The 144179-nt window shown below is 32.5% G+C and overlaps 2 protein-coding genes and 1 long non-coding RNA gene across 3 annotated transcripts; all 3 read left to right on the forward strand.

Annotated features, from left to right (window-relative positions):
- The first annotated feature begins 14905 nt into the window (after positions 1 to 14905).
- On the forward strand, positions 14906 to 28734 carry LOC137402441 (acid-sensing ion channel 1-like). The gene is made up of 8 exons (XM_068088940.1): positions 14906 to 14994; positions 18282 to 18446; positions 18880 to 19052; positions 20146 to 20282; positions 21936 to 22107; positions 25977 to 26114; positions 27311 to 27421; positions 28565 to 28734. The coding sequence occupies exons 1-8, from the start codon at positions 14906 to 14908 to the stop codon at positions 28732 to 28734; spliced, it is 1155 nt and encodes a 384-aa protein (XP_067945041.1).
- A 12719-nt stretch (positions 28735 to 41453) lies between these two features.
- Positions 41454 to 43035, forward strand: LOC137401403 (uncharacterized). The gene is made up of 3 exons (XR_010979329.1): positions 41454 to 41550; positions 42376 to 42496; positions 42913 to 43035. It is a non-coding gene; the product is annotated as an uncharacterized lncRNA (long non-coding RNA).
- Positions 43036 to 43537: 502 nt separating this feature from the next.
- On the forward strand, positions 43538 to 76742 carry LOC137402442 (transient receptor potential cation channel subfamily M member-like 2). Its single transcript, XM_068088941.1, has 19 exons — positions 43538 to 43577; positions 47901 to 48070; positions 49197 to 49410; positions 50672 to 50858; positions 51643 to 51748; positions 53212 to 53412; positions 54992 to 55138; positions 56165 to 56285; positions 58384 to 58521; positions 60725 to 60824; positions 64521 to 64746; positions 66082 to 66333; positions 67457 to 67660; positions 68257 to 68502; positions 70242 to 70416; positions 72021 to 72102; positions 74044 to 74213; positions 75627 to 75739; positions 76047 to 76742. The coding sequence occupies exons 1-19, from the start codon at positions 43538 to 43540 to the stop codon at positions 76053 to 76055; spliced, it is 2901 nt and encodes a 966-aa protein (XP_067945042.1). The 3' UTR covers positions 76056 to 76742.
- The last annotated feature ends 67437 nt before the right edge of the window (positions 76743 to 144179 follow it).

The following is a 144179-nucleotide window of genomic DNA, read 5'->3' on the forward strand; positions in this document are numbered from 1 at the left end:
GCGAAATTCTACTATTAGGTTGAAGAGAAACGACAAACACACAAATTATAAATACGATTAGAGTATGAGGAGTCTGGTTAACTTTGTAGATTGTATGATGGAGAGGTAACTGGTTGTGCGTTTTGTCACAGCACATATTACCATGAGGGAACATTACATTTTTTACTTTCAATGTAGTCCCTTTTTATACTTTTTTCAACTGCTGACAAGGTTCTCGAAATTTAGCATTCAGATTTTACAAGTAAAAAAACATACTAACTCCAGTAGACAGAAACACATAGAATAAGATAAACTTTTTTACTACCAATTTCATTTTTTCATCAGGACATATTGTGGCGGACGTTGCATTTATTTTATTTACTCCTATATGCCTTATACTGTCTTGTCCTTTTAATTATCGTGATTCATCTCCCCTGTCTGTTGTATATGCTTTTTTCTTATTACTCTGTACGTTTTTAATCGGCGACGCCAATAATTATTTAATCATACTTATACTTCTTTTTATATTATTATTATATTCAGTTTTGACCGTGTGCTATGTTTTTACTTGTTTTTGTACATATCCACCTTCCTTTTATATGGTAGTAAATTGGGTGACTTGGCAAGATGGGCCAGGCTCCCAGTGGAGTTGTGAATGCCTCTGTTGTACATTGATTGTGGCGCTTACAGTCAAATACAAACTTGTTCACTTTGAACTCATACACTCTTTCTCTGCCTGAAACAGGGGTGGATTGCAGTAGCCAGTTAAGGGAAGGCGCCTGACCTTAACAATATTCAGATATTTGGTGAAACCTAATATTTGACAAGGTGGCTCACAAATATCATAAATTTTGAACCACTTGATTCATAGAAATATATTGATACCAAATTGATTGGCATGAAGCTTTTTTTCACATCAGCTGATGCAATGAAAATACCACAAACTTTATGCAAAATGAGCTAAGATATTTTTTCGGCCAGTTTTGCTACTATCGTTATTGCTACTACTGTATCAACTACTGTACCAGATGAGTCATCAATATTATTACAGCTTACAGCTTTATTAATTTTATTATTAATTTTAAAATGGAATAATAACTCTCAGCAGAATTATCATTAAATAAAAAATACCCAAAGTTTCCATATCTACAATTGGTCGAACATCTGTAGCTGTGATGCATCGGACGCAATAGGTCCTTACTCAGAAGAAATTGCTATTGAAAATTAACTTTTTGAAAAACCAATTCGCGTTCAGAATGAGCTGTAAACATAGTTTCTATTGGCTCAACACATGCAGATGATTGTTTTATTTCCCGTTAGCACAAGTACGATTGGCTAATTAACCAACTACTCAATAGCCCCAAACCTTTTGTTGGAAGACTACTGAAGCCTGAAGCTGGTAGCTAAAGAGTTGCACACACAGTGGGGGATTGCATAGCTTTAATTAATCTAAATAAAACGAGGTGACACGTGACACTGAAAAACAAAGGATGGGGTGAGCCTTGAGATGCTTATAGCATCTTATACATTGTGTTTCCATGACGTCACATGATGGGGTTTTAGAGATGTGCATGCGTTGAGTTACCATTTAATTAGGTGATTCAATAGAAATTCTGATGATACGGATCAATGCCAGCGCTTTGTTAAAAAGATGCAGCTGCATCACCAATTATTGAACCTATAGGTCAATAATAGCAGCACAATCTTGTCACGTTTAGCAGCATTTGGAAGATTGGGTATTCCAATCAAAGCTGCTCAAATTGAAGCAAATTGCCAAATAGATAAATGGTTTTCTTATGCGTAGAATTAACTATGACCATTTGCTCATGAAAACTGGCACAAAAGCAAGTATAATTAGACAGCTTTTTAACACCACCAATGGGCTTATGTGGCTCAAATCACTGACTTACTTATCATAAGCTCCACCCTAACTATTGAACGATGGCTGCTACCTACATGTATGACAAGCCGTAACAGCTGCTTCAAATTTGGATATAATCATGAGATAGTTTTTTGCATTTCAGGCTGCTTTAGTCCACAGCTAAAGTAGACATTAAGCATCCATAGAAATAGGTGAGTGACAAAATTGTTTCTTAGGTTAAATGACTAAGATTAGTGAAACAAAGGATAGGAAGTGCCTCCCGCTAATGGAGACACTGAGTCTGAAAAGAGGCATAACATTTTATTACAGCCTATGCTACAACAACAGGCAATGAACACACCAAATTCTATTTCCCCAATAGACTGTATTACTTAATATTTGTTGCCAGCATATAAAGCAGTTTTACTGACAATTCATATTGGTGAGTACATCATTGCCTATGTAAATTAAGTTTTCACTCCAAATATGTGTGGGCAGATTTTCATTTATCTTTTTACATAGATGAAATTTGTTAGTCTGTATAATTTCACAAACAATTACATTAAAATTGACAGCCTGGCAGTATATCCTATAGATACTTTGTTACACTAATTGCTATGAATGAAAAAACAGGAAGATCATATAACTAATATCATGGGGGGTATTAGGTGGTAGGGCCAGCTAATTTCTATGTCTTATATTATAAGTGTAAGTTTTTAACTTTAAAGAATTTAGCAAATTTAGAATTTTGGTAGAAATGAATTTATAAACATAATAAAACTATAGAAAACAGTTAGTTAATATACGTTCATACTTTCTATAGAGTTATTTACAAAACAAAATTTTTGAACTTAAGTTCTAATTAATTTTTCATGTTTACTGCTTTTGGATCAAAATTTAGATAACCAGCATTTTAGAAATGATCTTGTTCTTTGATTGTATTTTGTCGCTGTTTCAGCTTATGAAACAATTTCTACCAAGGCATTGATTTATGGCGATATAGAAAGTGTGTAGAAGTTGATTACAGGAACAGATCAGCTTTCATAATCTACAATCAATAACATTAAGTAGAACTTTGTGATTCAAAGTAAATTTGAGACTATTCAAATAAGGGTTAATCATGCAACAGTCATATTTTACCGGGTAATGCGATACTGATAGGAAAGTAGACAGGAAGTAACCAACAACAAAACAAAACATATTCCCTTCAGCGCTATCAGATTTAAAAGTAGTCTATAAGCAAGCTAGCCAGTAATACTCTGACTAGAAAACTACAAAGGTGCATTCAAGTTGTTTTACAGGTGAAAATTATACATGAATAACCGAGGGAGTTGAGTTAAAATGACTATTTTAGATTTTTTGATAATTTCAACTTTTTCAGATTGAATGATTTGCACTATATAAAAATCTTATTCTTTTAAGGAACTTGATTAATTCATCAAAGACGACGGCGTAAAATTTTGTTTAAAGTTTCCATAGTATTTAAAGTGCTCATGCTTATCGTGGTGATAATTGTTTGTTGGTTTGCTTTATTTCAGCAATAATATATGAATATATTCAAAAGAAATGAAAACTAGACAACGAGCATCCAGAGAGGGTGATGATGAGGCTATGTGCAAGACAGCAAAAGCTAATATTAGTGCGGACCTAGGTAGCAGATTACAGGCAAACATTATTTATAGTATAGTTATAGTAAGCATTATAGTTAAAGAAATTATGTCGATATCCATGCCCTTAAGTCCCTTTTAAAACCTAACGTGTTTTGTATACTGCAAATAGAAATAGGCAGAGTGCTCCACAAAACAGCTTTTTGATAAATTGTTCTTTTGTGAACAGCAGCGGAAGATGATTTAGGAAGAGGTAAATTGAATTTAGAATTTCGAGTGAAGTAGTGCTATGAGAGATGAGAACATGACGAGTAAAAATAAATATGAGTTCAGGAATATGACAGATTCTTTTATAAAAGCCATCACTGCACAAAGTTTGGTTTATTTTTCATTTCTAGTACCATTTTTTATGACAGTAAGTAAATACATAATACTAGCATGAGACTATTTATTTCATTTTATATTGGCATTACACTTGAAAAGTGTAGTCGAACACACTTACATAGGAAATGTTCTGCGACAAGTTGGTGCCATTGCGATAAACCAAATAACTAAAGGATCTCGTGTATAATACGCTAATGGTGAGTATTTCCTATCTGCAACAAACAAAATTTGCATATAGCTATAAAGTTGAAAACTGATCAATACGCATTAAGATTAAAAGGTGTACGCTCTCACTCAGGACACTGAACGCCCTGCTTCATTATGCCGATTGCATCAGAAAAAACAGGTAGTTTCTCATAAGTTATAAATACGAAGGTATATAAACTACACTGTTGTGGCTGTTTTGTTGACAGCTTCTACTGAAGGTACGTGAAACATATCAGCCTTAAGTTATTACATGCAGATGAAAGAAGAAATCAAAAGCAAAAAGCTAGCATTCTGGACAGTCCCCTGTTTATTGTTTATTATATTCTTTTAAATATGCCAAATCTTTCAGTGACACTACCCTACTTTTGCTTCTTCATCTTGTTTATGTTTATGTTACATGTTTTACACAATGTTTAGGTCACTTAAAGTTGAAAATTTAACTTGTTAGACTTTAAAGGTTTACTTGCAACAGAATTTACCTTACAGTTATTTGGTATCAAAAGATTCACCATGTTTTACTCTGTTGTGTTGTAGGTGCAAAATATGTGGAAATGTGATTACAAGCTCTTAACAGCTCAAAAACGAAAAGCAGCCGTGGATTGGAATTTCTCTATTTCGATGACGTAACCACAACCATAAAATTTGGTTATCGTCTTGTCATGTGATGTTCTCACGTGAATTGAAAGGCCAATAAATAGCTCAATATAAAACTTATCATAGTACTAGTTTATGACAAACACTTCGGGTTTTACCGAAGACCCCGTATCAAATATAGATGCTCGCTAATTTACAGTTTTGTTTCGACATTGTTCAATCGTCAAGTCGTAATCTGATAATGTGACCCAATACTTCGCAAATAATTTCACAACACTTTTCGATTATCACAGGTGATCAACAGGCTTGTCATGATTATCGGAAAATGATATGTACTCCTTCGAGCTAAGGTTAAAAGGTTTAACAATTTTTAACGGTAAGTTATAAGATATCACTGCTAAAAGTGACAGCACTACAATGATGATAAAACAGATGCATAAGAACAATAGACATGGTTTAATTGAATGCGTGAAGTATATTTGTGAAAATATTTCGAAGAATAAGATTGCAAGAAAGTCTAAAGAGAAACCATCTCTCACAACTACATCACATTGGAGCCGTTTTGGAAAGGGAATCCAAACTACGGGGGTCTTGTGTGGCTGCGATTTTTTGTTCGTTTTTGAGCTTTTAAGAGCTTGTAATCACCTTTCCGCATGTTTTGCACCTACAACACAATAGAGGAAGACATGGTGAGTCTTTTCATATCAATTAACGGTAATGTGAATTTTGTTGCAAGTCAACCTTTAAGGTAGAATAGATCCACTGTATGCTATGTATATTGTTTCCTCTGTTTGTTTTTGTATATATTTATGTTTAAAGTAATGTGGGGTAAACCTATTTTTGTTTAGTATGAATTACAATGTTCCATTTTAACAAGTTTTGGTGTTGACTAAACTGGTTAGCTTTGATTAGACTTGGGACTATGTGTATAAAATTTCATTACACATTCTTAAGCGATTTTACGCTTAAGAAAAATAGATATTTTTGTTGGTTTAACATATGAATAAAATGATAAGAATACGAGCATACGAGATTTATACGAGCTCCCTAATGACACCAAAGTAGTTTTTGTGATTATTCCAAACTTTGTGATAAAATAACTTTTCAAGTTATAGCAATCAAAAAATTGCAAAAAATGTGGTGTAAGTTTAACTTTTCTAGCATTGTTTAGGTTTAAAAGTTTTTTCATTTTATTGAACCCCTTTCAACTTTGGCTACGCTGATGCAATACCAAAAGGTAAGCACTGAGCAGGTTAAATTTCTCATCTACTACCAATCATTACTAATAAAACAGATTTCAATGTTTTTAAAATTTTTATCGCAATTTTTGTTTCATTTTGCTAACAATGCATTATATAAACAATTACTATTAATTTACAAAACCAAAAACTTTTATCTTTAATTAAACTAAAAGTTAACAGTTAAATTATTTGAGAATTTCTTTCAAATCCAAAAACAAAAGTATTTAACAAATAAAAAATAAATTTACGTAGTTATTCAAATAATTTTTAGTCTTACTTCCATCATAACTTCTTCGGAACATAATTTGATCAACTCACCACATGCAATAACTACTTTGGGAGTTGTGTACACTCCTTGTCTGCGAGAAGTATGAGCTGAGCAACAAAAGACAAGAAAATAATAATTGATGAGTTGACAACCAAATGTAGAGTCTTGAATGCTGTAGTAAACATGATTATTTTATCAAAGACTGTCAAGCTTTAAACAAACAATTTTAAAGATATATTTCATTAAATTTTATTCAATGGCTAGATTTATTATCTAATTTACCTAAAAAGATAGATATTATTTGTTACCACTATTTGAAAACAAATATGCATGTTTCTTCTAATAGGGCTGTTAAAAACCAACACCTAATAAGCGACTCGTAGGGATGCTTTCAGCAGATAAAGGAGCAGATGAAGGAGAACGGTGGCATCAGTTTACACAGGAAGTTTCCATGCATGGAATCAATCGTGCCAACACAAAAAGATATTCTGCATTTCGAAGGTACAACTAGAAATTTTAGCATAGCTAATTTGAATGCCTACCCCGCTGAAATAGGAACAATGTGAACTTCAGTCAGCGTCTCACATGTTCCAAAATACTTGTTATTATGTTGCCATTCATACTTGGATTTCATTTTCTTATATATAACTGAACATTATATTTGAATTAGCTATTTTTTCGTACGCGTTTGTAATAAAATATGTTAATAATGGAAACTTTTGATAAAAGTTTTGTTCACTAAACTAACCAAGTAATCACACTAGGCAGCCAGACATTATGATTTGATAATACTAATCTATATATATATATATATATATATATATATATATATATATATATATATATATATATATATATATATATATATATATATATATATATATATATATATATATATATATATATATATTTATAATTCACAAGGTTTGTGTTGGTTTTCTTGTTTGTATTTTGTTTCTTGTCAATTCTGTGTCTAGATAGAGTAACTAAAATTTAGCAATAAAAAATCACCATGTATTGGAACTGAACTTGAGATGATTTGAACTGCAAGTCTGCAAACACAGCGAACTAACCGTTCTTATCATTATCAATTATCTTATTTACCCTATTCACGACTGTGGGTTGCAAAATAAATATGTTTATGTACTTCCTATTATTAATTAGGACTAATTTTTTTAAAATTTTTGTTAAAAGCTACTTTCAAATTCATCACCTATTTTGTTAAATATTAAATTGTCAAATGAGCGGTGTGAATTTCAAAGTTTCGAGTATATTAATTAAATTTCCAGTTCTTCTTAATGCAATCACTAAATCTGTAAAAGCTAAATACTTTTCACACAGGCTTTTGTAATATCTGGAGTAGAAATTGCCTTTACATTCTCTCTATGTTTGGTTAGACAATGTACATGTATCAGACAAAGACTGTCCGATATCTCATTTTTATGTTTGCACCATTTTCAAGATATACCATTATTGTTAAACTCAAATATTTGACGGATAGCTTCGACTGCAACAGTAACCTTTGTTATACACACACTTTTATGTACGCATTGTCATTATTAATTCAGCAAATTCAAATTTCTTATTTTGGTTCTTCCGCTCGTAATAATTGTTTCAGTATCAAATCATCTTTTATTGTAATCATAAAAGAAAAACAGACTACCAAGCTATCCCTTGTTAATTATTTCAAGTTCAAACAGAGTTACAGTTGTTTTTTTTCTTCAGTTTAATTGAGTTGCACAAAACACTTTTCTCATGATATAAATTTTAAAAGTTATAATGGCAAAGGCTGCATATGTTATGTAAAAATGAATTTTCTGTGTCAAAACCATTTTATTACCCAAGCAAAGTCAGTCATTTAACTGATTCGTTTATAATGCAAACCGTATTTATTACACAATAATTTATCAGACAATACTAGGCTGAAAGAATAACCTATTAATAACTCGGCAGCATGTAATCATAAATGTTACAGCAGCTGGTTTTAACCCTCATGGAATGATAGATATGAAAAATACTAGAAAGTAGATGTAAGCTTGGAAACTGAAGCTGATGTTTAACTTAGCCTCAATCAATCTAACATTTTAAATGTTATCTAATTCATTTTGGTGAAACAAAATTATTCACAAATGACGAAGTTGTTTTAAATTAACTGGGATATATGGCAAATTGATTTTACTTCAAAACTCTTCCGCAAACTTGTTCAAAACCACAGTTTTCTTTTTCACTTTTAAAACCGGCAAAATCTTTTAGAGGAAGACTAACAACTCATTGATTTAATTAATGACCAGTTGTAAAAAATAATGCAAAACAAAATATAAGTCAAACAAATTTGCTTTAACCAATGCAGATTTTGAAATTACATTTGATATGAAGCTAAGTAAATTGAAATTCTAATTAAACACAACCTTTGCTATTTTTCAAATATTTTGGATTACATATTATACATGTATATGAGATACAACATAATGTATGCTACATTATTTTTATTGTTATACATTTTAGAAGAACATGGGTGTTTCTGGTGTTATTGAGCCTTTCTTACTTTCTGCTTGCTTCTTCTACCTTTCTACGAGACTATACCAGAAAGAAGCTGATTACTAACATCAGGGTAGAAAAAGCTTCGGAAATACCTGTAAGTGCAAGTGAAGGCAACTCTCATCTATGCATTCTGTGAACTCCAAATGGTTTCACGTCAAGCGAACAGCAACTAATTAGTATTATAAATATCAGTTTTACATGACAATTTATGTATTTGGTGCATGGTTACTTTGCTATTTTGCAAAGGTTGTTTAGATTCTGAAACCTCAGTACTTTGTGCAAAAATATTTTATTATACATTAAGCAAAACCCATAAAATCAGAAGAATACTAAAATGTATAAATATTTTTAACACTTTGGCCCATTAGAACTTTATGATGAGTGTCATTGACATGACATGACATCCTTCTTCATGTCTTTTTAATGCCCTCAATCATCAACATTGGTTAAAACTTTTAAAAATTTATTAAATACTCAAGTTACCCATCTTCCCTGTACCAATATATATTCATATTGATACATTATTGGTGCTATTGTTTGCATTTTCACTTACTGTTGATTGGGTTAATTAAAAATCAATATAAAAAATACTGTATAATATTACCAAACATAACTTTTGAAAGGATGTCAAGTTTCATAAGAAGAGATTAGTTAACATATAAAATATATGCTAATAAATCTAAAAACAATGTGCCTAGTCTTAAGACCATTCCCTCAAAATATCCTCAACATATTCTTAAAATACCTTTATCATACTTTAGGCGTATCCTTGACATACCCTTGACATACTTTTGAGATAATCTTGACCTAATCTTGATATGTCCTTGAAATTCCTTGAAATGTCCTTGAAATACCATTGATAAACTTTTTGTAATGTAATCAACATGAGTTTTAAAGACCTGTCAGATATGCCTTTTCAATCGTAAAAATTTTTTGAAACATTTTAGAAACACGACTCCTGCTGCAATAAATTATGCACAAATGCATGTATGATTCTTTTGTATCATTGGTAATAACTCAAGGCGATTTGAAACCATTAAATTTGTTTCTTCCATAAATTATAACCTTTTTTCTAAAACTCCAGTCAAGCCATTAAAATCCCAAAGCAATTCCGATGTCATTCTTAAAAAGTTTCATGACATTTATTGGTAAAAAATATATATTTTCCTATATGTACAAAACTATGTTTCATTAATGCAGAAACAGCTTTTGATTTGAGTAATAATACTCAACTGGTGCCTAACGTGGGTGTCTTCAAACATGCTGCTACCATGATTGATACAGATGCTTGAACATGTGAATAAATAAATAATTAAATAAATGAACAAACACGAAGTAAATAACCAAGTTAAATAAATACTTTTGTTGTATATGCAAATGATCTATTAAAATAACTTTTTTCAAAATAATTAAAAAACAGTACTTCAAATTTTAGTGAAAAATTATAACCTTTTTGGTTAATCTTATTATTTTTTAGTTAAACATGATTTAAAACAGAAAAAATTTAAAACTCTATTGTCTGGTACATAAATACAGATTATAACCATTTAACATATTTTTTACCTTTGTTGCTGTAAAAGTTAATGGTATGATTTTATTTCTTTAACACAAAATGTTACATTTTTTTGGAATTTCTTTTTATATTATACATTTTGTGCAGAAATAATCTCTTACATGCAAATATAAACAAGTATTCTGAAGAACATTTAATAACCCAAATTAACACAGATAGGCCTATTCAAAATTGTTATCATTAAAATACTAGTTTCTTTCAGTTTTTTAGAAGTAGGTGATTGGCGGGATAAGTTTTGCAGACTATACCTTTCAATGCCTTTGAAATCAATTTATTCTTCCACTTCTTTAAGAATTATTACCGATAGTAAACTTCAAATAGATTGTACGCAAATTATTGGCATATATTTGGAGAAAATTGGCTTTTTCTTAAAATCTTTTATTCCTAATACTGCAATTAACTATTTCTGATGATCGCCTCAATGATTTTCACATCTCATCAGAATCACCATTGTCAAAAATAATTGTAGCCATTTACCCAAAATGCCTAAATTAAACTTGGTGAGCAGACAATGACGTTCTTTATAAACTCTAATCTTGTCATCTCTGTCTCTTTTGATAATACTATCTGAAGCGCAACATCATAATGCATGTTCTTCAGAACTTTTAGCTAAAAAGTCTTAACATTACAGTGTTAATTTAGAAACTAGCTGAAAACCACTTGGTTTTTTGCTAGCTTGCCTAGAAGGTTTATTGTTCATATACACCAAACTAAAACCCTATTTGTAGTTTAGTGTACATGAACCATAACACTCTGATTCACCTTTGAGCATTGAGTGCACTCTTGATAGATTGTGAGGAAAAAGCCTGTTGTCTTTTTCTGCTCTCTTGCATAATTTTTGACCTAGCTGCCCAACGTACTAATTGCTGTTTAGAATGATCTAGAAAATTTTTAATGTCCTCATATTTAAACTACCCACACTCTGAAATACCTGGTCCCTGGCAGCGCTGACATGAGAATTGATATCTGCTAGAAAATGTATGAATTTATTTTGAAGCATCAGTTTCCAATGATGAATTATTATTGTTAAATTAATTTGTTAAATTGCTATGATGCAAATTGTTTGCATATTTTCCATGATGCGAATGACTTGCAAATTTGCCATGATGCGAACGACTTGCAAATGGACTTAAACTTCCGAATCATGCGTCACATGGAAATATAGGTATTGTAGTTGTTATTCACCAGGTTTCCGTGAATCGCATAATGCAGATTTAGAGTTGCTGGCATGTTGAGTTACGATGCGATAAGAACTTCAATAAATATGCACATCATGCAGATTAGCGCCATTTGCTATGTTAAAATGTTAAAAAATGAGAAGCCTGGTTTGCTAATTGTTGAACCATAGATCGATAATTAATACCGCAGTTTGAGAATTCCTAGCAGCATTCGTAACTGCTGGAGATGGAATCAAAATGGCGGAAATGTGAGAATGTTCAAAATTGACTAGCTTCACAACATTTTTGTGCGCATTATTTCCAAGGGCTACTTTTATTTTAACAAGCAAGAAACATTTTATAAAGATTTGCGAGCAAAAAAATTTGCCTGACTCACAGATTTTTGCAGTTTCAATCCTGCGTCGATTTGCGGATTGATTCTAATTTGCACATCATGCGCCTCATAGAAATATAGTGATTATCAGTCAAGTTTATTTAATTTCTTTTGAACCAATAGCCTAACGCTGCCATGAGTTGCTTTATCTACATACGATATTCAGGATGACAGAGTTATAGGCTTGCTCACACTATATCGCAATTTGTCCGTCTTACTCACATAAGGTTTTACTAATCATCTGTAATAACATTGTTAAGTATGTGGTTGCGTCAAATTTAAGTTGATCTTAAGAGAAATCATTTTTTTTCTCTATCAGTTGATATGTTGTTTGTTGTGTTACGCGATCGCATTGCCAAGATATTTGAAGATTAAAACTGAAAAAATCTGATTGCCGTAAAAACGCTCAGGCCACAAAAACGTGCCCAGACTTGCCCAAAATGATGTCACACGTTAGGCAACTTGTCTCTATCTCTCGTATTCACATCGGCTATTTGCGATAAAAGTCTAGTCTTACGCGGCTCTATAGGCATATATCTTATTTTGTATTTGCTCATGTTGGCTAGAATAAAATTTTAAATCCTGCTACAGATGCATTATTATGAATGTTTCAAAGGCCTCAAATAATGAAAATTGAAAATTTGTTCTACTCACTTTCTCCAAATGTTGTGTAAACATTTGGGTACCGACTACCAATTCTACCGGTCTACGGTAATTCTGTCAAGCCAACTAGCTAGAACGAGGTCTTTGTATCAGCACAGTTCTGCAGCTACCCATGTTAACGATATACAGCCGCTCATATGTCCCGCCCACATTATGTCTGTCGCCTATCCTTGGGGCGCGGCTGTATATCATTGCCTACACCGTCTACGTACTAGTTTCTTACTAGTAGTATCCTTACCGCATACTACCGAAGTGAAATAAGTGAGCCACGTCTTTGAAAAGAATATAGATAGGGATAGAGTTTTAAGGATGAGAAGCCTGCTGCAAACTGGATTTGAACTCACATTCTCTAGTTCTGCGGACATCCATATACCATATCCAATTCACTACAATATTCTGCAAATCATGTTTTGCATTATCTTCAACAATATTATTTTATTATATAATTTTTACAAGCAAAGATATTTTCATCTCAGCATAAAGCTTTTATTAAAAATATTCATCAAGTCGTGGCCACACACATAGTTTTAGCTGATACAATAAGACAAATTCATCTACTGCAACAAACTCAAACAAAACATCATGGTTTATGCAGCACACATTCAAGTCTCTCTTTCCCCTTTATGGCAGTTTCCACACTGACAAAGCTTCTTCAGCTGGTGGGACGACATAAACATTCTGTAATCAGTAAAACAAATGCAATAAATATATGTCATTCATAGATATGTCATTCTAAAGCGTATCTATTGACAGCTTTCAAATTGGGAGTTAAATAGATTGCGAGTGTAATTTTAAAACGAATAAACATTTAATAAATGCACAAGTACGCCAAGCCAACGATTCAAAGCTTTGGTTCTGGAAATTAAAGATTTGCAATGATCAATCGATTTTACCCACTTCCTACGAGTGAAAATAATTTGTAATCATGACTCTAATTTACCAAAGAAAATTCGAAAAAGATATTATAGCTACATGTAGGTAAAACGGCAGATAAGCTATGAAACGATGATTGGAGACAGCAAAGAATTATCATTTCATTAATTAGTATATGTATTTATGACTATAAAAATATTAAATTTACTTAAGTATAAAAGACTCTAAGTTAATTTACCTCCATTCTGTCTTCCTCTGCAGCAAAACGCTGCTGACGCCTGTCAGCTTTGACCATAGGCTGTCCACTCCAATCTTTTACTAAAATTTGCTCAGATAACTCTGAGTCTCAGTCGCTCAAACTTGAAGCCATTTTAACACTATGTATAACTTAGTAATTGTTGAAACGCGTTGAATCAGTAACGATGAGCATTCTCTATCGAATTAGAATGAATTCTCTAACGATGAGAATCTTCGAGATCACAGACAACGCGTTTTACAAGTGATAACATTTATTACAGCCTATATAAAAATTTTGCGCTCATGATTGGCTAACGAAGCAACCTCATATTTATCGCTCGTGGTTTCGTTTCAGATATCTTGCTTGTGACGTCACGAAATAGGCACCCGCTGGAACGTGAGCTTTTTAAAAGAGGGCCTCAGTCAAACGCATATATCTCTGGACAGGTTTGGCCTACAAAGACAGAAATGACATCAAATTGTAGCTGATGTTTTAGCCTTTTATGGGTCTTAATTTCATTAAATTGAATTTTTTGACGCAATCACATCTTCAACATTATCACAAACTCATCCAAATTCACATCAGAAAATAGTTCATGACATACCGTCTCATTATACCATGCACTCACTTAAACAATGAAACACCCATCATACAGTGCCTATCACGAAGCATAAATCGAGCTATCCAGAATGGCCAAAGCAGTGTACATTGATTAGGCTGTCGTAGATGCTTGGCAAACTATCAAAAAAGTTTGATAGCTCCAAACCTTTACTATGTATCTACGTTGCTTCAACAATGCTATCGATTACTGAGCACATAGTCGATGAAATATCATTGAGAAGACAATACAGGTATATGACATTCTAATGTGAGCAGCTGTATGTTTGCTTGGCTCATATTCTAACTTGAGAGAGGATATTTTTAACAAACCTTGCACAATAATGCTATGAAGCGCTTACAATCGAAGTGAATTAAATTAGAAACATTACGACAATCTGTCACCAGAGTCAGCATCATATAAAATTCCCTATTAAAATATTTTTTAACTCTGCCAAATTTTTACCCATATTTTGTATTCAAAACACTGTAGACCAAAAGTAATTTTAGCTTGACTTGCAGCTATGTTACAAACCTTTAACATATCTGACTATTAGCCATTGTACTTTAAAAATTTTTTGAGCAATACATAACCAAACCATTGTCTCTGCAACATTTTTCTCTTATTCTCAAATTCTTTTTGAAGAAGTTAAAACTTTCTTTACTTTCAGTTTCCAACGGTAACCATATGCAATAACAACAATTGGATGAGTTCCGTTCTCAATTATATGAGTCTTGATCTTGGCTCGTCTGGGATCTTTGAGATTATCCAGGATCTTTACAATGGCGATAGACCGATTCCCCCTCCAGCTGGCAAGTAAGTCTGCAAGGTTCATCAATGTAATTGTGTCACTATTTATTTCTGTTAATTCGAAAATCCATCTCTGTGGTTTTTACTAAAAAATCACAATGTTATAAGTGTTTCAATTCTTTGATACAGGCAATGGACAAATGGACCAATCATTTTAGTCTTTGGTTGACCATTAAATATGCCAAGAGAAGCTCATGTTAACTTTTCCACTATTTTTAATTTTCTGTCATATTTACTTGACCGTCCTGCTTATTTCTTACAAGGTTGACTTTCTGAGGTTTATTTTCTCTCATTTTTACTTACTTTTTTCATGCTCATTTTATCCCATGTTTACTTCCCCTCATGTAAACTTTCTCTCATGTTTACTTCCCTCATGCATACTTTCTCTAATGTTTACTTTCCCTCATGAATATTTTCTTTCGTGTTTTTACACTTGCAACCATCATGACATGATGTTTTCCAACAAACTATTTTGTTCCTAACCTACACATTTTTGAATTGAAAGGCATAAGATTTAATTTGCAATAATTAATTCAATTTGCTAACAATAGCTACATCAAACAATTTTCACACAACTTTTCTAAATAAAAAATTTCTAGTGAAGACAGTTCGGACTCTCTGGTAATAAGTAAAATCATCCTGAAGACAAATTTTAACTTTGACATGGTTCATAGCTTTTGATTTTAAAAAGGCCACATTATGTTCATGTGTAGTGCAAAGATCTGGTAAATAGATCTAAACTTCATCGTAAGTCTGCTTATGAGCGTTATTGATGGTTCATTTACTGGAATTGTCCTTTGTGCCCTTTTTCTTTATTCAGTGCATTTTTCTTTACTCGCGCCCAGTCTGTTGTTTGAGTGTTATTGATTTAAAGTTTTTCTCATTGGTTTAATTTATTTTTATGTGGTCTACTTCCCTATTACAATAATTCTATGCAATTATAGATTCTTTGCTCATTTTATTCTTCAATCTTTTCACTTACTTCATGCATCAACTATGGTGAATTCGTCTTTTACCTACTTGTGTTGTTCCTTTATGTGTCATTTTCTGAACTGCCTTCTTTGTCATTTTTTGGCTGTTTTCCTTGAGTGCCTTCTTTGTTTGTTGATATTTTAGGTAGACATCTAGGAATATATATTCTCGATGATATGCTTAAATTTTCAGTAATAAATTTGCTAAAGAAACCTTGAAGCATTTGCAAACAGAAAAAAATTGAAAAACCTTTTGGCAAATCAGGTTAATTACATTTACATTTGGAAGAAACTATACAAACACTTTGCATCAGCGATGCCATCATTTCTCATCTAATCACTAAAGAGAGCGACACTCGACAAATTTAAATTAGTATGTTTGCGCGCATGCACGTGCATTCGTGCACGCGCAAAAATTCACTTGCACGCATGCACGTGCAGAACCACTAATACTCCTGCAGTCCAGTGTGTTATGAAAGATCATCAAGGATGCCAAAAAGCACAATGAACAGCTATCTGCCCATTTAATCTATAACATTAGAAAGAGGATAGTTCAAACAGGTGTTTGATTTGAAAGTTGAAGCTGAATTTTGCAAGAGTAAAACTCGCTTATAACAATATTTTACGTTAACCTGTAATATTGCCAAATAAAGCCACACACAATGAAAACAAAAACTGTTGTATTAGTATATAAAACAATTGATCTTTGTTAGAGTTTCTTTACTTGTCATTACTAGGTTAAAGAAATAACAACAACTGGTTACAGACATGGTCTTCAGAACTAAACAGAAAAAAAACAAAAGACCTAGTTTCTTTTTGATAGAACCCCAATTGCTGTGACTTAAATTATTTGCCTGTTAGCATTTAATGTAAAAAACATTTACTGATGAATATTGATTCATTCTGGTCCTAAGACCATTATACTGATGCAGTATATTCTCATCAATAAGTCTATTAGGCTGTTTCAGTTTCAACCTTTGTAACAATTAAATAGGAAGCAAACCTTTAGAAAAATGCTGAAAGGCAATCAAATTATTAGTTTTCTTGTTTAAAGATATCAGTAGTTATTGAGGTGTATTATATTATTTTAGACAAATTAAGTTTGCTGAAAAATACAATTGAGCCTATTTTTGTAGTAAGCACTATCTAGCATATGACAAATAAACTTGACTTGTAGCATATTTCTCATCTCTTTATCTTTGAAAACAACCTAAATATTCCATAATTCTCCAGATTGCATTTGAATGCTAACATTACACCAAAGTCTACAAAACCTTGGAAAACTCTACGAAAGCTAAACTAAGTTTTAAAACATTATTCACTTTTAAAATAGCATAGCATGGACTAGTAACAGGACATGAAAAACTGAGTACAAAGTAGTGAAATACTCAAACCGGCATTGTAAGAGCATTGTTTGATTTTTAAACTGAAGTATAGAAAAATTTCTAACAAAACTAAAAAATATTTTAAAATTATAGTTTTCATTGGAATCATGTGATTTGTTGTTGTCAAATACTGCCGCTTAAACAGGATATAGAAATAAACATATGCTCAACTATGAAATGGACATAGACACAATCGCCAGCTCCGTGTATCATTTTAAATACGACTAATAATAACAATTTTAGACCTGGCTTCGTTTTTACAATTTTAAGGTCAATAATAAATTTTTAGTTAGAAAAAGTAACTAACTAAACTTATTTTCAAAAATTATGTTCGGATGACTTGTTTTATTATTGGTGAGCAATTCAAGGTAAAAGTTATTTTAACAAGTGCAAATTCATACTTGTACTGAATAGTCCGGATCAGCTGGACTGTGAAAAAGAACTTGCTATTCAGCTTTTAGAAAGGCTACTTGAGAGACAAAATGCTGGTAACTCTAAACTACACCTTATAAGAGAAAAGTAGGAGAACCAAGGCTAAAGCGATCTGAATTAAAGAGCTATTATTTTATGCAAACTGGATAGAATGCTGTCAGAACTTGTAAGGTTTCCGGTGCAACTGCAACTAAATTTTACACAGGCTGTTTAAAATGTGTCTACAAGGAATGTGTGTATGGTTTTTTTAAAATTGAAATTAAATAATTAGTTATTCGTCTTCATTTAACACATTGGTAAAAGCTTTGCTATATTGTAAAGGAAAGTGTCAGCTCTCTTTACTCTCCATAAGACAGTCAAATAAAAACATTGTGCGTTAAATTACAAAAAAATATATATTAAATAAATATATTTCACTAGACATGCATATCAATCAAGAAACATGCATGCAAAGAATGTGTGCGCTGCGACCCTCGCCTTTTGAACGATATCTACTCCCTTTTAGATTGTTAGTCGTAGCCTGCCCCCACCCATTTTCTTTATTTTTTCCACGAGCGTCTTGTCGGTCTCTCGGTTTTCTTTCTCAGTCCCCTCGGTTTGCTTTTGGTAGCCCGAGCTTCAATCGAGGGTCGGGCCGGTCACGGCCCCTTACAGGCTCGGTCTTGCAACCGTAATGACCAAAAACTATATTATTACGGCCTTCGTCACTACACTCTGCGGTTACAATAAGCTTTATTACTTCTTCAATAAATCAAAAATAAAGTATTATCGAATTGATAACAATAATTTTTATTGAGTGGCACATTATTGATTATATTTCCATGACACGCTCATTACATTAAAACAATATTTTATAATAGAGCCATGTTGTATTTCTGTTTATCTGTCAGTCTGAGGTCAGGAAATATGATGAGATCGCATCATACAGCACTGTACTCATGATTTCAAGCATAGTAGACAAACACTTTGTTAAATTTGCCAATTGACTACTTACTTGTGTTTCAGAGTCATTGCACATATAGTTATTACAGCTGCAAATTTCTGAAAACACACTAGACTGCATGGTACCAGTTTGCTAATGACTTCATACTGGCATGTTTCAGATACAACATCTCTGACCCTCTGTATACTTCTGCCCTACAAATAAACTCTAGCCAACTTGAGACTTTCTTCCAAAAAGCAGCACACCCTCTTAATGAAACATTCATTATGTGCAACATCTTTAGTAAAAACTACTCATGTCAAGATGTCTTTGAAGTTGTCGCTACTGATGCAGGTATCGTATTGAGTACTTTTGTTGCATATGCAAGTGATTCACTAACAGATCTTTGTTGAAGATAACTTAAAAAGGTGGACCTCATATATTTAGTGAACAACCCTCATAGTCAAGCTTAATTTTCGTACTTTTCTAGTTGAACCTGGATATAAAAGGAAGGTTTAAGACACTTTTGTTTGGTATATAACATGTACACTGTAAACTTTAGACAAGTAACATAGGTACAAAGCAGTAAAAGTTAAAAATAGTATTTTATTTAATAAATACCTAATAATAACTTTTTTGGATTCCTTCATTGAGACGGTAAAAGAAGGGTAACGGCAAACAATTTGATGCATTTTAACTTACAAAGAAAGAGACTTCATTACTTGAAGTGTTCAAATAGTAAATTTGTCATCAATCAGTTTATGTCAGTCTGTAGTAGCTTAACTCATTTAAAAAATGCTCTCTGACTAAATAATATCCCTTCTATAAAATACAATTGGTTTTTTACCTTGAAACACGCTAAAACAATAAGTGTTATAAGTTACAAAAATGCACTTTCAACACAAGATTGATAGCATTTTGTATATTTTGATGTAATCGCTGCTGTATCACCTGTTGCTATTCTTTAACTTGCTTGAGTTGATGGGAAATAACCTTTTATGCGCATCGCACATGTAATGCTGCTGTATAGAGACAATGCCTCAGGTATAAAACACCTGTAACTAACAAAATGGCAGATTAATCTTACTACTTTAATGTATAGGGTTATCGTATCAATCAAAGCTTTGCATAATAACTATAAAGCTGTTTCACAAACTCTATTTTTGTAAAAAAATATCTGCATGAAGCTTTTATTTAAAAAGGCATCTCTTTCTCATATGTTTTTTTTTAATAACTGCTTGTGCATCTGTCTCTTGGAGAAAGTTCTATTAACTTTCAGTATCTATCTCTTATGATTCAATCCAATGTTTAATGATGTTTGTGGGATCGATGGATGTTTTGGCATGCAGAACAGTAAAAGTCCAATTCACCTAGCTTATTCTAGTCAAAGATCAACTTATATCTATCAAGACAGCGAGTAAATGAGTGAAAGGAATATTTTTTGAAGGTTTCTGCTTCCAGTTTAATTCAAATGGCAGTTTAAATTCCACTGCTCCAGGAAAAAGTGGAGGAATTTCGGTGATTTTAGATGCCAATGTAAATGAGTACTCGACTGGACCAACCTCTCATTCTGAAGGTTTCACTGTAAGTATACATTAAGTAATAACTCAATTATTGTATATCTGAATTCATTTAAATTGTTTAATACTTGCTATGTCACTATTTTATGGCATTGTACATGTAGGTTATATAAGTCTTGACATAGTTGGGAATGAAGCAAGTGGGATCCTAATTAATTGGATGAACAATGCATGAAAATTAGTATGGCTGTGATTAACTTATAACTGAAACAGAACAGTCTGTTTCTAGGATTGGAGGAACATCATTGTAAACTGATGGTTAAAAATACAACATAAAACCATGGTTAATGCACTTGTCTTTTTAACTCACTTGGTTTCTCGAAATTTTTAGGCATAAAATTGGTGGATGTCATTTTTTTAAATTATTGCATGATATAAATAAAGAAGGCAAATTTGAAAACTGTTTTACATTGTTTCTGCTTTACCATAAATGTGAAATTAAACCATTAATAACTCTTTTTATGAAACTTAGATAGCATTTCACGACTCATACCAAGTTCCACAAGTTACCGAACAAGGCATCGGATTATCTCCAGGAACCCAAGCTAATATAGTGCTTCACAAATCTGAGGTAAGACGAATCATACACATGAGAATGTTTCAAGATTTAAACATTAAACACTGAACTTAATAAATTAAGTTTTTTGGTGTAGCACCAGCCTTTTCTTTTCCTAGAATAAACAATTTAGTTATATGTCAACTTTTTTGCAACCTTTTGGAGTAAAAAACTTTTAACCTATTATGCTGAAGCTGTCTTAAAAATAATTTTTGTGGTATTAAAAGCATAATAGCAGTTTTATAGAGCACATAAGATTATGAGTAAGAGCGGGAATGAAAGAAAAATAAAAATAACAGAGAAAAAACAAACAATAGGAAGCAAAAAAGTGAGATGAGAGAGAAAAAAGTAAAAGAGAGAAATAGGGAAAGAGAGTGGTAGAAAAAAAAGAACAAGAGAAAAAAAAGCAAGAGGGAGAGGTAGAGCACCACTAGTTCAGTCTAAAAGTACAAGCAAGCGAGTAGTATTATGCATAAAAAATGCATTCCAAATTGTTTAAACTTTGAAATCTACTGTGTATTAACAGTTACAACCAGTTACTTGCCATCACTGTTAAAGCGGTTAGCACTTTTCTTCTGATTGCATGGTCATATTTAAAAAAAGGCCTGTCAGTGGAGTCAGTGTGTTTCAATACTTTTACAAAATTATTATGTTCTGCAAATGAAAAGTTGATATTAAATGTTTGCTTTTTCTAGCAACAAAATAACTTTAACTTTTCAATTTTTTCTAAAAAAAGACTGTCACTGCCACAACGAATGGCTTGATTTAAACATAAAAACTTTATAAGTTACAAAAGAATTTCATACTGATATCATTTTTAGCTTACCTTGTGAACTTACTGATAGCAAACATGTTTTATCAAATAATCAAAAAATGATGCAATAAATGTGTTGTGTTGTATGTTTGATATATTTTAACCAATTTAATTAAGTTTTTTTAACTAGTGTCCGAGAAATACATTCATAATCAAGGTTGTTTGTATGTGAACTCTGAAGCTTTAGACAATTAAAATTATTACGGATTTTTTTGTATTTCCACTGAAGTCGATATTGTTCAATACTCTACACACCATAAATTTCTTTGAATTTACCCTTGTTATAGACACAAAGATATCCACCACCGGCAGACAATGGAAGAGCTAAGTGTTTAGACACCAAAGCTATCCCAAACTCCCTCAAGTTCTATCGACAGTATTCTTACTCAGGCTGCATGGTTGAATGCCGGGCCAAGTATGTCATTGATCGATGTGGCTGCAGGGACTTTCTTCAGCCTGGTGAGAATTTTAAACATATCATCTACTGCACCCTATCAACCCTAAATTTTTACGTGGATGCAAAAAATATCGAGTATGTTTATATATTTTTGCTAATGTTTATAGAACATACATTACATGTACATGTAGCTGTGATGGCTAAAATAGCTGGGAAGCCTATAATTGAAATAACCATAGACTCATGTTCATATTGAAATAAACTGGCTGTTAGAGCAGCTAGATGACCAAAACTATATATTTTCTAATTTCATCATACTGTCAGCAGTATGATGAAACCAATTATAATAATTACCTGGTTTTTATTATGAACTTTTTTACTGGGCAACATCTTGAACTACAACATCTAGCAATATTTTTAGTATGGTCAATCTATGACACAGTGTCTGCTAGATATTTTGTCAAAATAATTTTGAGCCACTCTTTGTAAAATTTGGTGGTATTAAAAATGAGGTTTTCCAAACCGGGCTTAGTGTGGAGTAGATTCTTTCAAAGAGAATTAGTCATTTATAATTACATATTTTATTTGTTTTATATATTTATAAAAATATATATTAGTTCACTACATTGGGATGAGAAACTATAATGTTATAGAATGAAAATAAGATATTCAATCAAAATTAAAATTTGGAATTAAGTGTCCCAATTACTTTGGCCATCACCATAGCTGTGAAAATTAGTTGTAATTTTACTAAAAATTTATTTCATACATTTAAACTTTATTAGTTTACTATTAATTAGCAAAACTAGTGTTTATACATTTCGGAGACACCCAAAAGAATAATGAACATTCAATGAAGTTTCATTTTAGCATTCTAACATTTTAATGCTTTGGTAAAAATCTTAACATGTACTCAGCCACTTTAGTGTTCATCATGATTTCTACCAGTATTGTAAGAGTTCCAGCAACGGTTTTCTTTTGTCAAACACTCACTCAAATGAGCAATAGTAAAGGAGAACTTTCAGACTATTCAATTTAGTTACTTTAACTTGCAAACATCCTTTTTTTCAGCAATCCAATTGTTTTTCTCTAAATTAAAGTAAGGAGTATCGCAGATTTTAGTGATCGAATTTGTTGATAATAAATAATTTATGGAATATCAAAACTATGACCCTTTTGTCGATATAAAAAGTTTTCAAGGTACGCGACAAAAAACTTTCACAAGTGTTTTGGAACACTAGGGAATGGAATTAACTAACTAAAGCTAAATACCCATAGTACATTCACAAATATTATTTAGACAAATGGTCAAATTAGCCTATTGTCTACATTTTTATGGCAGCAAAAATCCATATTTTTATTTTCTTACTTATATGAAGCGGATTAGCCCGTTTATTAAGTTGTATAGTTTGAAATTGTTTGGAAAATTGCAATAATGAAAACCGATTGTTAAAAATGTTTGAGTGGGTATGGGATGAGCACTTAATAATTTCCTGAAATATACCTTATGGGTACATGAATTGTTGATGTGATGATAGCAGAAAAAGCTCCTGATGTTGATGCCATAAAAACCCTACCAAGCATTTATTTAAAAAATAATTTTTCAACGATTCCCACTTTACTTAAAAAGTCAAATAGAGCCAAATGTATGGCGAAAGGTTTCAAACACTAACTGGACACACAGCACTTTTCCGTAGTATGTAAAGGGCTAACAAACTTCAATGAAGTGATGAGCCTCTGGGTTTATAATCATTTTCTCAACAGTTATTTCTGTAACAGGAGTAATAGTGATTAAACTACGATTAATTAAATGCGCAATGTTTCTAAAAACATAAATTTTTGAGGGCATTGCTAGCTGTGTAAATTCATGGAAGAAGGTTACACAGTCTTTATACATACATATATATATATATATATATATATATATATATATATATATATATATATATATATATATATATATGTATAAAGATATATATATATATATATATATACATATATATATATATATATATATATATATATGTATATATATATATAATTGTTTCCTCACCCCGGATACCCCGGATACCCCGGACACCCCGTATGGGTGGTAAATTCTGCTCTAACTCGGGTCTCCTTCTAAAGACCTGGGAGTTTGAGCACTCGCCTCAAGATCTTAGCTGTTCCCAATAGCGCATTTTTTTGTAACTCACCTGAGTTGATTGTTGTTGGTATTTGGGCAAGCCACATTTTATGCGCCGGTGTTATTGCGCCCAGTGCCCCAATGACTACTGGGAATACAGTTGTTCTTACAATCCAGCATTTTTCAATCTCTTCTCCAAGAGGGAGATATTTTGTCTACCTTTTCTTTTTATTTGCTGGCTTATATACATAGATATATAAATATAAAGTATAAATTGCTCAAAGTTTGTGTGTGTTTCTGTGTTTGTCCAGCTATAGCTATTAAAATCTTTTATTGAAAGCTCGCTGTGCCTGTATTTGAACTCCCCATGATTACAACTGCGATCTTCCAAGTTTTGTGCTTAACCATAAAGCTATACAAGATTTATAAATGTATATCACTTACCAAGCTGTTTATACCGTACGCACACGCATATGGTACAAAAGTGCATGTCGAATGTGCACTTTTGATTTTTAACTAATATTAGCTTTTGCATTTTTATTTTTGAGTTTGTTGAAAAACAATTTTTTGGTTACCATTACTTATTGGTTATATTTGTAACTTTCGAACGTGCTTTTTCTGTTTCGAATGCGGGGTACACTTCTAATTTTGGTTTTTCGTAAAGTTTGATTGTTTATTTGGTAAAGGGAACTATTTTTTGTACAAATAACTGTATCATATTGAATAGGAATAGCCTTTAAATTCTCTCTCGGCTCAGCCAGACAAAGTACCATACAAAGACAATACAGTATCTCATTTTTACATTTGCACCACTATTGAAAGGAACCAGCATCGTCGTAATCAAAGTTTTGATGGATATCGTCTGCTTGAACAGTATTCTCTTTTATACACACGCACTTCTATGCACAAATTGTTATTATCATTTCAACATATTCAGGATTTGTATTTTGTTTTCTCAGCACCTATAAACTATCATTACCAAATCATCTCATAATGTATTTGTAGCAGAACAGACCTAATTTAGCTATTACTTGCTCATTATTTCACATTTATATTTAAACACTTTTATAGTGGTTTTATGTTGTTTCCTAATTTATTTGACTTTCAACAAAAATTTTCTTCATGATATGAAACTCAAAAATTAAAGTTGTTTGAAAAAGTTTAAAATCTTTACAGTTTCTTTATTTTTTCTCTTAGCTATTTTAAACTGCGCATAACACTTCTCTCACGATATGAAGTTTGAAAGTTAGACTGATAACTATTATTATATATTAAGTCTAAATAAATTTTCTGTGCAAAGTTTTTCATTACCCAGGCCATGGCAGGCATTTAACTAGTAAAATATAATAGAGAGTTTGCTGTTTATACTCAATATTTTAAAGTCTTAATCATTTTTAAAGCAGTGATACTGAAATGAGTAATGAAGTTCACCATTGGGTATACTCTAAAGTATATTACCAAGTTTTGATGTTGTTTAAGCAATATATATTTTTATTTAAAAAATAGTGCAGTTGATAGCTAACAGTGTGATAGTGCTAGCCAACCACCACTCCTTGCTTCACATCATATTTTTAATGTTTGACAAACCAAACTTTTTTCTGTATTACCTTTCAACTACCCATTCTATTTCAGCCTACAACAACTCCAAGATATGTTTGCTCTATGACATGCTCTACTGCTCCAACCCTGTCTTGTGTAAGCAATATTTTTATACTAATAAATGCTTTGAGTTGTTCTGAATATACACTAGAAAGATACACGTATACCGGTATAAATATTTAAGCTACTATGGTGTGTTTCCAACAGACAACTTTGCTAGTGATGAAAACGGTATCCGGGCCTGCGACTGCCCGGACACATGTCTTGACAACGAATTCATTCCTAAAGTATCCACATACAAATTTCCAAGTTCCAACTTTATCAAGGAAGGATATATGGATGAAGGTATGACTAAGATATTCTTATCTAAATGAGTTGCATAAAGTATGGCAATCGAGGAGCAAAAGTTTTGGTTGTGGTTGTAACCTTTGTTGGTGGACAAACAATAAATATTGAAAATAAATTCAGTTCTTTAAGTTGTGTCTGTTTTCAGTGTGATTCCAGTGTAGTAGTACTAAGTTACAATATTTGGTACAGTTATGTTGCTGTTGATCTGAGTTTTTCTATCAATTTTAATGCAGCTTTCCAAATGTATTTAAACTTGATGAACTACAGTAGTAAACTTATGAGGATCCCAAATTTAAACAAAACAAAATAAAAAGCAAATAGCTAGCTGAATCAAGTCTAAACCAGAACTTGTTCTTACAAGTGCAAAAGCTTTACCAACATCTAATAAGAAAGCGTGAAGGAATTAAAAGCTTAGTCTGCCCAAGCAGACCAGATTATATCTGTCAATTTTTTTTATAAGTTTTTCCCCATTTTCTGTCATTACATATAGATATAATTAAATAGCTAAACCTAAAAACAAAAATGAAGGTAGACCTACCAAGTGTTTTAAGTTTTTATTTTTTTGCCACCATGTATGAAAGTAAATTTAAAATTTACAAACGCTCAGAAATCTAAAAGTTAATGAGAAGAAAAACTTGCATTTTAAAGATTTGACAAAAACATTGAACCGAGTTTATTTTATAAATATTTTTATGGTTAATTTTAATTAAATACGGTTAGCATGTTATTATTATCTATTTCCTTATTGTTTTTCATAAAGTTGATAGTTTTGAATAGGAAAATATTTTTTCCTTTAGATCGAATAATGTCAAAACTTGTCAGATAGTGTAAGAAAACTAAATTTCTGCTTTTTTCTTTAAAGCAGTTTGTTTGAAATTAATTTGCGAGTTTAATTTTTACAATATATTGCAAAAGTCAGCTCTTTTAGAAAAAAATTATTGTGTTGACTGACCTTGAATTTTAAAAAATTTATAACTAATAATTGGCCTAAAAAACCAGAATTTTACACCCCGCTAACTAATGGCTTAAGCCCGAATACCTACTCTTTATTATTCTAGTTGCCAAAGGTTTACATATTCTAGAATATACATGTACTTCAAAAATAATGATCTTATTTCATATGAGTACTCAGTGATCGCGACCAAATACATTTGTTCCTTATATTTACTGTTTTATTCTATGATAAATTGCAGAGCTCACTGATCATTTAGCAACGAACGTTGTAGTGGTGGACATATTCTATGGAAAGCTGTCCTACCAGCGGCTAGAAGAAGAGCTAGCATACTCTATGTTTGACATGATTGGTTAGTAAAGGCTTGGTTCACTCTACTAGTATTGACGATGTTGCTGATGGTATTGATGATAAGGCTACTTACTAGCAAAATCTGGTTTTGTATTGATGAAATTTGATTTTCAAGGCTAGTTTTGGTGAACAAAATAACTAAAAAAACTTTATTTAAGTAATTATGAATTTTTTTTTTATTCGTGAATAAATTTTTTCCTTTTTTGCAGCCAGTATTTCTTAGGCGGTTTTTAATGTAGATCTGTTAATTACCAATGACTGCAAGCAGTGCTCCCTGGTATAATTATATTATACCAGACAGATTATTAACATGGTTTATATAATAAATGTATAAACTATTGTTAGCCAGAAACATAATTTTTAACTAAAACATATGACTAACAAGAAATGAAATCTTATAGATAACAAAAATAAATGCTTCAGCTGAAGTTCACAAACCCTTCAGCTCGTCTCTGCTCAAAAGGTTTCGGGAATTTTTTTAGAGGTTCTTGTGAAACTTCCATATTTTCACATGCATGTAAAGATGAAATCAAATCATACGTGGTATATAATTACAATGATTTTAATGTCTTAGCAAATGAGTTAAATTGAGCGTAACAATTAGAACTTAACATAGCAATGACAATGTTATTGAAATGGACCTTTACTGTGACTTCTGTTTGTTTGGTCATCACAAATAATTTTTTTCTCGGAGCAAGCTCAATCACTTTAGTAACAGTTCATAAAATTTTTTGCAAAAAGCCAAGCATTTAATTTGTTTTTAGTTTTTTATTTGATCAAAATATTTGTGCCTAAATCTTTTAGCCCTTTTAGCAAGACTTATTAATATATGAAAAGTTGTTATTATTCAACTTGTCCAATAGTGTTTATATAAAAACCGAAATGTTTTTGCTTCTTTTGCAACTATAAACAGGTTTTTTATATAGAAAGTATTCTCAATTTGATACAATAATCTTTAACATAAGTTCGCTTTATATATAATTTAAATAAACCTATTTATAACAAAACTTTAAGCGGTTCTCAGCTATAAATATTTATAAAGTGTTTTAATTAAAATATTTAATTTTTTAAAATTTATAATGGTTTGGTCAACTCTGAACAAACATCGCTTACTTTGTTTCAAATTTCAATCCTTTGTTTGCAGCTAATCTTGGAGGAACTCTGGGTTTGTGTATCGGGGCCAGCGCTTTAACCGTTTGTGAGTTCTGTGAGTTTGGGATTAAACTGGTATCCTTGTACCTTTGCAAGAAACCAAAGAAGAACAACGGAATTATAATCAAAGTAGCACCTGTTGAAGACTTGTCTAACAACTGATGTACCCGCCGGTTATAAACTACCATTGTTCAGTTATATGTTTGCAGTAGAGACGTATGAAACCGATAGCCAATTGTTTTGCTATATTTTCTGCTGAATATATATGTTTGACTAGTAACTTTGGGTGTTAGATATTAGCAAATTAATATATTTATTATTAATATACTTTTCCGATGATCGTCTGCCGCATTATTGCTGTTTTAGTTACTGGAAACTGTTCTTGCGTTTTAAACTTATAATAATGAATATAACAACATAGTGCTCATAGTAAATATTGACTCAAAGTGGTAGTCAACTTATTTTGTGTTAGTATTTATTATGTAATTCATTAAAGTTTTGTAACTTTTGAATATTCTTTGCATTTAGTGAATGTGTGTATTTCTCAAAAACATATTACAATCAAAAGTAGTGGATATACAAATAACTCTGCTCTGATTTCCTTTGCTCATCCGGGCTACTTATATGGGCTACTTATATGGGCATGGCTCCCACGAGAGCCATGCCCAGGCTACTTTAAGCTCCACCCCCTTCAAGCTCGACTGGTTGTGTGTAAGTGACCCGACTTTAGTGTATAAGTTATAATGCATCCGGCTTTAGTCGAGCAGACATAGCCTTGTTAGCCAAGCTGACTCTGTTCTTTATAGTTGAGATAGTCTCAGTTATGCTGACTTTATCCCTGTTAGCCGAGCTGACTATTAGCCGTGCCAATTCGCTCAATCAACTGGCAAACTTTCAAATGCTCAGCTGATTGTGTATGTAACTAGTTATTGACCTTGGGGTAGAACACTCGGTGCTAGTGATCCGCTGGCCTTCAATACACTTTGACAAATTAAACCTGGTTCTCATATCGATTGCGAGACTCAAGCAGTGACTTGTGCAGCAAAACGTTTGCCACGTTATGCTCGGCGGCATATGTTCACATATAAGCTGCATCGCTAAAGATACATGTACTCGCATAATTAAATAAAATGTTCGCTCGCCATGCCATTTCTATAATGGTGACCCTCACCTGTACAATGCATTTTGGGAAAGTTTTGCCTGCGGCCTTTTGCAAAATTTGAACAGCGCTAAACCATTGTGATGCCACCCGCAGCTACTGGCAGTCCTCGGTGGTACCCATCAGGTAGGTTCCCATTTCACCGCTAATAGCCTGCGGTGCTGTCGCCAGTGCTTTGCGACGTATATGGGAACCAGGCTTTACTCTACAGTAAACAAGTATTAAATTGGCTAGCGCATTTTAGAACCCATGTCATTGGGCAGCGCAAATTCGACGTAGCATTTGAATTTAAAGTTGTGAACGTAGCTTTGGAAACTACCAACCAAAATGCTGAAGCGATTTGTGCATTAATGAATAGCAACCCAACAGTGAAACCCCGTGTTAGAGATCCTGTATGACAGTGACCATGATAATAATCTCATTACCTAAGTAGGCCTACAAGTACTGAATATTTCCTAGTGTCCTGTTGAATAAACTATTATTACCACTTGTACATTTCCACTGTTAATTCAAATTGTATTAATAATTATAATTATAAAACATGTTAATCGAATTTAGTAATATTCTGTATATTTTTTTATGTAGTCATATTTGTATTGTTTCATTATATGTAACTTAAGTTTATTGCATGACAGTACTTTGACTCTAAATGTAGTGAAAATCTTACAAGAATATTTGTTTGGCCAGCATGTACAAGCCACATCTCACTATTAAACAGAATTTGAGATTAACAAGTGCGACACACACCCAAGTAATTACCGGTAAAGGGCCGGTAAGGAGTTATCCGCTCTTACCGACATAGAGAGATTTTCAGCGTCCGAAAAACCAATCATTTTCGGTGACAGCTAGTTATCCACTGCCGGTTTAACATGATCGGTATTTATCCATGCAAGCCAATCGGTAAATGGTTATCCGGATAGATTTTTGTATTGGACAATCTACAGAATTACGATCTACGTGTGTGCGCGTGAGAATCTCTCGCACACTCAGCTGCTTAAGAAGGAGCTCGTTTGACATCTTGTGCCCAATTGCTATGTGACGGATTGAGAAAGAAATGAAAACAATTTTACGTCAATGGATGTTAAGGTTAATAGCAAAACGCATCTTTGACGAACACGCTAATAAAAAAGAGTCTCTCAGCGCGCATTTGCAATCACAACTTTTTTCTCAGACATTCTGAAAACACAACACATGCGAATTATATTATAACTCTTTTTTCAACAAACATTACCACGCTTACCTATATATATTTAGTATTATATTACGTTTTACACTGATAAAATGTAAAACATAATAAAATTATATGTTTTATATTTTATCAAATATGAAACGTATATTGTGTTTTATATTTGATAACACCCCTGTTTGATATTTGATACATTTGATATATTTATACACTTTATATTTGATTTATCCTCCTACCTGCGTTATATAAAAATGGGCAGTAGGTAAGCTGAAGTTAAACAGACACTGAAAACCATATACTGAACTACAATACTGACAATACCAAACTTTCTTAGTTGGCAAAGGATACCGAAGATGGTAAATATCAAGGATACCGACACCGGGAAAACCGATAAAAAAGTGCAAGGATATCCTATCCAGAATTAAATTACATACCTACCCAACACTACAGCAAATACCTTCAAACTGACTCATTACAAATCATTTGGATAATAAGTAAAACTTGTCTGCCCTTCGTGAAAATCTCTTGCAAAGTAGAAGACAATTCCTGGTTTTTTTTGTTCACCCACTATCACTTCACTCTCAAAAATGCAATTATAACATTGCTAACAGTGCTAATAATGTACAATAATGCAATGGGCAGATTTCAAATAGCTCTATAAAATGCTGTTTGGGCTATGCATATAGTGAACGATCGTTTTAAAACCAGCACAAAGTGATCTCATGCATTTTGTCACATTTGCGAAATGACAAACATTCCGCAAGACGAATTATTCTGCTTTTAAGGTCGTTGCATATACGCTTGTAACATATTAACTGTTTATTTTAGGTATTCAAAGTATAATTATTGATGCTTTTGTATATCCATGAAGTTTGAGTAGTTTTCTTTTTGCTACTTTAATGAAATGCGGTCAAGATGATGACTCAATTACCAAACAAGTAGCTTTAAAATAATTTTAAGTAAATGATAAATTAGCAGAAACTATAATAAGTAATACTAGCAAAGGTCGCATGTAGCCCTTCAAAAGTGCACCATTAGTGATGCTGCCAAAAATACCTTTTGTAGATAGTAGTGGTATGCATTTGGGAAACTACATGTATAACCATACACATAAAATACAGTCTCATGTGCCCTGAAAGATCATTTCGTGTAGTAAATAAGTACGCAACTACTTTTGGATGTAGAAAGAGGGTTGAATGGCTCAAACGGTACCGCGCTTAGCTGAGAGTCCAAATATCTGGGTTGAACTGCCATGCCGAGCTCTTCCTTTTACATTGCTCGTAGCTTGGATTCCTGCAGCCACACGGTTTAGCAGGCTTTTGTTACAGTATACAGAAAATTCGACAAAAGAACTGTTGCTATGATTGTATTTTTGAAAAACTGGTGTTTTAGTGAGCTCATGAATATTGTGAATATTGTGAATATTGTGAATATTGAACCAGTTAGACTATGTGTGTTGATAGCACATTATTAACCGGACAGATTCAAAATTGTGTACCAATTTCTTATCAGGAGCATTTCTTAATGAGATTAAAGCAGTACAATATGAGATTTCATGCTAGGCTACCCCTTTAGAAACTTACTTTACATGAGTGAGTCACAGCTTCCTATTCTTCCATTCATAGGCAAATTCTTAGCCACAAGAGGTTTCACATTCCGGATCAAATGACAATAAATTCATATTCAGTAAAACCTCAAGAGCTTTACAAAATGGCAAGATCAAAAAGCAATAAATCATTCTTTGCTAAGTGGATAGCTCTCTATTTGCTCCATAACAACCGTATGTTACAATAACACACTATAGTCGGTAACACTGATTATGGTGACATTCTCTTTCACCCGATTAAATCCACCCACCACCTTTACTGATTGATCAATGCTATTGATTTCAGTAGGCTCATACAACATAAATAAGCTATTTGGGGATCGTTTAAGCTTTAGGTATTTTTCATTCTACAAAGTGTAAAGTATATGTAATCAGCCTAATAAATTTCAAAATCTTTCCAATTCTACACTTTTGGCTTTTCAAAATAAAAAAGACTAAAGTTACATGTAATTTTTTATTTAATATACTGTAACTGTGATATTATTGGTTTGGATCAACCACTCTTTGTTTGTTTCATTGCTTACACTTACTTTAGCGTCTATGATTACCATAATTTTATGTTAAAAGAGGGCTCAGCTTCAACCTTCAACGCCAACTTAAATCAATTTTTCCAAATTTTGGTCAACAGCCAGATTATTGCTGCAGAAAAATAGTGGTAAAATATTGTATATTTCTTATTTATTTATTCATTTAAAATAATTTAGGTGTAAAGCAAACTAAAAGAAAAATACAACTTTACCGATCAGAGTAGGTCCTGTCGGTTTATCCACATGAAAAGGTGAGGATGAATAATCAATTTTGTCATGACTGAAACTCTTGGCATTCAGCTTGGCTGGCCAACATTCTAACACAGGATGATTGATTTGTGCACAAATTGAGCATCTTGTGGTCCTTTTAAGGGATCATGTAGCCACTTTATCTCTATGCTTTATTGGCACAACTAAGTTTCAAAGCACGTTAAACTGCCAGAGTAAAACATAAAAGTTTATGTTATATATGACATATCCTCTAGAGACCACCATACATTGTTTTCTCCCCAAACCTCGGCAAAAGAGAAAACAAAACTTTTAAGGCCAACTAAAAAGCTTTTGTTATGCAAATCAAAATGGAGATCTTGCTCCGCCTTGAACCTCAACGTTAAATTTCGATTTCTTATGCAATAAAATGCCAATTTTTTACATAAATTGTTTATGTTCTGTAAATTTTGTAAAAAAGGATCTATGAGTTATTAAAGTGGCTACAGGACTGTCACTTCTCGCTCTTCTTTTGGAGGGACAGTCCGATTTTTTTATAATACCCTGTTAGCAAGATTACACTGATAATATCTTTAATATATTCATGATAAAAGTTTATCATAAGCAAACATAAGTTATACTGATTTTTCTTCCATTTGGCAAATTTTTAGCATTCTTTCCGAAATGCAACTTTGAAACCTAATTAAATGACTAGCTGTGCTACCCAGCGTTGCCAGTGTAATAGAGGAGCATTTAGACAGAAAATTGATTATTATATAACATATAACAACATTTGCCATTCTAACTTTCAAACTACATATCATGAGAAAAGATTTTTGTCTTACAAACAATGAGAAGTAGTGAGAGTTTGGCTATTAGCCAGTTTAATAACGTGAGCGAAAAGCTTCTCGTGACGTTATGCTGTGACCCGTGTAATACGCAAAGCAGTTAGGTTTTGCTCTGATATAATGACTTATATTGGCAGGCTAGCAATTCGACTTCCGCAATGTTGTGAGCTAGGCATAAGACTGATGAACGGCTTAGTCCGAGATCGAATCTTCTTCGGTACAGAATATTGATTTCGACATTTTAAGATCTATAGCCGGATTTCCGACGAAGGAACACATGGATGGACTTTGAGAAATATATATATATAGATGAATCATTGTAATATAACATAAAGCAGTTTTTAAATTGATCAACTTCTCTTCTACGGTTGTAAGATATGCTTTTAAAATTTTACCCATACTTTCTTAAGGAATTTCGCGATGCTTATTTATTTTTTACTAAATTTCTCAAGTTCAATAAATCTAAAAATGAGCTATTAGTCTCGTTCTAACCCTTAAAAAACCTAAAAAGCAGACAACCACATTATCAGCTAAAACAGTGATCATTGTGCATATGTGTATTTCCCCTGGCTATCATTAGTATAAAACTGTTGTAGCTTCAATTGTGTTATTTTTGAGATTTTAAAAAGTGTGTTATTTTTAGTCAGTTTTGATAATAAAGTAAAAACTGAACCGATGTAGTTATTGATTGTAAATGTTTATACAATTTAAAAAAAAGTTTTATTTTCTAGCACGCTTAACAAAAGTGCAAAACAATCAAATTGGCTTTAAGTTATCTATTTAGTCAAATATAGAGCGTTTTAAAACTAGCTCAATTAATTATAATCGAGTGGTTAGCATCAAATTGCTCTCAAATAGTGGGACAACCACAAAAGCTGCAATCTTTAGGTTCTTTGTTTTACAATCAATTAACCGATCTTAAGTTTTTTCCCATTTTCATTTTTATGATCATAATTTAGTCAAACAATGAAACGTACAAAACCAAGCAAACCAACAAACAAACAACAAATGAGCAAATACACAAACAAACAGATAAACAACAACACCGTTGAATAAGCGAATAAACAAACGAAAATGTCAATGATGTTATCAATGTAACAAGAAACAGACTCGTATTAAACAAGTGTTTCTCGTGTACTTGTATTTACCAAGTAAGATGAAGTGTTAAACTGTCTCCAGCTAAGATGAATGGGGTAATATCGGCTATATCGTTTGCTGAGGGGAATGAGTACAGTGTGGAACTCTATTTAATTATTCCCTCAGCTATTTTCAACCCAACAAATCACTGCACGCTAAAATAGTGCAGTTGATTCTAATTATATGGGGTTTTGTCAATACCACCACAATGTTTAATTTAAATATTCAGATATGTATTTGGCAAGATACTTGTACCTGTACGTAAAAGCATAGTTTGAGAAAAATAATTTTGAATGCAAACAACTAGAATTCTAAAAATTCTTTTCGTTTCATTTCTTTTATTACACTGCAGAGTTTTTACTGATTGCTTAGATGAGCACAATGCAGTTTTATTGTTAATCAAGCTTCTAACTTAATATTTCTCTGGCATAAATAAGTTTAAAAGATTTTTAAGCCAAAAAGTTGCTCCAACTTAGAGAAGGAATACAATTTTTTTGAAGTTGTGGATTATCATCCCATTATTAGTTAAAAACATTAAAATGTTTAACTAATATTGGGATTATTACTAACAGCGAGAAATTTCATGAAGTCATAAAGGCTGCTGTCGGCAGTTCATATGACAATCATGGTTTTCTCAATTTGCTTTGATTACAAGTTTTATTAGCTGTTATTCCTGCTTCAAATTTTTTGTTAGGATTGTCTGCTTTAGCAATGTAACACAGGAGCAATTACCCTTAGAAACTTTTTACAACACCCCCGAACAGTTTTTGCAAGTCTCGAACCATTGACCTACTGATCACAAGCTGTGCATAAACACTGTACCATTGCTTGGAAAGTTTCTTAAATTGTTCTTTTCTGTAAAGACAGCAAGCAAATTTTACGAATTTTTTGTTTCATAACTTTTTTTTTTTCAAACAGAAAAAGCAGTTTGAATGTTAGTTGATAAGATCAATGGATCTTGTATCGAAGTACAATCAGACAAAAATAGAGTTGGTGACTAGAAAAAATAGACTGAGGAATATAATAACTGCTCTGCAAAGCTAATGGCAGTTGCCCATCATTTGTTTGAACTAAGAGAGAATGGGCCATGACTGAACATTGAAAAGCCAGGACTCTCGTCATTGAGACCACGGCAGCTATGATAACCAAATCTAAAAATGTAGATGATCGAGTAATATTAGTGAAATTTTGTAGAGAATTTTCTACTGATCAAGTTTTGTTGTTGGCGCATAATGAGCCAGCAGACTGTTTTTGAGTTATGATCTGATTTGCGAAGAACAAAACACCACAGTAAATTTTTTAGAGGTGAATACACTGACAATAAAGGTGTCCCCTAAATGGTGATAGCAGTAATAGTAACAAATAAAATTCACACCCAAGCATTCACTCCAATGCATGCACTCCAATCACAAGTGCTGCCTATTTGTCAACTTTCTCATTTTCTGAACACAGCTGCATTGGACCATCCTTTGGAACCCAAACCTTGTTTGGGCAATTTAAAACTCAGAAACATGAAGTTGGACGCAGCAGGTGTTCAACAGTATTAGCAGGTTTTGCGCAATAAACCGATGTGATATATTTTATATTTAAAAACACCTTCATATTAAACCACTTCGTCATTTAAAGCAACTTAATTTGATTTTAGTATAGCGTTTGTAAAAATTGTAAAGCATTATAGCAAAGGAGCAAGCGCTGCTTTTAGCGCTGGTTAATAATATAGGCTTCATCAACACAATAACGCAGTTCAGCTCTTATTCGGACACCTGTTAGTTCACTTCAATTGTGACAGGGTCACAAGACACTCCTATGTATTATAGAAACATGTCAGCTATAGAAACATGCGGAGTTCCTTTCTCAAGCACATGATTAACAAGAAATGAGAAATTAATTTCCTGCATACATTGATTAGTACAGTGGGCCAGAGGAGCTGCATAAAACCTGACAACAAGGTACATGTACAGGACAGAATACCCTACTCTAGACAGTTGTAACCAGTTGTAAAATATATTTAGATTCTTTTCTGAGAACTGAAGGGCTCAGAGGCAAACATCAGAGCATCTCTATTAATAAATTCTTTTTTGTCATTTTTACCCACTAATCCGTGTTTTCATATTGTATATTCCCTATTGCATTTCTCTATTTTTTGATGATGTTTGTGCAAACCTTACACACATTTAATCCTTGCCTGTTGATACATTGTCAAGTTATTGGCTTGTTTATTTGTTTGTTTATTTCATCAATAAAAAATAGAAAAAATTCAAGTAAAAACACATCACGTGGTTGTCAACATAAGAGTGCATAATCAATTTCTAATAATAAACAATAAATATAACAACACAAAGGAGGTGATGACCAGGCCTATATGCCTATATGCCAATATATTTGGTTGTAAAACTATGTCTGACTTTGGAGAACTAGCCTGTTGTACACCCAGCTGAGAATTATTTGGTTAAGGGTAAAAAAGTTCCAGGAATCGCCGGCTTAGTTTGAAATATATTCAGCATTTAGGTTGAAGACAAAACTTTTTTCAGATATTCAGACTAGGAATACTTGCATGAGAAATAAAATGACTCATGTTATTTGTATTGTTGTATAAAAAATATTATTTATAGTATCTTAAGTAGCAACTTGATATAAATGTAGATAAAATAGGTAATTCATCTCCAATAAATCTGAATTGACTTCCTACAACATATGCAAAGGCTATACCATTTTTGGTTTCGCAGCTGTAAAATTATCAGGATAACCAAACACGGTTTTAAGCCCGCATATGAATGCACAAACTGCTATTCAAATATTGGGAACAAGAAGATATGTACTTTGGTACACACATAGCTTTGGTGCTTCCTAGCACATTTTAGCAGTTACATTGTGTTGCATTTGTGTGAGATCACATGGTCATGGTTCGCATTAAATTAAATCAAGGATTTCATGTAGGATGTCAAACCTATGACTTGCAGATGGGATGCTTTAGGGCTCCCTCAATATTATTTATAGCCTGACAAGTATCAAAATGAGAGATCAGTGTCTATTGGCTCATGTAAGAGCTGATTAGAATAGAGTGTGACAACCACTTGTTGCGTAAAATTGGACTTGCATAAAAAGGATTATGAGTTGGATTTGCAGTGTTGTAGTTATTTATGCTAGAAATGTTGACATTTCAATATAAAAATATTTCTAAACTATTCAGTATAAGGACTAATCTATATTATATCGCGGTAAAAAGCAAGAAAAATTTAAAACAGCCAAAACTAGATTTATTTTGTTTTTAATTCCTTTCAAATAAGATTTAAATGGAGGCGTGGCAAAGATGATGTTTGGCTACTACTTTGACTTTAGTCTGTTTTCACTTTTTAATGCTTTCTGAACTACTTCCAGTTTTTATTAAAAGTTAGAAGTTATTTTTTTTTCTGCTTTTAGCACTTTCAAAAAACTGATAGCAATAATAATTATAGTAACAATAGTACGGGAATGAGTTGTCAAAAAAATCTGAAAATGAACTGAGAAGGTCCTCGTTTTTGCCAGTTACATTTAAATACCTTTTAAACAGTTTGAGAAAAGTGAATAAAAATTTCACTTCTTTTCCTGATAGTCAAATTTACTATATTTTAAGCTTTTGTAATAACGATATAGTAGTAGTAGTCACAATCTTTAGTTTTATGGTGAATAACTTAAAATCAAAACTAGCATACAAATATGTAGAAAAATAAAGAGCTATTTCAGACAAACACTTTAGTAATAGCTATAAAATAACATAACCACTTTGAAGAATTTTGACTTATTTAAAAACCTATAGACATATCTAAAACCTATAGACATATATAAGACCAATAAACATATCTAATACTTCTGAATTCCACTAAAAACTGCGACAAAACTGCTAGATTTCCAGCAAGCTTCAAACAAGGTAAGTTTTTTACATAATAAATTGCACATGTAAAGCTCAAAATTTGGCTAATATTTGCTTAGTTTTAAACTCAGAGGTTTAGAGACCTCCACTAGTGCACTGAAACAGAATAGTGTTGCTAGCGGCACATTGAGTATTTCTTAATCTGAACTTGGATCGCTGCTTTTCAAATCATTGTCTTATAAGCAAAGGTGCTCTGTGGTGTCTAAATTCATTTAGCCACCCGCAATATAGCTCTAATTTTGAATAACTTTTTAACAAAGGTCGAGTTCTCTTTGGCTTGGCAATTCTTAAAACATTCAATCATAGGCCTAAAAGTTAAAATATGTATTAGATTACTAACAGAAGCCTGGCGCCTGTGACCACTCATTGCTAAAACAGTTGATGACGAGGTAGGAAAACATAGAGGCTCTAAGATTTTTGTTTGTATAGAGCCTCTACTATTAAGTAAAAGCTTACCCTTTGTGAGCTCAGAGATGACCTTAGCTGAAGAAGTTAAAAAATATACGGGAGATACAAGCTGAATATTAGCACTAGTTTTTGTGTGACAACCTCTGAAACAATACCTTTCAGTTTTAGCCCGATCTGACAAACTACGGATTATTTTTAGCTGCAGCACTTTCATTTTTAGACTATAATATCTCTTTTACTGGCATTTCAAGTTCAAGAGCCTCAATGAAAACCTAAGAACTAAAACAAGAGTTTCACTTATCTAATTATTCCCTTAATAAGTCAGCAACCTGTTAATTTGTGTCATATTTCATACTCCATATTTAAGCACTTCAATAGCAACTTTATAAATTACATTTACATGCCCCAGTGTTTAAAGGGATGCACCATCATTGCCAATGAGTTTTTTCACCTGGTTATTGATTATTCTAAGATATGATCATTGATACCCCTTATTCAATGGCTCTTATGCAGTGCATATGCCATGACCCTGTTTGCTTTATTCAGATGCACAAAGCATCCTTTAAAGGCTATTGATTTTTTGCAGGTTTAATAACTTGCACATAGAACCACAGTGTTCTCGAGTATTCCTTATGGATGTATTCATGCCTACAAGTCTGTCTAATACAGTTTTCAGTTAGTTTCTGATAAATAACAAAGGGTTATTGTGTGATGAACAATACATATATTTAGGAGCGTGTACAGTTTGTTTTCAGTTATAGCGCTTGTTCCGAAGTGAGTAGACCATAAAGCTGAAGCACTGAGACATCCTAAAGGCAAGTACAAGTACAACCAAATAAGCATAGAATAAATCAAGGTAAATATTTTCAGAAGCAGTTTTCATGAAGTAAAGGCTTTCATTGTATTGTACTTGATTAAACTATTCAACTTGGCTAATTGTTAGGGTAAACTTCACATATTATTTTATATCATTGCATGTAAGATGTTTTCTCATCATTTTGTGCAAGCTGTCTGCACTCTAAACATAAAACTAGCTTGTTTATGTGAGGTTTGACAGATTTATTAGCTAGGCTATTGTAAAAAAATACTATGTTTCGAGTTTTAAATATCCTAATTTCCAAACCTTATGGTGCACCATATCAATGAAAGATTTCTGTATGCAGCCTATATATAAAGTCTACCATATTTACAGAAGCAACAGCAAAAGCAAAATAATGTATTCGTCAACATTTTGTACCAAACAATCTAACATTCTGTTCAAAATTCCGAATTCCTCTTCATCATTTTCTGAGTCAAGTTTGCCAGCCAGTTAAGGTTCAACATTGACGCTGGTTTCCTCAAAAGCTCTGACACTAACCCCTAGCCTTACCTTAGCAAATAGGTTTACAATATATTCGCTTATGATGGCGTAACTTAGCCACTGCTATCTCCCGGTTGAAAATAGAATTCTAAGCGCGTCACTTTATCAATGCCACGTTTCTTAAATTAGTAAATGGTAATTAGCAGCGCACCACTACTGTATACTTACCATGGTTTCTGTTTGGTTTCTCAGAAAATGACTCAAGAATCGTCACAATAGTGCACTTACAAAAAACACCCAAAATATCTTAGAACTCAGTCTACACACAGGGCGCACCGTTTTAAAAAGCCCTCAGTAGCTTTTGAGAAGACTTTAGACTTTTAAGCACACTTTTCAAGCACAAATATGGTAATCGTCCTACATGATTGTACAATTCTTGAACCAAATTAACCATTCACACCGTCACTGACTGATGCAATACTTATAGTTAAAATGTTGCAGGTACTTGTTAATAATACAATTGATCTTTTAATTTCAGTCTTTTCACTATGGCTGTCAATCCAGCTTATGACCAGGATGGTTTACGCACAAAAGAGAAGTCAAATATTTCTATTGATGACTACATCATAGACTTGTTCGAAGGCTCTGAAACAGAACAAGCAAGCAATGGAGACCTGAGCAGGCATACAGGTAAAAAGTAGCTATTTGTATGTATTTTGCCAGAAAGATACTTAAAAACTATTTGTAATTGGTTGTTTGCTAAGATTGATTTGTGATCTCGCAGTTTATTGGCTAATATGCTTTCTATGGCAGACGAGTTTATTTCGCAAAACAAATTCACATTCTAATACGTTTTAACCGCAAGTAAACTATCCTCTAAAATGACACACTATTGCTGTAAAGTCAAGATGAGTGCCTGACACTGCTACTCCATTTAGTTGCATCAAGCAATCAAGGGCCATTTCAAGCTAAAACCAAAAGCTTCTGTAACTCATAGCAACAAGTGTCCAAGGTAGTAAAAACTCTTTACAAAACAAAACTATTGAATCTTGAATGTTTACATAATCACTAGTGAGTTGAAAGAACCTTTTAAACACTGAGTAATAATTTTGTGTATGTTTTGTCTAATGCAAGGGAATAATACAAAACAAGCTACGATTGTGTTAGCTTAGAACACAATAATTTGCAAAGAACTGTACGAAGAAGTTACTATATGTGCTTTCTTTAAAAATCCTTGCTTATAAAACAAAAGCTACCGCTTCAAGGCTTGCAGAATATAACCACATGGAGCAATTTCTCTCTCCATAATCTGTCAGTTATATCTGAGGAATATTATCAAAGCGTGAAAAAGTTTCGAGAAAGTAAGCAACTTTGAAGAATCCTCATTTTTTTAGCTTTGTGAAGTGGTAAGTTTTTAAACTATTAGTAAAGCTACCTGTGATTGTGTTTGCGCCAGAGCACTACAAAAACCAAACTTGAAAAAAGAACTAAGCAGAAGATTTCCATTGAATTTAGGAAGGGCCAAGTCAAGGATGTTCAAAAGAAAAAAGAAAATCAAAAGGAGGCTGAGAGACTTCCTGGCTGTACGAGACCTAGAAAATGAAAAAAAGTACATCCAAGATCATTTTCATCAGAGGTGAGAGAGAAAAGGCCTTATGCTGGGGGCTGACATCCAAGTTTACAATTAAATTGCTGTTTGTTTAAGGTCATCAAGAACTTTCACAAAATAGGGAAGATGTTGCATTTCACCTTATTAATTGTTCTACTAACACAGAAAAGTGCTGATTCATATAATCTAAAAATAATCAGATACATTGCTTAATCATGGCAAAAGTTTCAAACAAAAACAAGAAAAAAATTGCTCAAAAATACCCTATTTCGTATTATCAATGAGAACTTTATTAAAGCAGTTTTATAGTAAATCAATATTTTATAGCTCGCCACAATCCTGCAAATGCTGTTGAATGCAAATGTGAAAGATTTTTTAGCAGCAAAGTCTGACATTTCAAAGTTTGAGGCTATATTGCACGTTCAAGTTGAATATTTTTTTAGAATTTCATATACAGCAGTTCACAAAACGACTGATGATGTACCTGATGGCCAAGTTAAGCTACAAAAAACACAATCGTTTGGCCGAATCAGTTTCCAAGTGGATGCTAGAACAAGCTATATGCCTCCGGTATGGAAAGTATCAAATGCTAAAGACTTCATTATTAGCTTTTATTGGGTTCATCCTATATGGTTTGTATGGCTTCAAGCTATGTAATGATGTATTTGCAGATGCATAATTAAAACTACAAACAAAAAGGTATTTATCAGTGTTCATTTGTTGCTACAAAATGTGTAGTTTCTCTTTAACTTGTTTAGGTAGTATTAATGTCACTTTCACTTCTAGAGACAAACCATTCAATAACTAAAAACTAGTTTTTCATTTATACTATCTACTTCATTTCGAATGCTTTTAGTTTTGCTTATTCATCCTAATCTCTATTCTCTCAGACTAACTTATTTATTGATACGCTACGTTTTGTAGTACATCTTGGTAGACCCTTCGGATTCTAAAGACAAACTTTTAGGGCTCCTTCTTGACTACTGGCAGCTGCCTGAACCAAAGTTGGTAGTATCCATAGTTGGTGGAGCTAAAAATTTCAAGTTTGAAAAGAGCAGAGCAAGTACCATGTTTAAGGAAGGCCTTCTTGGACTCGCTACAACAACAGGTAATTATGTGTATGAACCTGGCAGTTAGGTATTACTCAGGATTTTTACTTAAGACTTTTTCTACATTCGCTCACTGCTCAGAGAATATTGTCGCTTTGCAAAAGGTTTCTCAGCATACTAATTTAAGTATTGAATCCCTTAAGCATTGTTTCAGGAGAGATCATGATTGACAGTAAAATCAATATATGCAAGCATTGCACTCATTGACCACACATAGTAGGCTATTTTACTGAACATAAAACATCAAAAACAGCAAAATAGTGCAGGTGACCTTGAACGCTATTTAACGCTCTCTAATCAAACAAACTAAGCTATCTCGACAATCAACCGTGAAACATTTTTCTTCCACAGCAACTTGTGAAAAGATTGTAAGAGGTTTGGATACTTTGAAAAATAAAAAAGTTGCAAACTATGTGAAATACTTTAGAAAAATCCAACGAAATAATAATGTTGCCTATCCTTAAAATAATTCAAAAATTTTGCGGATGTGACCAGCTGCAAACAGCGGGCAGCATCTCTACATTGAACTAATATCATTGACTAAATGGAAGGTTCTCATGGCATTTTAAAAATAAAGGTCATTGTTTGCATGTACAAACATGATTTTCATAGCGCCGCTAACATGTAGTGGGTTTCATAGGTAAAATTGTAAAGTATACCGTGATCAGAGTGTGGTGAAATATGTATAATTGTCATGAATGAAAAAAGAAAAAGCTTTACTGCAAAACTGAAGAAAAGAAGTTTTTTAGTTTTATTCTCTTTTTGATTCTTCTTTACTAAGATTTTCACTCAGTGTGTCACTAGAAAGTAGAAACTAATATTTTGTTGGCAGCTAGTTTTTATTTCTGTATTCTCACAATATCTCAAAAACTAGTGGCCTGTTCAATTTGAAACATAAAAACCATACTGAAAACATTATGTATATGACTATCAAAATTTTGTACTTTTACATAAGTCGAAAATGCAAGAACAAAACAAAGCAAAACTACTGACTTAATCGGGAATAGGATAAGGTAGAACAGCAATTTCTCACAATGTTTTAAACTATTTTAGTTTCACAGTCTTAAAGATCAATGCTTTATGCTAATGTTGCATCAATTTTTGTATTTCACTGCTTTTAATAATGGTACTGTAATTTCTTAGTTATAATGCACAGTTGTTTTCATTACTACTAGTGCGTGTGCAACCGTTACCTCTGCTGTAACTTTTACTAAAACTATGAATGTGAATATGACTATACTGAGGACTATTACTAAAATTGTAATTATTCCTAGTGCTATAACTATGATATAACTACGATATAGCGATGATATAATTAAGATATTACTATGATATAACTATGATGTAACTATATATATATATATATTTATATATATATATATATATGAAAAAATGAAATTATAGTTATATATAATATAACTATAATAGTTTATATATAGTATATAAATAATATATATATACATATATATATAAATTGTTGCCTCACCCCGGTTAACCCATATGGGTGGTAGTTTCTGCTCTAACTCGGGTCTCCTATCAGAGACCTGGGAGTTTGAGCACTCGCCTCAAGATCTTAGCTGTTCCTAGTAGCACACTTTTCTGCAACTCACCTGAGTTGATTGCTGTTGGTATTTGGGCAAGCCATATTTTATGCGCCGGTGTTATTGCCGGTATTATATCTATATATATATATATATATATACATGTATATATATAGCCGCTGCTATATATATATATATATATATATATATATATATATATATATATATATATATATATATATATATATATATATATATATATATATAACAATAACCATAATGAGGGTGAGAATCTGACTGAAAAGCCACTGAAATTAAGATTAAGACTACTACTATTATTACTATTACTACTACATGTATAACTATACATATTGCTCGCTTTATCTTTCTCACTATCAATACTACTACCACTTTTGATATAATTACGCTATCATTGTTACTATCACTATAATTATCACCATCACTACTTCCAATAATATTGCTACTGCAACTGCTAGTACTACTGATATTATTGCTACTGTTACTATTACTATCGCTGTAATATTGCTATTACTGATCTCATCACAATGATTCATTTTTGTTTTGCTAAAAGACATGCCTTTGAAGGCTAAAAGCATTTTAAATGTATTAGAAAGGTATAATTTAATTACAAAGTTTCTGTGAAAACAACCAAAAGTTATTATACAAATATAATAACCACACAGTTTTGCTGCACAATCAAAACCGTGATTTTATCAGTGAAATATTTTAATTGGTACTTGTAAATATGAAAAGAAGCTGTTAGCCTATGATGTCACATCTCCTCTCATTTCAATTAAAACTGAGAGCCTCAATGACAACATTATCTGCGGAATAACATCAAACCATTTTGAGTTATTTGCTTGAAACTCTTTTATTTATGCAACCAACTAAGAGCACTTTCAGATTCCATATGCATACATACTCCAAAAAGTCCAAAAGAATAAATGCTAACAATACCATTAAAAGATTTCACTAATTTATTTTGTTGATTTAATTATAATAGCTTACAAATGAACTCTGGAACAATGTAAAATAACACAACCGCCATGGTTATGAGCAGTTTGGTTTCACCAACTGATGCAAAAATTCATGAGCCCAGTTTTCTTCATAGATTTATCCTTTTTTGTGTCCGACAGGTATTTATATTGCCAACCTTGTTTGATACAGTTATAATGCTAACAGTGCATCTTAAGTCGGTACAACCCGCATACAAGGCATGTGCAACATACATACAAAGCACGTGCAACACACGAACGTTGTGGATACAACGTCCATACACTATCATCCCAACACATGTACAACGGTAAATAGAAAATAAATAGAATAATTTGTGTAATGTTTTAGACTTGTTTTATTAACAGACTATAAATATAAATAAAATATTAAATAATAATATATTGTTGTCACTACTATGATTATTATTACTTGTTAATATTACTAATAATATTAGTGTGTTAACAGTGTCATGTTGTGGTGCAAGCGTTGTTAATTACTTGCGTCGGGTGTTGTAACCGCAATGTTAGCGCATTGGAAGTGCCTTGTATGTCTGTTGTGCATGAGTTGTATGCACGTTGTACTGACCAAAGATGCACCGTTTTAACTTATCTACAATTGTTAACGAACTGCATTACATTCTTCAACTCTCTCAAATGATGCATTTACAATCACATTTAGAATTGTAATTGCATCCCTTCTCAACAAATTTAGTCAATTATTTTGATACCTACAGATACTTTAGTTCAAGGCAAGATAACTTCACCTGACTCCTTGTTATGTCACTATTCTTGAAAGTCATAGGCATCAAGTATCGTGTTGTTGATAAATTAAACAAATATTCACAATTTTTCAAACCATTGTTCATCCAGAAGCGCTCTCTGTGGTTTTTGTTAGACAAAGGTTTTAATTGCATTAATCATCATCGAATAATGGAAACATTTAATTCTATTACACCCTTTGGCTAAGAGGGATTCGCATTGTTAATCTTTGCTGTTTTTCTTTGTCAACGCTTAAAAAATTTCCAAACTCCGAAGTAATGTGTGCACGATGATCCTTTGAATAGCACAGCTAAACTATCACTATGTTTCTATGACGCGCAATACGTACCAGTTTTAGTCAAACTGCAGATGATCCGTATCATCGAAATAACAAAAATTTACATATTAAAAGAGCTTTGTTATGCTCCAATCTTCATCAATGGTTTCATGCTTGCCAATGATGGAAATGGCACTTCAAATGACTTGCACAGACTTTTCCATTCTAAAATTCTTCATTTTTATTTCGATTTGAGTAGGTATCATGAGCCAGTTTTCCAAACAAAAGCTGCTAAGCGTGACGAGACTGCAGAGCTTAATTTATGGATTCCTTTATTAGCTTGATAATTGATCAATGGGGGTCAAGGGCTGACATTAAATGAACATCAGGCGATGTTCATTGGATCGCTTAATTGCTCAGTAACTCAACTTGCTAACAGTTCCAAATGCAAATCATGCCTGTCATGGAAACATAGGGTATATAAATGTTGTACAATGACTAGGTGGTTAATAGACTTCTTTTGATAACACCATGCAGAATATGTAAGAGGTATGAAAGAGCGTTTTTATAAATATATATTTAGCCTTGACAGACAGTAATCTAATACTCCTAAAAGTAATGGTTTATTGTTTGCAGGAATAAATGCTCAAGAAAATTGGCAAAACTTAACTGTTTTGACTAGCAACAGCTTAAATAGTCATGCATTGGAATAATTTGATATTATTCTAGGCGCATGGATACTGACACCTGGTTCTCACAACGGTGTGTATGAGATGGTTGGATCAGCAGTCAAAGACCATTTGGATGCTACAGGATCTACATCTATGGATGACATAGTCCTGCTTGGCATTGCTGCCTGGGAGTCTGTAGCAGAGCGGCAGAGATTAGTTGATAACAGTGTATGTATTAATGAACTAATCACCATAGTTATACACCGTCTCCCTAGCATCTAGTCTATATTATATTTTTTGAAATAGACACTTCTAATTAAAAATTTTAATTTTTCTTTTGAGGAAACAAAAACCAATATTTGTAGCAATTCTTACTAAAATGTAAATTATGTCTGTCAGTCTGTCAGTATATTGGTCTGTCCATTTTTCCGACTCTCTAAAGCCATGCTTAAAACATGGAAAAAATATTTCATGGTTTAGAAATTGAACCAAGAAATTTGGACTCTTAGGCAAGAGCACTATCATTTACACCACGACCCCACTTTTATTACAGCATACAGGAATAACTGTGCACATAATTATTACATATAACAATTTTTCAATACGGGCAGAACTGTCCTCCTGCAGTTAATATTTAAAAAAGCGACAGGCAGACGACGATGTTAGATAATGTTAACAGTTTTATTTTCTCAGTATTGTCTCAAGTAGTTTAGGCTAAATATAAATTACCAGCTAAATACCGTAGTTATGTTTACCATATTTATTTAGAATGCATTGTTCTTGTCAAAAACGTTAGTTGAAAATTTAGTTGAGTTGAGAAATGTAACACATTTCTGTAGAAAAGTCCTGGTTGAGACTTTTCAAAAATGTAAAACGGTTGGATATACAGTAGAGCACAAACCACTTCAAAGAGAAGCAAATTTTAATAATAAACTTATGATTTGTTTTTAATTTGATATCCAAAGACATGTTAGAGCTGCTTTTGGGATTTATCCAAGTAGTTGGGTAAGTGAGAACTTGCTTAAAATATTAAAACTCTTGATTTTGTGCGCACAACATTGTGCTAATAAATCGATCAATTTTAGTCATTTAATGGTAGTACGTTATTGAGCTATTCCATTAATTGCTGGATAATTTTAATGTTTTTAAAAGCGTATTACTTCCTGTATTACTGTATCATTAGGACCTTCAAAGAACAGTAAGTAAACTTTTTTTGTTGCACACAAAAAAAGTTAAAAAAATGAAAGTGTTGAGTGACAACGTTAACAGAGCATAACTGAGTTCTTCTAATTTGAAACAACCGCCAAAGTTATAGTAGCATGAATGTAACCTGTTGTTTTTATTATACATTTAGGAAGATGGATGCTTTCCTGCCGAATACCAAATACATAAAATACTTGGGCTGACAGCTTCGCGACCAAGCCTCCAACAAGATACACAAGTACTAGACCCAAATCATTCACATTTCATTATGGTGGATGATAGATCATCAGGAGTATCTGAAGAAGAAAGCAGCTGGAGATCTACATTTGAGGCATTTTTGACTTCCCATGTTATTTCTGGTACAGGTAAGGCATCATTTTGAAGTAATTCGAAGAACAAGACAACTTAGCAAAATTGTTGCTATAATAAGAGCTGTGTGTTGGACAGACAGTGTGCGTACACTGCTTATTGGCAGTGTCCGTTAGAAACTGTCTGACTGTTATCAAACAGTCTTTCACTATTCTGCCTGATAGTTAGAGGCGAGGATAAAGATTTGAATTTTATAGGACATCAGCTGATAATTTTGAGCTCAGTAGATCAGCACTTTTCCTTTGAGCTCAATCAAGTGCCTCCCAAAGGTTCAGAACAATTGTGGAAGTACTTATTATCTATGCTTCACCGAACACCTAGTGATCTCCTATGGCATGTTGAACTGTCAGGGTTCAAGGTCACTATAATGTCATCCTAAATAGTCGAAATGATCAAAAAGCTACTTTCTTAAGATTTTGCCGTGTTACAGCTCAACCATGAAAAAAACATTTAGTAGCCTTTTGCAATGAAACCATAAAATTTGGCAGTAACTCTAAAGCGTAGACAGATGATAGGTTTGATACCTCACTACCATTTGCAATCCAGCCCGATTTTACCAAAATTTCTATTGATGCCACGCTTACTTGATTTTCATTTACTATTTTTGCTTGCATCTGTTTGAGAGTTGAAATATACCTAAATGGGATAACCTCTGCCCTCTGACACAAACAGTGCATCAAAAACCAGCTCTTACTGCCAGTGCCTTTATTATTTTTATACTGACAATAAACCAATTATAAACTACAAAAGCGTAATTAAATTTTGCTGTAGAATAACTTTGCTGTGGACTAATTTTGCTTCTAACAGCTTTTACTCTTAGAAAAAAGTTTGAAATGGTATCAGCCACTATACATCATCAAAACTGATGTATGGATGTTGATACAAATGTACATAATTATATTACTTTTTCTGTTATTAAAACCTTGACTTATCATTTTTTTTGTAAATTACAACAAATAACTTTTGTTTCAAATTTATTGTGCACAGCACAGATTAAACCGACAGACTTTATAATTGAAAGAGTAGCTATAAAGCATTTAAACTTGTTTGGAAAAGAGAGGTGCACAAGATACTTCAATATTAAGCATGGAAATAAAATTTTGTCACATGAAATGTTTTTGCATTTGGTAGAAGGAACAAAAACTGTTAGTAAAGTTGCAATATTAACTTTTCACTGAAGTATATGGTTCAGATTCTAGGTAGAAAATGATAGAATCTGTGAATTATGACAGAGTCAACTAAAGCTTTTACTTTTAGAAGACGATGATGAAGTCCATATTCCTATGGTGACCCTCCTAGTTAATGGTGACAAAGAATCTCTTAAAAGATGTGCTGAGAGTGTGAAGCGCCACATCCCTCTAGTGACTGTTGCTGGCTCTGGAGACGCGGCAGAAATTGTCGCCGTGATTAATGCACTGAGTGAAGGCGAAAATGGCAGCTGGGGGTATCCTATGATTATCCTGTTTGTGTCGAATGATTGATGTATAACTAGTAGCAACTAGTTATACATCAAACACTAGCATCAAAATGTAGCAATTATGACTAATTCTGAGATGTCAGTTTTAAAACAAATGAACATGCAAACAAAATTATTTTCTTTCTAAAGCCATGTTCAAATTTACTTAAAGAATTGTTCAAGAATAATTCTGCTTGTATCTTTCTGTATTTTTTTAAGGTTTTGAGGGTTTTTTGCGTCTACAAAGTAAATTGTCAAACTTAAAAACTGAAAACGTAGAACTATTTCATAAAGAAAAAGTTTCACTTATTTAAAAGGCTTGGTGAAACATTTGTATACCTAATGCACTAGGGACTTGCTTAAACTACAAAAAATATCAATAAGATACTTTTTAAAACTTGTTTTATCTTTTTTATTAAATGGCGATGAAATATGTAGTTTGTTTCTGAGGCTATAAAGCAAAGAAACTTCAAATGTTAAGGAGAACTAGACTAAAACTTAGGACTAAAATATTCCCATAAATCATTGCGAAGGTCTTTCGATGGCCATTATAAAACTGTAAACATCACAAAAACATAGACTACACCGCATGATGACCATGCTGACTGAAATTATAACACAGCTTTCTGTAAAGCAGAAAAGTGCAGTTAACAAAGAGCTCAAGGTAAACTTACATGGACTTGTTTCAAACACTTTTTTTGACTACCTAAAAGTGATTAGCATAGACTAGCATGTCGCTCTACACCACATGACATCTTTCAAACTGTTTCAGTCCAGAAAAAGACAAGCTAAAAGAAATTTATGAAAGAGCGATGGAAGAGGACTGTCCTCAAGATTGCCTTAAAGCTATGGAAGTGATAGCTGCAAACCACAAATATGTAAGCACCACTGCTGATGACTAAACAGAAGAATGAGTATATACCCGTTCAATCACTCACGGCCTAAAAAATATTTGATGAAACAAACACCAGTGTTACATCCTACGAATCTGTTTACTTTCGAAGTTGTGGTTTTAATCATAGAAATCAGAAGAACGTATTTACATGATACGCAGGAGTGGTCATGCAACTCCCAATTGTTTATAGCTGACGAGTTCACATGCTATGACAAAATTGTCCCACAACTCCGCACTTTCTAAATTGGCCTGTTGTGCTTTTAGCTACAACAGGGTGCATATTTTATATCACGGCTGGCACTCCTAAAATACGTCCAAGGTCCAACTTCAATGTCAGAGCGTGTGGGAAACTTTACTTTCAAACTGAAAGTTAATCTTTTTTTTATTTCTGTAATACTTTTAAAACACATGCGTGGAAAACAGAGCTGCAAAGGGATGCTGTAAGGACGTCACAAACAAACACAATAAATATCCATCTTCCGATTGCACATATTTGTGCAATATATTTAATATTGATGTTTACATCATACACATTACATCGTTGTTGTTACAATGTTTTCAAAAATATCACTCCTTGAAACGGAGGTTTGATTCGGTTTGAAAAATTAAAGAAGCAACATTTTAAACCTCTTACATGCTATGAAGATGAAAAACACAACAAAAGTTTGTAGCATGTAACACAAGTGAATGTATCATTATAAGATTTATTAGCTGCCATGGCTGAGCAAACTTGTTAAACCTCTCTCTCTCTCTTTCTCTCTCTCTTTCTTTCTCTCTCTTTCTCTCTCTCTCTTCCTTTCTCTCTATCTCTCTCTCTCTCTTTCTTTTTCTGTCTCTCTCTCTCTCTCTTTCTTCTTTATCTCTGCCCTCCACTCTTTTTCTTCTCTTTCTGGTCTACCTCTCACCCCATTTCTCATGCCCTTGCCCAAACTCTCCCATCTCTTTTGCTCTCGATCTTCTACCTCTTGTTCTTCTATTTTCTTTCTTTGTGCTTTCTGTCCTCTAATCTATCCTTTTCTTACCCTCTCCGTCCTCATCTGCTCTCTTTGTCTTTTTCTCTTTGTCTCATTCTCAATAATTACCCTCTAACCCCTTTCAACTTTAATCCTTCAAGCCCTCAAATGTTCTAGAAAACTGTTTTTTAAAAGAAGTTTTTTATTTTGAGACTGTAAATAGGGTTCCTCCATTGTAGCCTATGGCCAGTGCAAAAACAAAAAACCATATGACTACAATAGCTTTTATGATATACTTGAAAGTATTTAATCTAAAGAAATCTGGTTAGACAAAACAGGATGATTGAGATAGCTTTCTTGTTATGGCTACCAGAGCTCTAGCCTTCAATTTGTATAGTTTTGCTTTCCAGCTTTTATATTTACTCATTAGTGTTTAATATTTGTTTAAAAAGTGACTAATAAATTAATTCTTTTTCTTTCTGACACTTTTCAGATATCAGTGTTTGATCTTCAGCAGTTAGCTACTGATTCCAATGAAATTGGGCTGGATATGGCTATCCTTTCAGCTCTCTACCATCCTGATGACCTTGACATATCAAAAATGAAAGCGCAGACAAGATTAGCTATAGCCTGGGCCCGCGTTGACTATGCCCGAAATGAGCTCTTCAACATCCGTAGTCAGCACTATCACGCGGTAGTTTGAACCTTCATTATAGTACGATCTCTGTTAATCTGTCTGTACAATCGCCTGTTTAAAGCCAAGGTTAAACATTGAGCTAAAATATTAGGTTGTATGAAGTTCAAACTAGTTTTACTAAACGCTGGTTTTGTGTTTCATTTTATTTTGCTATAAACTTTGTTGACACCCATAATACCTCTCAAAATGAAAAAGAAACTTGTTATTTCAGCTGCCATAAAACAAAATTTTATGTTTTTTTTAAAATAGGAAAAAAAGTCATTTTTGCAGGCTTTAACAGTATAATCTTTTACATCTTTTAACCACCTCTTTGAAATCCATTTTCATCAGGCCGGATCATAGTCACATTATCTTGGTTTTAAATTATAATGAGCCTAATCTTACCAGCCAGGAGCATACTCAAGAAAGGACAAACGACTCCTAACAGTCAGACTCATATTTTCCTACAATTGCGGATCCTAATATTAACTGTAAAGGTACTTGATAAACACCAACATGCAGTTTGTTTCAAGTGATCTAAAGCTTACTCAATTAAAGCTATTTAACATATTTCGTTTGTTTCTTACCCAAATTCTCAACCAAAAGAGTAGACAACTTCGAATATTTAGACTCATGTTTTCCCATATGAGGCCTACATATATCGGCCAATATATAGACCTACATCTTTTAACCACATCTTTGCAAATCCTTTCACATTAGGCCAGATCATAGTCATATTGCTTTGGTTTCAAAATAGTTTGAGCTTAGTTTTACTAGCCTGGAACATACTCAAAAAAGCACAGACGACTCTTAACAGTCAGACTCATATTTTCCTACAATTGTGGATCCTAATATTAACTGTAAAGGTACTTAATAAACACCAACATCCAGGCTGTTTCAAGTGATCTAAAGCTTACTCAATTGCAGCTATTTCACATATTTCGTTTATTTCTTACCCAAATTCTCAACCAAAAGAGTAGACAACTTCGAATATTCAGACTCATATTTTCCTATATGAGGCCTACATATATAGGCCAACATATAGGCTTACATTTTCAACCACTTTTTTGCACATTCTTTTACATTAGGCCAGACCATAGTCATTTTGTTTTGGTTTCAAATTAGATTGAGCCTAATTATACCTGTATGGAACATACTTAACAAAGCACAGACAAATTCTAATATTCAGGCTGATGTTTTCCTACAAGCACGAGTCATAATATTATACGTGATGGTAATTGAAAAAGTTCAACATACACTTTGCTTTACGGGATCTAAAGCTAATCAAATTAAGCTTTTTTCCTATATTTTGTTTGTTTTTCACTCAACTTTATAAGTTAAAACTTTATATGGAACATTTTGGAAAATATAATTAGTAAAGAAAATATTTCATTTTACCTTTTTTAAAAGAGGCTTCTATATTGACATGCAGTGCTACACAATTTCACCAAATTTTAATTGCTGCTTTGCGAATTGTCTGCGAGCCTGGTGAAGGTTTTAAAGTCTCCAATTTTGTTTCTATACGGTATATAAATATAGTTTGGACAAACAATATTTGTATATTGTATAATGAAATGAATTGTGTCTGCATTTTAAGCTTATGGAAGAAAGAGGGTTTCTAGAAGAGGTGGCTATTGAGGCACTGCTGAATAACCTACCTGAGTTTGTTGAGCTTTTCATAGAGCAAGGGCTAAACCTTTCCTTTCTTGTTACGAGAAAGAATCTTGAGACACTCTACAAGAAGGCAAGTTCAATTTTTTCATTGGAAAGCCATCTATATATTCAATAGCCTTTCCTAAGTGCTTGTGGAAGTGTCTTTTTAGTAAAAGCTCTGACACCAGACATCGTTGGAAAACAAATAGTATCCATGTAGAACTATATATGATTATTTGTTTGACGCTTTCTCAGAAATTTCAACGAGTTTGCTATGAAAACAGCATATCTAACACAAACGGTATAGAACATTGACTTATAAATGCCACTTTTGATGGCTTAAGCTCTACTCACTCTATGCCTGCCACTAAAACATGTCATACAAAATCTAAAATGAAATAAAGTTTATCCAATGAAAACTACTGATGTTTATCACAAGCTGATGAATACTTAAAAAACTTGAGAAGGTAAGGATTTAGTAAATAGAGAAACAAGTCAAAAGTCCCACGCATGTTTGAAAAATGGTTTGAAAATAGAAATTAACCGACCTTTAGCAGAACACATGTACAAAAATGCTTGAATCATTTCTTCTATTTTTTACCAGGGAATGGGAAACAAATGGAGGTGCGCGACCGTAGTGGAATCAATTTATAGTCTACCAAAGGTAACTGGAAAGGTGAGAAATTTATTTAAATCTTTGCCAGTTTAATCTACATTTATTTGTTCATTTTGGTATTAATAAATAGCTGACAGGTTTGCCGAGTTAACTTTCAACTAAGAATTTTAGAAACAATTTTGAAAAAAACATTAGCTGGAAAATCATGATATATTTGGCGATCAACATAAAGGTTTGCGTGAAGCCATCTACCACTGAGTTAAAGGCTGTTTTTCAAATGATAGACTATTCAAAATTCTTTGATTTTTCTGGTTAAAACTTATGAACAGCAGTTTTTCCTGATAACTATCTATTGATTTTTACCAACAACAAAAGTTTTTGAAGCTTTTGAAAATAGTTTTAAACCTTGCATTGTTCGATATAGTTTTGCAAATACTCACAACGCCTTAGTAATGGCAGACAGCTGGTGGTAACAGTGAAATATTTCAGGAATCGTTTTAGACTGGCTGCTGCCCAAGAAATAATGCTGTTCAGGAACCTGATTGCATGCACCGTGTAGGAGAGATGCTGCGATATGTACTTGGCAACACTTACCCAAACATATACAAAGTAGATCACGAAGGCAAGTGTGTATTGTAGAACAGAATAGTAAAATATTTAGTATTTAAACCTGATAAGACGGCAAAACAGAAACTGCCGAGCAGTTTGATGTGCACGAAGAAACTTAAAATGTTTTTGCAAATGTCGAGTGACCCGGTAACTAATATCTGCGCCAAATAAAAATGTTTATAACTAAAATAGGTTATGGCTACTTGCACTTACCTGGTTAGAAAACACATGTCAATAATTTATAAAGGGTAAAGGCTCGTGCTTGATATTGCTCAAATTAACGATCGCAACGAGGAGCTGCTATGATGTCATTTTGAGATGAGCCACCAAAGTAATTGTTGCTGGCGCGATGCCATGGCCTTTTAACATGTTGAACTTTGAAATTGATGATTTGCAACTGTTAGCAATCTGATTGGCTGTTTGTTGACTGCATCGAATCCATCTTCAAAATTTGTTAAGCTCAATGTCAATTCATATTCGAAAGGGTGGCAAAGAACTACACCCATGATGAATTATGTAACCAGATAATAAAAATCTAGTAAAAGGCCTCACGATATCATACAGTTTGCGGTAATTTCAATTGGTTGCTGGTTAGCTGTCACCACAGCTAGCCGCTTATAGTGTGTACACCTTATTGTTGGTGATGACGTCAAAACAGCTAATCATTGTGGTTAGTCACCAGCTGAACATTGATTTGAGAGATAGTGTTCATAAACCTTAACACAAAAAGTTATTAGCAGATATTTGACGCTGTGTTGACCATATTGCTAACAACATGATCTGACAAGATTATCAATGAATGATAGAATATTATTAAATTATTCGAATACAACAGTCAGTAAAGCAAATAATTGACTGAATCGGGATTAAATACGAAATTGAATAAATTTCGCCTCGATAGATTCACCCAAGTGATAAAGTGCTTATGCGCTATTCTAATTTTTTTAGAACATGGCTAATCATGTGTAATCAGACCAATCAGACAACATCATATTCACATCATGGTATAGTGTGAACCAGGAAAAAGGCAGGGCAAGCAGGCTTTGCTGGACATTGGAAATCTGAGCATCTGGTCTTTGACTCCTTAAATAATCTTTGTGATGGGAGTAGTTTGACTAGTTTTGTTTTTGGTTAGTTCAAATATAGCGATTTTGTGAGTCTGTGAAGTATGATGTAATTTTACAAAGCAGGACCAAAAGTCTCATATAAAATTTGAAATCTATGAAAACCTCCGATACCTTAGACTCAACACCTTTGGAACTAAAATATAAGGCAATAAACAGTCTCTGTACTTCAAAAGTCTCTTTGGCGATATCTACTATATTTCTATGATGTTCAAATTTGAGTCATTCTACAAGTTAGCGGCATCATGGAAACTGCAAAAATCTGCAAGCTAAGCGAGTTTTGCGATTCACAAGTCTTTATCAAATCTGTCATGCTTACGAATGATGAAAGCGACACTTGCGAATGATGCGCAGTAAAATATTGCTAGCTATTCTATTATAAACATTTTCACGCTTCAGTTTTTTTTTTATAGAAGTCTCACCAAGTTAAGGTTCCAAGTGATTGCTGCTAAGCTTAATGTCACAAGACTGCCACTGCGTTTCCATGACGTGCATAATTCGCAAACTTGAGCCAATCTGCCAGGTAGTCGCGTCATGGAAACGGCATAAATCCGCAAGCTAATCGAGTTTTGCGATCCGCAAAACTTTATCAAATCCATCGTGTTTGCGAATCATGGAAACGGCACTTGCGATTAAGGCGCTTTAGAATATCAATGGCTATTACATTAAAACATTTTCACGCTTCAGCCGTTTTTAATTTGATTTCAGCAGACTCGATGCGCCAACGTTCCAAGCGATCGCTGCTAAGCTAAGCGTGACAGGAATGCGTAGCTATTTATAGAGTCATTAATTAGGCTAATACTTGACCTATGGGGACAAGGGCTGGTGTTAAATCCGCATCGCATCGTGCAGGGGTTCATTGAAACACTTGATTGCAAAGTAACTCAACTTGCTCACATCCCCAAATGCATGTCATGGGAGTCCTGGAAACATAGTGATAGTGTGAACGAGCCTTAGGACTCCAAACTCATTTCTAGTATATTTTAGGTGTCAGCATGAATGCAGAAGTGAAAAGAGGACAGATTCGGTTCAAAGATCCAGTTCAACACCTCTTTCTGTGGGCGGTTGTCTTTAATAAGTTAGAGCTCACCAAAATACTCTGGAGAATATGTGATGACCACGTGGGTGAGCATAAGCCGGTATAATTAGTGAACAATATTGTGGCCTTCACCTTTTCATGAGCCACAAGCAAGACCGTAGGTCTATAGTCCAATGTTTTAGTTTTCTATACCTTTAAAACACAACTCTAGAGTCGGCAACATAACTTTAGGCTATAAATTGAGATGATTACTGCAGTTTTATTGGAAAGTTATCACTTCAGGTAGTTAATTATACCACTGCATTTGCGAATTACTGACAGTTGTCCAAGGGTAGGCGATAGGTGACAAAGCATATACCTAAAGAGCTATTTTACAATGATAAACTTGTAGCCATGATAGAATGTTTCATATAAACGTAAATTTACAGATATAAGAAAATAACGGCGCACGAACCAAAATATTATTTGGTATATAAGCATCAATGTTTGTTTGAAAATGTTAGAAAAACAAAGTTACCAAAAAAATTCATAGAGCACCTTGAGTTGACTGAACATCGAGTTGACTAAACACCTACATTGGTGCACATGGACTGGAGCAGTACTTTAGTATCCCTACTCTCTCTGCATTTAGCTTATGTATTCTATGTAACATATTTTCCTAGTTTCCAACCAAAGACCAATGTTTCACATCTAGCATTTAGAATTAGCAAAGCTCACTAAATTCCTTAAGATTTGCTTGATATTAAATAATTACATGCATTTAAAGGAGAATTTACATTATAGCGATGATGTAAAAAGATTATATCAATATAAAGCTAAGACAATGAGTTTTAACTTGATGTAAATTGTATTCCTGTAGACCAACCCAGTCTAGAGATACAATAGTTTAAATGAGATTATTGTTTGGAATGTTTAGATTCAAGCAGATGTGCAATTATAATGCTTATGGTATAATGTACATGTAGGTAACAAAGCTGACGGAATACAATCTCATAGAGCTGTAACTTGAGCACAATTGGCCATATCAACAAAATGAGAGCAGGCCTGTATTCCCTAGTTGCAAGTTGGGGCGGCCAATGTTAGGCGACTAGTTATGAACATCTGGGGGTTTGGAAAGGGCGGTGTAAGCCCCCAACAGTTTGCTTTCATGTAGGGCCTCAACCGGGCCTTTAATGAAGTTTTAAAAGTTTTTGTCGAAAAGTATAAATATTTTTATATTACCGGTATTTGAGATTTGTTTGTTTTAGGTAATGTGACGGCCAGGACGTTTTCAGATTAAAAAATGCTAAACTTGACCGCAGTTGAAACGCTAAAAAAAAGTTTGTTTTTGAGCTCTGTACTCTGTGACTCTGTACTCAATTATATGTGAATGCACAGGCATTTTTGGTATTTAAATATTATTCCGAGTATTTACCTGTTGTAAGAAACAATTTATATTTTGCCTAACGTAGTAAACTACACAAAACAAATAGGGTAAAAGTTGGCCTTCATCAGCAAATTGTGTTCACTTTCCCTTCAACAAAGATTAATTTTGCCGATTTTATTTTAAGTTCATCTGAAGGTTTCCACATTTTCCACAATGGGCCATTGCCAAGTGGATATTTGGTAAAACTTCACCATTAACAAACCTTTATAAAAGTGGTTAAGAATTTTTGCCGTCGATGATAATAATGACGCCTGAAAACTACTAAACATTGATGTTTATCTCCATGGCTTGGAATGAAGTGAATTCTACAGCTATAAAAACTGTCTCCGTAGCCGTTGGGCATATAACTGTTCGAGTTAATGATGTTGAAGTCGAAATTTATCATCGCTTGGGAACGGACCAAACAAATTGGTTCGAGATAACCAAGTGTTCGAGATGAAATTTTCGTTTCATCTGAGGGCGAGTTTTTCGAGTTTGACTGTACTTAGCAAGTTAGCCGCCAGTAAAACCTAAAGAGTTGGAGCGGCTCAGCCGGCCTGCCGCCCCAGGGAATACGGGCCTGCATGAGAGACGGCCAACTACCCAACTAATGACATCACTTTGTTACGTAATCTTTGTGTGAAAATTTTCACTGCAATCAAATGTTGTCAAACTCAATCTTCAAATAGCCTGGCAGTAGATTACCTAAAATATCAAATGAGCTTCCTTCGATAAAAAATTCTAATCTTTTTCATGAAACTAAATATAAAAAAATAATTTTACATAATTTTGCAAAAAGTAAGATGTAATTTTACTTTTCAGATTAGAAATGCTTTACAATTTTTGATAACAACTATAGTGCTATATGTACCATAACCTTTCAGCTGGTGCAGTGATTGGAGCAGCACTTTTCAGAGGTATGTCCAGAGAAAGTGAGAGCAGAGACAGAAAGGATGTATCTGCCGCTTACCTGAAAAATGCTCAGTAAGTAATAAACACATGTGAAACACTTGTCAACTAAATATAGTATAAAATTTTACATATTAGTAAAAAACATTTTCCCATATGTGAAAAATGCCAAATATTTTGAAAAGTTAAATATAAGGTTGCATAATAAATGTTGAGAGAATTGAATTAAATATTAGCAGCATTTGTTTCTTGCTCGAGGGTCAATTTCAAATATTGTTTTTTGATGTAAAAAGCCTTAATGCATGACTAACGTACTTTAATTTTACAGCAAATCAAAAACTTATATTATGTTTGGTTGTGTTGGATGTGTGCTTTTTCAAACTATTGCTAACACTCACATGTATATTAATACTATACACGGAGTTACTAGCTCATGCTATCATAGTTCGTTCTGATCCCTTTTGGTTTGTAATTTACAAAAATTAAAATTTCCTTTCTATGAATTTTTGAAAACATTACTGAGTTTGAAAATATGAAAGTCTAAAAAAACAATATACAGAAATACCAAAATAAATTCAGAATTTGATGATGCTAATTTCAACTGGAAAAATGCCTAATGATATGAAGTAGTATTTGAAGGAAATAAATGTTATTGTGGTTACTACAGAGCTAAAGAGATTCAATGATAAATTAAATAATTTTAAAAAGCGCCAAGCTGTTTCAATTTTACACCTAATGTAACGTTATATTATTGCTTTTAAATTTTGGATTACCCAGCAATTAAAAACTGTTTTCATGGTAAAATAATTGGTAGAATTTAGACGACAATAAACGTGCAATCAATTTGTCAATTACCGTTAAGTCTATTTTTAAATGGCGTCGTTATTTGAATACGTTCTCAAATAAAATGCTGCTACAAAAGCAGGGAGAAAATGCAGAACTACACTTAAAGATGTAGTTGCGTCAAATTTAAGTTGATCTTAAAAGAAAGCATTTTTTTTTCTCTATCAGTTGATATGTTGTTTGTTGTGTTACGCGATCGCATTGCCAAGATATTTGAAGATTAAAACCGAAAAAATCTGATCGCCGTAAAAACGCTCAGGCCACCAAAATGTGCCCAGACTTGCCCAAAATGATGTCACGCGTTTGGCAACCTGTCTCTATCTCTCGTATTCACATCGGCTATTTGCGATAAAAGTCTAGTCTTACGCGGCTCTATTGGCATATATCTTATTTTGTATTTCTCATGTTGGCTAGAATAAAATTTTAAATCCTGCTACAGATGCATTATTATGAATGTTTCAAAGGCCTCAAATAACGAAAATTGGAAATTTGTTCTACTCACTTTCTCCAAATGTTGTGTAAACATTTGGGTACCGACTACCAATTCTACCGGTCTACGGTAATTCTGTCAAGTCACTTATGTAGAACGCGGTCTTTGTATCAGCACAGTTCTGCAGCTACCCATACAAACGATATACAGCCTCCCATAAGCCCCGCCCACATTATGTCGCCTATTACCTATTGCCTACGTACTAGTTTCTTACTAGTAGTATTCTTACCGAATACTAAATAAGTGAAATAAGCAAGCCACCTCTTTGAAAAGAATATATACAGTGATAGAGTTTTAAGGATGAGAAGTCTGCTGCAAACTGGATTTTAACTCACATTCTCCAGTTCTGTGGACACCCATATACCATACCCAATTCACTACAATATTCTGCAAATCATGTTTTGCATTATCTTCAACAATATTATTTTATTATATAATTTTTACAAGCAAAAATATTTTCATCTCGGCATAAAGCTTTTATTAAAAATATTCATCAAGTCGTGGCCACTCACATAGTATTAGCTGATACAATAAGACAAATTCATCTACTGCAACAAACTCAAACAAAACATCATGTCGCGCACGCATTCAAGTCTCGGTTTCTCCTTTATGGCAGTTTCCACACTGACAAAGCTTCTTCGGCTGGTGGGACGACATAAACATTCTGTAATCAGTAAAACAAGTAAATGTAAACAAAGTAGATGCAATAAATATGTCATTCATAGATATGTCATTCTAAAGCGTATCTATTGAAAGCTTCCAAATTGGGAGTTAAATAGATTGCGAGTGTAATTTTAAAAACGAATAAACATTTAATAAAGGCACAAGTACGCCAAGCCAACGATTCGAAGCTTTGGTTCTGGAAATTAAAGATTTGCAATGATCAATCGATTTTACCCACTTCCTACGAGTGAAAATAATTTGTAATCATGACTCTAATTTACCAAAGAAAATTCGAAAAAAATATTATAGCTAGGTAAAACGGCAGATAAGCTATGAAATGATGATTGGAGATAGCAAAGAATTATCATTTTATTAATTAGTATATGTATTTATGACTATAAAAAATATTACATTTACTAAAGTATAGAAGACTCTAAGTTAATTTACCTCCATTCTGTCTTCTTCTGCAGCAAAACGCTGCTGACGCCTGTCAGCGTTGGCCATAGGCTATCTACTCTAATCTTTTACTAAAAGTTGCTCAGATAACTCTGAGTAGCGGTCGCTCGAACTTGAAGCCATTTTAAAACTATGTATAACTTAGTAATTGTTGAAACACGTTGAATCAGTAACGAATAATGAGAATGAATTCTCTAATTAGGAGAATCTTCGAGATCACAGACAACGCGTTTTACGAGTGATAACATTTATTATGGCCTATATAAAAATTTCGCACGCATGATTGGCTAACGAATCGACCTCATATTTATTGTTCATGGTTTCGTTTCAGATACCTTGATTGTGACGTCACGAAATAGGCACCCGCTGGAACGTGAGCTTTTTAAAAGAGGGCCTCATTCAAACGCATATATCTCTGGACAGGGTTGGTCTACAAAGACAAACATGGCATCAAATTGTAGCTGATGTTTTAGCCTTTTATGGGTCCTAATTTCATTAAATTGACTCTTTTGACGCAACAACATATTTAATTAATTGTTGCCCTTATTGGATTTTCACTCTGATAATTTTTAATCTTTATGAACCCATAATAAAAAATGATCAGTTGAAAAGTGTCACAAAATAACACTAGTAATGACTATGCTGAAGAAACAATATTTAGTTCTTTGGTGTTTTTCTAGTGGTTGAATTAACTTTAGTGATGGTTTCATTGAGAAAATAAATTGTCGTAATCATCAAAGCTGCTCTCTGGTTTAAAGTCACCGAGGTCAATATCCAGTGTTTTCAGAATCATTCATAATGCAGTTTACTGTTTAGCATGAAAATTATAAAGTGTTTCATGAACGAAGATCAACACCGTTTAACCTAATAGCATTCATTGTCATCTCAAAACTGAATTTCTTTTTTAGTCCCCGAGCACCACAGTTTCGTCTTCAAACTTTTGAAAACAAAATACTTAAAAACTGTTCTGCCTAATGTTCTTTCAGTCAAAATTGTTTCTTGTTAAACTCAGTCTGATACTGTGACGGATATGAAAAACGGCTTAGCAGAAATTATGTGGTTGATAGCATTAATGCCACTTCTCGCAAAGAAGAGAGCAAATTATTGCTAGGATTAGCATCACTTCATCTGTAAAAACAAGGTTAAATGCTTCTTCTCCAAATTATTTTGCGCTGAATGAAAAACACAGCGCCACTCTCTAATCGACCATCAGCTCTAATAAAAGGGATATGGTTAAAAACAGCGGTATATCATTCAAACAGAGACTCAAGGTAACTCTAGATGATATTATGAGTTATGTTCATAATCGTTCATTGTAGAGAATTGGAGAATCTCGCCATAAACATTCTGAGTTCTTGCTGGTCTAAAGATGAGCAGTACACATCGGATATGTTGGTAAGAGAAGCACCAAACTGGGGTCACACCACTGTTTTGTCTATGGCATACCATGGTGGATTGCTTGACTTCATGGGACAGCCTGCATGCCACAACAAACTCAAAGATATCTGGAGAGGAGACATCGCTATGAAAATTCATGCTGTTTGGGTTGGTAGAAATTTACTATGTTGTAATCTTCCATTTTGATGCGTAACACAACTTGTTCTTGCAAAGATTTAAACTAGGGTATTGATGATAGCATGGTTTTTGTTTACATAATTTACAGTATTAGCCTGACATTAATACATGCCCACATAAATTCTGGTCACAACAAATTCCGTTTTCCTTATAACAAGAACTCAGTCTATAGTTCTCTAACTATTTTCAAGATTCAGCAAAAGAACTTTTTTCATAAAAAAATATCACAAAAATTAAAAAATATGCAAAGGTATCGTACTTTTCCTGAAAGGCAGAGCATGAAGCATACCATTGCAAATTGCACTTGAAATATAACCTATTACTCTGTCAATAATTTTTATCAACATAATCATTACTTCGATAATTTATTTAGCTTTTTATGTTCCCAAAATAGCCGGCTATTTTGAGCCCTTCAACTATTTAAAAATGTAAATATTCTGACATCAGAAGTGAAAAGCATGAAATGGTAAAATCTAATCAGTTGGTTGTTGCCTATAGCTAACATTTTTACATTTATTTTGCTAAAAGCATTTTTCACCAATTTTAAGGGCTTGTTGGTTTGTTTTTAGTTTTCAATCAATGAAATGCCTGAAAATAACACCGATAATTTTCCCTTTTGAGGTTTTATCAAAACCATAGAATAATATAGTTTAAAAACCATTCAATATTTGTACTAAACCCATATATCACCAGTTGTGTGTTTATGTCACTTCACCAGTGCCACAAGCTATAAATTTACAAAACTTTATGCCTGAATATTTTATAACCTGTCCTTAATAATAGGTGCTATACCATTTTGGTATTATTCTTTAATATCAAGTGTTACTACTAAAATTATGTTTAAGCTGCAATAATGTTAATGTAATTATATTAATATAATTATGTCAATATTGTTATGTTAATATAATTATGTTGAAATAATAATGTTAATATAATTATGTTACTATAATGATGTTAATATAATTGTGTTAATATATTTATTTTAATTACGGTAATATAATTATATGAATACAGTTATTTATATATATATATATTAATACAATTATGCTATTATAATTGTGTTAATATATTTATGTTAATATAATTATGTTAATATAATAATGTTGATATAATTAGGTTAATATAATTATGTTAATATAACTTTTTTAATATAATTAGTTTAATATAATGAAGTTAATATAACTATGTTAATATAATCAGGTTAATATAATTAGATTAATATAATTATTTTTAAACTTTTTTATACTTGTAAATTTGAAACTTTGAAAAATAAAACATTTATAAAAACCTGAAATGTTGCTGCAGATACTGCTGGTGGCCTTTATTCCTTTGTTGGTGCCAATTCTCGCATTTGAAAAGAAGAAAGATATGGAAGAACTGGTAATGGATAAAAGGCAGAGCATCTACCCAACAAACGCTGCCATGGCAAAGCAGCTCAACCAAGGCGACTCTCTTTTAAAGGTCACGCTGTGCGGATTCGGCAAGGGCAAAATCTCATACCCAAAAGCAATCTACAAAACCCTTTGTGCGCCAATCGTGAAGTGTGTTCACTATGCTGTGAGTAACCATCACATTCTCTGCAATAGCTGATATTTGTAGCAGGGTGCAAGTAGGTGCTTAGGCTTCAATAACCAGGTTGAAAGATAAACTTGAAAAAGTTTTGATAGGTTTTATTAGGAATTATCCCTATTTTTCTATAATTTGTGATTGTTTTTGGTGTCTGAAGTGATCTGACTGCTGTGATGTATCAAGGTTAAAATTGAAAAGAAAATTGATCAGTGGTTAAGTCGCTCAAAAAGAAAATATGTTTGGAATTGACATCACTAGCTGCCATCATTTTTATAGCCAATATTGGCTTTTGTGTTCAAGTGGCATATTTTTGTGTTTCTCCTCTTTCAATCTATTTGCAACTATAAACAACATAAATGCGCATGTCCTTGATCTGAGCGTTTTGAATGTCATCATATTTTTTAGGATTTCAATCTTTAATTATTCTGGCAATCAGATAACCTCAAACATCAAAATCAGTTGTAATATGATAGAAAAATAACGATACTCTCTGAGAGCATCTCTTACAACTTTCTTCAAGTTAATCTTTATGAAATGTTTCATCTATGTCACTTGTTAATTGCTATATAGCACCTTTATTTAACAAATGAAACTAATAAAATTAAGTTATTTGAACGGTTTACTAAAACATCTATCCTAAACTTAAAATAAATAAAATTTTATTTGCAGCTTGGAACGCAGAGAAAAACAGTTTTTGTTTGCACTGGTAAATGTTTTATATCGTTTTTGCTTTAGACTATGCAGTATTATAATCACATAACATGGATAACATCAATGTAACAACAAAAGATTAATAGAAAGATTAAAAATTAATTAGATTAAAAAGCTAATGAAAAATGTTGTGTATAGTCCTCACCAAGAATTTAATCTGATGAGGGTTACACACCTTTTGTGTAATATGAAACTTTTAGTAATTTTCATGCTTAGTCAAATTTTAATAACTTACTTAACAAATTTATACATGTAGTTATTAAATTTGAAGCAATGTATTGTTGTAAATTAGTAAATTTGGTAGTTAGTAAAGCATGAATGCAAACATTTGCCAAGAGCAAAGATTAAATGGCTTCATTAACAATGACCCTTTAAAATATCTGAAATATGCATGTTTTAGATTGCTTTGCTGGCATTTTTGACGGTATTCGCTTTCTTTATTATGACCGAACTCCGACCAATTGATTCCTTGGGCTTCAATTCAACCAACAACGAAAGCATGTGCTCAGATTATCGTCCATGTTGCATCGCTGGGAATCTAAGCTGTTTGGAGATAATAACCTACGGTTATGCTCTTCACAGCCTGATTGACAAGCTAAGACAGGTACTTTATGAGGAAGGTGGTATTAGTGCTAATGACAGTATTTCTTGAAAAGACTACCTTACTACATTGCAAATAATTTATATTATATAACAATAAAATGTTAAGTAAAGTACAGTATAAATAAAGTTTAAACAGTTAGTAAAGTAAAAATATTTAATAGGGACTACTTTTGGATTAATCTGTGTACTAATAGTAGAATTACCTGGCTAATTGATATATTAACTGTGACAAACAAAAAGTGCTACTAGTAGCAACATCAGTGACAGTATTAGCTGGAAAACAAGAAATCACTAGTAATGTTTTAATAAATGAGTATCTAATACAAGAAAAGTGTTATATGTGTGCCGCCGTTGGCTGGAAGCATTCGAAAAGAAAAGAATTGTGAGATGATAAGATGTATCCACAATAATACAACGGTGATGGCTGCTGGAAAAGGCAACCAAAGCAATAATACTATTTAAACATTGAGTTGAAAAAGATTTCCCTATAAAATGGCTGCACACATTTCTAAACACTTTGAAGTATTATTGTTACAACGATGTTGATGTGTGTTGTAAATTTTAAGCAGTTGAGTTAAATATTTATTTAAATTTTAGATAGTGAGGAAGAACAAAATTAGTCGGGTCACAGATTGGTCAAGAGAGATCGCGATGATTCGGGACATGTCAGCATTTGCCATTCTCATTGTCAGCATTACTATGAGATTTACTGTCAATGGGCAATACTTTAGCTGGGCTCGCTGGTTTTACTCCTTCTCATTTGTTCTATTCTTCGTACGGTTCACCGAAGTTTTCTATGTTGTTGATTCGCTCGGTCCAAACTTCACAATCATGATGAAAATGGTGAGTACACAACTTAAGGACAAGAATTAAAAGTGTTAAAGCTTCAGTTTTTCAAGTTATACATTAACTCAAGCTGCACAAGGAGCTACAAAATTATTTTATAACTTTTCATCAAAAAACATATTATTCATCTACACGCTACATACTTATACAACCCGCTTCGTTTTGCCAACTGTGCTTGAAACCATCGCGGGGAAGAAATTAAAGCATTTCATAAAATATTGGTGTTTGTGGCTCAAAACCCGGACACTCAACCAACTGTGTTACATTGATGGGCTTGATGGGCTGGCAAAATTGTGGAGTAATATTTACTGCAATAACATGTTGTTCTGCTAAGTTAAAAACTCACCAAAGAAGAAAGAGTAATAAGAGCCCCACACATATCTCTTGCTTCTTTATTTAATATGTTTCCATGACAGGCATGATGCAAAAAATAGCCAATCCACAAGTTAGCTGCATCATGGAAATGGCATAAATTTACAACCTAAGCAATATTTTCAGTTCACAAGTGCCAAAACAATTTACCGAATCTATCTTGCTTGCGAATGATGGAAAAGGCAGGTGCAAATGATTTGCATTAAAATATCCGCAGACTACTCCATTCTAAACATTGTCACACTTGAGTGATTGTTATTTTAATGTGAGTAGCTCACATGTCAATGCTCCAAATAAATGCTGCTCAGCCAAGCAATGACAAGACTGCGTGGCTATTTATGGGGTCATTATTTAGGTTAATACTTGATCTATGGGGTCAAGTGCTGGCATTAGATGCTCCATGGTGCGGGCTTTCATTGAAAAACTCGATTGCAAAGTAGTTCAACTTGTGCCAAACTCCAAATGAGCATCATGTGTGTCATGGAAAGATAGTGAATGCGCTAAACCAGGCCAACTCCAACCTTGTCATTTCCGTTCTTCTTATAGATATGCCAGGATTTAGCTAATAAGATGTGCAAAAATGGACCTTCGCTAGTAATTTTCCTATGATTAAGGAAACTTGCCCAGAATGAATGTCTTCATAGATTGTTGTTGGATAATCGTTGTAGCAATTTGTGTTGAGAATGAGAGCAATCCTGAACTCTTATCAAACTCTGACCAATCTAAAATCTTGCTCGTTATTCTCACCATCCAAAAACTACATAATTATGCAGTGGTAGAAGTATATTTTAAGATAGTGATTTGTGTCTGAACTGAACATATAATATTTAGTTTCGGACACTAACACTCTGCCAACTGCATCGAGCCAATCACGATTTGAATTAATCAAATAGACTTTACCATATTAAGGGCAGTGGTATGTGATGCTATACACTCTCACAGGCGGGGAGAATTATTAAAACATACTGCCGGAGCTTAGTTCTTTCTCTACAGCGCGTGTAATATAAAAAATTAGGCTCACTGAAAGCAATGTTGTGCTTAATTGGCAATTTTATGAGTTTCATGTTCCAACCAAATGCACCATGGTCTATATACATGTAAAAATAAACCCAAAAACATATTTTTAGTTCATTAATGATAATTGCCATCATTCAACGCATTAATGGATTGCAGTCGTGAGACCAGTTTGGCAAGTCGCATTGAAAAACAAGATTTTTGCCACTTTTAATTCCTCGTGCTGCTGGTATGCTCTGAGTGTGAATTTTATTTTGTCGCTGCGCAATAAAAGTTGCTCAGGACTTTTTAATATTTGTAGGCTCAAGAGGAAACAGATAAAATGGTAGAAGTGATTATTTTTATTGCAGATGAGTGAGCTCGGATTTCTAATAGTTGTTCTTGTGACGATCATTCTTGTCTTTGGAGTCGTCACTCAGGCAATCATATTTCCTGAGTCAGTTCTCAATGATGTTCTGATACGAAATATTATCTACAAACCATATTATCAGATGTATGGAGAGCTTTTCCTTGAAGATTATCAAAGTAATTTCATTTTAAACTACATTATTATTAACCAATATTGATACTTACCTAAATATGTTTATAAAATTAGAAATGGAACAGAGTTTTTAAACTAAAACGCGTGTACTTGTGGCAACGACAAAAAAACCCTTTTGTAATCAAATGATCTCTTGACAAACAAAGCTAGATTACGTTCTGTGTGCATCAAGCTGTACTCAAAGTTGTGTGTACACTAGCTAAAAGCCATGCAAAATTTTCCAACACATTGATTGCACCACGAAAATTCATTATTTTGTTATGCTATGTTGTGTTTACGTTTGTCATGCCTTGTCAAGGCAGGTTCACACTATATCGCCACCTGTATTGATACTACAATACTTTGATGATACAGGATGATGACGATCGATATTATGATATGAAATGATGACGATGTTCACACTATCACAAACCAATCAGCGTTTGCATCAGGAAACACTCTGTGACGTAATATTCTCATGTTCATTTGAATTTTTGCAAGAAAATCGTTTCGTTTTTGCGTGATGGAATTAATTGCAAGTCCCACAGCGACTTTCATAAATGGAAAGAAACAACCTGCGCTATCCACAACCGTGCATTACCTTTGCCAAAATGGTTCACATTTGAAAGGTTGTTGTCAATGAGTGGCGAAATATTGGGAAAGTTTGACAGCTGCAAGCTTTCTCGACAAGTCTGTATTGCTTTGTCGATGTCATTGGTTTAGGGTTCACATAATCGGCAATAAATGCCAAAAGAAAAATGCTGCCACACGGCGATATAGCTTCAGCTAGCGTTTAGGCATTTTATATCTGCCATATTGCATGCTTGCTCTACAAATTGGTCATCATGAAATTTGGCCAAAAAACACTACTCTGCCATTGCTAGTTATCTATGGTTTAGTATGGCCATAGATTTGCTAAAATATCTACTTGAATAAAGGCAGGGCCAGCCGACTTGCTGACAAGCGTGTTGGATATAATCAACCATATTGGTAGTCAACTCCTGATACTGACAACTAAAGTTTGACATTGTCGTTGCTTCTCAGTCTACAGCCATGTGCAGAAGTATGGAACCGCCTTTAAAATATTTACATTTCCAAACTTCAATGTGTAGTTATGCAGCTTAGAATGTAGCTACAGATAAAATATTATTATGATTTTAATGATGTGAGTGTTCTCTATCTGACTATTTTAATTATTAACCTGCTAATTTAAAGTTAAACAATAGACTGCTCTCTATTGTTTGTTGGATGCATTTATGCAATTTGCTAAACAATTGTTAATCGAAAACAACTCTTTGAACAAGTTGGTGGCCCTGGTAAGGGCCATAGGTTGTATGAATACTCTCCATAAGAGATTCGTGGTGATCACTAAAGCCTTGTAGTTTCAGTACTTAATTGGCCATTTTTTGTCCTCTACGAGAAGATGACAGCGGTTGGGCATTGATGCAACCAAATTTTCCAGTTCCTTCAGCTCAATTATTCTGTGCCAAGCTCTCACAAGGTCCTCCATCAGTTCTTTCCTAGTCTTGAGCTTAGTCTTGTTTAGTATAGCTGCCATACGCTGCCACAGATTTTCAATAGGATTCAAATCTTTGTAATATTTTAACAGCGGGATTCACATCATATCTCCTTGGTTTCTACTTGATCCTGACAAACATTCTTCTTCTTAACCTGCTGATTGCAATGTTCAGGTTAGTTTTTTATTTCCTTTATTGTTGTGAAAGAGAAATGTGCCTGGTGTATTTAGTTTGTTAAGCGTTATTCATTGAGCAATCATGAACCCATGAAAAGTGTAGTTGTGACGTCAGTAGGTCTCAAGCTCTATGTTCGTCCAAAGTTGAGCTACACTGAAACAGGCAAAAATCTTTAAAATGCAATAAATGTCAGCTATTACCAACAAATAAAAATTGGAAGCTACCGCCAACTAATAATTTGTGTCTCTCACTATCTAAAAATATAACAAGGGTGTCATCAGTAAGCAGAAATTAGTAAATTGTTTATTTAGATAATGGTGCCTGTATGGCATTTGTTTAAACTATTCCCAATCTGTTGAATCTCGTTTTTATTTATGTTTTTACTTCAACAGCACAACAATCCTTTTGTTGAGTATTAATTTCCTTAAAGTTTTTAGTATTTCAATCTGGGATCAACTGTCTCATCGGGTGCCAAATCATGATTACTAAATATTAAGGCTTTGATGAGTCAAGGTTGCTGACTCCACAGCCTCATAACTAAAATTTGACTGAATTCAGAGCTAACCAGAAGCTGGGTTGTAGCCACATATTTTGACTTGAGAAAGGTTAAACTCTTTATACAAATACTTTGCCTTATATATACTATGTAAGATAGCATGAATCTTTTTAGCACCAGTTAAAACCAATCAATAGTGATCAATTTTTAGAAATTTTTAACGTTAGTAACAATTTTCTCAATTTCAACTTTTGTGTTTCCAAGGACAACTGTAATACATTTGGGTGGTTGTTTTATCAACCAATCATTTATCTGATTCATTAGCTTTGCTTTGGTTTGAGTGACTGAATAATGGATCAGCGCTCTGCTATTGAGGCATTTATCAATTGAAGTCAACCAAAGTCTGCTTTTTGAAATAACTACATGTAATTTTGCTTTTTCACAATAAGGTGTAACATTATTGGCTGGCGTGAAGCAAATTTTTTAATGAAAGTCAGTATCAAGCCGCAATAAAGCTGAAGATGGCTATATTTTGCATGTTTTCACATTTTAATACTGCTTGTTATGACAGTAAGTTTGAAGTGATATGACATTTTACTTAAAACCAAGATAGAGAGGAAGCGATTAGGTATATAAAGCAGCTGATTTTACTAGCCACCTAAAATAATAAAATAGCTAAGTTAATAACAACTATTCTAATGTATTTTAGCTTTTAAGTATTAGTCAAACTTGTCTGAAGGTGAACAACCTTTAAAAAACTTACTGAAAGTTGATGAGATGTATCAACTACACTTTTCTTTAAAAACGTGATCTGTTTAGGATAATTGTTTGAGCAGAGGTTAGCTACGCTGAGACCACGCTTCTACATTTTAAAAAATTGAATCTGACATCATAACTTATTTATCAATGAAAAAAGGCAAAATTTTGCGATGGTTTGCCAAGTATTTGCAATAAAATCTTGATAATTTCACTCGGAAACAAAAAAACTACTCAAAATAAGAAAATGGAACAAATTTACATGTATATCGGTAAACTAATTTATTTTGAAAAAAATCCATCAACAGTGATGGAGCTTTTAAGAATCAAGCTAATACAAAAATGCTTCACCATTTGTTACTTCATTAACAGTTTTAGCTTTAAAGTTTAATAAGTTAACCTGATGCTAAAGCTTGGCTGATCTTTATTTACATCAATCTATAATTTAGGTCAGTCTATTTAGGTCAGTATATTTAGGTCAGTCTATTTAGGTCAGTCCATTAAGGTCAGTCTATTTAGGTCAGTTTATCCAGGTCTGTCTATTCAGGTCAGTCTATTTAGGCCAGTCTTTTTAGGTCAGTCTATTTATGTCAGTATAATTAGGTCAGTCTATTTAGGTCAGTTATCTTTCAAACTGCTTCATCATTTTATGCCGCAGCTAGTAACTTGTTCACTATGATTGACAGCCACAAATTTGCCAAAGTTCAAGAAAAGGCTGAACTTCTGTGGAAGTACAATTTCTTTGAGGCTTTGCATGAGCACCTTGACCGTCCATACATCCCTATTCTTGGTTCACTTCTGCAACCATGTTTGAACTTGGACTGCAAACCTTCTTCTCGTCAAACATCAGAATTCAGTGAGTAACCACACACCCTCATTAATGTTTTATTTTAATACCTTGTTGACTACTTCCAAACTGAAACGATCATACTAAAACGATTTAAGAGCGTCAAAATAGATTTGCTTTACGTCGAGCTATGCGATTTTTGTGTCTCTGAATGTTAGAATACATTTTTATTGTATTGAGTTTAGTTGGGTCTACACATATTCATTCGCAAAAAAAACAGTCTTATGTAACGTAATTCAACATTAATGTTCTTGGAATTGGTTTGCTGAAAAAACCCTAAATATCAGTTGGTCTTGAACCGAATTGAAAGGGAAGTGAGTTTATTTTATTTTTTGGTAATAAAGAAGGGTGGGATCTTAAACAAATAGGGTTGTGATGCAAATGAGAGATGATAATGAGATCGAGAAAAAAAGGATCAACAATAATAATGGCTTGTTGTAAAAGGTTGCAAAAAAGAAAACTAAACTGGCGGGACTTTTCTTCTGCCTGTGACGTTGGAACAGATAGAAAAAAACACTAAACAGTCTTGTTTTGCAAGTACAAGGTGGGGTACAGAGGTGGGCCTTTTCTTTTGCACATGATTGTACTGATTAACTGCTTGCTGAGAGTACATCAAGGGGTGCTGACAAAAAGCATTCCAGTTTGTAGGCGTTTTATTGCAACATCAAGAACAGCCGCTGGTGAAGCTAAAAAGCTCTTTAAGCAAGAGTGAACAAAGTTCCACGCAGAAAGATATTGGTCCATTCCGGCAGAATAAAGCAAAGACAAAAGATTTGCAATATATTTAAATAGAATTGAAGTTAACTCTTTGGCAAAAAATTACATGAAAATATTTGAGAAGTTATACAGTGTCTAAAACAAAGCAGCAGAATGAATGGACCAATGAGAACAACAGAGTATAGTGTCATCAACTAATTACCAAAAATAATAGGCATGAACATATAAAAAAAGCTAAAAGATACATTTCCAAAATGATGAAAATGTTGTAAATCTTGATTAACATGTGAAAGGTATTGTAAAAATCATGTTAATGTTGCTTAATAGTTAGTATAGTAAAATTTATCATTTGCACCACATTCATCTATGCCCTACCAACAAATGAATCGTGTCAACTTTTTTGTCATATCGTTCCAATAAGATTTGTTATTATAACGAAGGAAATGAATAAGGATACTTGAAAGCCGTTAAATATGCAAGGAAAATTTTTCATCTGATGCCCTGAACAGGAATTATAATAAATGGTTTGCGCTGTTACTTGAAAACAACATTTGTAAACAGAGCCATATTAGTCCCGGTATTTTGGCCGCTAGAGTTTCTGACACAACCTATGAAATGCCGGAATAACAGCCGTTGAGGTTAAAATGGTTTTAAGTTTTATCTATTAGTCAAACTTAACCTTTTAACAGCTTCTTTCTTTTTTAGTGATTCATTTGGACAGTGAGCACAACTCTAAAATATCAAAGTTTGTGAAGGTTTGTACGGAGAAATACATGGCAGAAGAGAAAAAAGGCAATGGTGATGAGATTGAGCACAAGGTGAGGACAACCATATAGCCATAAAGAATATCCCACTTATTGCAAAGGTCAACAATTTTAATATCTGCTTGATATTTTTATTTTGCGAGTAAAAAAGCGCTGTGAAGTAACTGCATTTGGTAAAATTAGACTTTGTTGACTAAATTGAAACTAGAGTTACCTTGTAACATTGACTTTTGTTAAAGATAAAAGTAAATTTGCTTTGAATTTTTTTCAAGTTTTGATGTCAGCTCATCAAACAAATATTAAAATCTATGTTCACCCATTACACTTCAAATTACTTCAAATCTCTTACTCCCATTTTTAGAGCCATTGAAGGGCAGCCTGAGAAAGCTAAAGACATGTAATTTCCACAAAGATAGAAGCTTACAAAGACTACCAAGAGAATCCTTGTGATTTAGGAATGTCCTTTAAACATCACTGCTGTCTTAGCCAAGATTAACTGCTAAAATATAATCATTTGCATAAGAGAAATAGAGTCTGAAATTTTCAAGCAGTCACAATGATTGTTGTACATTGACTAGAAACAGTTTTCTGCATGGCTGATGCGTGGCTGCATTGTAAACTTTCATTCGAGCATACATTTCAAATTATTCTTACAAAAGTTTAATCCAACATAATCACACCCAACTGTTTTTATTTTATTTTTGACGCTCTGCACTTTTGCAGAATAACTTAACTACATGTAGTTTCAGAATCCCTCCAGGCTTAATATTTTTGAAAGGAATTATTTTTGATAATTTTCTTGTGTTTAGACAAATAATCGACGCTAATAAAGAATAATCAATATTATCCTATCAGTTTGCCTTTTCAAGTGTTATACCTTTTTATTACTTATCATGAGACAAACCAGTTTGCATTCATTGTGATATTAACTATTAACTATTGTCATTGCTTAGCATTATATTATATTATATAGCATTATATTATATAGAGAAATTTTGAAGAATACTCACATTTTAAACAAATGTACTAAATGAATTTCTTTGTTTTTTTACTTTTTTTCTCATTTTGCTGTGATGCTGATATTTTAAATATACAAAACTTGGTAAAAACAAGACCTTTTGAGGTTTCCTTTACAACATACTAACTTTAGCTTGCCATTGAGACTTGACTAAGATAAAAGTGCTAAATATTTTCTCTTTACTTGTAATATTTAAAAAGACATAAGGTTTCACACCGGATGCTACTATCGGAGTTGTCTGCACATAAGCTTAAGCTTTGTTTACTTATCTACAGACAATCCCTTTTTAAGTTTCTCCCCTATGCTTCTCATGAAATTGTTAATCCTGCTATTGACTAATATAGCTCAAAAGACTGTCATACTCAAAATGTGATATTCAATTTGGTTCCAGTCTTACTGTAGCTCTCAATATTAAAGGAAAACACACCTACATGTATTTGTGTTATACTTGATTTTTGGTAATACAGTTTATTAGTTCTATTGCCACAGGGCAGCATAAGGATGAATTCAATCAGCAACAAACTCGCAAAAACAATGAATAAATAAAAACCTGCTAACTTCAAATTGATTTGTTGCGATCTTTACTAAGTTTTAACGTCTACCTAGAAGTTGTAATATTTGTATGTAAACAACATAATATTATGCACATTATGCTAAATTTTGATAAACCATGCAAATTTATACCAGTACACGTCGACAGTTGTGACCAATTAATCAATTTTGGTCTGCTCTGTTTCGAGTTTTGCTGACACCTTACATAAAAAGTGCAGTCAGATGTGTGCAACAAACTTCTCTAAACTTTGAGTTTTTCTATCATTTAGTGCTTACAGCTATAGGTGAATGAAACAACATGTATTTTATCAAAAACCAAATGCGTTTGCTTTATTTTAGTATACATGAAACATATATGTTGTAAAACCAGGGTTTGGTTGTCATAATCTATAAATGTTAGGCTTTTATTAAGGTCACATTCTAAAGTTTTTTTATAAGGTATGCAAGCGCTCACCCATTGCTAAAAAACTTTCACTGGCAAGGTTTTAGAGTAGCATCATGTACCTCAGTTATAACAACCTACTGCAATTCTTTTACAATGGCACGGATTTCATGATTAAATTTACAAAGATCACAGGTTAGAATTTTAAGGACTCATCAATATAAACAAGATTATCTGCTGCTCAAAATATATTATTAATTAAACGAATTAGTCATATTAAAATTTTGGCAGTTCAGGGAGCTATATGAGATAGTTTAGAGTAACAATCAAACATAGATAATAGCTAGTTGATGTAGATGTTGGAGTGCTAGTCTACCAATCTTTATATAATGAGTTCGAGCCACGAAAGGAATCTTTTGTCCTAACCTCTAACGGCAGTATAGTGTGCCACGGAAGCCTGTCAGGTGTAATGATTCACTGCACAATTGTTACAAAATGCAGCTGAGAGGTGAAATGAGGCGAGTGGTAGAGTGTCGGCCTCTGAAGCTAAATGCAATGAGTTTGAATCCCATTGAAAGCATTCTTTTTCCTCAACCTCTCCGTGTGGCTGTGAATAAATGAACATAGCTCTCACTATCCTTCTTTTTTCCTGATGTCATTTTATCATTGTCGGCCTTCTTTATAGAAAAAGCTATTGTTAAAAACACAAAGTTTTTGCAATGAACTTTTGCAAACGATGCTTTTGTTTACAATGTTTTATTTTAGTATAAAAACAACACCAAAAAGTACTCTTGAATAAAAGAAAAACGATTGTTTTCAACAAATATGGCGGCTTTTTCATGAACTAGCGCATGTGCAAACGGCAAACGATGGCAGCAATGATTAGTACTTTGACACTCCAGGGCTCCATAAGCAATTGTCATTTTAAGTAACTATAATCACAAAAATTATTTTAAGACGCAGCAAGGCAGTCAATATGCACAGATATTAGGCGCAGTGGATTGTTAGTTTAGTGATTCACAAGACTTCAGATCAAATCCTGTTGAAGGCAAGTATTTTTCCTAAAACCTGAAGCTTGGCTTTAGATAGATTAACTAACAAACACACAGCTGTTATTATAGTAAATGAATTTTGTTAAATGAATTTCTTTGTTTTCTTACTTATCGTACTATTTTGCTGTGATGTTTATATTTTCTCCAAGGTAAATATATAAAACCTTGTTAAAACAACACCTTCTGAGGTTAACTCTGCAATTTACCAACTTTGGCCTGCCATTGAGTCATGACCAAAACATGAAGGTTAAGTTTTGCTTTTTAACTTGTGATATTTAAACAAAAATCTAAACATTTAAGTTTCTCACCCTTGCTGCTACGATTGGAGTTGTCTGCACATTTGATTTGGCTCAGTTTGGCTCTCTACTGATTATCCTTTGTTAATTCGTCTCTACCATTCTCACTAAATAGATAATACTGCTATTGACTAACAAAGTGTGATACTTAATCTGGTTCATAAACCTGCTGTAGTTCCCAATGTTGAGGAGAAAGACACACATACATGTAATTCTGCTATGCTTGCTTTATGGTAATACAGTTTTTTAGTTCTATCGCCATATTCCAGCATAAGTATTAATTTAATCAGCACTAGATAATGCTTAAATGAAAGCCCGCTAACTTTAAATAGATTTATTAGGATCTTTACTAAGTTTAAGCATCTACTTTGAAATTGTAATACTTGTATGTAAACAACAGTATGCGCATTATAATAAAATATGGAAATCTTTACAAGCATGTGTAGGCAACTGTAACTAATTATTCAATTTTGATTTGTTTTGTATTGATTATTACTGTGAGACTTACTTAAAAGTGTGACCAAGTTTACAAAGCATACCCTAGTCAGACATGTGCAACAAAAATAAAAAGATTTTTTTACAAAGTTCTCTAAATTTGGAGTTTTTCTTCAACTTTTGCTTACAGTTATATGTCCCTGACTTGATATGTATTTTATCAATGACCAATTAATGAATATAGGTAAACTGTTTTATTATACATCAAAAATTTATTATAAAACCAGGGTTTACTTTTCATAGTCTATAAACATTAAATATTTAATCAAGTCACAGTTTAAAGTTTTTTTATAAGTTATGCAAGCACTTATGAACTGCCATAAAACTTGACTTGGCTAATTTTCTGAGTAGCATCACGTACCTCAATTATAAAAAAAAACATAATTCAGATATTCTACAATGGTACCGAGTTTGTGATTAGATTCACAAAAAAACACTGACCGGGGTTTTTTAAAAAACATCAGTATGAATGAGGTCTGCTGCCCGAAACATCTACTTGGCTGATATACAGCATATTAAAAAGCTGACAGTTCTGTTTGCCATAGGAGATTTTTCAGACTACCAACAAAGTACAGAGAATAAATTATTGATGAAGGTGTTAGAGCATTAGTCTACCGATATTCGTGTCGTAAGTTCTACATGTAGTTGTTGTGAAAGCAATATTTTATCCTAACCTCTAAACTTGACTTCGACAATAAGATGCACAAATGGACAGACTTTTCATGTTAATAAAGTATACTGGCAGTTTAGTGTGTAATTGCACAATTGTTATGAAATGCTGCTGAGAAGTGAAATGATGCAGATGGTAGAGTGTCGGCCTCTGAAGCTAACTGCAGTGAGTTTAAATCCCATTTAAAGCAATCTCTTTCATCAACCTTCTGCTGTGGTCATGGATGAATAGACATAGTACTCCAACAGTCTGGTGCACCGTGATCGATTGTCATTTGAAATAACTATATCGCACATTTATGTCAAAATGCAGCAAGACCGTCGGTTGAAGCAGATATTAGGTGCAGTGGATTATCAGTCCGGTGAACAAAGAATTATAGCGAGTTCAAATTCTGTTGGAAGCAAATACTTTTTTATAAACTTTAAGCGCAGCTTTAGATAGACCAACTGAAAAACAAGCTGCTCTTATTATAGCAAATAATTGAGAAATACAATGCCACCCTTTATTTGAACGCCACATCTAATAAAGTGCAGCTGTAATAGAAGAATGATTGAAAATAGAGGTTTTAAAGTTTTTTCATGCCCTCAAGTACACGCAACAAAAACAGCATCAGCAACAGCAACAACAACAGTAACTCTTCCAAGTTGTAAGGGCATGTGATCAGAATCACACATCACATGTTTACCCCAACCATATACCTTTTAATAATAGAGAGCCTGAAAGTTTTTTGAATAGGTGTACTATCACCATGTGAATTACATTTACATCTAGCAAACACTACTCTGTAGCCCTGATTGAAGTTGATTATTGAACTTTATTCATCAACTGTAGCAGTAAACAAATATTGTATATATTTATACAATTACAATACAATACAATACAATATTTATATATATTTGTATATATATATATTAAATGCACCTATAGGTGCATTTAATCATTTGCTAACACAGTGCTAAATATATCCCACTTAAATCAATAACCAACAAACTCGGCGTGCATATAGCGATACTGGGCTTTAATGTTTTCTGTAGCTGAAAATGTTTATCAAACAGAGCATTTAATAGACAAAAGTTGGCATCAACTTTGTTGTAGTTGACCATTATAATAGTAGCATAATACACTGAGTAACTACATATAATAATATGGTGCAGTTGTTAGAAACTAACACATTTGCATATTGCTTTTTTTATTATCTATTAGTCTTATGGCAGTCTTAAGTAGTTTGTGTTTGCAGCATGAAAATTGAGAATATGTTATTATCAATGATATTAGCATTGAACTTACCTTAACAGGAAAGAGACAAAGTGTGAAGGTCTCAGATCAACAGGTAGTCAAAGCACAATGTTTTGATTTCCTGTCGATTTGATATGGTCTGTTGCTAGAGTAGAGTAATGTAACCAGCATTTGCTTACATTCATAGTTTAGTATACAATTTGATTTTTATCTCGACAACTCACATGTTTGGTTTATTGAGAATTACTGCTAAATAATTGACGACAATCAAAATCAGTTTAGTGATAAGCTGGTTATCTGAATTATTTACCACATTAGCTCAGAGAAATGCTCAGCCTAAATAAATATGAAATAAATATATTTTAAAATAGGCATATTATATAGCTATATTATAATACATTTATACTATAATATAGTATTATACGTAACGAAATAGTTATATAATATTTTTTCACTAGAATGATTCAGAAATTAAAAGCTTGTTTTAAATGCAGATGGAAGATAGATTATGAGTGTTTGAAACAAAATCGCTTACTTCATGTTTTTGTTCTCTTTAAGAATATTATTTTTTCACACCACTCGGAAATCATGTAAGAAATTTTATATAAAATTTTAGATAAACGGGAAGAACTTTGTCAATAAAATTTTTTTAATTTGATTAGGTTTCACTGTGTAACCGCTACAAAAAGTGAAAAGCGTGTTTGAACGCTATTGCGCTTGATCATGCTAATCCTGGTAGCACAACTCCAACTGAAAAGTTAAAATTTTAACAAAACTTCATTAATGCTTACAAAATATATTTTGTAGCATTACTTTTCTTATGTTGAGTTGTGTGTAATCTTTTTTGTATTATTACGGGCTTTAAGAATGTTACTTATTTAAAAATTGAACCTAATTTCCTCATCGGTCACAGTATCAAACTACAGCTAGGATGACAACAGTTAAATAAAGTTTCAAATCAACTCAGACACAAATGAGGCATCACAGCATTGCTGGAGTCATAGTAACTCATTAACAAATCTATCAGCCCTCGGTGTGTACTGTTTAGACTTTCTGTAATCCTGTACGTAGTGATGCCAATATTACTGCAAAGCAAAATTAGCACTCTTTGTATTTACCACAATAATAGCAGAGTTTGTCTGTCTGACCATCTGTCTGCAGCCAAAGTTAAAGGTTAGGATGATGGAACAAATGGCACAGGACTCGAACTCATTGTTTTCAGTTTAAACAAACCATTCTCTCTCAGTTTTTGCGCTAACTGACTGCCTTCCCAATGTTTCAAAATAATTTTGCGATTACCAACTCTCAATCCTTAACCTGCACACCAGCAAGTCTTTGGGCGCATGGGTTTGCCAGAGCACTATGTCACTGCAATTTTTATTCTAAATACTCAATAGGATTGAATCTCTATTTTATAGAGATTCTCTTTCATTACATCACAGCTAAATGCTTCGACACATTTTGCAATAAAACTGTAAATTCTGGCATGAGCTCCAGAACATTAAATGGAAATTATAAACATCAATTGCTGTTTATAGTTTTAACACCTAACTAATCCTTTGTGTTTTACTTAAATTTTAATTATTGGCTTTTATATTTATTTTATATGTCATATTTTTGTTTTATTCCACTTGGCAGTCATGTTTATTGCTGTGTTATTCCCAAGAGCTTCAGGTCCCAATAACTATAATAGGTCAAGCTTACAAGATGCTTTAATAGTCAGGATATTTAAAACAACCCAATACTCGTGGAGAAACACTGATTTATATAGAATAAATTTCTTAGATCCCTAGCAAGTCTCTGGAGTGCCATTTGTTTGATGAGAGTCCCTCGACGCTCTAGTTTTCAGCATTCAGACATAATGTATGACTGATTAATTTTGGCTTATTACAGACGGTACAACAACAAATTTAACATGAACCATACATTTCTCTCTTTCTGTTTAGCATTTGTGATCTCAAATTTTTGTGCCACTTTGGCTGAAGCCGAGACATCTACAGCTCAAGTGCAGGTGAGATGCATAAAATGGTACAATCCAAGCTTGAGGATACTAATAGAGCGTGTTTATAGGAAGTTTTAAGAATCTGCTATTTTCCACATAAAAAAGTTTAAATAATTTAATCACTTATTTATCTGGACTTGTCTCACTTTGTTTCATAATACTCACAATTTATTATAAGGTAAAATTTTATATCACCAAGTCATAATCTGTAAATATTGACACCATAAAGGTATAAGTATTGACATATATGTATAAATATTGAGCATAAGTATCGACACCATAAAAAATGTTAGTTTTTTACCTCTCTCTCCTTCTCTCGCCCTCTACTTTTATATCTCTCCCTCCATATCTCTCCGTCTATCTCTTTCACTCTCTCTCTCTCTCTCTCTCTCTCTCTCTTTCACTCTCTCTCTCTCCCTCTATCTCTTTCACTCTCTCTCTCTCTCTCTCTCTCTCTCTCTCCCTCTATCTCTTTCACTCTCTCTCTCTATCTCTTTCCTTCTCTCATTCTCTCTCCCTTTTTTTCTCTTTCTCTCTATATTTCTGGTTGCAGGGTACACCAGATGATATGTCGCAAAATACATATAATAGAAATACAAGTTTTTTTTGTTTTTTAAAGTTTCAATAATATAAAAAAAACGCATAAAAAATTAAGAGTTCTCAATCAACAACATGACAAAAAGAAAAACAGGGAGTGATACAAGTATGTCATAGAATTTGCAATTTTTGGATGAACTCTCTCAGCAGACACCAACACACAGAGGCGTTATAGTTAGCAAAAATCCCCTAGTGAGACAAGGTTGGCTGAATGGATCCCCTCTGCAAGTTGGTGTCACCTAGATGCTAGCAGAATAAGATAGTGACCTTCCTTAGCAAAGCAAGGTTACCACTTTTACAGGTCAGCAATCAAAAGTTGACTGAATTTAGAGCCTTTAATGAATCTTGTGGTAGCTGTACACAAGGACTTGAGAAAGCTACTTTTTTTTAAATTTTCAAGCTTGTGAGCCTTTAACCCAAAATCAATATAATAAATAGCAGTGAAAATTAACCAATAGCAACTTGACTTGCAAAGCAGATGAGTAAGTTTAAATTTCCAAACTTACCTTCTAAGTATTCACACGGTAGGCTATTAATACTAGGGTCAAAAATCAAACACCAGTGCTCCATTTTAGTTCATCTCACTTGCATAGAAAATATTTATCAATCATTTTTGTTGTAGTAACAAATGTATCCTTTTTAACCCTTTTGCAGGTGATACGACATTAATGTCATTTTGCGATATTGATTCTAGTGGGTAGTCCGACATTCATGTCAATATCGTACGCACTATGTATTAAGACTTACTATTGGTCTGTGTTCATTTTTCTATCCAATTAAATATTTTCTAAAGTAAAAGAACACATGTGATGACTTGAATAACTACATTTTTGGCGTGTATCTTTTTATTTCAACTTGTTTTGGGTGATCGTTATCAAACGCCTTTTCTATGTTTTTTACTGAGTAAGATACCAAGCCTTTTTCCCCAAATTGATATTTATACTTTACGATCGTTGTCGATGACCTTTCTATGTGCCTTTTTTTACTTAGTAAGATCCAAGCATTGATTTTTGTGAAAACAAAAAAACATCTTATAATCATGGCTTCATCTTCCTAACGACCTGCTAGACCAACTCGAAGGGCCCAGTTTGTTTTGGCAGATTCTATAGCTGATGACTCAGACAATGACTCAACATTTTTCTGATGTCAATCTGATGATAGACCATAAATAGACTGTATGCCCTATGGATATGTGCTATGGACTAAGTCTAAACAGTGGCTAATATGCATTACAAAGTGTGGTTCTACTTGTAAAATGCTTTATTTGTAACATAAATACAAAATATTTTTTTATTCAACAATATAACATTATCGCAACAACAATCAATTTTTCCAATTTAAAAAAAAATTGACATGTGTAAGGGTAGTTTAAATAGCTCAAACAGGCACAACGGGTGTAAAACCGTTTGTAGAATGCCTTGTTATATGATACAGACCTATCATACAACCATAGTGTAGCAAAATATATATTATTTCAATAAAATTTTTAAATTTTCATTTTTTTCACCATTAATTAACCCAGGGCAATCAGAAATAGGCTCAAAAACTCACCTGTGAAAGGGTTAATATTGAAGCCATGTACAGACAGAAAAGAATTCCACAAAGAAATGCAGATAAAAGTTTAATTAGAGAGGTTAATAAGAGTCTGACAAATAAAACTATAAGACTCTATATGAAGTTTTTATACAAAGTATTTGTAGAAAATGTAAGTAGGTGTACACTTTCCTAGGTACTGCACTTCTGTACGTATTGTAGGTACTTGTATATGTATTGTAGGTACTTGTATATGTATTGCATGCACTTGTATATGTATTGTAGGTACTTGTATATGTATTCTAGGTACTTGCATATGTATTGCAGGTACTTGTATACATATTGTTGATACTTGTATATGTCTTGTAGGTACTTTTATATGTATTGTACTGTAGGTATTTTTCTATATGTACTGCAGGTACTTGTGTATGTGTTTTAAGTACTTGCATATGTTTTGTAGGTACTTGTATATGTATTGTAGGTACTTGAATATGTATTGTAGGTACTTGTATATGCTTTAGGTGGCAGCTAGTGACTCAATTCCTTTTATGGAAACCATTCTTATTGGACCCTTCAAAGTCTGGCATGTAGCTGGTTTTGTAGGATGTGGCATTGGTGTCATTTGTAAGTATAACCTTAGTATCTGTAAGCATAGTTTTAATATCTGTAAGTATAGCCTTAGCATTTGTAGGTATAGCCTTAGTATTTGTGAATATAGCCCTAATATCTATAACTATGGCAGTTTTAGTATCTTCAAGTGTCACCTTGACATGTTTAAATACAGCCATATTATCAACAGATATTTTTGTAGGATCGGCTATTTCAGCTTTAGTTCCTGCAAGTAAAGTATCACTATTTGCAAGTATAGCCTTTATGCTCTCCAGAGAGAATGGTAATTCCTGCTTGCATTACAAAATTGATTGCTTAAGAAACAATTGATTTTTTGGAAATTTACATAGAACAACTACAGTTAGTAGTGTTAGACATGAGGTTCTTTAAACCCTTCAGATCAATAACTGTGTAAGGAGAGTAGGACTCCCTGAGGTGGTGAAGCCTTTGTAGTCATCCGAGAATGAAAGTCGCAAACAAATGTTTGTAAATATCAGTCGTTGTTGTTACTTGTTTTGCTATAAATTTCAGTGTTGGGTAGCCGGAACTTAGTTTGTAAAGCAGCTGAAAAGTTTTCGAATTTGTTTTCATTGAAATTCCAATAAACTCCCGAAAAAATTTTGAACAAAAATTATAGCTCCATTTAGGAGTTTTAGCAAATTTCTGCCAAAAAAACATATGATGGCCACTACCTTCAGTTCAACTTATATCAAAGAAAACAAATATCTTAATTCGAGCAACTTATATTTCTTCCATTTTAATAAAATTTATTACTGTAATTTAATTACAATCAGAGTCACATTTTGCTTCTAGATTATCACTTTGAGGTAAGGAGATTGCCTGTGGAACTGACCAAATACTAATCATTAGTGAGCAAACATGAAAATACAATAGCTAGTATATTGATAAAGAGACAGTCGTACAATCTTTAGATTGGAAATAATTCTTGCTAACATAACAGTATGCAAGCATTATAAAATTTACTGTAGTCTTTTATTATTTTGATTACATAATTTGTTTTATCTATGAGAAATTACTTGCATTTTTTTAGATGTCAATAAATTATCAACTTTTAAAACACGGTGCTGTAGGTTTGAATTAAAATGTGAAACTCAGAAGTTGAAGTTTGAAATTGAAATTAAAGAATCTAAGTTTGAAATAGCTCACCTTTACGTCGACACAAGTTGAAACACAATCTCACTACTCGAATTCAGTTAGAACCAATTAGGATTCTTGCTAACTAAATAAGTAAACACTTCAAAGAACTAATTTAAATAAAATAAATTACTGTTTGGTTCAGAATAAATTAATGATTTTGATGTTTGTTTTTATTTCATTATTTAAAAAAATCGAAAATAAATTGATGAGATTATATATTTTAAAAATAATTGAAGTATGACTGCTTAGACTCCAACTACTAAACAATAAATTAATACATTGCTACAAGTGAACTACATGTAGCATATGAAGACTCGTGTGTACTTAAAAAACATTTTTTTAACTTGCAAGCTACATGTATAACTGATTCACCATAGAGCAAAACTATTTTATTAGACAATTAATCCTTAAACATTTCATATTGATATAAATACCTCATAGCTTTAAACAATCCTAATTAGTTTAGTACATGTATCTAGAAAGTGATTCTCCAAAAGTATTGAGTAGGTAATTAAAACCTTTAGTTAATGACTGAAACAATATATTGAAATACAGAAGAGATCACCATAAACCTTTTAAATTGCTGGCAATTTATTGCGCTAGATTGGAATTAGCATTTGCCAAGTCCTTGTACACAGTGTTTATCAAGCAGAGTTTTGTGACTTACACGATGAATCTGAAAAGTAAAATATACAAAAAGGAAAGACTTGTACATGTAAAATATAAATGCAAAACAGCTATTCACTTATGACTGTTGATAAAATAAGTTACTTGTATTCAGTAACTTACAGAAAACGGTGAAAGCTTGCATAACATTCATGCTTACTGAATGCCAACAAACAAAACTGGATGTGATTAGTTTGCTAGTAGTTGATAGATTGATTATCACACGCCTCACAAATTTCTGCCAATGCCTGGCGCTAGAATAGGATTAGCGATAGCTAAGTGCTTGTATATGCTCTTTATCAAAAAGAGTTTGTGATCTACGCGATGAATCTGAAAAGTAAATCATACAAAAAGTGAAGACATGTACATGTAAAAAATAAAGGCAAAATAGCAATTCACTAATGACTGTTGATAAAAAACAGTTACTTGTATTCAGTAACTTAGAGGCAAAAGTAAAAGCTTTGCTACTATGACTGATAACTTATGTATAGACAAGTGATTGATGGTTTAGATACTTTGTCTAATGTTATCCATCTTCTCTTGACTGACCTGGTAAGTTGACATGTTGTTTTTAATAGTTGGTCAATCTCATTAATTAATGGTACTTGTACAGAGCATGAATAATCTTCAGTAAAATAAGATGTGAAAAGAATTATTGCTCATCAAACATCAGTGCATACTCTGTAGATGCTACAGTTGTCAGCATATATAAAAGTTTGAAAAACCCTAGTTAGTTGAGTTTGTTAAAGATGCTGATCAGGAGTGCCACCTTTTCCATAGTTAACCAATGCTAGACATTTTCTTCAGTAACATAAGTAAATCTATGTTCATTGATTGAATGTTATTGTAACGTGATTATCCTTTTCAATTCAAATGTACATAGACTAGTAATAGTTAGGAGATCAATTTAGCTTTTCAAACAGGAGCCATTTTAAAACTTGATTATGGATACTCCAGCTGCGTACAAGCTAACTGGTTTCTCTTTGACAAAGTTCTGTCAAATGAATCTAGTGCAATAAAACATCAAAATGGTGTGAAGTGTGAATTAAAATGTTCCACTCTAAAGCTTTACAAATTATATTAAAAATTAGCATATTCTCATTTTCCCAGTGATTGGAATCTGCTGCATGATAGACTTGAGAGTGCCGAGGACCAAGGAAGAGATCGAAGCTAACTATGAAAAAGGACAGGCTGCCAACCAGTACATTGATAAGCTTGGTAAAATGGAGTTCAGTGGGATAAAGCTCAGATTGCAGGCTACGATGGCAAAGGTAAATGATAAATCACGATAAAACGTGCAAGCGCTTCCTTATTGATTAAAATATTTGATTAATTGGTTAAGTAAATGAGCTTTTCTTGAAGTAAGAGATATACAGTTGCTAGACGGAACTAAAGGGGAAAGGCATGGCAAGCTGCAGACAGCTCGCTGTGCCACTAAATAGGTGAAACTTAGATGATTCACGGGTCTGTATTATATTTTATGTGAAGCACGTGAGAGATGAAGTTAAGGATCGTACTGCAGATGTTAAGCACTGGTGGGTTGGTTCATTTTGACTGATTATATATGGCATCATTATGATTGTATCTACATTTTTACTGGCGAGCCAATCTCTTAATTCGGGCTGTGAATGATAAATGACATAGTGTACTTAACAAAACCAACTAAATATGCACCATTGACCATGATGTAACTGATCGGCAAAACTTTTACTGAAGTATATATTGGGATATCGTGCTTATTTTAGTAAAACTAAAAACGTTAGCAATTCTGCTCACTGAAAGAGATCCTCTTGATTTATAATTAACTGCAAATTTATTTCCTGAAACAGCCAGGTGAAAAAGTGGTGCAGTAGTATTATGCTTGGCTTTAAATCCAAATATCCATGTATGATACCAATGTGGTACATATGCTTTTTTCCTATTACTCTTAACATAATTTCAAACAGGCTGACAAATGGCACGGCTTTTATTATAGCAAAAGCCAGCTATTGCTCTTACAGTCTAGTGTACTGTAAAATATTATCAGATAATAACTATGCACATAAATGTTCAGAAACAATGGAATGCGTACAATTAGTAAAAGCGGTGACTCAGGTAAAAGTTTACATGTCACTAGTTTAAATTCTGCATGATGGAATGTATTATCTCAACCTGAACCTGTGTCTTTGGAAATATTAACATATATAACTCTTATTATAGTAAAGCCAATCACCATCATGTTTTAGTTTATTTTTTGAAAATCAACACACTACTGTGGATTAACCAACGTCTAGTAGGTGTATGCAAAAAGTGTTTCACGTGCATTAAGATATTTTCTCTTGTGATATCCACAAGCTAGTTAAAATAATATTTTTATGTTTGCTGATTGAATTCATTGTGCTTGATAACAAAAATTTTTCAAGGAAAAAGAAAAAGAGAAACTAAAGACAGCACAAGAAAAACAGCCTAAAAAAGAAGGGAAATAGGAAAGCAAAAGAATGAGTTTTCCAACGTTGACAGCTGGATTTCCTATGAGTTTTTCCATTATGGGAAGTTCGGGACCTTTAATGGGTGGAGCTAGTAACATGATGGGCGGAGTTAGTAGTATCATGAGTGAAGCTGGCGGTATGATACCCAATATGATGCCCTTTCCTGGAATGATGATGATGGGTAAGCAAAATTGAGTGTTGAGTTAGTCTACACTAGGGGTCAGTAACCTATGGCACGCATACTACAGTAGGCAAATAAAACTGTTTTGAGTGGCACGCCGATCTCTCAAGTATGTTAAGGTCACAAAAAGCTTATTTTTGTCTCCTATGGCATCTTGAAATTTTTTTCTTCATTTTTCCTCCTTAATTTTTTTTCTCAAAGAAACTCCTTGTATTAGTGAAGTGTTCTAATTTTTCCATCTAGGCTTTCCAGCTAACTAGTACAGAGAACATATCCCAATTCAAAAGCTTTTTCAGACTACCTGAACTTTATAGCAATTGGTTATTAGAGCCCAAACCTATTGCTTTGTGTTGCCTGTAGTCTTTAGAATGATTCCTAAATAACATTTTCGCTCAAAATTATTACGCCTCACTCACGTTGTTATAATCAGTGTTCAGTTTGTAATCAAAAGGAATATTCTTTTTTATTATCTCACTTTCAACAATCATAAAAGAAGTTGTGTTACACTTACTGACCCCACTTCAACCTTTGTCAACGCTGCTGCAAGCATTCAATAAGGAGTTGTCTTATACTAGGTAATGGTTGATTGTCTTAACAATCACATTGTAAATATAAATTTTCTTGTACCTAACATTAGCACACCAAACACTTAAAACCCTAAATCCTATTATATGAGCTGCCTATTATATGTAATATGTGGTCGGTGAATCCGCTTACCATAAAATAGGCTAACCTACACTTTTGACGTAACTACTCTATTCACCATGTCATATAGCAAACTCTCTACCTGTGTTATACTGACTTGCTTTTAATGCCCTTAACAAATTGCATGAAGTAAACATCCGTTAACTTTTGTGTGTTCACCAGTGACTTAGATATAGTGTAGGAGTAACTAAAATATATTTGCTGCAATAGTTTTGTGGAGGCAACAAAGTTACAAATAAAAAGCTATCTGGCATGTGATCTAAAACAAGAATCTACATGGTTTATGTCATATTAGAAAATGAAGGGAGAACAACTACTTGGGACAATAGCAAACTTTTAAAATGACGGCCATTTTAGCTGCTCTACCTTTATATGTTTCTTTGCAGGCACCAGATTTAGCAGCTTAGTGAAAACCATGAAAGCGAAGTCTACAGAAAACCATTCATCGGCTGGTAAAGAAATAGGAAAAGTTGAAGATGTACAGACAACTCCAAGTACAGCAGAAGCTGTGCAACTTAAACCTCCTGCAAAAAAGAAATGGGCTGTCTAAATATCGAATGCTTGTATACAGTCATTCAGTTTATTCAAGTTTAATATTACCATATTAGTCATGGTGATAGAGAAACATGTTGTCATGATGATAGAGAAACATGTTGTCATGGTTATAAAGAAAAATGTTGTCATGGTGACTGAGAAACATGTTGTCATGGTGATATGCATGCATGTTTTCATGGTGATAAAGAAACATGCTGTCATGGTGTCTCAAAAATAAAACTGGGAATGAAGTGTAGCATTGTTAAATTACCCAAAAAATACGTATTTTTGTCATAGTAATTATTAGTGAATTTTTCTTTCCGGCAATCTAAAACTGGGAAGTCTATTATACAATGCCTAAGTCTGAAAAAGTCTGAACAAAGTAAGTTAACATTGTGATTTTGTCATAAGTAATTTTTCCATCATCACTACCTAACAAACGGCTTTTGAAGATTATTTTATACAATATTATATATATAATCATTTATATATTGTGTTAAATACTTATTTATGAATCATTTTACACAATTATTAGCCTAATAAAATCAAAATAATAATTGTAAACACGCAATGAGTCTCTATTTACTCAAATTCTAGCAATATCTACATACATGTATATCTAAAAAATAAACAGTAGATAACACTCTTTAAAGATTTAATGAATCCTTTTAGTTTCTTTGGCCAAGAACAAACTATTTTATCAAAATCAGTATTAGTAACCCTATAATTGGAGTAGATGTTAAAAGCACGTATAGTAATGAGAAAATTTAGAGACATGGAACTTACATTGCAAAAATCTTATAAACAAATTCAGCATGATTCACCAAGTTAATATAGCAACAAAAATATTTTATCCAAAAATCGTCAGAACTGATCTGCTTCAGAACCAAACATTAGTAAACACCGCAACAGTTTTAGACAACTATTGCATACAATTTTATTTTAAAACACTTAAAACATCGGTCGGTTAATTCTCATCTGTAGAAAGATGGTTGAGTGATGCAATGCTAGCACGCTTAGCTGTGTATCTCATCATCAAGGTTTGATTCCCATGTATTTCAATAATTTTTTGTAATGCTGACAACGGCTTGAACGGACAGTTAGGGCTCTTATTATAGTAGATTTGCAGGCCTATCAGTATTATAAAGTAAATTTTAATGTAAACCCTGTTACAATTAACATTTTTATGGAAACCCAAACTTTACATAAGTTATTAATTAAATACCATCCTACTGTATGAAATTTATTTAACAACTATAATTACTTATGAATCGGTTAATTATAATTATTGTTTTCATTATCAGAGTCATTTCATAATATTTAAGCTTTCTGCTTTATTAAAAGAAAATTAACACCTCAAATTTAGTCAGTAGCATGTGTCATGACTGGCAAACACTTAATAGGCTTTGGGAACAACATAACTTATTTAAAGTGCTAGTAACTTTGCTATCTATTGCCAAATTTTGCCTTTATTTAGATGTTAAAAGTAGTCATATTTTTAAGGCATTTTGAAACTTTTTCATTGGCCTGCTTTTCTTTGTTGTAACTAACTTTTAACTTAATAACACAATTATAATTGCTGCTGTAATAGCCCCTTACACAATATATTTATTTCTGTGTCTATCGAACAGAAACAAATGCAAGCCTGTTATTTCTGATATAGCAACCCGTATTTAAAAATTAGGTTTCTATTGTTATGTAGTTATTGCTTTATTTGCAAAACCACTATTTTTTGCAATTTAAATATATTGTTACTACTAAATATTACATCAATTAAGTACTCACTACTGAAACCAGAAAAAAAAACATTCCAGCGAATACTCTGTAGCTTCTGCACCAACTGGGTGATGACAGAAATACATAGAGAAAAATAATTACTGAACGAGCTGAAAAGAAGTTGTTGTCGTCATTTTCGGGCACAAGCTATTTCTTGTTTTATTTTATTCTTTAGCTAAAATGCTGGGAAAATTAGCAAATTTTAAATTACTTAGTCAAAGTTTTGAACTAAAGCAAATATAGAAAAAAATTGATCAGACAGAATAATAAAGCCCAACTAAAAATTTTGATTAAGAATTTGGAAAATTTTGATTAAGAATTTAACTGTAAATAGAGCGTGAATTTATAAAACTACGTAGTAGATTGTTGAATTTTAGCCACTCACAACTCATATTTGAAATACCACCATGGTGATTCTTTCACAGGATATGTTACAAACCTGGAGTTGAGAAGGGGCATTGCTAATATTGGCTTCACATAATGCCTTGTTACTTATTGTTTGAAAAATTCCATTATCTCAATCTATTTATTCAGTAGATACCAGTATCATTACAAAACAGTCAAAATGTTATATAAACGCTTTAGGTGTTTGCACATACTGGGAAAATAACTCCTACTAAATATCATGGCTCTGTATAACATGAAAACATGATATAGCTAATACTACTATTTCAACTTGATGATGTTTGCATGTATTTTCTTTCCATCTTACAAGACCTCGAAGATTTACATTAACTACAGAAAATAACTCAACAATCTAGCAACGAGTTGGTGATAAATGCAATTTTTTTTAGATTTTCATTTCCTCATTATGCAGCTACATATATGCCTAATATTTCTAACATAAAAATACCTTAATGCGCTATGAAAAAGATCGTAACCTAAGACCCGATGGCCTTTTCACTCATATTCATCATATTTTTCCTCACCCCATCTAAGTATTTCTAATATAGTAGCTCTTTGAGAAAAAAACACAAACTTCCTTCTTGATCTACCAATCACAAGCTCATATTTATAAAAAAACGATTACTGTAGTTATTCCTTAAGCCACTTAAATTTAGTAAAGTTTTGAACCCTGACAGCCAAAATTTCAGCATTGCATAGGTTGTGTCAGAAACCCTAATCACCAGAATATCAAAATCTACATGGCTCTGTTTACAATTGTTGTTTTTTAGTAACATTGTAAACTAATCAAATTAATTTATGCACTCTTCGAACTATTTTCAAATAGGGTTATCTACTTCTTTTGCTATAATGGAAAATTTACCGGAACGATATTGCAAAAATGGGTGCAACTTATTTGTTGGTATGTCATACATGATTGTAAAGCAGATTAGCAATTGCTAACAAGATACTAACAATGATTTTTCTGATTAGATCCAGTTATAAAAAGATGATAAACATGTACTCAAAAAATGATGGTACTTCAAAAAAACACAAATTGTTTTATGGTTTTTAACTCGCAGAACTGTGAAATAGGCTTTTTTATTTGGTGAAATTGATTGTTGGCTGCTAGATTTTGTTACTAGTGTATTACCAAATAGCATTGGGTTTTAATTTAATAAAAGTTTTAAAACTTTCTATTATTGGACAAACTGCCAAGTTTTCTGGCACTCTTAAGTGAAAAAAGGGCATCCAAGCTTCAAAGCCTTAAGACTTTATGTAGAAACAAAACTGCCCATGTTTATAATAGTACATTAGTCATAGTGTCGTAAGTTTATATTTGAGTGTTTAGATGCGTGAAATTTAGCAGGTTTTAATTGAGATTTTAATTTAATGATAGTTATTGCTTTAAAAGCATTTTATTTATTTATTCGTATCCACAATTGTATGAGCTCGTCTCAAATCACTAAACGGATCTACTGGGTGATTTTTCAAATAATAGTTTAAAAAGCATTGATGTGAGTTTGAGAAAATGGAAAGACTCTATCATTAAAACTAAAAGAAACTCAAAAGTAATTGTCTTTTTTGCATCTTCAATACCAGTTGAAAAAGCAAACAACTGGTATTGTGGCAAGGAAAACTCTAATAATCAGTACAAGCTTATAAATTCTCTTGTAAGCTGCAGCAGAAACAATTACTAAAGAAAAAAGTTATCTAAGAAGTTCATCTGCTCATTAAAAACTTTTATGTAAGTATCTGTTTTTTTGTAAAGCTAATTAACCAACAATTAAATAATATTCAATCATTTTTATGTTTTCTAGAAAAATCAGATAAAATTATTTTATTTCATTGTGTTAGCAATATAAATGGCATCATCTCTTAGGTCAACAAGTTGCTCAGTCATCATTTGTAATCTATGAATAGAATATAAGCAGCCAGGTTCTATAAGAAAACATTGAATAAAGAAAATATTTAGGGAGAAAAAGTTTATTTATAAAAGAGAAGTTTGTTATGCTAGAAAAGAAAATATGTCAAGGGAAACTAACTCCAAAATTCTATGAGACATTTTCCACAAGTCTTTATGAAACTTTTCCAGTACATACTAGGATTAAATGACAAAATTATGGTTTTTTAAATTTTTATACAACAGTAAAGTGTATATAAATTTGTACAAAAGATAAGAATATAGAAAATATGAATGCAGTGATACAAAAACTAAAATGTTCGCTATGTTTTTGTTTGCATCAAATTTTTGTATCAACATTTGGTCAGTATTAGTCACTTCATGAGCTACATTATTACTTTTTAGTCACTTTATATTCTTGTACCATGTACTTCTCCATGCAGACTTATTCAAACCATGTTATATTTAAATTATGGTCCTCATCAAGGTGCCTTCCTTATTAAATAAAATTTTAGTTGCAGTTAGAACACTGATTAAAATGTGTTCCCAACAAATTTTAATATATTTTAACAGAAAGTACAGATCATTTTCTGTTATTTGAGATTTTGCTTGATGTAATTAGTGATCCGATTTGGAGAATTGTTCAAGATTATATTAGCCAAAACCTTATTGCTGTTGAAACGCTCAGAAAAGAAAGCTTATCAAAAATTATCCGTGCTTTATGCATGGTCAGCAGATTGCGAATCGCTACATTTGTTTGTTCGATGGTTTTCCCAGTACACCTTATTATGCCTGCTAGATAGCTTATTACTAGCCATGTATAAATGCTTACTGCTTCACCTCAGTTAGTTGCATCGATATGGTTTCATAGGTCTTGTCTAATGCGTTTCTTTTATTTGAGGCAGGTTTTTATAGTGGTCATATTTAAGGCAGGTTTTTATAGTGGTCATATTTAAGGCAGGTTTTTATAATCTTTTAGTGGTTGTACCCATCTTTTATATCATTCATGGTACTAGCGGCCATTTTCAGACAATGTGTGTGTACAGTATGACTTTTCTTAAGGATTAGCTCTCCAAATTTTTCAAAACTAAACATCATTACAATTTCCTCACTATAGACCTGAGCAAGGTGTATTATCAAATCGATGTCTCATTTTTTGCAGATAGCTTGATGCCATAAATGTAGAAGAAGCAGCATATTTTCAGCCACTCTAACTGATGCTCATTGTGAGTTTCCTCTAGCATATTGCTTAGAGAGTTTAGAAATATATAGAAAACCAGAAATGATTCTGACTCAGCGTTATAAATGCTCCTCTTGATTTTATCCTTACCAGAATTATGCCAATAGGCTTCAACTCCATTTCTATTAGCCATCAATATCTTGCTGAACTCTCCTAAAAAGTGCAAAAATCTTGTAACGTTAGGCCCTCCCAGATCCAACTACGAAGACTAAGTCGTCGGGATCCTTTTAGTCAATCCAACTTCTAGCATATTGGTTATGCCTTTTTAGATGTCTTGACAAATCGTCCAATCTACCAGTAACTGGTGTTTGACTTCTGAGGTATTGCGTCTGATGTGCTTATGAGCTCTGGTGGTGCTTTTCAGTCTGTTTGAAATTTTTCATAAGAACAGTTTCTAAGTAGTAGGAAAGCTAATTATTTGTCAATAGGTTGAAACAATTGGCCTAAACTTCAAATATTTCATCAAGAATACAGTCATCCATTTTGAGTGGCCACCCGCTTCTATTAGGCCTTTTACTGTTTTCCCATTCTAGTATGTAGAGATGTTGATTTATTTGGTTAGAAAGCTTGAAACATGTCGGTTCTAGGTGCTGATCAGTTTTTCATATGCTGCACTCTCCATTTTATGTCCGCTTTTCTGATGATGAGCTCTTGATAGGCCGCGATGTATCATTGGCTTTTTAAACTTACTCAACCAATATGTGTGGACACTATGGGTAACTTTTTTCCCTCAGTTCTTTTTTCAAAGATTCAAAGAGCTGGATTTGAAAATACTTGGGATTTGTCTCTGTAGTCTAATCATAAGCTGCAAAAACACTTTTGATAATTTATCAGTGAAAAGTTTAATCATTCTATTGTTATCCAATTTTTTGGTGCACTGCTCTATTTGTGCCAAAAGCTATTAGCTGCTATTTCACAAATTCTACAGCTTTGTTTGTGGTTTCCTTGTTTGAGTATTTCAGATAATGATTTGTTCTTCCACTGAGCTTGCTAAATTGTTTACACAAACTATTGATCTTATTGTCAAGCTTCATTTGCCAAGATGGAATGGTTTCATGCTTAATGACAAAGACTTAATAACCATTCTGTTTAGGTGTGTTGGTCACTGTACTGTAAATTATTTCATAAGTCCTAGAGGTTGATTCTATCGGGTTAGATTTTTCTACTAGGTTAATATTTTTAGCAGCTTCTTAAGTGTGGCCTTTTTGACTCTATAATAGTATTCTCCCGTCATTTTTAGTAACAGCTGACAGCTTGTTGACAGTGTTGTCTCTAAGCTGTTTTACCTTGACTCAGTAGTATCAAGTTTGAAATGCATGACTTCATCAACATAACATGTTGATGAAGCATATGACATGAATCATGTTGACGCATAATTTATGCGTCAACATAAAATGTTGAAATCATTTCTGAAGCCGTCATACAAGTGTCACAGCTTTGAGATAGCTTTAACTTTTAAAGTTTGACAAAATTTACCATCACTAGGCTTTGACTGTTTAACAAATTTAAAAAAAAAATTTTTAAATCATAAATTGTTATAAATTAGTTGTTAATTTTTCCTAAGAGTCAAATTTCTGCAATTGTTCAATTATTCTTTCAACTTACTATTATTTTGCTGCACTTCTTTGTCTTGCCAGATAAGCAAAGATTCAAAATCAATTTTTTGGATCTTTAAAACACTTTTGACTTTTTACCAGCCAAAGAAAGCTTTTGATCATATCGATAATCAAGATCATTAGTGTTCCTTTCAACTAAAATATCATTTCATCTGATGATGGCAAACTGGTTTGAAATATTGCCAAGCCTTAATCTAGAGTAATCTAAATAATTTAGTTTATTTTCATGTAGTAAACCTTTCTAAAAGCTTCCTAAAACACTTTTTATACAAAAGCAAAGCTTTCTGTTTATTTGTGCATGCATGCACACATGCACAGAAGTAGTCACAGAGTATATGAACATTTTGAAGTACATTAAATAAAAAACTACCACAATTATTGTTGAAAATTAGGAAAGCATAGGATAATAGCAAAATGACAGCGTCTTAGTACAAACACTCATGTTCAATAACTAACAGAATACTAGTGGCTGCTGGTTCTCAAACAAAAGCAAAGTTGAGCAAGGAGGACAAGCTACAATCGCTGCTTGAGAAACTCACAAAAGATAGTGATGCAAATATTGCTAATAAAAATGAAAAACTCTACTAGTTTGTATCCAAAACAAACAGGTCTACGAGAAGTAAATGATTAAATCACTTTGAGTTGTTTAGTGCATTTTTAGATTGGTGGTATGCAAGATGAATATTTTTTTGCTAGAGCAGCCCAAAAGAAAGTTTTTAACAACCTACAAGTAATAAAGAGCATTCTAACAAGAACTAAAATATATGAATGAATAAACGTATACCTGAAGGCAATTAGTTAAACAATCATTCTTGTAATATTTTAGGATTGTATTTCATTAAGTCATAACTCAACGATTCCAAAATTTGCACTATTTTGGTATGGCAGCCATAGCATCATCTATTCTCATGATTCTACCTATTGTTGAGTTAGTTTCTGCTCAGCCAACAGCCAATCTGTCAATTGAGAAGACTTATAACACATCTTACTATGGTGACACCTTCCAGTTTACCTGCTCGGTAAGTACTTCTACTGCTGCTCAACTCTCACACACTTTTCCGGATTGATAAAAGATACAAAGATTTTGGTATGATTTGCAAAATAAAAATAAATGACGGCTGAGTGGTATAAGAAAAGGTGTGTTTTTTTCAGATTACCACTTCATTTATGTTTACTTCATGCAATTTTTGGTCAGACTTTTGAAATTGTGGTGAAGTGAGCTGAAAGTAATTTTATAGTTTATTGAGCTGCCAGAACCACATGCATTTGTATTCCCCTTAGAAGTAGATGCTAGTTGTCTAAAGTTTGATGAGCACTAAAACTGCTCAAACTCACTATTATTAATTAGCTGCCAGTAATCAAGTAAAACAAAGAAGCACCAGCAATGCGTTTGGTGTACAAACTACCAAAATTTTCACTTGCTCAGGACTTTTTTGTCACAGCAAACCATTTTAAGCCTTGGCTTTTGCCAAAAGAGCTTATTTGTAGTTACGTGTTTTAAAGTTTCAATTAAGTTAACTTGTTCTACTAAGTTTGAAATGTTCTTTTGGCTTTGCAAAGTTTAGCAAATTGAATCAGAGCAAGCTTCTTACTATTTATAAAACATCTTGTGAGAGAATCTATTTTCTGGTCAGCCCGTGACATGTTTTAGTTGATAATCTAGACACTTTACTTATTGCCACTAACTCTAAGAGTACTTGAAATAGTAAGTAGTCGTAACAATAACATTATACAAATAATTGTAAACAAATATGTTATAACAGAGCACAAGCTCAAGTCTCAAACATTGGCACTCTCTACTGAATGATCAATATGCGCTTATTCAATAAAGTTGATCTTATTACAATATTTAAAAAAAAAGCAACTACATTATTAACAATTAAGCTATTAAATAATAATAAGCTGTAATAAATAATATTAAGCTGTGTTTTGGAACAAAAATTTAATTTGAAATACATTCTGATTAACTTCATCTAGTTTGCAACCACTAAAACCGTTATTAAATTTTTTTTAATTAGATGTACATGTATATGTAGCATTACAGTAAGTACCTCGTAATAAACTATTTAATAAGATAAAAAGCAAAGTTTAAAGTGGTATTATTATAGTTTAAGTTTTATGTTAAACATTGAATATGGAGGTTGAGCACAAAAGACTAACAATGGCCAATATTCTTTTGTTGAGAAAATAAAAATTCACTGTTAAAAGTTTAACCCGGACAACATGATTTTTAAATAAGCACAGTTTCCTCATGTTTATTGATTTGTAAATTTGATTTTGTTTACTTGTATTTATAATCTATTTATTGAGATATTGATATAGATATATTTATTGAGATGTTCCGCATCATTTTATTACTGTGAATTTTTGCTGCTACTCTTCTTATTAGTTTATTTTACAAAGTTAAACCGCGAAAGGAATGCAATTTGCGCTATTTAATATTACTTGAACATAACGAGTTTAAACAATATAAAAAGCTGTAATTACATCAACCGATTGGTAAACTTCAAACTTTTACAAACTTCAGAAGCCTTGCATTAAGGATTAGTCTAGACGTTAATCTAAAAAATCGCTCATTTTAGGTCAAAAAACAATTTTTTGTGTAGGAATAAGTCTAAGTTGAAGATTGACAATATTGATTGGCTCAGCATAAAAACATATGAAAATATAAAATATGAAGTAGTAGATCGATCATGAGTGTGACTGTATGCAGTTACAACAACGTGTTCACATAAAAATTTATATAACCATAACATCTAAGTTGTATTGAAACCTCTATAAAAATATGATTACATAGAAAGCAACTGTTAAAACCATCCTAAAAGAGTTGCACAGATACTTAGATGCAAAACTATACAGGGCCATGAATTTACAGCAAGCATTATGACATAAAAAATGGTAAAGTCCCCTACTTGAGATCAGTTAGGTGAAAAGATACTGCTTAGCTATTAGTTTGTGGGAAAGTCTTGCAGTGAGTCCTTAGTCAACAACCCTTTGTATAGCGCCACTGCACCAGAACAAACTCAAACCATGGACATGATCCGCTAATGAAAATAGAAAAATTTGATCCTTTGGCCAGATCTTGACGCCGAGCGCAATCATATGTAAAGGTCCAAACACACTAGGCGATTTTATCGAAAGCGTCACAAGGAGGGCAGAGATATCGCTGGCGTGTGCATAAACACACTTGAGCAATTCACTCGCTAACGATATAATGAACACGCTCACAAACTGCCATTCAAATTCTGTATCATTAGTTTCTTCGGAGTTGTTAACAAACTTAGGTTAGTCAATATGGCGCCATCTAGACTACAACGTAAAAAACTTCTGCATTTGTTATTAAAAGTATCTCACTTTCATGGACTGTACACTGCCTACACTACAAGAAGACAAAAGAAAAAACAGTTATTGGATTTTTACCTGTAATCTTTTTACGATTTTTATGCATATTTTATTTTTTAGTGGTTTTTTATATTTAATATATTAAATCTTTACCATTCTTAAGATGGTCAACCTGCGTAACCATTGACTACAAATGTTGGTTTTCAACTCGGATTTTTTGTAATTTTTGTTTTTATGGTGTAAAAGACTGAGAGTGCTATTATAAAATTTATGAACAATTCCGTGTTTGCTCTGAAGATGTTTCAATCATAACAAAATAGCAAATCGTCACTGCTGTACATTGGTGAACATCGAGAAAAAATAATTACCCGCCATAATATTGCATTCTGGTAAAAACCAACCAATCGAAATGCATCTCACTAGCAATAAAGTTGTCTAGAGAAAGTCTAGCGTTATCGCTCTGCATGAGCGCGCTGAGTGAGTTCTAGCGCAAATTAGCTCCACGCAGTGCGATATCGCTCTAAATGTTGCCTAATGTGTTTTCACCTTAACAACAATGACCCTAATTATCCTGATTATTACTTATGGTTAAGTAACTTCTTAAAATCTGTTCTTCAAAATTACTACTTCATCTACAGCAACTTTTACTTTAAAGTTTACAATATCTTTTTTATGGTTTATGGTGCACTGAGATACTCTGAATGTCATTTCTTTAAAAGATCTCCTTATTAGATGTAATAAGCATTTGCAAAATTATACCCAAATGCAGTCAGTTGGCTGAGTGGCACAGCTGGCTGTGAGTCAGGTAACTGAGGGGCACAGGTGGCTGTGAGTCAGCTGGCAAAGTGGGACATCAAAGGATTGAATCCAGCATGATAAAATCTGTTTTCCTAAACTGCTGCAATAGTATGAAAAGATGATTAGAGGAATAAACAAATGTACATGTCTCTTATTATGACAAATATTACGTTCTTTTGAAGGTTTTTCAGGATAATAACTCTACAAGCTTTTTGATATGTATATAACTAGTACATGTAGTTTTAGCTATAGATAACAATAACTAGCATGTTATTATGTTATACTATATATGTTATATTATGTTATTGTGCAGCTGGAACAGATTATATAGTTAAAATAGACTTTTAAAACTTTTTGGCTAATATTTTGTTACAATAAGTAAAGGAATAATTTTGACACTTTGTACGAGATTCTTTCTTCTGCCATACATCTGCAACCAGGTATCTGATTATAGATGGATATAGATCATGCTGCTGGATGCACTTATAAAAGTGTGGAGTTTATCATAGAGCTACCATTTACATTCTCTACATCTGACTATGGTTACATCTGCTACTCGTACAGTTACTACATGTGGCCAGAATTGTCCATAAGTCAGTCTGAGTGTTCATCAACTATTTTGATTGGTCTGAGAGTAGTCAGAATTCCTGCAAGGCTCGCCGAAAAAATGTATGACTTTAACAGGTAACAAAACATTTGGAATTGACGTGCAACTTATTTTAAATCATTTGCTTAAAATTTTTTTAAATACCCAATAAAAAAGCTTTAGCACATTTCAGTTCAGAGTGAAAAATAAAACCTTCAAGAACACTGATGAGTAATTATACACTATGGTTGATAAATCATCATTATTAAATATTAGTCATCTTGTCTTCTAGTGAGGTAAGCTAAAAACTGTTGTAGATTTGTTGCAAGTTATACAGAATATGTAGGCAAAAATTTTTTGGTCATCCTAACTGGAAGCTGTGCAGCTGTCAGCCAGCAGTGTATTTTGCAAGTTATGGTTTTCATCTATTTCGTTGACATCAAATATAAATGTGCTCTTATCTACAAAACCTGGAGTTACTTTAGGGGTCAATATTGAGTGGAATCAACAGCCATCTCCTTGCCAATAAGAGATATTCAAAAGCAAACGCTACGACTAGAAGCACCAGACTTTACAAAAAAGTGGAGAAGTAATCAGGAGTACTTGCATCAGTAGCAACCCTTTTGCACGCATAGAAATTGAAACAACTACACCAGGTTTTTACCACTGTTGTTGGTAAATATCCAAGTTGGTCATTTTTTAGGTTTGAAGCCTTTATATCTGTTTAGTTGAGCATATACATGTACTAATAAATAAAAAAACAAGTTTTATTTTAAGGAAAGGAATGAAACACAAGTTTAATCACTTCTTGAGCTATAGACCATTGACAAAATACATGTAATACCCAACAAAATATTAATAAACCTTAAATTGCAATACATAAAAATATAACTCTTTGTTAGGTTGAATTACTAGAAAATATAATTTGAGTTTTGCAACCATTTTTTATAGATTCTTAGAAAGCGCGCACTTGAACTGTAGAATCCTTAACCAGTGAGATCATTAAATTAACAGCAATTGTATAACGTGCTATTTGCTATAAAAGTGAATTCGTGAACTTATCAACAATTCCAAAATTAATGTCACAAGCAACACTGTAGGTCTAAATAAAGGTAACTAAACCTAAGATGTAGCCTTCATTTATTCATATGACAAAAAAGATATTAGAAGAAATACTTAATAGAAACTGTATATTTCTATATATTCTATTCAGTATCTATGTCCCAAATGCACAACTTCTTTGTGAGTTTAGTTCTCAAACATGTAGGTTGCTGTTGTGGGACAAAAGTGAAGACCTAGTTGCTGTAGTAGTTTTAAAAGTTACTATTTATTTTGTGAGTGCATACACAATGGTTATAACCTTTCTAAATAAGCGAATATCAGGTTTATATTAGAAATAAGCATACAATACAGTCTGAATAGATATCGAAAATAGTTTAGCTTGACAATTCCTCGAGAGAATTACTTTAGTTTGACAGTTACTCAAAAACAACCTGTCTGCTTATAAATTCAGTTGATTAAAAAAGTCAAGAGCTAAAAATTATTCAAATGATTCTCTCAAATTAAAAAAATTTCTACTCCAAGCGATGTCCTACAACAGCTACATGCTGAATAACTTTTAAAATGTTTGCATGTAATCAAATACATACATGTAGTTCAAATTTGATGGTTTGAATAGTTTTTTGTAGAATCAATTTTTCTGCTAGCAAAACAGAAAAGAAATAATCTATTTTAGGCTTCACCTCACTTATGATCAAACTTGTATAAGTTATTATTAGCTGAATTTGTTTTACTGTCACTTAATTAGGCAACAATAAACTAGCCCCTATCATGTTATTTTATAGAACCTGCAAACCTGCAAGTGTTGAACAAAGAACACAGTTCATTAAGCTCTGTAATCGTTGTGGAGATTACAATAACCGCTCAGAGTAATGCTTTAGTCTGCTCTGATGGAGGGAGAAAAGTTTTTGGAAGGACTTAAATAGAGTGAGTTGATATTTGTTATCAAATATTTAGAAAGATTATTATACTGGTAACTCGTTTTAGCATCTCACAGGTTTCACACAATAATGTTTTGTAGTATTGATTTACGTTTCCTTCCTCATTCGGCACGGAATAATAGTTATGTGAAGTAATTAAGCCTATCTTCTTTTTATGAGAAAAATTATAATTTCTGAAAAAAAAGTTGGTAAAAAAAATATACAGTAGTATTAGTGGCTCTCAGTTGGAATGAATTTGAAAATTTGCATTCTATTTTTTGTCAAAACGGTTATACAAAATTTATTTTGACAGCGGACTAAGGTAAAAATTTGCATTTAGCTTGAGAGAAAAAATATTTTAAAAATACACTGAAACTTGCACTTTAGTGAACCATAAATGAAAATGCTTAATGTCAACTTTTGATGACAGTTTCTGACATATTGCTAAGAAACTAGGTTGATTAATAATGTGAAATCTTACAATTGGTTTGAGGAGGCCAAGCCTGCCCCTATCTGCTGCAATTATTCTCTCCCAGCTTAGATTGTGCCAACTATTAAGAAAACTATGAACTTTGATTTTCATTCAAGTGTAGAACGAGCAGAATGGGAACAAGATTTTGTCTGTGAACAAAATTAACAAAACTTAAAAAATACACAGACTAAAATGAGTTATCATTTTCAAGACTGTCATATACCCGGCAATCCTTAAAGAGGATTTGCAAGACTGCCAGAAAAATGAACAGCAAAAACTTAAGGTTTTAAAATATGTAATTGTCTCCTTGTCAAGTTTTAATTATTGTATTTAAATGAATAGAAAGTTTTAAAGTTTATTTTTAAGCCTCTTACACCCTCTATTAAAACTTTTTTTGAAAAAAAACTGGTGCATTTGTTTTTATGTGATTCTTTCTGAGAATTTTGAGAAAGCTTGCAAATACTAACTCAGACAGTGTTTTAAAACCAGGTTTGCAGTTGGGAAGAAGTAAAGTCTATCGTTCTGTTGGTGAAAATCATTAATTTAATATTTGTTTTTAATAATTCTGAGCATAACTAAGTTTAATTTGAAGAAATACCTACAAATTTTATATTTTTTAAAGATTTCACTAAAAAAATTAAACCAATATTTTTTGAATCAAATTTATTGCCAAGTAAAAAATAACAAAGGTTTTAGTTCGTGGAATACAAACTAAAGCCGTAAAATAAATTAATGAAAAGTAAAAGATGTAAATAGAGTTCCATTAAAATTGCTCATCACACAAGTCTGTATTTGTTCTTTGTGAAAATGTAGGCATCTTTGCTTAGTGTATTCTGACCTGACTCCTGATTTACACTTTTGGCTAGCGTTAAAAACAACATAAAATTGGTCAAATTCTTATGTACTACAAACAGTTTTATGAAAGTAACTGAACCATTTTCTAGGAAAACTAGAAGTTTCCCTCACAAAACTGTTACTTTTTGTGAATTTAGTCAAAAGCCGTAAATTATATATTAAATTAATCCTGATTTTACCCTTTTGTCAATTATGTAAACTAAACAGATGTACAATTATAAATTGAAACTATTATGTAAGCTAAATTTTAATTTTTTTTGCAGTGCTTTATAATAAAAATCTGTGCAAAACCGATTACACAGCATGCATTTTTATTTGCCTATTTTAAGCTATTTATCCCATGACTTAAGTCATGCCAGGACTTAAGTCATGGCCTATTTTTAAGCTATATGATTTGAAATGAGGCAAAGTTTTAAGTGTATATGACATAGAGTATACAAAACACAATTTTTAAAGTTTTTTAAAAACTTATAAAGCCTTAATGCACTATCTTCAATATGAAACATAAACCTTTTTTTTTAGATGAAGGAGCCTCTGAGAGTAACTATTCTATGACGGTAGAGTTACCATTTAGTAAAGAGCTCACCAACCAGCATTACCAGTATGCTTGCTCTATAAATTACAACAGCAATCTTCACAGTGTGTTTGATGAGTGGAGAGAACAGCCAGAGATTTTCCAGCTTCAAGAATTTCCAGTTCAAGCATTTCCATATATAGTAAGATATAACTTGCATTCATAAGTTGTTGCTCTGAACTATACATATGATCAACCAGCAGTTATACAAAGCCTAATGTTTATTCAAGCAGATTATTTATGTAGCCAAACTGCTTATTACAATGTATGTTATTCATTATCTTTGTAAAGGTTTTTAGAATTTTTTTCACTTGATATGATTTGGTTTAGTTAGCTTTGAGTGGAAAATAAGTTAAGATAAAATCACAACAGAGTAAATGTAAACAAGAAAATATTTTAGTGCAACAAAAGCTCTTAAAAAGTCCAATAACTTATTTATTATATTATGATAATTTCAAAAGTTGACATGCAAGGACAATTGTTTTTAAATAAAATCATTATAAAAACATTAAAATCTCTATTATTATAAACTGTTGCAAAAACTACTGAAACCATTGCAGCATCAAACAATACTTACTCAAAGACAACTTTTTAGCGTTTATACAATTTTTATTATTATTGCAATAATTCTATTACTGACAGAAAGCTTTTTACGTTATGCCATACAAAAATCATATTATGTAGCACAGAGTAGGTTAAGGTTAAGGAAACAAAGAGAAACTTTAATTTTGTATCATTATAACTTAGTTTCTGATATTTTGCTGATTAAAATTCTTTTGTGAAAAAAAAAACTATTACATAGGCACTATATTCACAAACATAAGTTGATATATATTCAATTAAAAACATTTAATTTGCTATCATATTTTTGTTTGTGGCGAAAACGATGTCAGCACAAACTTAGTTCCTTTAATTTTAAATGATTTATGACTATTTTACTTATATGATTGCTATAGCCCCTTTATTTAAGATTTCTATTGTTCTACTTGAAACAAATTTTATTTTTCTTACTGGCTTTTTTATTGAAGAAATATTAAATTTCTTTTTACCTATTTGAGACTAGATGAACTCAAAAGAAAATTGATTGAATAATTTGTTTTTTTTTTCAAATTTTTTGATCCCTTGTTACCAGTATCATCTGATAAAAATTTACCAAAAAATTGTGAAAAATATCTCATTGTATATGTACCAAGATGCTGTAAAACACATACAACATAACTTACCTAAAATTAAAAAACTAAAGTAATACATATTTTCAAATACACTGGTAGGTTGTAGAGGATCAAGTCCTACACAAGTTTGAGTACATTTTTTTCAGAAAGCATCCCCCTTTCTCTATCATTGCTATAGTTTTTGATGTTTGATGGGATCCAACAGCCAGACTGTTTTAAGATTGAAATCACAAGAAAAACATGTTTTTTTTAAAAATGATGTCAAATGTCGTGCTTTATTGTTATCCGGCTCGTTATGCATTGGGTATTGCATTCTAATTACAGTGAAACGCTACTCACTTACGCGATTCTATTGACAGGCATTTTACTTTTGATCTTACCTTTGTTTCAACAAAACTTCAAATTTAGCTTTAGATACATTTTTAAAAACGTTTCAGAAAATCTTAAATATAGACCAGATGTGTTAGAAATCGTCCGACATTGCCGTCTAAATGTCAAAGTCTATAAAAGTCTAAACACATGAGCAACTGATGAGACTGTAAATCCATAACACATAAACAGTATTCTGTACTACTGAACTCATTTTTAAAAGGTTGATCAGGTCTTGTTTTTATGGATGTTTTTAATCACAATCAAGTTTTGCCAATTTTAATTTTGAAATATCCCGGAGGTCAGATAATCTCAAACGAAAAAACAATTGCAAATGAGAGACAGGCATCGATACTTCTTATTAAATTTTACAGAAAATTGTTGCCAAGTTCATCTTACATGTAAGGCTAATGATGAATTACAAAAATTCCCTTGTTTTGAAAAAAGATAACCATGATGAATCATCTCTTTTTAAAGAGAATTTTAAAGAATAATTTTCATTAATATCTACTTACCTGAAAGTTTATTTTAGGATATTCAAAACTTTTTGAATTAAAGGTTTTGGGCTTGCATTTTGAATTCTTGAAAATGGCTCTAAGGTCAAATTTGCTCGTCTAAAATTGGCGGACATTGTGGCAATGCATAGATTAGCTATTGAAAAATAAATGGTTTACATAGCCAAAAGAATATTTTTTGTAAGTCCGTCAAAACCAATGCTTTTCAGTTGCTGAGTTTCATATTTTTTTGGTATGTTGTTTTAAATGCTTTAGTCAATAGAAAAGCCATATACAGTGAAACTTGAATAAATCGCCCTCCGATATATCGAACACATGGTTAACTCGAATGGATTTGCTTGGTCCGTTCCCACGCAATGATAAATGGCTTTAGATAACTCGACCGAAACTCCGTTAACTCGAACAGTTTTTTGCCAAACGGCGACCAAGACGGTTGTTACTATCGCTTTAGAATATCACTTTATTCCAAGCCATTCAGATAAACATTGACTTTTAGTAGTTCTTAGGCCTCATTATTACCAACATTGGCAAATATTTTCGTTAACTACTTTTCTAAAGGTTTGCAAAAATCAAATTTTACCAAACATCCGCTTTGCGATAAGCCCTCCGAATGCAAAAAAAGCGAGGTAAAACTTGGATAAATTTAAAGCAACATCGGCAAAATTGATAATGGGTTTTTAATAGTAAAGCAGTTTTGTAATAACTGACTTACTGCAAAATTGATCTTGGTTAAAACGCTCGGTAGAAAAATATGTATGTATTTTTTCTGAGCGTTTTAACCACGATCAAGTTTTGCCAATTTTAATCTGAGAACGTCCTGGCAGTCACATCACCTAAAGCAACAAACAAATCTCAAGTGATAGAAAAATATCTATACTTTCTGATTAAAAATATTTAAAACTTCACACGAGAGACCCTTTAACTTGCAACAAATAATCTATGCTTTTGATTGATATATAGTTTGTATATGCACTTGTATCTGCTGATAAATATGTGCACTTATGACTGTTCTGAAAACTTGAACGCTCTAATAACTCGAACACTTTTGCTCGGTCCCTTGAAGTTTGAGTTATTCGTGTTTCACTGTATATGGTTTCATGGGTAAAGAGGTTATGATCAACTGTTCATCAATTAGAGGCTTTCCTCAAGGGAACAGTAAACTGGAGGTTGGCAACCAAACTTTTGAGACAAGTGGTAATTTACGAGCCACCCAGCAGCTACTTCAAAAAGAATTTATTTTACGAAAAATGTATAACGGTACCAAATTTATGTGCAAAGGTTGTCTTGACTCAAACCAGTACACCAGCGCAAGTGTCTCAATTTTGACCATTGAAAGTGTGTACAACATAAAGACCATTGAAGAATTAGGTGAAGATTTCAAACTTGATTGTAGCAATGCCTTAAAAAGTGCTGGCATGATAATCTACAAATGGTCTGAAGAACTAGTGTCATTGTCTCAGAAAAATAAAGCAACTATTTATATAATCTACTCATCTACTCATGCCGAAGGTACTTTTATTGCCATCTGTAACGCCTTACTGAAAGGAGATGGCTCTAACAACGTAGTCTCTGTTAAATAAATACTAAATTTTAGAGCTGTGCTAGTTTGTCTAGATGTGTTTTTGCAGGTTCGCTGTACCCCATATAGCTTCAGGTTATTTATAAAAATTTTAAGAATGCATTGTTCACTGACTCATGTACATATTGACAAATTACCTCAATCTATAAAAAGTACAATAGAAGAAAACATGAGGCTTTGCGTAAAAAGGAGGTCATTTACGTAAGCACCGCAAAGCATTAATCTAGTCACAATGGTTAGTGAAAAGCCTAGATATGAAATACCAGCAGTTGATCTTTGTTTGTATAGTAGTACATTCAGTAGTAACTGCTACTAATTACTCCTATCATAACTGGAGTACAGTAAGGAAGGATATAAAAAATTACGGTAAGTTTATAACATTACTTGTTTATTGAATAGACATCTGAGATGTATTTGCAAAAGTAAATTATATATGACTTGTTTATTGAATAGACATCTGTGATGTATTTGCAATAGTAAATTATAGATTACTTGTTTATTGAATATACATCTAAAACGTATTTGCAGCAGTCGACTATACATTGTCTTCTAATATTGCTAGTGATCCAGTCAAATGTTCAACCAAAATCTTAGATGTGACTAAGATTTCACTATTTAATTGCGTGCCTAACACTATATATTATAATATATGTATATACATGTAAATATATCTAAATAAATAAAAGATGATATATATATATATACACACATATACATTTATATATATGCGTGAGTGTTAGTGCATGGGTGCATTGGTGCCTGGGTGTGTGAGTGTGTATGTGTCTGTGTGGGTGTGTGGGTGTGCAAGTAGCTGTGTGTGGGTGTGTGTGGGTGTGTGTGGGTGTGTGTGGGTGTGTGTACATGCGTGCATGCATGCATGCTTGTTTGTGTGCGTGTGCGTGTAGGTGTGTTTTCGCATGTGTGCGTGACCATTAGTGTGTGGGTAGACAGTACAACATCTATTTAAGACTCTACATGTGAAAGTTCCAAGTTAAAAACAATTATCAAGAAGTATGTACACTCTGTCTCCTTTAAAACTGAAAATATTGCTGCCACTCATGCAACACAATTAGGTAAATATATAGATGCATTTCTATTGACTTTAGACAAAACCAACTACAAAGAAAATAGGGAGGAGTCACCAAGTATCTCACTAACAACCAACCTCTCAAGCGTTTCACGCAATCATTACATGGCAGTGACAGTAGACACTATGGAAAGGTTACCTACAATCATGGATGCATTAAATTTCTATCGAAAATACTCGATTACACTAGTTTAAAAAAACGGTTACAAATGTAGATATTATACAGGAGTAAGGAACTCTACTCATGCGGACTTAGCCCTGTTTAGGTATGAGGACCACTTACGCTACAAAAGTCCATCAAAAAGGGAGCCGCAACAACTCGTCGCATTTGTTGCATCAGAACCTCAAACGGCATTAAATCGGATAAATCTGTCAAGATGGGGTGTTTTTTTATTACACCATTACTTTTGTAAGAGAAGATGAAGGTAGCTTTGACATATTCCATGGAAAACTCATAAAACTGCATCCGACAAGAACAACATATTTTACTTCAAAACTATTGAGACAGCCATTGAGAGCACTATGGCTTGTATCACACTGTACCACTGCTAAAAGTCAAAGGGGAATATACAGTGCTAGAGAAGAATATGTTATAGAATTGTCTAAACATATATCAATAGACGTATTCCCTTCCACAAGCCTGAAAATGTGTTTTCGTCGATTTAAAGGTCTCTTGAATATTCACCCCAATACGGAGGACACCGATATATCAGACTACACGTTCTATCTGTCATTTGAAAACAGCCTCTGTAAAGATTACATCACAGAAAAAACTCTGGAAAGTTTTAGCATCAAATGGTTCAACAGTTCCAGTAGTACTAGGAGGTATTTCTATAGAAGATTATGAAGCGGTTGCGCCTCCAAACAGTTTCATATACATTAGAAATTTTACATCTCCCAAAGAACTCGCTGAGCACTTGCTGTGTGTGCCACAAAATAACCAAGCTTTCCACTATTACCACCAATGGAGAAATGAGTATAGCATTGTACACAGTCAAGGACGAAACAACGTAAAATATTCATTTTACGGCAGTAAGTCATTTTGGTCACCTGTTGCTCACATAGATATTATTGGCTTTTTAGACTATATATCAAATGCTTGGGATCTCAAAAAACAATACCACATCTTTAATTACTTTCCAAACACCTTAATGACCGGCAAACCAAAAATTTTCCAACTGTATCACTATTAACATTTTCATATTTAAATAGAAATGTATACAAAACAACCAAATGCTAAATGCTGTAATATATGCAAAAGCTAACTTGACCGAATCGTGAACATAAAATCATAAGTTACGACTGATAAAATAAGTGACATGTGATGGCAATTATGTGATCTAATAGCTTAGGGGACATCTGGTAACATAAATTCTATCTGGTAGCTTATATGAAACCTGATAGCATTGGTAGCATTTGCTAGCATACCGTAAACTTGTATTTAAACGCCACCTTTATTTAAAAACCACATCTATTTGAACACCACTATAAGAGAAGAGCTGAAAAATACAATGCCACCCGTTATCTGAGGCCACCTTTAAATAAAGGCTACTTATAGTTTCGCCATAATTTGGCATTCAGCTAGTTAGTAATCAAAAGTGCCTAACTAGGCATATTGGCCTAGATGACCTGTACAATTTGGCAATATTAAATGCAGTGATCGTGCATCAAGCGCATGAAAAAGCAGAACTTGGTCATGTGTATTACAAGCTGGAGCCTATAACATTCAGGCCTTGGTATTCACTTAAAACGCTCATATTGATAGTTGTGAGTTAAACTTCTTCAGAGCACTATAACAGAAATGTACCTATAACCTTTGGCATACAAGTCGAGCTCGCACGAACGAAACCGTAGACACCATCAAGTCGCTCAAGGTATTTAGGCTGACCAATGTTCTAGACGGTTCTGAGAATAAAAAATTTAATCGTTTAATGTCAGACAGTTTGATTAAGACTCCCTGAATATATTCAGCAAGCGTAGATCAATGCTGGCATTACCATTTATAATGATCCTTTAATATTTGACGCCCATGAGCAAGTTCTAGACCATGACAATGACTGTTGCAAAATTGATGTATCATTTGGTTTTCAACAATAAGCATTTTATTACTTACCAGTTATAATTGAGATGTTTATATTATATGTCTTGTATCATATTTGTTTTTAAATAATTGTATGTTGGCTGTTATTTATCGTTCAATGTTCATTAGATTATCTTATACATGTATGATAACTTTATGTTGTGTGTTATGTTATGGTTCATTCTTTGTCAAAGGAATTTTAACCTTCTCGATCTCCTGAGCAGCTAGTTGAACGATTGAACGAAACCATTTTGTTGACGGTTACTCCGAAATAAACGTCATCATAAAAAATGATTGAAAAACGGAATGCCACGGTGTTCAAATAAAACTTTTATGCTGAATGAAGTTTTACATCACAGGTTACATATAATAGTATTATAGGTAACATCTGATTGCTTAGGTGACAACTGATGTCATAGAGGTCATCATATAGCTTAGTTGACATATTGTAGCTTAGATGACATCTTATAACATAGGTGACACCTTATAGCATAGATGACAGTTTCCACCAAATGCATCATCTGGTAGCATAGGCAGAATCACCCAAGCAATAAAGTAAATTACCAATCTTTTCAAACTTAAAAATTTTGCTCAAGGAAACAGAGAGTAAAATTATGAACTTCCTGTCTGATTTTATTTTTTATAATTTCTGCTGTTTTAGATTTTATGGGCTACTTATGTGAGCTTCTCCACAAAAAACCACCAAGACAAAATTTTAACCTAAGCGCCGAGTTTAGTAGTAAAGACTGCATCGTAGCTTCTTCACCAAGTGTGTACTGTCCGTACTACAACATGACTTGTAATTCTCAGCATCCAATGATTGATACTGACCCAATCGCTTGATTTCTTAATGGCAAACTCAGTTCTTTGGCCAGAGATCACATCACAGCTTCCTCACTAAGTGTTTACTGTTCATAATAAAATTTGACCCACATTATCTAGCATGTTACCACTGAGTTCAGTTTAGCTATTCAAGATTTCTGCACATCTTCATATTATAAATATCTTCATGTTTGCCTTCTATAACATGCATATTTATATATTTCTTTATATCCTTAAATAGCAGATGTTTTATTCTGTTACTATTGCCACAAAGCTGATGCTGCAGTTTGTACGAATGGGATGTTTATGAACTATCAAATGAGGTATATGCTACTAATTATTTGTTTTTTAAAGTCAATGAAAAAATGAGCTCCCATAGTGGTACAACAAGTTGCAATCATCAGTAAAACATTTTTAGACCATTAATTGTCATTTTCATCCTTTTTGTCAAGTCAAATTGAAGAAAAAATATTCAAATACTTTTTTCTTGTTAGCCATTGTTCTAGAATATTATGTTATGGCAGTTAGTTTGCCAATAACCACTTAGCTGTATAAATGATAAATACTGAGTTGAATACTATTCTTATAACACGGTTATGACTATTGCGTTTGTGTGAATTTCTCAGCATTGGTAGGTGATAAATGTTTCTGTTCACTTTTAGTGATGAATTTTAGATGGATAGTACGCTGTACATAGTGTTTGTTAATATGCATAATGTAGATCAGGTTTGTATGGCTAAGGCAAAGATTGTGTTCCAGTCATTCAGTTGATCAATTCCTTTTAGGATGGCAACTAGTGCGCTGGACTTTGAGCCATGACTTTTTAATTCTTTTAACTATTCCTATTTGTATATATCTTCCATGTTGTGTTTGCTCTTTTAATTTTATTGTAACTAACATATTTGTTTATACTGTATCATTATTGTGTTTTGCTTTTTATTAAATTGTATCGCTGTTGTAGTGTGTTATAACTATGCCAATGCAGTAGTGCTTTTAGTTATTCCCTTGGTTACTCCAGTTTTGCTTACTCAGTTCCATTTTTCGGGACAGGTAATTAATTGTATATAAAGAAATCGCACTTAATAAGATAGCAGATCAGTAGCCGTAAGCTCTTCGTCTCATGAATTTTCCTTCACAAATAAACTAACGGAAACCCACACTTATTCTCTCGTTTTTATGCAACATTTTAGATCGTGCCAAAGTAAAGGCCAGCGAATTCCTTTACACTAGTACCCTATCAATGTGGCGTGCCATAAAAGAGATTAGGAAGTGTAAAATCAGCTGTTCAGCCATTCCGAGATATTGTTGTGCAGATAAAAACCCACTGGCTGCTCAGTTTAACTCCTAATATAAAAAATTGTACTATGCAATATTTTTCAGCCTGTATTCATAGCTTCAGACAGACAGGCAGATGGAAGGACAGACTAGTATGACTTTGATTATAGCAATTATTGCTGTTATGCTTACCATAATTGACTTATGTCATGAGATAACATGAGACCTTGATACTTTTCTAATGTTCCCATGTTATTTGTTCTCTTTCTTGTTTCCTGGTGCAATTGTATTATTAATTATCAGACCCTATTACTACACTACCACAAAGGATAATAAAAAAACTTTTTGCACTCATGTTGATAGTACTCAACTCGCATCATGGCTGTCACACTTCTTATGACCTTGAACTCCTCAATTCTACATATATCTCAGTAAATGATAGTAGGTAACAGTTGGGCTGAGGTAGCTTGCCAAACTCACTAAGAATTTATCTCATTTTGCTCCACTAGTTACTCATTCTACATTTAATTGTTCCTTGATGTTTAATGATTTTTATTATGTAATTCTGAATTGACAAAACCTTACTTTTAGCTGTGATCAATGATCTTCAGTGTCTCATTTCAGCTATCTATTAACCAACTATTACCATGACTCTGTTACCGGTCTCATTGACTCTAGAACCATCTTCACCATGTGGTGTTTTCTACTCTTCTCTTCATTTGCTCCTTTTTAGTCTGATTTTTATTTTGCTCTCATCTTTCCCAAATATATCAAGTGCCTCACCATCAGCAAACTATTATAGGATCAGCAGTGTTAGATTAAATACATCTAGATATAATTGCTATACAGCAATGCTGACTTCTATAAATTGAATACTCATACAATAATACTGCTTTGTGTCAACAACTACTGGTTACATGAGCAATATATTTGTATTAGTTGACCCTCATGAGGTTTTATATAACTGTTTATGTAGAAACAGCTTACTTTGACTACATTCAGTTGTAAATCGGTTTAACACTACAGTCGGACCTCAGCATATGAGAACCTCAACATACAAATTATTTTGACATATCACATAAATGTGCAGGAAATATTTGTTGTACCGTGAAAAGCAATTCACAACAGGCCATATCCATGACTTTTCAAAATATTACATTCCAGTAAAAAGTGAAATTAACTGGGAAAAATTAATTATCAAATTTGAATAGAATGACAAACATGAATTTTCTTAATATAAACTGCAGGTTGAACTGATTGTCACTACTTTTGCTACAACCAGTCTTCTACATTGTTGGATCTACACTTCCTTTAATGACTCCTAATGATGAAGTACCAATACACACACACACACACGCACACACAAATACTGCTGATTGTTACTGGATTTATTTCACTGATTACCGAAGTTAATAACTAATTTTCTGGATGTTGTAGCTAACACCAAAGGCAGTTAAAAATTTTCAAGTAAAGCAGGTATTCAATAAACAATGGTGTACGCAGAAAAAAACAGATAATTATGTGTTCGAAGAAGCTAGTATATTATACAAAATGATATAAGGTACATTAATTACATGATATGTTCAAATAGTTTTGAGCATAGCTGACTAAACTACTGATGTAGGGCTAAACCTACTCTGATCTTTACATGAATACCTGGAAAACTGTGTGCAAAGGCTAGCCAAATATTTCTGTGTAATTGTGGGTCCAGGAAACCTCGGAACAATAGCAACATCATCTAATGTTGTTGGCATTTCAATGACAATTACATATGAAGAAAGTGCTAACAACTCTTATGTAGTTTATGACAAAATAGCTACTTCCTACTGTCAGGTTAATCTTTCGACACCTTACCCACTCAGCCTTGAACTTGATGATATATCACTTCAAGTTATTAGCTCATATGGAGAAGTGCATGAAGATGGTTGCCTATCAAAAAAAGTTTTACAAGAAAATAGGAGTCTGTTTAAAAAGGCAACTAACTATTTTTCAACACATGATAGCATTTCTCTTCAGTATGAAGCCACTGTGAGGTTTACCGTAGGCTCCAAACTTTTAGGCTATAACACGTATCAATGTTTTATTAAAGCGCGCGCTAGAAATCTTCTACAAGGTTATTACTCAATGTTTGCAGGAAGGTCTAATCTATTTGTATTACTTGGAATCAGCTTGCCAACGCTTGTCATATCCCCATTAGTAAAACTGGTTTCGAGGGTAAAGAGGTTATAGTCAACTGTTCATCAAGTAGAGGCTTTCCTCTAGAGAGTGTTAAACTAGAGGTTGGCGACCAAACTTTTGAGAAAAGTGGTGATTTACAAGCGGCCCCGGCAGCTACTTCAAAAAAAAAATTTTACGCAAAATTTACAATGGTGCAAAATGTATGTGCAAAAGTTTTCTTGACTCAAACCGGTACACCAGTGCAAGTGTCTTAGTTTTGACCATTGAAAGTGTGTACAACATAGGCCTACAGGTAAATTCCATTGAAGAAATAGGTGAAGATATCAAACTTGATTGTAGCAATGCTTTAAAAAGTGGTATGATAATCTACAAATGGTCTGGCGAACTGATGCCATCAACTTAGAAAAATAAAGCAACTATTGATATAATCTACTCATCTACTCGCGCTGGAGGTACTTTTATTCCAATCTGTAATGCATCACTGAAAGGAGATGGCACTAATAACGTGGTCTCTGTTAAATACATACCAAATTTTGGCACTGCCTTAACTCCATCAAACTGCACCACCGGTTCTTCAACAATTATAATCATTATCGTAATATTACCACTAATAGTTTCAATTGGCGGTATTATGTTGCTAGCATTAGGTCGAGAGCTTAAGGTCATTAGGTCAAGAGCATTAGGTCGAGAGGTCTATTAGTAAGCATTGAGCTCAGTAGCCGAAAAGTTAATCGACGTCTTCACTACTTCAAATGGAAATTTTTACCTGTTCCTCAAATTCACAAAAAATGAAGTAAACTTCTTCAATACTTGTAACTATTGAGACAATTGAAACAAGCGTCTAGATCTTAAACAAATTTCTGATATTCAAATTTTGCTTAAAAGCCAGCTTTGATTAGAAGCTAGTTGCATTTTTGTACAAATTTAAATGGCAATTTGTGTAGTTATTTTAGTGCACAGGAAATAGCTACATTTTTCGGTCTCATATTACACTTTTTGTTTAGCAGATATACATGATGACAATGCTGTTCTTTTTGTTTCATATGAGAAAAAATATAAAAACTTTTGAAAAGCTGAAGGTTTTTTTTTTAGTTGAGTAGCTAAAGTTTGACAGTTTAAAAGAAAGCCGGTATTTCAATGCCTTACAGGTTCAGCATTGCAAACTTCTTACAAATATGTCAACAAGCAATGAACCAAAGTCTTCAAAAAGACATTTGCATTCTCTAACTTCTAACGAAATAACTTCTAGCAAAAATGTGGCTGTGAGAAAGTCTAACATTTTCTCACGCTTCAGAAAAATTATGTCTCTATCCCCTTTAATAATTGTCATGTAAACTTTAATGTTTCAATTAAACTTTGGAAAATTTTGAAGGCTTTTATGTTGAGAAAACCAAGTAAAAGAAAATATCTTACTATTAATTAAAACCATTAAAAACCAGAGAATCCATAAAGTCTGTTATTAAAAATACCAAAACATTTAGATACTTATTCTGTGACAAACCTATTCTAATGAACTTTAATTTGTTGTAAACTTTTTTACTTGTTTGTAGCTAATTCTTTTGGCAAAACAAAGTGTTACTCTGATGTTTGCTTGTTACTTAGCTTACATTAGCTATAGTTAATATATTGTTGATAAGGCAGTCTTTTGACATCTAGAGAAAAGTTTTTTAAGTAAAATGCTTGAAACGGCATTGCCATCCTAGCAGACTCATCACTCACTAAATTTAGTTCTGTTTTAAAAACTGTGAACATAATGGATGATCCGCTTCTCCTTTAAATAGCAGAGGTAATTTTATTGCTCTTACAAGTAGGAATCATCGGGCAAGTATTGGCAAGAAACTCGTTATCATAGACATCATTCCTTAATAAAAATTTGGACTAAGTATATTTCAGCAGTTGCTTCAAATGTTAACAATGTTGGTTATTGCTGAGAAGTATTTATATGTGAGATAAATTTGGTTGTAAGCATTACTACATTTATGTTTTTTAAGTTTTTTTTGCTGATTAACTTTTTCACTTGAACCAAGCTGAGAAGGTACAATATACTACAAAATAAAAAAATGCAGAAATCATGTAGACATTAGCATGAAGTAGTTCTGTAGGGAATGGAAAACTTTAAAGTGTTTACAATGGATTATAATTATTGATCTGGTTATTTACTTCAGTGAAAAATGTTGTTTGGTAAAATGGGATTGTTATTTAGCAAATTTGCAAATGTAAACTTTGATTTATGCAACAGCTAAATGCAGTATAATACATTGATTATGTAGTTCCTTGTAGCAATGATTATGAAATATTCAATATTTGGTGCTTTTAGCTATAAACACTGCCCTCTCAGTAATAAAATTGTTTGGGTTTAATTCAAAAACCTCGTCAAAACAGAGAACTTGTACAAGTCCTAGAATACTGCATAAATACCAAGTTTTATTCTAAATTTTTGACAAATTATTATTTGTCTTATTTTCAAATTTAAGTTCTGAAACTCAAAAATAACTCTCAGCACAAAGTCTTGCCCTTTTCCTTCAGAGACTTGTCTTGCTCCTTGAAACTGCTTCTATAACTTTTATGAAAGATTATCTTCTGTTCTGGAGCCAATTTTATAAACTTTCCAAATGCACAAAAAAACCTTTTTTTAAATGCGAAAGTGTGTTAAACAAAAAAAAGGATTTTGGCATGACTAATTCAAAATAAGACTTAACTAAAGCACTTTACTACTGTAAAAATATTGGAATTAGAAAATAATAATCTTATAAGACTAACCTTTTGAGTGCTCAGGATTAAAACTGTATCATAAAACATTCATTATGAAATGAAGTACAGTTAATCTATCACAATACATCTCTGAGAAAGGCAAAAAATCTAGAGCTGAGCAAAAATGCTACTATGAGTTATAATTTTAGAAAATCCCTTGTTTCAACATTCCTTTAAAAATCATATGGTTGATAAAAGTCTCAGCCAAAAGTAAAAACATGTGAAAACGAAAAACAAAAACATACGCAACTATTGGTATTTTCCCAAAATTCAAACAAGCGATGTCATTTGTTTCTTAAACTCATCAGCTTAACGTTTTAGTGAATATAAATGTGAATTATGTTACAGATAAAGTGAAATACAATATTGACAAAGTACATTTAAAGTACATAAAAACAATTTTTATTTCGACTTCTTTATGCCAGACATTTGGTTTTTACTGTTGTGGTAAAAATAAATATCTGTTGCTTATACAATGGCCAACAGTTTAAAACAACTATTTGCTCAATTTATTGAAAGTATAGGTATAAGTGAAAGAAACATCCTAAGACACAAGCATGAATGAAAAAGTGAGTCATACTCAAGAACCAGTGAATGTTTAAGAGAAAGCTTTAGTAAAGATTAAGACTATAATACCACAAATATAGAGCAGGGAAAACATTAGTGATGCCATGGATAGTTCTAGTAGATTTAGAGACTACAGCCTGTAGAGATATATGAGTAAAGAGTATTTCAGTGAAAAAAACTGTTGGTACAGGAATCAAGACATGAATAGACTAAAGATGACATACACTTACAACGGCTTTAGTAGGAATACACTTCATAAGCATTAAGATGATAATAAATATAGTATCGCGGTATACATGTTAGATTTATTTTAGTTTTAAGAATAAGTCTGGTGATGAGCAATCACTAGGCTAAATAACTGGGCAGCTTTTAAACGTCAATGAAAAGAACTTTATATTTTTCTTTGATATTGAGGACTGAACATTCAACAGTAAATAAAATGACATTCGAGAGGTTGACATTAAAATTTAAAAAGCGCTGATGGTATTTGAAATGCTGTTTAATCAGCAAACTGATGACGAACTATGGAAGATAAATTTGGTGGTAAAAAGATTGGCAACAAACTCTTTGGTATGACTGCGTTGAAGTAGCTGACATTATTGGCTGTTGTAAATGTGGTAAGTTGTTATAAAGGTTTAGGTCCTGTCAGGTTATTTCACCAATACTTTTTACTAATAGGTTATACCATCTGCTATCAAAATTTACCAAAAACCTGAAAAACAAGCATGATGAAAAGAAAAAGGCTACATAATAGATAATGAGGGACCAAGTTGGAAATAGTGTGATGGGCCGAGAAACATTAGCATTAAAATGTAATTGAGGATTCCGTGAATATTGTGAATAAAGCATTCAATAGATGAGAATGTGGGACTCAATGTTCAAACTGTGTAAAAAAGGTTATAGTCACTAGAATCTCTAGTAGAAGAAATAATGTCAATGTTGAAGAGTGCACTATAAAGGTAGTCGGACTAGTAACTCGTATGAGAAAAAGAAAATATATTTAGCTAAGGTATTTTGTGATAAGGTTCTGATCAGAGGAGTTTATTAAAAATATGGCTAAGGTTGAGAGAAAGGAAATACAGATAAAATTTGAAAAGGAAATGGATAAGCTAAAAGTTGAGCCTGAGGAATCAGTTATAAACCTGGAACATGCTATGGGGCCCAGGGTAACTATAAAGCAGTTGGCTTAGGTTAAAAACATTGCTAGGAGTGAAAGAGCAATATTTCAAGACAGGTTATAATGAGCAGGTTCAGGCATGCTACAAAAAGGCTAAGACAACCTAGAATTTGTGTTTTAAAGAGTTGTTTGTCATGCAAACTTTTCTTGGTAAGAGCAAAACAATGACTGAAAAAAATAATGATGGTTGAGGAATGATCTGGATGGTTGATCGAACTTTCCTTATCTTGAGGATAAAATGTGATGTGAGTATGGGTCCCATTGGTAAATGTGGTGGCATAGTGCTGATGACTGGTTATGACAGTGGTGTAGAAATTAAAGGTGACTCGGTCAAGATGGCCAAAAAGCAAAAACAAAAGAAAAATGTGCCTTTTGTAATGGTTGCATGGGTCAAAGGGACAGTCTTTCAAAAAGAACAGAGCACAGCAAGATAACATGAAAAATGTGAGTCATTGTGAGCTTTTGCAAAAAGCTGTGTAATTGATTTTGCAGTTTATGGAAGTATATGATCAAAGTTGTGCCATCAAAAAAATAATAATATTTTTATTCTATCAAGAAGGATAAACCAAGAAAATTATGAGTGTTGTACAATTGATAGGGGTGATGAAGCCAAGGCTAGGGACATAGTGGTTGCCAATAGCTAAAACTGTTGCGATACATTAGTGATTTACTGAAATTATGTTGTAAAAAAGTGAGTTAAGACAAAAGTTTGAGCTTTATTCATCAAATGCCTTAGATTCAAAGTATAGATTTTCAAGCTTCAGCATTGCTATAAAAAGCCACTTGAATAAAGTTTTGCTTCAATTGCTTCAATACAGGTTTGCTTTAACTTTGCTTACACAGCATACAAATTGATGTAAATTAAATAGATAATGACTCTGTGAATTTTCATAATTACTGCAAACCATAGTTTGAAATCGATAACTTATGATTTTTGCTAGTTTGTCAATTTATTAGTCACAATTAGATATTAGTTCAACAGTTATGTGACATAAATTTTGTAATCAGATTATTTTAGAATTCTGTAAATACATACCAAAAAATATACCATATTGAAATGGAGTAAAATCAAATATTTTGCGATTTTCTTCTCACAATACATAAAATCATTTGTAATAAAAAACGGTGGACCCAGTAAGTGCTTTGTTAAGTAGAAAATGAGCCAAATTGAACACATTGATAGTGTAACAATGATTGAATATCAACACTGACCAGCAATGGATTCTACCTGAATCAAATGTTATAAAGCCATAAGTTTGTGTCTTAAGCATACTGAATCTTTTGATTTAACTGAATGCTATGATTGCTAAAGATAAACCACCCTCGTTGAATTCAGCAAGTGTGATCAACTAATATGATCCAAGACACAGAAATAGCAAGCTGCAAACAAATACAACCGGGCATTGAGTGCAACTAAGCCACATCATGACACTTTTTTTTCACTTATGAGGTGCAGAAAAATGTACTGACTTTCTTTCAATGATGCTTCTATAATTCAATGCTTGCATTACTACAAAGTTGTCTGTAATGTTTGAAATCCTAAAACCTTATTAGTTCCCTATACAAATACTCAAAAAGCTATGTCTGGAGTAGAATGCAATGGGTTATGCAGCAGGTTCCAATCGCTAGACAACAAAGGAATGTTCTTTTTATATGTTTAACGCAATTTTCGGTTTGCGAGTTGTTATGCATTTCAAATCAAACTTTAAACACCTTTAGGTTTTAATGTGCTAGAGTTATTTAACTCTATCACTGCCGTCCATGTGCAAATTAAGCTATCGGCCAACTGCCAGCAATTTTACCAAAAATTGCCGATGTTGCTTCATGATATGAATATAATATTTATTTCAATTTTAAACTCTATCTAGAACATTTTTGTTATATATTTTCTTTTGCCAACATGTTAACACACTGCTATGCCAAAAATTCAATGTATACATACTTTGTGCATTGATAAAGCAATATGAAGCTACAATTGCTACAATGCTAAAACAGTCCCCTACAATGTTCCTTACTCTTACAAAACTATTACTTTATTCTATCCTTATTCTTACAAAACTACCATCAGAGTCAGTGCTGCTATTTTAACTAATTGTGTAATTACGAAAATTCAAATATGAATCAGCTATAATGTCATCAACATAAGCAATTATTTGTTTTTCAACTCGGGCGGTGCTTGCACAAGTTACACAAAAAATTGTTCATTTTCGAATTGGAAATTTCTAAACAAAATTTTAAATTGCTTCGCTATTTTATACTAGTTTTACAGAGAAACTTTCGAAAAACACTGTCAATACTATAAAAGCCTGAAAGATCATTGGTTATGTTGTCAACAAATGATAAAATTAAGTTAGTACCCAATTGATGGAAAAGTCTCAAAAATGTGTTTACGGCAGTCAACCATAGAAAACGCATAAATACCTCTACGGCACTGAAAGGACTAACGAAATTGGTAAAAAGCTTGGTTGTAACTGACGCATGCAGAAAAGTTCTAAAGAATGTTTGGGAAACTAGGTGAGCTTCCAGGTTTCTTATTTCTTGTAAATAAATATTAGCTTTACTTACTCTTATCAATGTGGTTCGAAACAATTTAGATTGTGGAGCAAAAGAAAAGAAGAAAAATAGTGAAGTAAATTATGTGTATTCAAAAAACAAGTTTTTTTTGCATAATGTTGGTTTTTAGTGTGAATTGGCAAGGTGTTGGTACTTGGTAAAAAGTGCCATAGTATCTTTGAGGAATGTAAAAATGTAGAAAAGTTACAAAGATGGTTATTTTATAGAATTAGTCAGTTATTGCAAAATAGCTCAACCTATGATACTGCAGACTGATGTGTAACAGTTTTAATATGGTGACACATTAATATTAACAAATTATTTGATGAGACCAGTTATTAATAAGTTTCGTTAAATTCGACAATCTTAGAAGATAGAATCGATGGTGAAGAACTCATTTCCAGTGAGTGGCTAAACCTACTGTTACTACTTTGGCAAACTTTCCTGTTTTGTTCAGTAGATTTTAAAGAGTTGTCTTCTTTTACACTGAAATGTGATTGACTCTCTTTTGAGTGTGTTATAGTTTTTCTATTTATTATAAAGGTCAAGGTTGAAACCTGGCTGATCGAAGTGTATTTTTCTTGTTGTTCAGCCACAATTTGATCATTGACATGTTTTGTGTGACCCACATAGGTGATTCTAAGAGAAAAAGTTAATAAATTGACTAAAAAAACAAGCCCAACACTTAACTACTTTTTAGAATGATGAAAAAAGACTTTTCAAAAAGCCTGACAGACCTCTTTCTAACAGTGGATTCTTTCAAATGGCTTTTAAAATCAGAAACTCATTTATGGAAAACTGACTAATAAAAACCAAGGAGAAACAAGAAACAAGAAAAGAAAATAAAAAGGTGAGTAATTTTTAGGTTTAAGGCAAATATGATTTAAAAGCTGAAGGTGAGATAATGTGACTTAAAACTATTTTGTGAAATGATTATTATGTAATATGAACACGTAATAGATTATTATTAAAATTACCTAATGATTGGTATGGAAATTTGTACAAAGCTTTAGTGATGGCTTCTGTTGAAGGTGCATGCCATCAGGTTAGAAAATAACTGCACTTAACTCCAGCAATGCGTTAACCACTAGTTTTACCCTTGTTCATCAGACAGATGAAGCTGCATGTAATTGCTCTCAATTGTCCATCTTAGATGAAAAAATGATTGTGATTGTCATTAATTTGGCCCTGACATTTAGTATTAATAAGTCAACAATAGAATGATTAATTTATATTTTAAACATAAAAGCATATGACATTATTGAGATAGAGACTCGTAATCTTCGTGAGAAGCAGTAAATAACTCTAAAAAGATTATTACCTCTACTAGGACAATCTGCTAGGGCATTAATTGCACATCTCATGAATTTACTATCGTCCATAATACAGTCTTAATTGTATAATTATGTCATCCTGATTGCTTTTTAAAGCATATTAAGCCACAATGTTAATTTGCTTGTTAACAATTATGAGCCAGGTAAATAACTGTAGATAATTTTGGCTGTAAACTTACTTATTATTTTTGCAGTAAATACTAAAAAAGTTGGGAGTACCTGAAAGGAGAAAAGCTATGGGAGTAAAAACTTATTAAATTCACACATGATGAATACGACCTTATGACCTATTCAATGGTAATGATTAGTTAAAAAGCTTATTTACATATGGTTGGCATTAACTATAGTCAAATTGAAGGTTTTTATAGACTAAAATGGCTAAACATATGCTAATCCTTGCTGAAAATGCTACGACAAGTCATGTCCATGTTTTACCTATAGCAATTTTTATGACTACAAGATCACTATCATTGTAGTAGATACGTATGGGAAAGTGTTAACCACTGGGCACTGGTAAACCCATAAACGTTACCTAAAAACACTAATGAGTCAGCAATAGCGATAGGCTGTAATATACATGTGGAAATAAGGGAACTTTGCCAGCATAATATTTTATATGGTAAAATCATTAGACTATCGGTTTTGTTTTGACATAAGAATATTTAAGTGTTACAAAGGTCATACAATTGACACACATCCCATTATTTGAGATACCTGCTAAATGATTTCATGTAACCTGCGGTTAATTGTCATGTCAGACTAGTATTGCTATAGAGTTGGTAAAGAAGCTGAGGTACATGAGTTACTTTATTATGACTACAACAAAAAGCTTTTGCAGAAAATATGATACAACAAAAAGTAGGTTTGGATTAGTTAATCATATTTTAGAAGAAATTTGTAAGTTCTTGTTGATGCTAGATGTTTTACTCGCTTTTACACAGAAGTGCAACTATTAGCCCTTTTTTATTTAAAGTTTTTGTATCAAATCTTGCCAGATGATGTGTGTTTAACAGATTCCATAAGTCCAATGATTTTCAACCTTTCGTAAGAGTCTGATTTCACATTTGGTGGACACCAAATGTAAAGCTATACTCACACAGGCTCATCAGGCTCTTAGTTTTACCAATAGAGTCTGACTTTATTTGGTCTAGTTTTTGGACCAAAACCTTTGACAACTGGGTAAAACAAATGCAACACAAACATTGATTGCCTTGAAACGCCGCAGTCACGGATGAATCTATTCAGGCTATCGAATACATTAGGTAAACATGTTTGAACGCTCTTTGCTTGCATGTATCATAATGCACTATAGATTTTGTACACTTTTCTAAAGTTGAATAACAATTGAGCAGCATCGCTGTACTTGCCACTATAGAATAGGCTTCCATAAACACAATGGCACTGTTAAGAGAAAATCAATAACTACAGTTATAATTGGATCTTCTTTAGGAACACTTTTAAACTATGACTGCTAATGTGCTGCAGCTTAGCTGGTGAAAAACGTTGGAACAGACTGTAATTTTCCTCTGGTAAGACAAGCACAGTGAACTTTATTTTCCCAGTTTTTTTGGAATTTATTGCTGTTGCTTTAGATTATTTTTCATGTCTTGCTGATAATCATTCACTATAAATAAGACTATTACATGGTTGCGCTAAGCAAGTTTCAACATGCAGCCTACATAATTTGGAACAAGTTTTTAGTAAGTAGTAATTGGTAATCAATTTATTTCAAATAAAATGTGTGCAGATGATCTTGACAAAAGTAAAGATTTACCTAATTATTGCTTTATTGTATTCATAACTAATTATTTTATATTATTTCAACATGATTTAAACCCTTTTTTTTAATCAGTGGCCTTGAAAACAGTGATTGGAGATGTGCGAAGTAGCAGGAGTCCTATTAATACTTGACAGACATGATGACATTAATTTTATCATGACTGCTATAAGCTGGGAATAAGAGGCTTCTGATGTTTTTCTGAATCAACAGAAATCTCTGCATCTAATGCGGTTAACTATTTCACGAAATGCAATAGCTTTAGCAAAATAGTGAAGATACACAAATACTTGAATTATTGTGCGATTTCATAACTTTTGCCAAAACTGTAAAATATTAGTTTGAAGTTGAATTTTAAATTAAACACACTCAGCAGGTCAAATAACCTCCAGCGAGTTGTTGATCTGGCTGCAAAGATGACCAGTTCAAGCAGACTGTTTTGCAAAAGCCCATCAATGACAGCAGCTGACCCACCCGATCCACAGGTTCTGGCAGATTGGATAGAAGTCATGGAGTATGAAGAATCAGCACCACCTACTCCATCTGAGCCTCATATTATTTCTGAGGGTAAGTTGTTCAAACATCGCATAATGAATTTGTTTATTTGAATGTGGCTAAGAAAGTCTTTTTTATCTTTCTTGGTTTGTTTATTTTAAGGAAAAATGCCTCCATTTTGTATTCTCTCTATTTTTTTACAGTAAATTTACTGTAACCTTGTTACTTTGCAGATTTGTAAGAAATGTGTGGTACGCTTCTTAACGAAAATATAAAATATTGGTTTTGAATTAGGAGAAACCAAATTGATTTACACAATTGACTATGTACCCTAGGACACTTATATTTCGCTAGTATTTAGTTTCGTGAGTAGCACACAGAGTAAAATTTCGCTGCAACTTAATTTCGCAGCTCTGATGAGTGCGAAAATATAGTGATGTGAAAATAAATACAGTGGAACAAACAAATTAGATTCCTCAGGTCCGGTCCTCTAGTAAAAAAAAGTTGTTATATTTGCGACTAGTTTGTATTTGTAACCCGCAGGTATAAATGTATGGCAGAAATCGATAATTCAACGTGATCGCTTGCTGCCATTTGTTTCTTTGACTATCAATGACGTCTCGGTCCTTTCCGTCGTGACCGATATGGTACCAATATTAGATCTCAAGTATTTATAGCAAGCGATGGCCATGGCACGTTTTGAGTTCACAATATTTCAAATTAAAAAAAAATCAAATACAGTACATGTCTCATAAAAAAGAAAATAGATAACAACCAACATCACAACCAGAACTGTATAACATGGTTAGACCTGGTGAGGGTTGTTATCGTTTTTGGTTGGCAGTAAAATTCATCACTACAATAAGTATTATTTAATTGTATGACTTCACCTACCAGACTTTCATCCTCATCAGTTACAAATTCGGTGACTAAACTGATATCATCATCTTCTTCGTTTGTCTTGGCTTTTCCAAAAAAACTTGTTATCTTAATTTGCTTTGCCATGCTGCTCATTCGGTGTATTAACGAATTTACTAGAAATTTCCCAATGAGCTCAATCACACACAAAATTATCTGCACTTCTAATATCACAATTTTGTTGTGGATATCAATGAACTACAGGGCCGTATTCCCTTGGACAGCTGGCCGGCTAAGACGCCCCAACTTTTTAGGAATTTCATAGTCCAACGGCTATAGAAAGGTTTTTGTCGCTGTAGAATATTACTTTATTCGAAGCCATAGATACAAACATCAACTTTTAGTAGTTCTTAGGCGTCATTATTATCTTCATCAGCGGCAAAATATTCTTGTTAACGACTTTTATAAAGGTTTGCAAAATATCAAGTTTTAGCAAACATCTGCTTGCCCATATCCTACTTAATGAACTTGAAATAAAATCGGCAAAAATGATCTTTGTTAAAACGCTTAAAAAATATGTCTTCTTTCTGAGCTTTTTAACTGCATACAAGTTTTGCCTGTTTTAATTTTAAAACGTTTTGTCAGTCACATCAGCTAAAACAAAGCAAATCTCAAAAAATAGAAAAATGTTGATACTTGCCAATAAAATTTTTTAAAACTTCACGTGAGAGGCCCGGCTGAGGCCCTACATAAGAGAAACCTGTTGGGAGCTTACTGCACCCCCCCCCCCTCCTTCTCCACACCCCAGATGTTCATAACTAGTCGTCTAACATTAGCCCCCAACTTGCAACCGGTGAATACAGGCCTGCGTAGAACATAGCTATTTAATTTCGAATTTTCGCTAGTTCGTTATGATAGTTTAGTTTCGCGCATGAATTTTTCGCGTGATGATGACTCCACGAAAACGCGAAAGTTAGATGCCGCGAATACTTAAGTGTCCTAGGGTAGCCTGGAAAAATCTGAAAAGAACAATAATCCTGTGTAAAAGCCAACTAACCTGCACTAAATCAAAATCAAGATACAATAATGGTACCAGTCACCTTTAGAACAGTTGACAATTTGTTGAAACCTTATCCCATTTATCATTAATACTTGGAAAATACATGATATTTCTTAATTTAGTAAAGCAAAGTAGTATGTAAGATCATGCTAGTTACTGACTTCAGTTAATAGCTATCTGATTTTGGCACATGAAACGATATTCCTTTACATTGTTTTACCTTTGAAGTTATAGCTCAGAAGATAGCAAATGGGGAAGTCAATAATCAATACTTTGACAATTTTTTTGTATAATCAAAAGAGGTTTGTTTAAAAAAAAGAAATTTAAATACTTTTTCGAGGTTATTCGAAGCATGCACTTATATAGGTTTGGCTAGAAATGTAACAAATGCGTAAAAATCTGCTCGGATTAATGCAAGCCTGCATAAATTGTGACAGATTTGAAAAATAGCTAATACCCTTTGCTGTCATATTACAATATAGATCAACGATTCAATGTACATTATATAATGGCAGCATATCACAACAGTGTCAGTCAATCTTACCCTTTCTTTTCATCTGATATTTTAACTAGATTTAGTAAATTGTATTGTTTGATGATTATAGAACCGATTGGGAAGAATGATGGTGAAGTAATATATCTTCATGGTAAAAATGAGAAAGCTTTGCAAGAATTTGAGAAAATGCTGGAGAGTTCTAGACCTAAACCACTGATTGTTCTGGCTGACGGCGGAGGGACAGCAAAAGTCATTGCTGAAATTGATAGCATACGAGAGATCAATATGAGGTAAATCAGTGTTGATGTAGGTAAAACCAGAACTCTTTAATTTTTAGTTCTTATTTATAAAAGACTGTAACATAATATGTTACATAATATAACATAACATAATAAGTTAAGTAACATTTTATGTTACATTAGAATAAATTGTTTTGCTTTATAAGTATGCACAATAGCACATCAAAAGGATCAAAAACACAAAGAAATTTTAATGTTTGATATCAGTAAAGTTGAATAGCATGTACTTGTATTATATATGCCAATGGAGCCAATGAAATCACTTTTTGACTTCAGAGATAAATTCCTCACACTCTGATTGGTCTAGGGTGAAAATATAATCAAAGTAGCCATGTGCTCCCCAATAAACCTATATATATATATATATATATATATATATATATATTTATATATATATATACATATATTTGTATATATATACTTGTATATATATATATATATATAATTGGTATATGTAGTTAAAATTCCCTTATTATTTTACCAATAGTCATGAAGCACCATATTTTGCGATGTGCATTTTTTATGGCTATTAGGTTATTGAAAATATATACAAACTGTACAAATTTAACATCACCTAAAGTGCTCCACAAATCATTAATACATATTTGTTTATAACTAACTAAAGTCTTGGAATATGTCAAGGTTAATTTCCCTTTTTTCCGGTTTGATGTCTCACTCTAGGTCATGACAAGTTTGTCTTGTGCTTTTGAACTCGGCAAAAATTCAATTCACCTGACGGGTGCAGAAGCGCAAAACAAACCTGTTGCGATCTTAGAGAGAAAAAGACCAACCTAGGTTGTGAATTAAGTAACCTTAACCTATGTCAACGTTTTAACTAATTATAACACCCAGCACTTTTTAGAGCATAGGTTGCTGTTAGCGGTAGGCCTGACCACTTATTTATTATATATTTATGTACGTTTATAAATAAACATTAATGTATTGCTTATTTGAAATGAAATAATGTATGACCTATTTGTTAATGAACATTAATTATATATTATATGTAAATTTACAAGTTAATTCTATCATATCAGAGCATTCATTTGCATTCCCTTTAGGAATTTCTCAAAATGGCTACCCAAGACTTTCAATTTGAACTCCAAATGACTTCGCGCACTGTTATTTTTCCATTCTTGTTTTTTTCTTTTTTCACCTTCTCTCCCCCTTTGTACTCTCTCTATATTAATATATGTATGATTTAAAAACCAACTGCTTCTAGCTGCTTGAAAAGTTTTACTAACTATCAGATCTTCCTGCATTTTGCTAGTTATAACTTCTAGAGGATTACACGGTATGTAATAATTCTGGATAAATTTTATGAAACCGAAGGTCAATTCGTTTTACAGTAGTCAACTGTGCAATTTTTAATCAATTCTATTGTTATCTGGCAGAAATACTTTGATTGCAAACCTGATGCATTCAATCAATTAACTATTAAAAGAACAAACGTGGTAGTTCTATCAATTGACCCACATTCCAGACTCAGCGATGACCAATTGGAGGAAATATACAAGAAGTTTATGAAGACAACAAGCATTTCAAAAGAAATGCTGAAAACTCTAAAAACAATTTCCGAGGCTCACAAGCACGTAAGTTTTGTTTTGAGGTTCACAGTCTATGTTGGCTTGCTTGATTTCCAATCTGTATCAAAATTGCAAAAATTACCATTCTATTGCAGTTGAAATTAGGAATTTTCCTTTTGAGGTGAATAATGAATTGGGAACAACAAAATGTTGTTAATTAACATACTTTCGTTAATAATTACCTAACATATTTTTGTGTCTTTGTGTTAATACTACACTAGAAACCAACTTTTGTTATTTTAGCTAAAATTGTAAGAATTAAATTCATTTTTACTAGCTTATAACAAATAAGGAACATGCAATTTTAACAATGACACTCTACTGGTGTAAACACACGCAAGTTGAGCATTAAAACAAAATTAGCTTAAGAAGACATACTGGACAAAAAGATGGTTTACTTGTAATTACGTCTATGCCCAAATAAAAGCAAAAGTCCTTGACTACTTTGTTATTGTTAAACAAATTAAATAACAAATATTACATTGTTAGAAACCTGTTAACAATTTTTAACTCTTTCAAAAATGAATGCATATGAACCATAAGCCCTGGGGATTGAGTAATCTATTAAAAAGCTGACCTGCAGCTATATAGCATAATTGGAGATTCTCCACTTTTGATGATTCTGAAATTTAGGAGAGGATAGCTTTTTCAACCAAAAAAAACCTTTTTTATGGATTTATGCAAAGCTGATATAGATTAAGCTCAATCTTTGAAAAAAAGAAATCAGATAACTGCATGGTGCAGGCTGGTGCTGATCTTATGCTAACATTAGTCATGTGTTAATAGTCAAGTTTTTATCCTGGCGTGCAAGCTAAACTATTCATGCTAATTAAACATTTTTGCTAGTCAATTAAATATCATGATGTTAAATTTTTCAACTTTAATGTTCAATTGTTCAAATAATTGGTTAAAATAATTAAACTTTTACAAAAACGCTACATTTTTGCCTGGTCTTGAGCAATTTGATCTCTTCGCTACTGAGCAAATATGACCTACAATTGCACCACATACCAAGCCGATTAGTTGCACAATTTCAACTTTAGAGGCGGATGGGCGAAAGCTGCTCTCACTTACCTCACTTACTTGTTGTACATCCATAAAGAAATTTGCATTAGAAAGCTGATGAATTGGACTGCTAGTTGATATTTTTTTGCTTGCAGTTAAAATACAAAGATCTTATAGCCCCTCCAGCAATTTGTTTGAGCTTTTAATTTTTTATTTCATTATGAGTTTGAAATAATATTTTTTGTTTTAAATCTACATTAAATCAATGCTCTGCATTGGCGATGAAATAAAAAATTTCTTTAAACGAAAGCATTATTTAACATAACAGCAGTTACCATTCTAAGTTTTAACTTCATAATATGAGAAAAGTGTTTGTGCAGCTCAAATAAATTAGGAGAAAAATAAAACCATTGTAGAAGTTCTCAAACTTTTTAAAACAGCTATGAATTTTTAATTTCAAATAATGAAAAAGGTATTTTTAGTAAATAAATTGAGATAGAAATAAAACACAATGTACAGTACAGTAATGAAGAGGTACAGGAATAAACATTTATTTTTCCTCTCGATGGCCATGAAATGGTAAAAAATGTCAAAGGTAGCTTTTGAGAACAACATCGCTCATGCTTTTTGTTGAATTAGGTTAAGAAAGGTTTTAATGAGGTTAGCAACAGTCATAGTAAAAACAAACGGAAGCAGATAGATAGGTGATAAAAATATTGCAATGAAAAAGTTGAAGTTCAGTAAAGTAGTTGAAAATACAAATTAAAAATTCAAATGTGTGTGTTTAGTAAAATAAATTCATTTAAGCTAAATTCAAAGTTTATGTTATACATCTGTCTGGAAGAAAAAAGTTATTTATGGTACATACCGCTACTACCACACATACACGTTGTACATTATAAAGCATCGATTTATTACAGATCATAATCACTAATTACACTAAAGTTTTGTAGGCAATTATAGTAACTAACGTTACCACACTATTTTGTGATTAAATTTGCATATGTACAGCAAATATATAAACAAAATTATGATTTTTTGCCAGAGGATGTTTGCATTTTATAATAACTATGGGTTTCTATACCCCTCTATATGACATTTCCGCGACATGATGCCAATGCTGAAACAGATTAAAATTGTATGACAAGGGAACACTGTATATCCTATAAAGTTGTGCTTGTTTAGCTGTTCATAATCTATGGATACATATGCAATGTTTATAGGAAGTCGAAGTTATGTTTTATAAAAAAACTGGTCTTAATCTTTAGAGTCTAAATGGACCATACCTGGCTTACTAGGTAATCTTGATATTGAGATGGTGGGAATTTTTCCAACAACAATTAGAATCTTGGGAGCTTCAACTTGAAATTAGCCTGTTTAAAGCCCTCATGTACACTGGCTTGTGTTTTTAGTTAAAAGCTGAATTTCTTGATAAATTAGACCAAATAATTAAGGTATAGTAGTATTGTCCTGCAAGTTAGCTTCTGTAGATTTTTTTCATGATTCTCTCAGATGAGAGCATATGTTAAAGCCAATCTAAATGATAAAAGTTTTTGGTTCTGCGATTCGTTCCGTAGGTCAAGTCAAGTCAATTTAATTAATTGAGTTTGAGCCATATGAGCCATTAGAACAATCATCTTTATTTAAAACATGAGAAGATAACTGTTAGTTTATATTACATTACATTCTAGCTGTGCTACCCGGTAAGGCCCGAGTAATACAAAATATTTTGGACAGAAAATTGATTTTTAATTAACGTATAACAAAATGTGCCATTCAAACTTTTAAACTACGTATCACGAGATAAGTGTTTTGTATAATTGAAATAAATTTAGAGAGAAAATAAAAACAACTTTAAATTTTTTCAAAGTTGGTCAAACAACTGTAACTTTCTAACTTCATATCATGAGGAAAAAGTTTTGTGAAGGAGAGATAAATCAAAAATACATAAAACAACTGTAAAAGTTTTCGAAGAACTGTAAGTTTCAAGTTTGATAATTTGAAATAAATGTTTTGTTGAAATAAATCAAAGAGGAAAAACAAAAATGTAAATGCGTTTAAATTAGAAATTCTCAGCAGGTAATGGCTAAATTTAGTCTATTTTGCTATGATTATACTCAAAAATTACTTGGTATACAATTATATGATTTCAGGTTGTTTCAGTGTTGACATACAAAAGTTAGCATGTCAATTTTCTATGAAAATATTGTAGGCTGTAGACATACATAGACTAGTATAAAACACCTAGCAATTTTCTAATGCAATCACCTCCTGTTAAAAATCATCATCATTAAAAATAGTACCAAAATACTATGACCTTAGTAACTATAGTTACCTACAATGACTTTAGTTCATTTTGTGGTTATGATCTGCGGGCCCAAGATAATATAACATTACAATGTACTATGTGGAGAGTTTTTACCTTTGAGACAGACGTATAACATAAACGCTGAATCTAACTTAAATAAATTTAGCTTACTAAACACATACTTGAATGAAGTTTTAGTAGGTATTTTAGTAAACTTTAAACTTTTAAGATTAGTTACATCATTGCTAGGTGTTTTTATTTTAACAGATATCGTATACACCGTATAACAAATACAGATAACTCACCTTGGCGAGTTCAGCGGTGTATTTCTTTCATTAAAATATATAATCATTTCGTAATTAACCAATTTTGAAGTTAGAGAGTGAATATCGGGGGGGGGGGGGGGGGGGGGGGGGGGTGGGGGGGGGGGCAAAAAATTAGCCCTAATGAAAAAGGATGAATATGCTGAGCATCGCAATGCATATACTTAGGTCCAAGGATAGTTCTGAACAGAAGCATCTTTAAACTTTTAACATTAAATTTATCATTGCGTGACGGTTTTATTGTTATGAATACTGGATATACCGTATAACGGATGCGGATAACTTGCCATGGCATGTTAAGCAAGGTATATCTTTTAATAATGTACATAATCAGTATACATATCACCAAATATCAAGTTTGAGAGAAATTATTGTTGATATCGTGGGGCGGAATAAATTAACAATAACGACAAAAAACGAAGAAACATTGTGTCACGTAAACTTAGGTCCTAAATTATTTTTTAACAGAGGCATCATAACGCATAGGGGCAAGGAAAAAACAATTAGCATGTGCATGGGGTATGCGCTATATGAAGACGTCTTTGACCAATATGCCAATCTATCTCAATGGTTGAGCGTCCGGTTTAAAAACTTGTCGATGCATTCGTTGTAAGCTCAAATCCATCAAAATGCGGAGTTTTAATAACAATATTTTAATTGCTGTAGCCGGAATGCAGACAGACGAAAGACTTGGAGAAATATATATATATTTATATGTATATATATATATATATATTTATATATATATATATATATATTAGCTGTACCACCCGGCGTTGCCTGGGTAATAAAAAGTCTATGAACAGAAAAATGATTTGTCCTTAACAGATAACAACATTTACCATTTTAACTTTCAAACTACATATCATGGGAGAAGTGTTTTCTGTACTCGAAATAAATTAGGAGAGAAAACAACTGTAATAGTTTTCAAACTGCCAAACTGTAACTTTCAAACTTTATATCATGAGGGAATGATTTTGTGCAGATCAGGCTCTTTTCTTTGGATGTATTAGACAATTTGTAACTTTTGATAACACATGTATTTAACAGATTAATAAAAAATATGACATATTATGGTAGTATTTTGTGGTTGAAATTTTATTAGAACAATGTCTGCCAAAAATGGTTGAGTCAGAAATTAATATTAATAAAAAAGGTTGGAAACTAACTAAGGCATAATAGGTAACAGTGCTAGGACAATGAATAATAGTTAAACTTCAAACAGATACTTAACACAAATTATGTTTAAAAATGCAAGTTGCAATAAAAACGATAACGTAAAATTCCGTAAAAACTTGTATTATAAACTTCAAAAGTTATAAAAAGTTTATAAATGTAATAAGAGAATGTAAATCTACATGTATATATATATATATATATATATATTTCTCAAAGTATGTAAGTGTATGTAAATATAAGAGAGTGAGGAATAACTGATACTAACGATAAATATTATAGATAATCTTACATTAATCTTACTAATAATTGTTGTAAAATGTGAAAAGAATTACAAATTACTAATTAGTTAGGTTTACAAGAAAAGATGTGAAAACTAATACACAAAGTGAGCACTGATAAAAAAAATTTTGAAGCACGCATTTCACGAACAAAACATTTGGCTGTTGAGGAAAAGAAATAGCGCTTGTTACTAAGCTATATCGCTATTAAAATAAATGCTAATTAACAAAATTAATAACATTTAACAAACTAAAAACAACTGTAAAGGTTTTCAAATTTTTCTAAACAACTGTAACTTTCAAACTTTGTATCATGAGGAAAGGGTTCTCAAACCACTGTAAATTTAAAAGTTCGTAATTTTCAACTTTTAATAACATACAGTTCACCTTATTCTAGAGGAACTGTTTTAGCGTTGCTAACCGAGTTTTTTGAGATCCAAAACAATTTTTCCCATTAAAATAAATTATGTAAATTTTAATCCGTTCCAAGATGAGGAAACAATAATGAAACAGCAAAAAATGCAACAGATAGTTGCATCAAAAACCGTAGGAAAAAGAAAATATAATCAGCAATGGCCTGTTTACTATACATCTTTAACTTAACATCTTTACTTAACAACTGTAACTTTCAAACTTCATATCACGAGGAAAAGTTTTTGTGCCAAACAACTAAATTAAAAATAAATAAAATAACTGTAAATGTTTTCAAACCACTGTAAACTTAAAAGTTCATAACCTTCAGTGACGTATAGCTTAGTAGATGTTATCGAACATAATCATTCCAAAAAGGTTTTTATGTGTTACCTGTTAGGTTAAATTATGTATTAGGTTGTTCTAGCGTTGTTAACCAAGTTTTTCGAGATCCAAACAATTTTTCTCATCAAAATAAAATTATATAGATTTTAATCCGTTCCAAGATGAGGAAAGACCTGGGTAAATTCGGAGATATACTTCGGCAAAGTACTTTTTCAACATTTTACACAAAAAGATGTACTGTATACTGCATACTGAAAATGGAAACGGGTGTATATAAATATTGTTTAATTTTAATAAATTTTTTTATATTTATGAAGATGGAAAAAGAAAGCAAACGTAAACATTTCATACGTCTGGCTTTTAAAACATCCAAAGAATTAAAGGTCAAAGTACAATAGTAAAAAATATGCAATAGATAGTTACATCAAAAATCATAGGAAAACCAAAATATAAACAGCATTGGCCAGTTTACTTGACATTTTTAAAGGAGACTCATTATCCAAAACAATTTAGGGTAACTCGACTGGAAGGGTTGACTCCCTAGCAATTTTTTTGGTAGAGGAGGCGTTGTCCCACATGGTTTCTCTCTTCTTGTAAAGAATTTCCAAAGTGTAAAATGCTTTTTTGTTTCCGAGCGTTTCCGGAGCTTTTATAATTGCATTGTGCATGCTCCAGTTTAGTCGAGAACCGCATTTATGTTCGAGCTTCAAGGCAGACAAATATCAAAATATTTGGTGAAAAACCCAAGGCTAAAATAATTAGCACGCGCACGGCGTTATATTTTATATGAAAACACATCAGATCCCTATGGCGTAATAGCTCAGTGGTAGAGCAGACAGATAACACCTTTGTCGATGAGAGAGCCGCCGTGAGTTTGAATTCATCAGATCGGTGAAAATCAAGATTTTAAGATCTATAGCTGGATTTCCGATGAATGTACTGATGGACACACAGACTTTGAGAAATATATATATATATATATATATTTAGACTAAGCTCTTGGTTGACTGAGCTCATGTATATATTATATATATATATATATATATATATAATATATATATATATATTTACATTGAGCTCTTGGTTGCAAAAAATGCTTTGCTATTTTAGTGCATATGAAATTACCACGATTTTAACACAAATAAAAATCTCAGAATTTGAAGAACAATAAACAACAAAAATTCTCATAAACAAGATTTTATCAGAATTTAGCTGTATCATCATTAATTACCTGCTAAGGAATACTTGAATACTTGTAATGGTGTTAGAAATACTACTTGCATAATAATTTAGATGATTTTCAACATGCTAAAACCAAAAATGCTTAGCATTTAGTGATACTTCAATAAACAATTATATAAGACTTTAAAGCTACCAAGCCTTTTTTTGCAAAATTTCTTCCTTCAATACTGAATTCTTACCAAGTGTGTATTGTTTGTAGGTGTTTGTGTTTGATATAGAGAAGATGCACAAGACAAGAAAGAAATGTTTATTTTCCGCTTTGAAACTTGATGTAAGTATATTTCTAAATTCAGATCTAAAATCAAAGACATAGAACCTGTCATATACTATTTTTATATGTATATTTACAAACAACCTATTATTGCTTATTGAATTTAAATTGTGAATGCTTCAATGCACGTTAGTACAAGTAGTCATAAAGAAAAATATCTGAACTAGGTCTGAAGAGTTCAGCTGATGAATTCTCTTAAAAATCCGCAGACTATCATCAGCTATGATGAGCAATAATTGTTTATCAGATCAGAGGTGTATTGAATATTGAATGTATTGAATATTAAATCCTATGGTTCTTCTAAGCTAAATCTGGTAGACATAACCAGAATCATTGAATGATTCTGGCTCATTAAATCGAATTAAATTCTGATCTTTAAATGATACATAACTAGCATTTTATTTCCAAATTTTGGTAGTAAAATGCTAGCTATGTATCAGATTCATGAATCAAAACTGTTAATTTTCCAGTGTGATTGAGTTTTAAGTTTGACTATTTCAAGTTTTACTAGATTTAGATTTGCTTGCTGATTGAATACAAGGCAAACAAAGTATTACGATCGCATGAAATTACAAAACTGTTGACTTGCAAAATTTCCTGAACAAAAATTTAAATCAACGTGTTAAATAATATTGAGCAAGTAACCTATGAAATTTTTTAAAGTATTTCAGTGCTCAAAATCACTAGACATTTAGATAGGTTTCCTTCCTATAGTTTTTCTCTATAGTGTTTATGTAAAATTTACAAATACTTTGCCTTGTAGAATTATATGCTGCATATTTTGACCAAGCTTTTACAGAAGGTAATTCTAATGAATAATCCAATGGAAAATGCTGGTAAAACATGGAATATTTTGAAAATTAAACTGCAAAGATACACAAAACATGAGCAAACATTCAAATTTTATTAATGAAACACCTGAAAAGTTCTCAAGTAATTTTAATAATAAAAAGTGAAAGCTAACTGCAAAAAGAAGACATTTCAAAGTAGACAAGTGAAATTTCATGTAGGCCTAATATAACATAAAATATATTTTTATATTACCTCTTTAATCTATACCCCAAAAATAAATATATCTGCTATTCTACTAAGACGAAACCTGCTCTTACCTGTCTTTAATAGGCTGTCATAGTGATGATAAAACATATTGCTTTCAATATTACAGTTACATGTTGATTTGAGATCTTCTTTACAGGCAAAATTATAGATTTCTAAAAGACAATCTAACAACCATTTCAGTTCAAACCAAAAGATGTTTCTATCGTGTTACATCTAATTAAACTACTAAACATTACAGTTATGTAACATGAAAGTCAGAATTTTAAGTAGCTGACTTCCACTTTTTTGTTTTTGTGCAGTTAAAGACCATAAGAAAATTATTGACAGTGGTAGTAGTGGTCTGAAATAAAGCAAAAAATTGTGACAAACTTCAAACACATACAGTTTTTTTGATATGATTTTGTAAGACACTGTCAAAGCACTTTATTAGTTATAGGTACAAAAGAAGTGTTAGTGTTACAGATAAACCATAGACATGTAAAACATAATATATTCAATAGATGATATACTACAGAAGTTATTAAAATATCTGTTTTTTTGTAATGTGATATTTATTGTATGTTGGAGTACTTTAAAATTGACTCTATTTATAGTTCTTTCACTCATCTTACTTTTACACAATTTGGCCAAAAGTCGTTTCAGCTCACATTGATAAGAAGGCACTTTGACAATGAAATTGTTTTACTGGTTGCAGTTCATTTAGTTTAATTTTTTGCCAACAATTTGGGGTTTTGGTTTCATTATCCGTTGTACTGCAACAGCCAATGACCAAAACTATAATTTGATCATACTGTCACAAATCAAACGAAATTCATGAAATTCTAAAAATAATATTTATGCTCTAGACGGTGATAGCTATGGCATTCAATAGTTTCTCTGAACATATTGACCTTTTGTTTGGGTGTTTGGAAATGTTATACCGAATGTTTTAGGTAAGAATTTCACTTCATCATAGTGTAGAAAAAATGCTAACTTGCGCGTGCAAATTTTTTGTTCAATTTAACTTTTTTAGATTAGTTTTTGTTTTGATTAAGCGTGTTAACTTCTTTAAATACTTTAATTATTTAGAGCATTTAAAGTGTGCCTAAAATACTATAAATGTTTTAACGATTAGCAAAACTATTAAATTTTGTGCCGCTTGAGCATAATAATTATTACTATTCAATAGCACAAAATTATGGAAAATTCAATCAATTACATAGATTAAAATTTAGTAATGAAAGCAACCTTTTGCTCCTCATTAGTTCTTTTAAAGGTACTTCTAACCTTTAGCCTGTCTATCATAAGTTAGATATGATGAAATGTGGCTCATTAAAAGTTCATGTAGACCCTTAATACATTATATTTGAATAGCGAAGTGAACTTCCAACATTGACTAAGATATGCCCAGACAGAGATTGCTTGGAACTTCTCTATCAGTCAGTGAGTACTATAAAGTATTTTCAACAACTGCAACAACCTGAAAGGAGAAAAGCTATGGGAGTAAAAACTTAATAAATTCACACATGATGAATACGACCTTATGACCTATTCAATGGTAATGATTAGTTAAAAAGCTTATTTACATGTAGTTGGCATTAATTATAGTCAAATTGAAGGTTTTTATAGACTAAAATGGCTAAACCTATGCTAATCCTTGCTGAAAATGCTACGACAAGTCATGTCCATGTTTTACCTATAGCAATTTTTATGACTACAAGATCACTATCATTGTAGTAGATACGTATGGGAAAGTGTTAACCACTGGGCACTGGTAAACCCATAAACGTTACCTAAAATCACTAATGAGTCAGCAATAGCTATAGGCTGTAATATACATGTGGAAATAAGGGAACTTTGCCAGCATAATATTTTCTATGGTAAAATCATTAGACTATCGGTTTTGTTTTGACATAAGAATATTTAAGTGTTACAAAGGTCATACAATTGACACACATCCCATTATTTGAGATACCTGCTAAATGATTTCATGTAACCTGCGGTTAATTGTCATGTCAGACTAGTATTGCTATAGAGTTGGTAAAGAAGCTGAGGTACATGAGTTACTTTATTATGACTACAACAAAAAGCTTTTGCAGAAAATATGATACAACAAAAAGTAGGTTTGGATTAGTTAATCATATTTTAGAAGAAATTTGTAAGTTCTTGTTGATGCTAGATGTTCTACTCGCTTTTACACAGAAGTGCAACTATTAGCTCTTTTTTATTTAAAGTTTTTGTATCAAATCTTGCCAGATGATGTGTGTTTAACAGATTCCATAAGTCCAATGATTTTCAACCTTTCGTAAGAGTCTGATTTCACATTTTGTGGACACCAAATGTAAAGCTATACTCACACAGGCTCATCAGGCTCTTAGTTTTACC

Source organism: Watersipora subatra, chromosome 8 (assembly GCF_963576615.1).
Source record: "Watersipora subatra chromosome 8, tzWatSuba1.1, whole genome shotgun sequence".
Lineage (NCBI taxonomy): Eukaryota > Metazoa > Bryozoa > Gymnolaemata > Cheilostomatida > Watersiporidae > Watersipora > Watersipora subatra.

Coding starts and splice junctions, on each gene's coding strand:
- LOC137402441 (XM_068088940.1), top strand. CDS start 14,906: ATGAGTCTTGATCTTGGCTCGTCTGGGATCTTTGAGATTATCCAGGAT. Junction 18,447..18,879: donor ACAGGCTCGGTCTTGCAACC/GTAATGACCAAA, acceptor GGCATGTTTCAG/ATACAACATCTCTGACCCTC. Junction 19,053..20,145: donor AGTTGTCGCTACTGATGCAG/GTATCGTATTGA, acceptor TATTTTTTGAAG/GTTTCTGCTTCCAGTTTAAT.
- LOC137402442 (XM_068088941.1), top strand. CDS start 43,538: ATGTTTAAGGAAGGCCTTCTTGGACTCGCTACAACAACAG. Junction 48,071..49,196: donor AGAGATTAGTTGATAACAGT/GTATGTATTAAT, acceptor TTATACATTTAG/GAAGATGGATGCTTTCCTGC. Junction 74,214..75,626: donor TCGTCAAACATCAGAATTCA/GTGAGTAACCAC, acceptor TTTCTTTTTTAG/TGATTCATTTGGACAGTGAG.